Below are 127936 nucleotides of genomic sequence, written 5' to 3'. Positions count from 1 at the left end.
GGTGCCAGGCAGATGAAATCAAAGGTATTTAGCTACAGAAAAGAAACCAGGAGACTGCCTGTAAACATGTAACTCAAGATGAACTTGATGCTCCATCAAGATGACTTGGCACCATCTCAGGGAGGCAAGGCTTGAATGTGATGGTAATTTAGAAAACAGAGTCCTGGTTCATTGAATTGTGCCTAGTGTTGAGAAAGAATATATGGGCAGAAGAGGGCTAGTCAGCATCACGCACAGAGAAGGAAGTCAAAGGTAGGTATGCAATGCTCTTCCAAGCGCTGTCTTCCAAGAGCCCTGCTTGGGCTCTGTGACAGGCACACTCGTAATCTGGACCACTGACTACTGCCTTCCCTTTGATTCCTTGCTCACCATGCCCACCTTATAGGTATGAGGGCATTTATGCCAGGTGCATGAAACTTTCTCTCTGAAAGACGAGGCAACATATTTTAGTTCTTAGCTTTCCACAGAAGCAAAGGATTCCAGTGCAAGGGTTGATTTAGGAGGTGAAGGTGAATACCAGTAGGGGAGTGGAAAAGTGAGACAAGAAAGGGATGGCGGCCAATAAAGAGGGTGTTGTCAGGCCAGCTACCACAGTGGGTCACTAGAGCGTCAGCCTGCTGGGAAAGCCAGTGTCAAGCATATCCGTCAGCTATCCAAGCCAGTGGGTGAGGGAACTGGGTATCTAAGCACCAACTCCTGTCAATCATTGGTTGAAGGCTGCTCTCAGGGGTGTGATAATTCTCCTAAACTTCCAGCCTGCCAAGTAGGCAGCTGAAGTGGGCTCCAGAGGCAAGAGAAGGCCCTCAGGCAAAGAAATACTGGTGCTGGCAATTGGAAGTTGGATTGGTGTGCTCTGAAGGGGTAGAGGGTACTGACAATATCCAAGGTTAGGCACAAAGTCTAGAATCACTTGCTCTTCCCAGGCCTTTGGCTCTCCTCTCAGCCAGGCCTGGGCCTCCAGAGTTCCCAGCCTAGCATCACTGTCCCCAGCATATCCTGAAATGCTGGTACAACCCAGTGCTTAATGAAACAAGAACATCCTCCATCCACCCCACACTAAGACTAAGTTATTAAGAGAAGTTCCTTCCTCAGAGGTTTTACCAGTCCCATAATGTTACCATTGCTATTACTAAGGAGATATAGGAAGACACAAGGTGCTCTTACAGAATGAAGCAGCTCCTTCTTTTGTGCCTTCTGAATAAGACCAAGGAAACAGTGTAAAGTCACTATGCGCCAGATAGTAATTATATTTGTCTCAAATAGTAGTCACTCGTATTAAACAGAACTGAGAGGAGAGAGGTTAGTATTTAACTCTTTCAAATGGACTTGAAACAAAAGAGGAAAATAGAAAATCACTTCACAAGTATTTTAATGAAAACTAGACAAAGAATTGTAGAATAATAATACCCCACAGAGGTCTTAGAAAGAGGCATTTCTGAGAGTCTCACCACATCAATATTCCTGGCACCATCAGCAATTGCTGCTTTAACACCAATATTGTTTCCCAAAAGGTCCTACTTGAGTTAAAAGCTCACCACACCCACAAGTCTTCTTTGGTGCCCATCACCTTGGCAGAGGGCAAGAAAGAGCACTTAGCACCATGCCAGGCAAGCCACAGTCACTCAAGTTTGCCTGTTTTAATGGAAAAAGTTGGATGTCATCATATTTGAGTTAGAAATGAATCAAGTAGACCTGAAATACCACATATAGCTGAAGATACTCTCAAATGCAATAAAAACACAAAGTGTGTGGGCAGGTTACACTAGGAGCCACAGGGTACAGAGGTATGTTTAGGCAGAGACAGTACATCCAAGCTCCAATTTACAACTTGTGACCCCAAATTACTTTGTAAGTTGCTTGAACTTACTCTGCACTTTTACATAGAAAGTTTTATAAATGGCGGCGGGGTCTTGGGCCAACTCACAGCAGCCCATTTACCCCATAATGTAGATAAATGGTAGCATTAGTTGTACCACAGGACTTCTAGTTAGTGTTGGTGCTCCAGGCTGTGATCCTCCATTATCTGCTCCTCTTGAATTAAATGTCCCCCTGGGTGATCTCAGCCACTTCCACTGGTTTTAGCCATCATTCACCAATGATTCCAAGATCTGTATCTCCACTTATCACCTCTCTTGAAAGCTCCAGATCTACATTATATATTCAACTGTTGATTGGACATTTCCACCTGGAAAACCCACGCACACTTAAAATTCAGCCAGTTCGGAACGAAACTCGTTGTATCCCACTCTTCCCTCACTTTCTTGTACTTGTTCTCCATGGTTAGAATCTTGGGGTCATCTCACAGCCCAACAATTTCATGATGCTATGTATGTGAAGATGCTATTTCTGTCTAGATTCATCCTGTTTCCCATCCTATGGCCAGAAAAATGCCTCTTCCTTCTTAAAGACCCAGCTTAAAGTGTTGTCTCTTCTGTGAAGACTCTCTGCCTTGACTGCCACAATCCCAGAACAAGCAGAGTCAGTGTCCCCAAATCTACTCATTTAAAAGGGTTCCCATAACATGTGATCCACTCTCTGACATTGCACTTCCCTTGCTGTACACTTACCATTTGTGACTTATCTGTCTTTCCCACTAAACTGTCAGCTCTTCTAGGCCAGGCATGACCTTATTCCTCATGTTATCTCCTAGAGTCTAGCACAATACCCAGACAGTGGAAGTGAGCACTACTGTGGTAGAGACCTTGGACCTGGATTCAGACAATCCAGGATGCAACTCCTAATATTTCTGAATACTCCTTTTTCTATCTAGTAGGATCCTGGGACATATCTAAGTTTTAATTATTTAAAATTATATAAATCATCTTGTAAACTCAATTATAAAACCTACCTTCTGTAAAATCAACTGTATTTTCTGGTTCTGTTGCTGGTTAACCACTTAAAATGAGGATTTGTTCATTAGATCTCTGAGGAGGCAAGCAGAAGAAGATGCAGTTCCTCTAGTGGGTAGAGCCATGGAATTAACGTTTCAAGGAGATTTTCTGTAATCCTACAGGTTGACTCATATTTCTTAGCATCAGCTCCAATTCTACGTTCGTAATTGCCACTGAGCTATTTTTTTCTACTTTTATTTCTGCTGTGTGCTTTGTTTCAAATCAGATCCTCAGAAAGTGAAAGAGGATAATTAAGCATGATATTTAAGCCATTTGATTAATACTTCCTCTTATAGAGCGAAGAATGATGATTAGTGGGGTTTTTTTTTTAATAATACCAAGTAAAATTTTTGTTAAGTATATTTCTAGAAAGCATCACTGGATCTGCAACTCATTTTCACAGGATGTAAGCAATAGCTATCATTGATCTTACACTGTCTTGAAAATTGCTTTAATAAGGGTTATTTTTTTTAATTACCATGAGGCCATTCATTTTGAGTGTTAGAAAAAAGAAAAGTTGTCTTTACTCATATTAATTTTATACTGAGTTCTATTTTCTAAAGTTCATGCTATGATAAAGGCAAATTCTAGCAATTATAGCTGAAAATCCAGCTTGCAGGCGGTGGAACCAAGGAAGGTTGTGGTGTCTGAAATGAGACGATCATACCTCTCTGAGGAAAAAACTGTACACGGTGAAGTAAACACGTAGGATCTGAATGTCAAAGTCAGATATTAACCAACCACTGAGACTATTCAAAAAAAAAATCACATTAAGGATATCATAAAAGCCTGAAATTAAGGGCAGAGTAATAAAATTTAATTTAAATGTGTGAGGAAAAAGACCATACCATTCATACTATACCTAGAAGTTTAATTGCTAAATAAAAGATCTTAGCAGCAAGTGACTTCTGGAAAGCCTGTGGAGCCCCAGCCTGGGTCAGATGGTTCATCCTGAGCTCACCTCTACCACGGCCTTTTGCACACGATGTAACAACTGTCTCCACCGGCCTCTCCCATTAGACTGAGCTTCCTCAGGTGCGGGCACTCTGTTCTTTTCATCATTCAAACCAAGCCTAGCGTGGTGCCTGGCACAGAGCAGGCTCCTACTAAATATTTAATGAAGGAATATGTGAAAGCATAAATAGAGTTTTTTAATGACAGAAAATTCCAAAGACTCGCAGAACTAAAGCAGAGCTGCTAATTTCACCATCACTCCTTGACAATGGAAGTATCTCCTATAAACACAACTGGCTATTCCCTGCAGCAGCCGGATAGGCTATAAATGACAAAGCCAGCAGTTTGATTTCCTCTCTGCCAATGATCTCCTTACATACAACCAAAAACTGCCGTGTGGGTCACAGCAGGCCAGTTGGCTGATCAGACCAGTGACCCATCTATGACAGTGACAATAATAAGGAATCTATTATAGGTAAAGATTGACTGCTCTCCTCTGTAAACTGTATCATTATATCATTTAATCTGCAAATTATATAGATGCATAATATTTGACTCTAATATATATTCGACTCTATATAATATATATGCACATGCACACATACATATAAACTCTACTTTTTCTCAAATCTTCAGTCAGATTTGTACATAAATCTTTAACCATATTTTTGATTCTCTCCTTAGGGTAGAATCCAAAAAATAGAATTCCAGGTAAAGGAGATGAAAATATTTTAAGCCTTATGATAATTTTGCAAGATTGCTCTGCAGAAAGGATTTGCCCATTGATGCTCCCACTAGCAACATGAGCACCTCTTTCACTACACCCTTAGCAACATCTAGTCATTTGATTTTTTTGAAATGCATTGTAAAAGGTTTCTTCCATTGATTTTAAGCTTTAAAAATCTTCACCCAGAAGCTAATGGTGAGATCTTTGGGCTTCAATCCTCAGCTCATCTGCCCACCTCTGAACATCTGCTTCCCCATTCAATAGGTAAAAATACCTACCCCACAGAGTTTTGTGGTAATTAGATGCAATAATGTTTATAAGTGCTTAGGACATTCCTGGCACACAAAAAGAGTTCAATAAATGATGTATTTCTTTTAGACTAAAAGTTCCATGAGGTCATGTCCATGTGTTTTTTTTTTTTTCTGGCATTTGCTTAGACATTCAATATTGAATGAGTGAAAAAATTCCATTTTGATAGTTAAAAATGATATGTCACTTAAAGTTTAATTTAATTACTAATAAGTCCTAGGCTTATAAGTCATTTGCATTTCCAGTCTGTCATTTTTAAATTCATGTCCTTTGGCCATTCAACAAGGTAATTTATCAATTTTTACCAAGTCTTTAAATATAACCACACCCTATATCCCACAAGTTCACATCAAAGATTTTATTTAAAGGAACAAAATAGTTAAATTCACAAATATATATATTTTCTTTATGCTGTTTAATACATTTTGGATTTCCTGGAATGATTTTTTATAATCATAAAAAAACAATAAACGTGACTGGGGGGAAAAAAACAAAAAGTAGAAACACTTCCTGTGGGAAATCACTATTAAGGGACACACTAAACTTACTAAGTCAATCCTGAGAATCCCGGCGAAATCCTATTCTCAGTTTATCATCTTTTTTAGATTCTATCTAAACCAACTGGAAAACATCTACATTTTCAATATCACAAGAACTTGGTCAAAGGATCACCCATATTTACTACTCATTGTTGGATATGAACCCCTGCAGCCATCTGAAACGTCTCTCTCCGAGGGAAGGCTCTCCTCCTGGGGTTCACTGCCCTGGGCCAGGCTCTAACTTCAGACCCAACTCACATTCTCCCTTGGACTTTGTCCTTCTTTTCTGTATAGTCCCTGTTCAAAGAGACATCAGGATTGGAGGCTAACATTTTTAGTTGTTAAGTTGGGACATGCCTCAGTTAATCGGAGGCAGTGTGGTCATGAAGAAAGAATGAGATTTGGATTCAGACAGAATTAGATTTCAATCTCAGCTCCACCATTTATTAGCTGTGTGACCTTATGTTTAAGCTTTATCTATTAAAAAAAAAAGGTAATGCCTACTTTATAGTGTTGTCATAGACTAATGATATATATATCACACACACACCTTGACCTGGCATGGAATAGCAAGTCAGTGAAGCTCTCTCCTTCATTTTCCTCCTTTCCTCAACTCCTTCCTCTAGCATCTGCTGCATTTGATGAGAAGGGACCACTGCAGAATATAAGGAGATGCCTATGGTAGGGAGCTAGAAGTGAAGATAGAAGGAAACTAGGGGATGGAGAGACAGAGGGTGTTTGGGCAGTGAGGATCAGACCTGGAAGAAAGCCTGGATTGATTGTTTTGTAAATGTAGGCAGGGTCTCAAAAGAGAAGGGAAAGAAAGACAGCACACACTTTAAACAGGTTTGAGGAAGGGAAGGTGGGTATGAGGTGGAGGCATAAGAAACATTATTACCCTCTCTTGATTGGGCTATGTCACGAATGGTCAAAGGAACATTAAACCCGTTACACGAGGCTGGTAGCATTTCAGGTGGGAAATAGAAAGATTCTAGCAAGGATAGAATATCTTCCTAATGTCACACACTTCCTAATCTAAGCTTTACTCTGGTAACCAGTTTCTTTGATTGTCAAAGGAAACGTCAAGTCTGGGAATAAGATCAAAGTTTAAATGAAATCAATTGCAATTGACAGTAGTTAAGAATTATAACCAAACTGAAACTAGACAGTTCTTTTTGTTAAAACCTTGTATTAGGTCACAAGCAGTATACATAATTATACAATTTACTTGAAAATTTGTAGGGGCAAAAATTACCAAGACTCCCTTGAAAAAGAAAAACAAAGAAGGAAGACTTGTTCTAGTGGATAAAGGGCTCATTATAAAACGACAGTAATTAATTCCAAATAGAGCAATGGAACAGAATAAAGAGGTCAGCAACAGATGTGTATAGAGAAGGTCTCTTAATTAATGACTAAGATAGCTCTGCAGAGCAAAGGCCGGTCCTTTCAACAAACGGTGCTGGGGCAAGTGCATCTCCATAAGGAACAGAATGACACGCGATTCCTATCTCACACCACACGCAAAAGTGAATTCCCAGCAGACTGCAGAGTTCAATTCGAAAGGAAAATCAGATAAGCTTCCAGAAGATAACAAAGAAGAATCTCTTTATGATCTTAGGATAGGGATTGGTTTTCCCAAACAAGACACAAAAACATTAATCATTAATCATTGACAAATTGGACTTCATTAAAATTAAGAACTTCTGTTACACCATTTACAAAATGAAAAGGCAACCCTCAGACTGGAGATTTTGCAATACATATATCCAACAAAGGAACTGTGTAAAAAATGTATACATATATTTTTATATATATTTCCTAGAAATCAGTAAGAAAAAGGCAGACAATCCAGTCAAAAATGGGCAAAAGATTTGAACACACACATCACAAAAGAGATAAAAATTGCCAAAAAATATTTGGACTGTTCTTCCATATCATTAATCATCAGAAAAATGAAATTAAAGCCAAAATGAGATACTTTTATATATCCACTAGTACGACTAAAATTTAAAAGACAGAATACCAAGTATTGCAAGGATATGGAGCACCTAGGACTCTCCCATATTGCTGGTGGGATGTAAGTGGCTATAAGCACTGAAAAAGCACAATCCACGGAGAGAGGCTGCAGCATGGACATAGCTCAGACATAATGCTGTCTGAAAGAAGCCACACACAAAAAGGGTACATGTTGTATTGTTCCATTTAAATGAAGTTATTCTTTGGTTAATTTATAAAGCCTGCCTAGAGGAGCAGAATTTTCAGAGCTATTTTTAGCAACAGTTTTTTAAATTCCATAATGTTACACCAAAGTATATTGAAAAAATTTTCTGTTCTTTGCCTGCATTTCACCAGTTTTTAATATATTAACATGGTAGTGGAGGCCAATGCACTTAGATAAGAGAAAAAATTAAAGGCTTAAGAATTGAAAAGAAGGAATAAAAATATCTCTACTGGTGGATCACATGAATTACACCTGGAAAACCCTACAACATCAAAGATAAAATGAATCTAAATGATAGAATTCAGCAAGTTAGCAGGACACAAAATTAACATGCAAAACTAAATAGCTTTCATACATAAAAATAATAACCAGTTATAAGATAAAATGGAAGAGAAAAACTAATCATAATAGCAACACAGAAGGCAAAATACGTAAAAGATTAAACTTCAAAAGTTCATAACCTCTATGAAGAACACATTAAAACATTTCTGAAACACACAAAATGGATTTGAACAAATGTTAAGACATTCTTTGTTCTTGGACGGGACATCTTCACAAGATGTCAGTTCTTCCTAATTTATACATTTTAATGCAATTCCAGTAAAAATACCAAAAAGCTTTTTTGTTGCTGGAGCTGGGAAATTGGCACTTAAGTGCATTTAGAAAAACAAACATATAAGAATAGCTAGGAAAACACTGAAAATGAAAAGCTATCAGGGGTGATTAGCCCTACTGGACATTAAAACACACTCCACAGCCTCTATATTTAAACTTTGTGCTACTGGTGCATGAAGAGACAGACAGACCAACGGAACAGAAAAGAAAGCCCAGAAGTAGACCCCCCTACATAGGAAAATCTAGCACATCTCAAATCACTGGGGCAAAGATGCACTTTTAATAAATGATGTACAGACAACTGGATAGCCATTTGTAAAAGATAAAATTAAATCCATTCCTCACAACCTTACACAAGAGTAAACTAAATGGATCAGAACCCCAAATGTAAAAGAAATTAAACTGTAAGAGTACAAAAAGAAAGCATGGGTGAAATCTTCTAGATCCTGGGTATAGAGTAAGGCTTTCTAACTATTTAAGTCCAAATGCCAAAAAAAAAAAGGGATAAATTTGACTACACTAAAAATAAACCAGCGCACTGCAAAAAAACACCATAAGCAAAATCAAAATACAAAAAGAATTGAAAAAGATTTTTGCAATATATTATAGACAAAGGGCTAATATCCTTAATACAAAATTTTTTTAATTGAAAGGGGAAAAGATATCAAAAATCCTAGAAAAATGGACAACATACATGAACAGGCAAGTGGCCCTTAAACATATTTTTACAAGTTCAACTTCATAATAGCAGAAATGCAAATTAAAACTACACTGAGATACTCATCCATTAGATTGGCAAAAAATCAAAAGCTTGACAATAAATTCTGACAGTGAGGCTATAGAGAAATAGCCTCACACATTGTTGGCAGAAATGCAAAACCGTGCAACCTCTGTGGAAGGGAATTTGGCAATATTTAACAAAACTACATATGTGTTTACCTTTTCACCCAGCAATCCCAACTTTTAGGAATTTAGTCTGAAGATAGACTTCCAAAAAATATGAAAACACTAACATGCAATGTTAATATTGCAGCATTATTTGTATAATTGTAAACATGGGAACTACTAAAATACCCAAATATAGGGAAAGATACAATAAACGATGGTATTTAAACTCAATGGAGTATTATGTAGCTATGAAAGAGGAAGATCTTTATAAAATTATATGGAGTAATTTCCAGGACATATTATTCAGAGGAGAAAAAAGTATATACATAGCATACAACTTTTTGTATAAGAATGCAGGGGAAATTAAAAAATACACAAACCCACTTATTTTAGCAAAAAGAAATGCAGAAAGGATAAACAAGAATGGAATCATTCACCTACAATGGGTGGAGCAGGAAGGAATGAAACGGATAGGGAAGGGAGTAAGATTTGAGTACAAATTCTGGATAGTTTAGACTTTTGGAAGCTGGCTAATGTTCTATATAGTCAAAAAATTAAATTAAATCATAGAGGGAAAAAACATGCTATGTAAAGAACTTATTGGGACAACTGACAAAACTGAAATATGGATTGTTGATTAAAGTATTAAATCAATGTTATATTTTCTGAAATTGGTAATTATACTGTGGTTACGTAGGAAAATATCCTTATTCCTTGGGAATAGACACTAAAGTATTAAGGGGTAAAAGAGCATTACCCCTCGCAATCTGCTCTCAGAAGGTTGAAAACAAGTGTATAATGTGTGCATATTCACGTTTGTATATGAATATTTATGTATGTAACAAATAAACACATTTATAGAGAATAATTTTTTAAATGACAAAATGTTAAAAATTGGTGAATCTGAGTAAAAGGTAAAAAGTTCTGTTATTCTTGCAAATTTTCCATAAATTCAATATTATTTCAAAATTAAAACTTAGAACACATGATCCAGTTTTAAAGCACTACTAAAACCTCAGAAATCAAAATCGGGACGATAAACCTTTGGGGGCTTTCAGGTATGTCTAGGATGGATGGATGGATGAATTTCAGTGTTTATGGTAAGACATTTTAATGAATGTAAAAAGGATGCCTTTATTTCACGAGCCCTATTTCCAGACTATCAAAGAACGGAAATGCAGCTGCGCCTCTCATTCTATTAAGCAATGGGTATTTGCCTCTAGCAAAATTTGCTCAAAGTCCAGATACACTCAGTAATCAATTCAAATACACTAACAGGTAGACCGGAATTACATTTATAAGTTTATAGTGGAGAAAATACTGATTTTCAAATATAACAAACATGAAATTCTGAAATTAAACAGGCAGTGTAGTATGATCAAGGGCACTTATGCACTACTGCTGGGCATCTGCACATGAATCATCAGGACTGCACGTGGCTCTGAGAGGCAGGAGAGTGTAGCCTGGGCCAGCCAGCCTGACATCCACTGCGCTTGTTGCAGCTAATCAACTATTACGTATCTCGTGCAATCACTGCCCAAGAGCCCTTTGAAAATCACTTTACCACTTTTGATGTCAAGGCAAACCAATTAAGTATTCTTTTATTTGACCCAAATTGAGTGATAACATTTAAACTGCACACTGGAAAGCAATTATCCCTCAAAACAGACAACGATGGTTTAATTAAAAGAGGTTGACAAAGCATATGTGGAAAAATCAAGATAAGATAAGCACCGAGGTGAACATACACCTTGATGGGGAACTAAAATATTTGACTATACAATTTGGGGTTCCAATTCAACAATTTTTGTTAGTAGTTATGCCAGAAGTAATTGGAGAAATATGTACCTAATTGTTGAGAGGTTATGTCTGGGGAGAGGATTACAGGGAAATATACATGTTTTAATACATATTTCAATGTCTGAATTTTGAAGAATATGCATTGTTTTTACAATTTAAAAACAGCTAAAATCAGATCTAGTGATCACTAACAGTAAAGATAAACAAATGTGCATGGCAATAGCAAGCTATATGAGTGTCTTTACAGAGATCAAATTAAATTTCTAGTATTTTCAGACCTAGCTAAAAAACATTAAGTTGAGAAATACTGAAAGGGAATGAGATAAGCAAATGATGTGGGCATTTTTCATTCCAGAATGTGGAAGCTCTTTGGACTCAAAAAACCAAATCTTTATTCTATAAAACTTTCATAATAATCTTAACAGTAGTTAGCTTTAAAAAGCCACAAAATACTATGAATTAAATATATGATAGATACAAAAAAAGGACATCAGATTACATTGGGGTAAAGTTATTTTTAAATATAGTACATTTCAACAGAAAAATTTTACAATGGGAGACTTTTTAATTCACTTTTTCTAATAAAGAGTTTTTCTCTTTGTTTATTAAAACATAAAACATTTTCTTCTTGAACCTTTATATGTAAAATTTATCAAACTGACAATTTCCTTAGTAACAGGCTGAGCCAGGTGAAATACGTAAAGCAATTTACATATAAGATTAGAAGGCTAATTTTGGTTTTACTGCATAGGTTTAATATTACTGCATTGGTTCTAAATTTACCACAAAACTATAACAACTTCTTTATTTTAGATTTGCAGTTGCATCATCCTATCTGCTATCTAATGGTGGAAGCACCACCTTGTGGCAAAAGTAAGAGCTGAATTAGAGAGGTTAAGACTGTTACCCAGGGGAGAGGAGAGACCTCGGCGGGCTTTGGGGGCACTAGTGATGTTCTATTTTCTGACCGCTATAGAGATGCTTTATAATTATTTGTTAAACCACATGACTTTTCTGTTACCGTATTTTTCAATTTTAAAAGTTTAGGGAAAAAATGTACCTGAATTAAAAGTCATTTGCCTAAATGCTTGAATTTTCCAAGCATCAGTTATATTTCCTAGAGCTACAGTGTATTCTTAACCTTGTAAATGCACTATTGCATTTTTATGATAGGAAACAAAATATCAAAAAGAGACATATTCTTTGCTGAATGAAGGAAGGACTGTTTCCTCAGAATGTTTTCATCACTGCTCTCTCAGCCTCCAAGAGCAACTGCAGGTGCTCTGCCATGATCTGGAATCACCTGTACACACCTCTACCAACACGTATGAACACTGCCCCAAACCTTAGATGTTACTGCATGAGCACAGAATATCAAGGATATAAGACATATTTAACTGTGCAACAATATTCAGGCAAAAAGGTTTTTCTTTCACCTCTTATTTCCTGTATTCCCAGGAAGTGGTGCACACTAACTATTCACAAAATGACTCGAATTCATCAAAGAGAATATCATCTCTCCAGCTGCCATGGAATCACTTTTCCCAGGGCTAAGCGCATCAAGCTTACTACCTATTTCATATCGTAGAACAATTTTTAGAAAGTGAGAGAACTGCCTTCTTTTTTCTCAGGAACCTATTGGGATGCCTTAGTGACCATCTCCTTCATTCTGACCCTCACCCAAGCATATCTCAGCGGCAGGTGACATGAGCCATTAGCTGATGCTGCCCTGTGCAGGGGCAACACTGCATCGCCCAGAGACTGCCAACCAGACCAGCGTCCATTCCACCACGGAAAGCAGCTCTCACTCATGATTTCACCTCTGCTTCATCCACACACTGGGACTATTACAGATGTGGGCAGCTGTGCCTAAGACTATTTCACAGGACAAGGCCTTCCGCTGAGTTAATGCTACCTGCTAAAACAATCCTTATGCTCAAGTTACGTACAGAAAATATTTTTAAAGAAACTCATTAGAATGTTATGTAGCAGTTCTCGACTTAGGCCATCTCACAGGGCTATAAAAAAAGAGGCAGCCACCAGACAGATATTCTGTCTTTAATAACTCCAGGTATGACTACGCCAATAATCAGGAATATTACTCAGTCAAGTGTTTGTTTCTACATATGAAGAAATGTCAAGCTATTGTACCATCAAGATCTATAACTTCCTTTGGGAGTCTTTAAAGGTAGCTGCCTCATAGATGGAAGGGAGGAATACTCTCAGGGGTCTTTTAACAGAGTCTTAAAATGGAGAATGGGCTTATTGAACTTAAATCTGAAGAGGTCAAATTTTTATGTCCTCCTGAACACAAGAAAGAAAATATAAACTTAACATGAGCTGCTTCACTAAGATTTCTGGATTGACTATGCCTAATCTTAAAATATTCTTAATGAGAAATCCTGGCATTGATATTCTATAGAAGTTATATTTCAATATTTTAATCTAATATACCAACTTACCAATCTATCTAAAAAAGTTCTTCAATATTTTCTATGAAAGATATAGTTAAAAAAAGTTTTTATCTCTTTTCCTCCTAGAAATAAATGAGAGATACAGAAAGAGAGAGAGAGAGAACCATGAGAATAATGAACAAAATTGCTACCACTCGGGAACATAATCTTTTAAAATTTTTGCCACAACTGGAATGAAAAACTCAATAATTCTGACAGACTGTTCTATTTTTTTAATACAAACATATCTAACTATTCAAAGTATAAGATACATCTAATCTTTCAAAGTCTTAGTGGTTGATATTGTCACAAGCATTAGAAAAGGAACATACTTAGTAACAAACAGTGAGCTCAGGCACAGTTTCACACTGACTATTTGACCTTCAAGAAATCCAGAATCTCTAGAAATTATGAAAATTATAAGGAGGTTTAAGTTTTATAATGTCCTTTCCTCAACTTCGGCTAAATGTAACCAAATTAAAATACAGATGGTTTGTCCTTGGTCACGAAGCATTTGAAATACAGTGATAGATTGCTTTTCATCCTTTCTCAAGAATATTTAAGCAAAGCCCTCACTCAGGAAGACATACGCCAATGTGTGTCAGAAAACTAACATTCTAAATTTTATAGAGCATCCCCAGGTAATGTTAACAACCAGATTAAAAAATAAGGGGAACCAATGCTATTCTCTATGTCCTTGAGCTGGGAAGTTTCTCAAGTAAAGGAGTCACATTCAGGAAACGATATTCAAGAACATAAATTCTTAAGCATTGGTTTCTCTGTTAAGTCTCTTTCAAATTCTTCAGTTAACAGAAATACTTGAATCTTCAACTGCTAACCCTTAGCTTGCAATGTTTTGATTTTTCCTGAATCTTGAAAATTTCACAGTACCACTAAATATATTATCTTCTGTTTCTTCTCATAGAACTAATGTTCATAAAAGGATCGTCATCGTCGTCCTGAAATGACACACAAATGTTATGTCAGGGATTGCATCATGCTTCACTGAGACAAGACAGAAGTTCTTATGGGCAAAACAAGACCACTAAGAGTTATTTTCTCCTTTCACATGAGATAGATTTTCATGTTTCTATTTCCTTTACAAATGCGAACAGTTTGTCAATTTATCCTTTCCTCCCTTCCTTGGTAGCTATTTCACTGCTGAAATAAGTGCAATTAAACTCCCGGCATTAAAAATAATTTATTCTGATATATATGTGTTTGTATATATACATACCATATACATTTCTCTCAATTATCAACCTTAATAAAGGCAAATAAGCTGTGGGTAAGCCAGAAAAATTACTACTCTTCAAGTCATTTCTATTTGTTTCTTGAGTAGGTTTTTTTCATTTACGTTTTATTACTGTTGTATATGTTGTTCTGGAAACTCAGTCAAAAACATAATGAAGCCACATGACCAAGCTCAGAAATAGCTGTAATTTTATTTCCCATTACCCATTTAATGTTAGAAATAAACAGCTACTCTCAGACTGATGCAAAAACAACCTAGCAAAGCAATCTTTCATATTTATTTTGGAAAAAGAAGCAGATGGAGTATTTCAATTTCAGAGTTCCCATGCTGCTGGGCTGTAGATCATATGTACAGTAAGAACAGACAGGAATATCAGATACTAACTAAGAATTTAATCAAAGAGAATAAAACTAACAAACCACAGATAAGCCCAAGTTACAAAATTTGATGAAGAAAACATAAAATTTATTCTTATGTAGTCTATAACTAAATATTCAGAAGAGAAAGCAAATTTTTTGGCAAATTTTTTATTTAAGACAATAAAAAAGGGTAATTATTTGGGGCTAGGCTCTGTTGGTGGTCTTAACACATTCAAATGTTAGCTAAGTTAGCTATTTCTGGTGAGAAATGGACGCCTTGAGAAATACACATTCACTTTCATTCATTGATTCATTTTCTGCTACTATCAAAGGCAGAACTTGTTAATAAACCAGAGATAAATCCAAACTGAAGTATAATAGAGAATTTGCTAATAGTTCTTCTTTGCAGTTAACATGAACTATATAAAATTTAACTGTAACGTATAACCACAAGTACATCTAGGTGTCTTGGAGTTACAAAGGAGCCGACCACTGCTTGCTTCCCTCCCAGAGGCAACATTTAACAGGCAGACTGAATTCATGCTGCCATTTTTCTCTGCAGCCTGAATTCTGAGGAGTCCTCTCCTCAAGCTGTTTCAAAGCCACAGCTGGAATACAGGGAATATGACAGCAGCAGTTGAGGCTCAAAAGGAAAGGCATGAGTCACATGCTATAACAGGAATGAACTTGGAGGACATTATACACTAAGTGGAATATGTCAGTCACAAAAAGACAAATACTGTATGATTCCTCTTATAGCAGATATCTAAAGTAGTCAAATTTATCAAAACAGAAAGTAGGGGACAGCCATGTGGCCGAGTGGTTAAGTTCACATGCTCCACTTTGGCAGCCCTGAGTGTTGCTGGTTCGGATCCTGGGTGCGAACATGGCATTGCTCATCAAGCCATGCTGTGGCGGCATCCCACATAGCACAACCAGAGGCAGTCAGAACTAGAATATACAACGAAGCCCTGGGGAGCTTTGGGGAGAAGAATAAAAAAAAAGAAAAGAAAAAACAAAAGAAGATTGGGAACAGTTGTTAGCTCAGCTGCCAATCTTTAAAAAACAAAAAAAAAAACCCCAGAAAGTAGAATAGTGGTTACCAGGGGCTGGAAAAGGGAAATGGGGAGTTATTGGTCAATGGGTATAGATTTTCAGTTTCGGAAGATGAAAAAGTTCTGGACATCTGTTGCATAACAATGTAAATATACTTAACACTAGTGAACTAAACACTTAAAACGGTTAAGATGGTAAGTTTTATGTTATGTGTTTTTACCAAAATTAAAAATTTTTAAAAGTAAATAAATGAAAAGGGTGATAGGCTTAAGTAAGAGAAACACCTTAAAGCAATTCAACAAAAGCCAACAAGGCTCTTCAAAGGGCCGCCATGGAAGAAAGAGAAAACTAGGCTTTACTTCAACTTGGCTGGAACAACAAATGAATGAAGGCAAGGGGCAGGTCCTGACTCTACCCCTTCCCAATCCTTCTCATTCAAGTTAGAAGAGATTTTATAGTTTTCTGGTCCAGATAACTGTCTTGAATTGGAGTTTCTTTCCTACGTCCTGCCATACATCTTATATATGAAACGTGTGGAGCCTATATAATGGATACTTAATAAATATTCTATTAAAGTAACATTAAAAGCTTTTAGGATGTCATCATTCATCATTTCTCCAAATATAAATGACAGAAGCTGAAAAAACTATTCTGATCCCAGTGTTAACTGGGCAAATTAAAGAAGAACTGAGGGAGTATCATATTTTAAAAATCTGCAAGCCTTTTATATCTGAGGTATTTACACTGGTGGGCACTCAACAGTTGCTACTTACTCATTCGTTTATTTATTTATTTTTTTTTTTGCTGAGGAAGATTTACCCTGAGCTAACATCTATGCCAATCTTCCTCTATTTTTTTAGTAAGGAGGCTGTCAGCACAGCATGGCTGCTAACAGAACAGTGTAGGTCTGCACCAGGGAACAGAACCCGAGGCCGCTGAAGCTGAGCACACTGAACTTAACCACTAGGCCGCTAGGGCTAGCCTGATGCTACTTATTGACTCTTAACATTAACTATAGTTAACTCAAAGGAAGATTATCAATGAAAATGTTTTTTTCTAAATAATTTCCAGCAACTAGCTTAGCAGTCCCTATTTAAATTTTATAAACAGCTAAAAATTAAGATTTAACAATATTACTTTATTACCTCATCTGATTCAAACTCGATCCCTTTAGCTGTTTGGCTTTGGGACATGTGTTTGCTGGACGATGATGTGCTTGACCACCTGAGGCAAAAAACATGGAAAAAACAAAGAAAATGAACAAAAGAATTATCAAAAGTGCTTTTCTCAACTTCGTTCCTAGGTTGGAGTTAACCATTTCCGCCTACTGATTCCACCAAAACTGTCATCATGATGCTAAGCGAGGCATATAGACTGAGGTATGAGGCTCACATTTTCCTAAGTAAAAAGCAATTTCATTAGGCAACTATTTTTGAATATGATGTTGAGTAATAAAATCGGTATTTCAACCAATATTTTTAACATTCTTAACAAACTAAATTTGACATTTCTAAAGGAAAACAAAAATAGTTATTATTTTAAAGGTATTATTGTTATGGCACCCACTTCTTAGAAGTACAGTATTTGATCTAGCTACTATATCTTGCCAACTTTGTTGCAACCTATTGAAGGGAATATTATTATTAAAGATATTTGCAAGAAAAACTTTTAAAAAAAAGTGCCTTTCTCGCTAAGTTTTCCATTCTAGTAGCAGCCACGAATAAAAATAATTAATACATTCCCTTCAATCCACATTAGAGGTAGTAAAAACTTAATGAGGAAAAGGACTCTAGGACCAAGGTTTGAATTCCAGTTTTGTCATTTATTAGTTATGTGGCTTTAGGCAAGTTACCTAGCCTCTCTGTGCCTCAATTTCCTCATGTGCAAAATGAGGACAAAATTTTTTTAAAGATTTATTGTGTTAATATACCTAAACACTTAGATCAGTGCCTGACTCATATTAAGTACTACACCAATGATTACTTATATTATTATTAAATCTCTTAGCATATATTAACATGTATCTACTGCCATCCCCCACTCCTGAAAATAGTGGCAACGTTGAGGTATTTTTAATTCAACTCTCGCTATGTTTCTGTAACAGGATAAAGGCTCTTAGGAGAGGCTCACTGCTTTCTAGTGTTGCCTCACCATTTGTGCTATTTGTTTTCAATCCAAATCAAATAGCAAATATTTACTGAGTGCTTGCTCTTTCCCAGGTACTATGATAGGCCCTGGGAAACACCATTGAACAAGAAAATCATGATTCCCATCCTTGTGAAGCTTACCTTGTGGTAATGGAACCCATATTCCTATGTCCTTTCATTAATAAGAATTTTAAGTCATCTTAGATGAGGGGCCAGCAAATCAAGGCCAGCAGGCCATATTCAGCCTGCCAGTTTCTAACAGCCTATGTGCTAAGAATGGTTTTCACACTTTGAAATGGGTACATTTAAATGGTTATATAAATACCTACATAATACCCTCAATTTTGCCTCTTGGTCTGCAAAGCCTAAAATATTTACTATCTGGGCTTTTCAGAAAAAGTTTGCTGACTCATGTCTTGAATGAAAGCAGTGTTTGTGAATTTTATTTTTCAGCTGGGAAAGATTTGTCCTGAGCTAACATCTGTTACCAATCTTCTTCTCTTTTTCTTTTCCTTCTTTTTCCTCCCCAAGGCCCCAGGACACAGTTCTACATTCTACTTCTAAGTCCTAGTTCTTCTATGTGAGCCGCTGCCACAGCATGGCTACTGACAGATGAGAGGTGTGGTTCCGAGCCCGGGAACCCATCCCCTAGGTGATCAGGGCTGGCTCAGTATTTGTGAATTTTTAGCCAATAATTTATTACCATGCTTTGGGATGCTATAAAAACAAAAGAAATATGTCCGAAAGTCTTGTCTGGACAAACAGATTGAGAATCAAGAGGTCTTATGTCAGAAGAAAACAGAAAAATCCACAAGTTCTTATGCACAAAAGTAAAGGACAGGAGGATTTCTTGAGCAAACTTGAAGGGCAACATAGTTTTACAGGTAGAGGATCAAAGAGTTTATCAACTGATCCATCTGGGGAGTCCCTGTCTCTGTACTTGAGCTAAGCAGGAACTGGGCAATTGTTGACCTGTTCCCACCTGTGATGGGAAGAGGCAGATCAGCAAGAGCACAAAGCCACAGTCCAAAGGTGACAAAGTTAGGTTAATGCATTGTTGCTGGGGAAAGTAGGGGGGGGTTATGGAAAGAAACCTTTGAGACCAGACTCTGCTTTCTGATGTCTCCCGAAACAAAGTCATTTGTCTAATGGGGCCCAGAAACAAGCCAGGCATCTATGACAGACATTGGCTTATTTGATCACAGCAAGAGCTCTAATTCTGCATCAGAGGACCCCACAGACCTACAGATCTCATCTGCAAGAGCCCCCCTATCCTTGGAAATCAGTGGTGGGAAGGGAAAGAAATGGGTATACTGTTTTGACTCTTGAGTCAAATAAATGGGCTTTTGTTCTGGATCTCAAAAAGTGTTAATTTGATTAGCTTCATGTAGATGGCTCAACAATAAGGGGAGGGGGTACATCAAATTCCAGGAGTTGTAAGTTTTCTCTATTTTTGTCCATATATAATTTGGGGCCATAAATTAGAATTCCTGTCTAGAGATGTTCAGACAATAAGTCAGTTGTAGCAGTTATAAGCGTAAGATAAAATGTTAAATTGGCCTGTGCTGTGCCTGGCACATAAAAGGTACCCCAAAATGCTAGTTTCTCTACTGCAAGGTTTAACAGAATCCCCTCCATCTCTCCTCCTGATGGAGCTGGGTCTTCTCCCGCTTGCTGCTTTAAGCTGATGGTGGTTATTACCTGCCAGCTCTATCAAATCTGGAAGGATGCTCTTATTCCTAGTACAACAAGAGTAGAGTTCCGAACAATTTTTCCAGGGAAAACTAGGCTTTCCGTGGCTCATCTGGCAGAAGGGAGTTTTACAGCTGGAAGTTATTTCCTCTTTAAACTTAGCTGCCAGGAACATGACTGCTTTTATTGCTTACCGTTCTTCCTATTATTCTTGTTCTAGTTCCCTAGCCTGTTGCTTAGTTTATTCAATAAGCATTTACATAGGCACTATGTGCCTGGTACTGTACTTAGCACTTTACAAACATCAACTCCCTTAAGCCTCATTACAACCCTTTCAGGTAAATATTATCTTCATTTTACAAATGAGGATACTGAGGCACAGAGAAGGCAAAAAGCTTGCACATGGTCCACACCTAGTAAACGCCAGAGCTTAAATACTTTAAATTACAAGTGAAATAAACCATACAAACCATGCCATTTCTAAAAAATTCTTCCAAACAGCCAAAATTCTGTCATTCAGTGGCTTCATCAGAAACATAAATCTGCCAAGGCGGATTTCAGATTTCTTGCCAAAATGTTAATTTCTAAATTGCTTCTCACCATTTAAATGATCCTTATTGCTTGCACAATGGTCTGAGAGCTTAATCTATTATGTTAAGAAGCAAGTTTCTGGAGCAGAATGCTTGGCTATGTGACTAGTTGGGTGACCTTAGGTAAGCAGCCTACCTAGGTGCCTCACTTTCTTCAAAAGTAAAATGGGGATAATGTGGTTATAACTGCACCTACCTCCTGGGGTGATTGTGAGCACCAAACAAGCCAACTTATACATAAAGGCACAGAACAGTGACTGACGCGCAGGAAGTGCTAAACAATTCAGTTATCATGATTATTACCTCATGACTAAATAAGTCGAGACACTTATTCTACTGAAAAACAGACAACCCAAAATGGTAACAAAATCAAGATATTGTTTCTTTAATACCCTTAAATATATGTCAAACCAACTAACATAGTAGTTTCATTAGTTCCAAGAATGAAAAATAAGGACCCCATAAAAGCCAAACTTTTATATTCCTCTCAACTATTGACTCACGACTGAAAAAACCCGCAGAAAGCTAGACCTGCTTTTGTTTGAGTGTGTTTTACTTTACAAAGACAAGAAAACCAAACAAGCACTTAGAAAGGGACTCTCTTCTGTCGATGGACTGAGATATCCTGATATCCATCCAACAAATCTCCTTTTCCCAAAGCAAATCTGAGTGAGGTTTCTATCAGCAGACACCAAAGGAGCCCTGTTTAATACACGTAACTCAAGCCTGAGAATTTAAGCACATCCTCATATGAGCCGACTACCTCAATTATCCTCAACTACCCACAGCAAACACACAAACTGACCGGCCTCTGAGCCTATCTTGGTATTTTTTACTCCTTCTACAAAGGCCAGCACTGGCTTTGGCAACTCTATTTTCTGGGTTTTTCTCATGTCTTTCTTGTTGCTTTTTCTACTTTACCTAAGCTCTAAAGATTGAAATCCCAGGATTGGAACACAAGCCCTCTTTTTTCTCTACCTTCTCTTTCAAGATGATCGATCCACTCCAATGGCTCTAAGTGTCAGTTATGTGCTGTTGAGAAGTAAATTTAGGTATCAATCAAACCTCTTATCTGAGCTCTGGAATCATAAATTCAATCACTTATAAACTCCTTTCAGGCATCTCAAACTTTCCATGTTTAAAGAAGAACTGTTGATTATCTGCCCATCATCCTCTGCAGAAATCCGTTTCTCTTCTTTATGCCTTTCTCAGTGTACAGCATTAAGTACTCAAGAGGAAACCTGGAAATTGGCCATGATTCCTCATTCTCCCTCACTCCAAATACTCAGTCCATCCCCAACTTCTGACACGTCTACCGCCAAGTGTATCCTGAAACCGTCTATTCCCTCCATTTCCCCCGCTACCACCCTGGAGCAGGCCTCCCGCATCTCTTCCCTGGACTCGCCACAGCACCTCCTTTCAGGGCAGCTGGTTTGCACTCCTGTCCTCCTGCACCACAGGGATCCTTTATATGTAAATCAGATGGTGCCACTACTCTCTCAAAATCCTTCCCTGGCTTCCCCCTGCATTTATCATCAAGTCCAAATTCCTCACCCTGCTCACCTGTTCCTGCTTCAGGATGTACTCCTGCCTGTCTTTTCTACTCTCATCTCAAACCACCTCCTTTCCACCATGCTTTGGTCACTTGCTCCTAAATTACGGTAAGGTTGTTTCTTCTTCAAGAGACTTGGCATATGCTTTTCCCTCTGCTTTATGCAAGGCCAAGTATCTCTTAGTAAAATTGTAGTTTAAAGGTAACCTCCCCAGAGGCCTTCCCTGATCACCCTTTTAAGCAGTTGTCTGTGGCCTGTGACATTCCTCTGTATTGCTGCTCCCTAACGACTTGATGATTTCCTTCAAGCTTTCTTACACATCTGTTATCATCAGCTCAAATGTTACCTACTTTCTTTGTAAAACCTTCAATGACCTATCCTGGGAAGACATTGGCACTTCCGTTAGATTTCATTACACTTGAATAAAACACTGACTTGGTGGATTATTAGTGCCCTGTAATTAGCATACCACTAAAAAGTAAATTCCTAGAAGAAAGGAGACATTGCTTTCATATTTTTATCCCCAGCTCCCAGCATAATGTTTAAATAAATAAATAAGATGTGGAACTATATTTACCAAATTTTCCAATACAGACCCTTAATTCATATAAAGTGCATATTCTCAACAAGGTCAACATCACAACCAAGGAATGAAAATTGGTTCCAGGAGATAGGGTGGGTGAAAAATTTTGGCTATTTTAACGGTTTTTGGCCCTCCCAAGCTCAATCCTACCCAATAAAATTTCATTCTTTAGTATTTAACCTCTCTTGTTAAGGAGAAATTAAATTTGTTATTATTTATTTTGTTTTTTTTGGGTTTTACTGTTGTTTTGTGTGTGTGTGTGTGAGAAAGATTGGCCCTGAGCTAACATCTGTTGCCAATTCTCTTCTTTCTTGCTTGAAGAAGATTGTCACTGAGCTAACATCTGTGCCAATCTTCCTCCACTACATGTGGGATGCTGCCACAGCGTGGCCTGACGAACGGTGCTAGTCTACACCTGGGATCTGAACCTGCGAACCCTGGGCTACTGAAGCAGAGGGTACAAACTTAACCACTACACCACCAGGCTGGCCCTTAAATTTGTTATTTTTAATTAATTTAAATCAAATTTAATTTTTATCCTTAGGTAACGAAAAAAGTTTGAGAAACACTGAGGTAGAGCTTTTTCCTCAATCTTTCCCCTATTTCTGTAACTCTGCTCAAGTCACTACTCTGAGCTGTCATTCTCCACCCCAGTGATCCAAACAATTCCTGTATTTAAAATCACAGGTAGGGGCCAGCCTGGTGGCGCAGTGGTTAAGTTCACAACTTCCACTTTGGTGGCCCAGGGTTCGCTGGTTCGGATCCTGGGTGCAGTCATGGCACCGCTTGGCAAAGCCATGCTGTGGTAGGCATCCCACATATAAAGTAGAAGAAGATGGACATTGATGTTAGCTCAGTGCCAGTCTTCCTCAGCAAAAAGAGGAGGATTGGCAGCAGTTAGCTTAGGGCTAATCCTCCTCAAAAATAAAAAATAAATTAAAAATAAATAAAAATAAATAAATAAAATAAAATCACAGATAAATTGTATTCCCTCTAGAAAGCTTTTTCTTCTATGATAGCCCACACTTCTTACTCCTTTTTCTGAGGGCCTATAAGCACTCATACCTAGTCTGTATCATAAAATTTCATACATAATTATCCCTTAATGGATTCAAATGTGCTCATCTCTCTTCTCCACTACATTTTATGTTGTCTGAAGGCAGTCACCACATTAAAACATTTATTATGTCCTCCATCAGACCTAATATAATACTCACACAGAATAAGGCTAAAAAAGCTGTTATTTTCTTAAGTAGAAATTTTCATTAACTGAGCTTTAGTTAAGCAGTGTTCACCTACAATGTTAACACAGAAGAAAATGGTAATAGTGAATAGAGTCAAACCTTACAGTAACAGGCCAAAACCAACAGAGGGCAGGAAAAGCATAAAAGTGCTCTGAAGACAGAGAAAGTCGACATGATTCCCTTTTTAGTGTTTAGTCCAGCACCCTATGTAATTCAGTACGTAAAGATACGAAGATGAAGAGAAGCTGAAATCAGGTATTAACAAAATGCAAAACTATTTTCTGTTAACTGTGGAGAGAACACAGTACTCCATCAAGAAAACCACTGGGTAATAAAGACAAAAGGAAATGAATTACAGGTTATTTGAATCTGCAATGAAAATACTTGTAATAGTACTGCATGGACTCTATAAACTAGTCCTTGATCGACTTTCCACTTCTCTACATACTTGACTAGCTGAAAATAAATCTGTTAAAATTCTATGGCATAGAAAAATATATAAATGGAATTCTGGATAATTTTTGGTTTTTTCAGATGTTTCTATTTGCAGGAAGCCACTGCACCTACCTTTGATCTGTTTTTGAAGTGGTAGGAAAAATGTTGTCTTCGACATCTGACTCATCCACCTCCATCACCTAACAGGGTAAAAACAAAATAGCAAACAGTTTTGCTGGGAATGGAACATTTGAATAATAATGAATTAAATAATTAAAACAAAGGATTTTTAATGTATAAAAAGAAGTCACAAAAAAAGAGGCAGAAACCGTGTAAGCAGCAACTATCAAAACTAAAGCTCAGCCTGACCTCCCTCCAATGTCACTCTTCATTCACAAGTACTACTCTACACAACAGGTGTGAGCTCACGTCTCTCCCTGCCTGCATGGCAGCCTGGGTACCTCAAGGAACATGCAGTTAGATTGGTGAATGACTCACAGAGGGTCATGTGCAGGCAGTGGCCTGTGATTTTTCGGGGTTCTAAGGAGTGAGATCAATGGTGTTCAATCTCCAATCTGAAATGACGTATAAGACTGTGCTGCAAGTAATGGATACCAATCTTTCTGCTACATTTATCTGTTAAATACCGTTTGTTGGTTTCAAGCCACAGTAAAGATATTTGTGATTCTTGATTCTATCATCCAAGATGCTATCCATTCCTCTACATTTTGTGTTACTTGACACTTAATACACACATTTGCTATGTCTTCATCTAACTCGTAAGGCCAATGACAAAATACTGAAAAGACAGCATCTAAGACCTCCCCCTCCAGGCTGACACTGAACTATTTATTAAACAAAACTCATTAAATGCAGTTGTCTAAGCAGCTATGAATCCAGCCAATCCTGCATTTTGTCCATAAAACTATCAGGAGGTCGTCATGTACCTTGAGGGAATCAAATGCATTCAATGTTCTCCTAATCTACCACTGTGTAAACTCAATCTAAAAATGAAAACAAACGGTAGTTTGGCATGACTTGTTCTCTTTGAACTCGTGTTCTTGCCTGATAATAGAAAAATCTAGAAGGGAAGCTACCCTGTGGACATGATGATAATTTTGCTTTCTGATATGAGGATCTTGAAGTATGAGCATGCAATAGTTGATTAGAAATAATGAAATGGAGCTCAGTATAAAAGTTAGCACTGGTATACCCACATATAAATTGATAATAGTAAGAAGAAAGAAAAAAAAAAGAAAGATGAAGTTAAGAGAGACAAAAGAACAAGATCAGAATTCAGGACAGAGAAGAAGAGAAATTTACTTTTCTCTTTTCTGGAAAAGGGGGTGGGTCAATTGCGTCACATATTTGAGAGACCAAGATGAATGAAATTTGAGAAAAGACTGCTGGGGCAGTATGGTATAGAGCAACAATTCTCAACTGGGGATGATTTTTAACCCTCACTCCCATCCTGGAAGCATCTGGAAATGTCTGGAGACATTTTTGATTGCCATAAGTAGGGGCGTACTACCGGCATCTAGTGAGTAGAGGCCAAGATGTTGCTAATCATCCTATATTGTATAGGACAGTCCCTCACAACAAAGACTTATCTGGTCCAAAATGTCAACAGTGCTGCCACTGAGAAACCCTGATACAGAGGGAAGAGTACTGGCTTGGGATTAAGACACAGGTTTTGAAAGTGAGGTAATAGGAGGGTCAAGGCCATAGTGGACTATTCTTGGAATCCAAAGGAAGAGCAGAAGGCCTATGTTATATAGCTAGAGCTGAACACAGAGGTCCTTAGACTCTGATCTTTTAGTTTGTCCTGAGTCTACTTTCAGCCATTAAGGTACAAGCCACAGACTTATGAGAGTCTAAGCAACAAAAGGAAGGCCGGCATAAATAAAACCTTTATATGCACTGAATTGCCACTTACATATTAGTATTCCATGCATGGACCCCTTGGTTCAACACTGCTATCCTTAAAAAGATTACTGTATATATACATTTAAGGATTTCTAATCATGTGATGCACAGTCAAAAAAAGGGAGAGAAACCAAAAAGAATAATCCTAGAAGCCCTCAGTCTAGATAATCAGTAAGTTCTCTCTAGCTTTAATGTTCCACACTTTTTCTTCTATTTACTTTGTAGAGCAAAGAACTAACAATTCATAATCCAGGAAATATAAATTATTAAACACAACTATAAAACTTCTTTTCTTACCTCTGAGTAATTCTTAGTAACAACATCTTGGGAGGGCTGCTGTCTTGTAGGTTTAAAGACTATAATGAAGAAGATGAAACATCCATTATGTTATTCTTAAAATAACTTAGAAAAATTTGCACATTTCTTTAGCTGAAGATTTTCTAAGTCTATATGCAAAAACCCATGATGACTAATTATAAAACCATTTATATTTTTTAAAATCTCAAGGGAGGCAGAATTATATGTTCAAATAAATCAAAGCCTAGCTGCCAGTCTCACATGACTTCTTGGCTTATTCAAATATGGTAACAAGCAGTGTTCATAAATACAACTACACTGAAAATATTTTATAGAAAAATACCTGAAGGATAAAATTTGATCACCTAATAGATTGAACTCCAAATATGTTTAACCCTCCTAATGTCTTCCTTCTCTTATAGTCGGCAATACTTTAATTAGAAGCCATATGGTTCTGGTAAGAGCTGTCTTATTCTTCCTTTACTTTGTTAACCATATTCAGTACCTAAGAAATAGTCTAGAGAGAAATTCTAGAAAACAGTTTATCTTTTATTCTATGATAAAAGTTTCCTTTGAATCCTTACTTCTTTAGCTTTATAATCTTGGTTAGAAACATGAAATTTAGTTAACTCTATTTTTCCCAAGACCAAAACAGTATTATGATTTTATAAGAAATATATATTTGGTCTTTGTTCCCCTTTTTGGCACAGAGCCCCTAAAACCCTCGCAATTTCCTAAGTGACGAGAACTATAAAGATGTCTTTTGTTATGTTAACGAGGTGACTTTGGACTGCATCTAAAGTTGGGGGCTTGCTGCCAGGAGAACCAACCATGAACAGAGGGTTGGAACTTTCAGTCCCATCCCCTGATTTCTGGGGAGGGGCAAGGGGCTGGAGGTTGAATCAATCACCCATGGTCAATGATTTAATCAATTGTGCCTATGTAATGAAGCCTCCACAAAAACCCAAAAGAAGGGGGTTTGGAGAGCTTCCAGGTGGTAAACCAGAATGCTTCCACCTGCCACCATGTCAGGCCCCAAACTCCATGAGAACTCCTTTGTTCAAGACCTTACGCTATGCATCTCTTTATCTGGCTGCTGATTCATATCCTTTAATATCCTCAGTAATAAACCAGTAATCTAGTGAGCAAATTGGTTTCCTGAGTTCCATGAGCTGCCTTAGCAAATTAATGCAACCCAAGGAGGGGGTCGTGGGAATCTCTGATTTATGGCCAGTAGGTCAGAAGCACAGGTAACAACGTGAGTTTGCGACTGACATCTGGGACAGTCTTGTGGAACTGAGCCCTTAATCTGCAGAATCTGACGCTACCTCTGAGTACTGTCAGAATTGAGTTGAATTGTAGGACACTCAGCTGGTGTCCGAAAATTGCTTGGTCACCCCACACCTCCCCACACACACCATCTGAATTGGGTGCAGAATATTAAAAACCTAGAATAAATTTCAAACAGCCAATTAGAGGTTTATTTTCCCCTAAGCCTTACCAGTTTCCTAATATAAAAAACATCTCCCTCAAGACAACCCCAAACCAAATAACAGGGCAAGAGGAGAAAAAAAGACACAGGACTTGAAAAAGTCAAATGCTCAAAGAACCCCACAAAGTCCAAAATTCTCCTGGTCAGAAATCTCAAGAATCTTTCGACCTAGCCTACATTTATGATTGCTCATTTGTCCTATTACAGGTTCCAACCTCAACCTTGTGATGTCTGCCTGAGATGAGAGATGAAGGGCAGAAGCAGAGTTTTTATGCACCCTACTCAATTATTGGCCTTACATCCTGCTCCACTCAAAAGGCCAGAGAAGGAGACTGAATTAAAAAGCCAGTAGTCATGACTCTTTCAAAGAATACTTCCGCTCAATAGTTATTCACTAACTGACTCCTCAAAGTCTCAGATCCTTGAAAACAAGAGCCTTCCTTTCTCGTTATCCCCAGTGGATAGCAAAAGATAAATCAATGTTTGTGAGATAATTAAAGTTATCAGAAGAATAAGGACTGAGTTTTGTTAGGAAGGCAATACGGTATGGTGGTTAAGAGCTCTACTTTTAGACTCATTTTGACTTACTAGCTGGGTGACTATGGCCAAATTCTTTGGCTTAAGTCTCAGTTTCCTCATCTGTAATACAGTGTTAATAATACTTCCTGCAGACATTTGTTGAAAGGATAAAAAGAGGTAGTTAATCTAAATTGCTTTGGCAAGGGCCTAGTAGTAGCAGGTATTCAAATAATGTAGCCAGTAGTAGGAGTCAATGTCGTAGTGGCAGCAGCAGCCACAGCGGTAAATTAAATGCAAAGCAATGGCTCCAAGAGGTGTCTTTTATTCGCTTAGTCATCGTCCTCTGCAGACAAACTTCAATGGAAAAATCTAGGCTGTCAACTCTTATTTATAACCACTGCTGGCTTTAAGTGTAATATCTATCTTTCTCAATAAAATTCCAGTACAATAACAAATCTTTATATTCCACGGAGCTTGTTATAATAGGATTTGACCTTTATCTCTTCATTCCTCCACTTATAATAGGAATCTACAAGTTACAAAGTTGCTTTTGTCCTAAAGTTATGGTAACTATAGTTAATACCCCATGGTTGTTTAGTCAGAGACTTAAAAACACCAAATCTAACCTGATAAAAATAGTTTACTCATATGCATTACAAAAGTCAATTTCATTTTTCAAAAAAAGGCCCAATGTTGGAGGTAATCAGTTAAATTGTAAAACCATTAGACCAAATCAATTATGTAAAAGATAAATTGACACTAATTTATAAAACATCCATTTTCATAAGTTTATTGTAAATATTGCCACTAACACTAACAGCAACCATCACTTATTGGATTCTTACAAAATGCTGTAGTCAGTAATGTATATGCAAAAATTCATTTAATAATTATAATTACGCTGTGAAGTCAGTACTACACTGCCAATTTCAGGGACCTGAAGCTTATAGAATAATAATAGTTTACACTTCCTGGGGACTTCATATGCATAGATACTGTGCCAGGTATTTCAATGTATTTTCTCAATAATCCTCAAAACAACCCAATGAGGTGGACGCTGTCATCACCCCATCTTACAGGTGAGGACACTGCAGCTCAGAGATGGAATGCTCAACTAATCTGCTGGAAGACGTACAACTAGCAAAGGAAGGAGTCGGAATTCAAACCAAGGTCCTTCTGACTTTAGAACCATGCTCTTAATCTTTACACCATACAATCTCTAAGTGATTTTCATTCAATCATTCTCAAGTATTTAATGAGCACCTGCTATGTGCCAGGCAATGTGGATATGACAATGAACAAAACAATGCAAACTCTGTTCCTGGGTACTTTTAGTGCAAGGGCACCGAGCTGGCAGTTGAAGGGCTGGCCGACCACATAGGTGTGACTCGAGAGCCCACGTTCTTAGTCACAACTATCGCTACAAAAGGCACAGTAAGATTTTTCCCTGGAAAGTAATTCAGGAAATCTTGAGTTTCATAGTAATTTGGTTTACTTACATAGCCTCTTCTTACAAATGAATATTATTACTTAAAAAAATGATTAGTCATGCCAATTTGTGAACATTTTAAAGCACTATAACTGGTCTCTTGTCTTCTCTACACAAACAGCAGCTTTATTCCACAATATCAATTAAGTAACAGAGCAAGAGTCATCAAAGAATATCTTTGAAAGTTTCATTGGCACAGTGGTTCTAAAATGAGCTGACATTAGAAAGTGAGAAAATGCTCACAAAACTTCCGTGAGACAGAGTTCTAGCTGTAAAGGTGGCAGTCCCATAGGAGTTTTAAATAAAGAAAATGAAGAGAAACCTCTGTATCTGTTCATTGTTGGCTAGCTTATTCAGACAAACACTTCTGCTGAAAACAATCCAAATTGCTACATCAAAAATTGAAAAAAAATTCTTAATGGCACTGAAGAGCTGAGTATAGTGAAGAATTAACAGGCCAAAACTGAAGAAAAGCTAGAACTCAGAGAGACTAGCACAGCAGAGTCCCTTTCCCTGAGGACACCTGCTGATCTGGGCAAATGTTAACACTGGTTTTGACAGTTCTGTGGGGGAGGGAGAGGGCTGCCACAGCTCAAGGCCTGCCCAAGGTGGAGAGCCTAATGCATTTCCTCCCTTCCTTAAACTGGGACCCCAATGGTTAAGGAGAGAAGCAGACATAAACAGGATTTCACAAGTACATATCACCTGGCTGGTCCTCAAGTTATAAATTTAAATTTAGCTTAAAGTGGTCTAAGACTTGTGGTGCCCCAGAAGCCTGGAGAAATAAATACGAATCTTCTCTGGAGGAAGACATCTTCATCCAACGTCTCCAATTATTCCCACTGATAATTCTTTTGGGACAATAGAAAAGCATGCAAGGAAACAAGTCACCATAAATGAGAACCGTCAGAAACAGACAACAGAAAGAGGTCAAAGACATTCAGACACTGGGTTATTAGACAGAGAATACCAAAAAAAAAAAAAAAAAAAAAAAACCCTTACTATGCATACACAAAAAATTAAAAACAAGCTTAAAAATATCTGTAGGGAATTTTTAAAAACTATTAAAAGTGACATAGCATATTTTAAAAGAATCAAATAGAATTTCAAACCTCCCCCCAAAAAACAATGAAAATTGAAAATTCAATGGACAGTTTTAAGAACAGATGAGTGAACTGGAAGACTGAGCAGAAATAATTATTCAGAATGTAGCACAAGATGAAACAACAGACAATACAAGAGAGGTTAAGAATTACGGGAGGACAGATTGAAAAGGTCATACATTTATTTAATTGAAGCCCAGAAAGGAGGAGAAAAAGAACAACATAGAGGGAATATCTGAAGGGATAACAGCTACGGATTTTCTAGAAATGATGAAAGACATCGACTCAGTGTCATGAAGCCCAATAAATCCTAAGCAAGATAAAAAAGAATCCCATATCTACATGCATCACAGTGAAACTGCAGAACACCAAAGACAGTCAGCTGGAGGAAAATAGTCTGCTTTAAAAAAAAAAAAAGCAACAAGCTTAACTAAAAGCTGATTTCTTAACAACAGAAACCTGAAGACTCACTTCCGGAGATTAATTCTGCCCACTGGTGTCAAGGAAAGTTTCACATAAAACCCTTAAGCCATGATGAAAAAAGGCAATTTGGCTAAGGTAAAGGCGGGTAACTTATAACATCTATGCCTCTGTCGTTGCATGCTAACCAACTTTTGGTGGTTTAACACGGATGTGTTCATATTTTATTCACTCTCCTTTTCTAACTCCCTCTGTTTTCTCTTTTTTATAGTGGTACTATTCATAAATACTACTATGTCCCAGGTTTTTTGCTTTTTAACCTTCAGAATAGCCCAATATGGCAGGAATTATTATTCCTAATGTACATGTAAATGAACTAGGAGAGAGAATGACTTGTCCAAAGTCACAAAGTGTTTACATGTTGGACTCAGCCTAGGTCCTTTACCAAGCTGCTTTTTCTCTTTCTCCTTCTCTGCTTTTATCTTAGACCTGCCAAGAATGGAACAACATCTTTATGGATGCCATTTCCCAAATGGCAACAAAGTCAACATGCTTCTGGAGTTAAAAGATAAGGATCTCAGCTGGCTCTCCTAGAGTACGGAATAATCCTTGGGTGAAAATATAGCAGCAGAATTTTCGATAAGAAGATTCCTTGAGTCATTTAATGGACTTGATGTTTTTATCCTTTCTCCAGTGTCAGTTGTCATCCAATAAATGTTGAAAACTACTTCTGACGGAGTCACAACTCACTTCCTTCTGAGGCAGCTTACTCCCTCTGTATATTAATTAGATAGATTACTCTGTATAATGCAAAGACTCCTCTACTGAGAAACAGTAGCTACGTCTCTAATGTTACATTGATCTGGAAACGAGCACAGAGGTTAACTACTGGTTCTGGAGTCCAGAGAATGTGGGATGGACCCCAGCTCTATAATTTACTAGTTGTGAGACTTTGAGTAAGTTGCCTGTCTTTTCAAAGCCTCAGTTCCCTTTTCTGTACAACAGGGATAATTTAAGTATCTATGCCACAGAGCTGTTAAGAGGTGTGCAGTGAACTGTTTCATAAATATTAGCTATTATTAGTACTATTAGGGTTGTATTAACCTAGGGCAAATTGCTTAGCTCAGTTATTCACGTATAAAAGGAGGGAGTAGGCAAAGTTGTTCTGAAGTCTTCTAGATCCATTCTACTAGATAATACACTTAAATCTTATGCTTCTAGCTTTTCCCATCTATCCTCATTGGATTAGTAGTTCTTAATCTGGAGGATGGGCTTCATAGGGGTCCTTGAACCCTTTGAAATTGAGCACAATTACATATGAGTACTTATTTAAGGAGAGGACACATAGCTTCCATCAGATTCTTAAGAATCCATAACTCAAAACAGATTTAAAACCATGCATTCGGGATTATACAAATCAAATCTATTCAATCTTTCACATGATGGAATTTAATTTATGTAAAGACCTGACTTTCTCAGGTTAAATATCCCAAGTTCCTTCTACCACTTTTTATACTGTATGGTTTCTCTTCTGAAAGATCATATATAGCAGATATTCTTCTTGAAATATACTTCCAAAGATGAGCACAGTATTCTTGGTGTGAAGCATCCAATTCAGGACAGAGGGAGAACTTCCTTGCTGTCGAGATGCGTTACTTCTATTAATATAGCTTAACACACCACTAGATTTGGACAGTTAGGTCGACCTGCACAACTCTTATCGATCTAACTCTTTTTTACTTGAGTTACTGCTACTGTTCATACCTCTCACAACTCTTTTTGTGCAGCTGTTCTTTTGGACATAAATACAGTTTATATTTACCCTTGATAAATAAAATCTTGCAAGATTTAGTCCAGCTCTCAAATCTGTCAAAAATTAATCCTAGCTATAAAAGTGAGTCAATAATTAACCTCAAATAATCAGATAGTATAAATAAAATACATATGGATATATTCTGAATGCTGGGTAGAAAAAAGATCCACCTATTTTAACAAACATTTGCATAAATTTGACTAACAACTGAGGCTGGTCTCATAAACTACAGTATTAAAGATATTTTATTAAACTTTTAAAAATTACCATTAAAAATAGTTTATAAAAATAGGTTCCTTAGTTTAAGGCCAATTTTTAGATCATAACACATACACAGTTAATTCAAAGAATCTTAACCATCACTTCTCTTAAATACAGCTCACATGAGTTCTCCATACTACAGTATAGATGGACAAAAGCAGCACAAGGAAAGAAAGTAAACAATACATTAAGAAACAGTTCCTTCTCCCTTGATTATTGGTGATTACACTGATCAATTGTCCCACTTTTCTATATCTTAGTGATTCCTCTATAAAAAGGAAATAATCAAATTGTCTAACAGTAAGGAATTATAAAACATAATTTTTAAGGCTCGCCCTCTTCAATAGCTCCAACATACGGCAAAGATCTTTTACAGAATAATTTACTTTTTGGTCCTATTAATCCTTTTAACTCCCCAGTGATGGACACACAAACCAGTGAGTTTTATTAACGGGGTATCCTAGGTCTTCCTAAGTTGGAATTTATAAATAACTGCTAGATAATCATTTGCATTCTATACTCACCATCTAAAATAGACATATTTCTTGATGTTGGCATAGAGGCCTTTGAAGTTCTGCTTCGAGTAGAAGTCTCTAAACTGGTGCCTGATGTTAGAATAATAGGCAGTCAATATACAATCTCATCAGTAGCTAAAGTTGTTTTAAAACACCATCAAAATGAAATCTAAATACAGTTATGTCAAAACATAGTTTATGTGTAAAAGCTGAGAAGCAGCAGCAAGAGTCTAATCAATCAATTTTCAGAGACTATACTTAGGCCATATTTGGTTCATATTTTCCAATTAAAATTTAAGGAAAAATTTTGTAAATGTAAGGATAATGAAAATAACTATCACTAGATAAGAATTTGTCTTCCTGAAGATTTTTAACTGAAGTATTATCCATTTTACCACCTTAAAATTCCTATGGATAAATATTTAATAAAAACAATTAAAAAATACTCCTAGGAATGGGTTTTTATAATCCACCAGGAAGTCACTGGATGAACACCTTCCATTGTTTGAACTATTCAATGAAAATAGTCACATTAAATACAGTGATGGCAATTAACATTAATGATTTTTTTAAAGAAATCAAATTATTTTAGGGTAATTTTCCTTTCAAGACAAATTTTATGAAGCCACTTTATAAGAACATTTGTATCTAATTAAAGCAACAAAAAATAATTTTTAAGATCTAGAGTTTCCTTCCTGCTGCCAATGGCCATTAACAAGCCATCTTCCCTAACAGCTCATATTTGCCTCACTATTACTGTGTACACACGAGAGCAAATATGACAATAAATGCACCCAAAAGGTACCATGTAAGAAATATAGTGAAGGTCTTTATAAAATAAATGTTAAAAGCAATTAAAACCCTATGTGCATGTGGCTATTCAAAATTAATTTCAGTGAAACGTACATGTGAGAACTACATTAAAGACTGACTTTATGCACTATAAAAATAAAGATTTAAAGGACTGCGTAATTGAATTCTGACAACAGGAATACAATTCCATATTTCCCACTCAACTGCCAAGTCTGAATGTGTGCAATAGACTATCCTCAGGGCTAACCTCTTCCTCTCTGAGACCCTCCTCTCGATGCTGAATTCTGGCCTCTTCCTCCTCTCCGGCCTCTTCCTCGGCCTCTTCCTTTGTTGGCTGCTGCTGCGACGCTATCATCAGAGTCATCAGCCATCTGTTCTGCCAAATCTATACTCATAAGGTCATCGGCACTAAAGCCGGAAGCAAGGTCCTCTGCCTGAGATCTGAGGGCTCTGGCCCTAGTCATGGCCTGAGAGGGAGAACAAGGAGAAAGCACACATTAGTAGATAATGCAGCATCCTAAAAGGCATTAATCTGGTCATTCAGATGAACATTTAATATCGCCAAACTGTCTATACAATTACTTTTCATTAATCATGCTACAAAAATGTAAAACAGAACATCCCTCCTCCCCCATCAATCAAATTCAGTGCCTATGATTTGTCAGAGCAATTTACAATACTACCTGTAAAAGGAGACCTTTGGAACAGGTTTACCAAGAGAGAAAATTTCACAGTATCAGAGCTTTCAGAACTGGGAGGAATGTTGGCAAGTGCCCCTAATCCAGCACCACCGTTTGTAAGAGACTGTCATCATTTGAGCTACTTTGTCCAGTGACCTCTTAATAAATTCCGAGAAAAAACTTACAAGAAATTGCTGTTATCTCTGAGTGACGAAATTTGGGGGTGCTTTTGTTTTCTTCTTTATTCTTGAATACTACAAATTTTCTACAATATATCTATTTTTTCTAAAACATTACTTTTATAATCAGAAACACATGAGCAATCTCTTACAGATACATGATAAAAAGAATTAAGTAGAATACATCTTTGAAGGCCTGGAAAAGAATAAAAACCTTAGGACCAAGAATATACCTCAAATTTTAATTTGATAAGAAACTGTCTAGAAAGGACAAGTTTGAGACAACAAAAAGTTCTAACTCTAAAATAAATGTAGATTTTCTGAATAAAAACAGAATAAAAGCAATGCTGCCCTGATTTCTGCCCTTAAACCAATCAAAATGTAACAAGGAGGACAAAAATAAAACCCAATACATTTTCAATAAAATTAGAAAATAGCTCTAACCCCAAAACACAAAACCTATGAAGAAGAGTTAACGGATATATCGAAGATTTGACCTAAGGGAGAAGGTTGAGAAGAGTGTCAGGCGGTGTAGAGCTCTCCAGAATTGATCTATGTATCCCAGGAGGCCAAGACAACAGTCTCTCTTGCTTGGAATGACAAGTCCTGGATCTGAGTTCAATGTCAATGAATCAACCATGTATATTAAATAAGGAGTCTTTAAGAATAGACGGTTAGGGCATTTCTAAGCTCTCCGTGATGCCATGAAATAAGGAGACACAGGGCTAAATGAGGAGACGAGAACAAAGCAGGCAGGGTAGAAGTAGGAGTGAAGGGGGTGGTGGGAGGTGGGAGGTAATCCAGCGTCACGATGATGATCTTAGCTGAAGTGAAATACCAGCTAAATCACTCCACGGAGGGCTCCACGTGGCATTACAACACAAATGAAAAAACTCTAGGGAATATAACAAAAAATATAATCAAAAAATAGTAGAAAAAAGATTTCAATTCCTCTTTCATGTCCCACATTAAGTACGGTCAATCCTCATTATTCTCAGATTCTATATTGCAAATTTACCTAGTTGCCAAAGTTTATTTGTAACCCCCCCAAAACGATACTTTTGACACTTTCGTGGTCATTTGTAGACGTGTGCAAAGCAGTGAAAATTCTGAGTCACCTGACACACACATTCCTAGATGAGGTCGAACAACGAGACACTCAGCATTCTTGTTTCAGCTCTTGCACTTTAAACAAGTGTCCTTTTCATAGTATATTTAGTGTCACATTGTTCACAACTTTGTGCTTCTGATCGGTGACTTTACTTTTAAAATGCCTCCCCAGTGTACTGCTGAAGTGTTGTCTCGTTCCTAAGTGCAAGAAGGCTGTGATGTGCCTTACGGAGGAAACACCTGTGTTAGATACCTGTACTCAGCCCTGAGTTATAAGGCTGTGGGCCATGAGTCCAATGTTAATGAACCAACAATGTATGTTAAATAAGGAGTCTTTAAAAAGAAACACACATGAAAAGGGTTATGTACTGATCGGTTGACAAAAATGTTGTAACAAGTGGCTGGCAAGAACCTAACCCTGTATTTCCCCTAGCAGCGATGGTTCGGTACTCACTAATTTAGTGTTTATGGTGACTTTATGGAACATAACCACCACAAATAACGAGAACTAGCTGTACGTTTGTTTTTAAAGTATATTTAAAAGAAAAAAAGGAGACCTAAATTACATAATGAATAAGATAGATCTAATTGATACATGTCGAACTCTATACTCTGAAAATAAATACTTCTTTTCAAGACCCCATGAAACGTTTTAACTGATATATAATGGGGTACTAAGAAAAATATCAATAAATTATAGTATTATCATACTGCTTAATCACCCTGCAATAAAATTAGAAATTAATAATAATAAAACAAAAACCCTGACTCCAAACTGCAAAACAAAACTAAAATTGTAGAATATTTAGAAAATAATGGCAGTAAAAATACTCCATATCACAACATATGAAACAATTAAAGCAATGAATTAAATTATTAAAGCAAAGAAATGAGAATGGAGGGGAAAAAAGATCCAAGGAAAATTAAAAGAATCATGACAAAATACTCTGCTCACTTCTAAGTAATTTAGAAAATAAATGACCTAAACTGAGCCAAGAAAAGAGAGACAGTCACAAAAGGCTAATTATCAAAGAAAATTTTGAGAAAATTATTAGTTCTTTTAATGAAAAGAAACCACAATCAAAAAAGGACCACAATCAGAAAGTTTCACATTAAATTCTACCAAATCTTCAAAGAACAGATAATTCTACTACCATTTCAATAGTACCACAGCAAAAGAAAGAAAGTTTCCAATTTCTTTTTATAAAGCCAGCATAACATGGTACTGAAAACTGGCAAAGATTGCATGCACAAAAAAGAAAATTACAGTATCTTACTTATGAATATTAAAGCAGACAAAGAGAATCTAGGAGAATATGGACAGACTAGTATACCCATTACAAGAGGGTTCACAAAGCGAGACCAAGGATGGGTCAGTAATAGGATATGTATTAATATAATTCACCATATTCACAGAATACAGAAAGAAAAACTCCACATGCTTATCTCCAAAGATGCCAAATAGGCACTTAATTCATCACCCATTCTGGATTTAAACAAACAGAAAAACCCTCAGGAAGAGGTGGACACTTCTTTTACATGACAAAAACCCTCAATATGCTACACACACATCCAGCCTGCACTCACTTTCACGTCAGTACTCATACAAATCAATTAGAGAAAGACCAATGCCCCAGTGGAAAAAAAAAATTGGGCAAAGAACATGACCAGGTGTTTCACATAAACATTATTTATAAACATGAAAATTTCTCAGACTCACTGGCAATAAAAGCAGTACAAATTAAAAACAACTCAGAAATAATTTCTCACATCTTAGATTTACAGAGATCAAAAGATGTAGTAATACATCATGATGACAAGGATGTGGGGAAATAAGCATGGCCAAATACTATTGGTTGGAATGTACTCTGGTGTAACACCTTTGGAGCCATCTGGCAGAATCCAGCAAAATTTAAAATTCAGATGCCTTTTTATGATTATTATTTCTTGGAAAGAATTACCATCATTTCCAAATTTTATATTTTACTTTTGTCTAAATATATCTTCAGTTTTTCATCTCAAACATTACAATCAAATATAATTTTAGCTCCTCCTTTTCTGTGTAACAGACATTGGAGTTTACGGATATCTTGGAAGTATGTTATTTCTAAGACCTCATGAGTGTAAATGTAGAGCCATTCTGAGTACAGTACAGATCTAGAGCCAAGGGCAAGACGACGCTTCCATATACTTTTTGTGAGATTTGAAAACATACTATCTTGGTATTACACTCTCTTTAATTGTGGTGAAATATGCATAACAAAAAACTTACCATTTTAACCATTTTTAAGTGTGCAGTTCAGTGGCATTGAGCACACTCACACTGTTGTGTGCAAGCGTTGCTATCATCAATCTCCACAACACTTCCATCATCCCAAACTGACACTCCGTACCCATTAAACAATCCCCCATTCCCTAACCCCCTCAACCTCCTGGGAAGCACTATTCTTCTTTCCGTCTGTATGAATTTGACTACCTTACGCATCTCATATAACAGGAATCATACCATATTTGTCCTTTTTGCGTCTGACTTTCTTCACTTAGTATAATGTTTTCAAGGTTCATCCATGTTGCAGTATGTATCAGAATTTCATTCCTCTTAAGTCTAAATAATATTCCACTGGACATACCACATTTTATTTACCCACTCATCTTTTGATGGGGTTTGGACTGTTACTACCTGTTGGCTACTGTGAATAATGTTATGAACACTTGCATACAAATGCGTTTGAGTCCCTGCTTTCAATTCTTTTGAGCAAATACATAGAAGTGGGATTGCTACATCATATGGTAATTCTATGATTAATTATTTGAGGAACTGTTTTCCACAGCAGTTTTTATATTCCCACCAGCAATGCACCAGAGTTCCAACTTCATATTCTTGCCCATTCTTGTTATTTTCTAGTTTTCGGCTAACAGCAATACTAAGGGTGTGATGTAGGATCTCATGGTTTTGATTAGCATTCTTCTAATGATTAGCGATGTTCAGCATCTTTTCATGTACTTATTGGTCACTTGTATATCTACTTTGGAGAAATGTCTATTGAAGTCATTTGTCCTTTTTAAATTGTTTTGTTGTTGCTGAATCTTAGGAGTCCTTTATATATTCTAGATATTAATCCTTTATCAGATACACGACTTGCAAATATTTTTTCCTATGCTGTGGGGTGCCTTTTCACTCTGCTGATAGTACGTAGTATTACAGTTTGAAATAGGATATCAACCTTGCCTCAAATTCAGATAGAACATAAGAGATCAGAGGCCAGATAAACTATGAACTGTGAGAATAGACTAAGAATAGTTTTTGCGTTTTTAAAGGATTGTTAAAAAAAAAAAAGAAGAAGAATATGTGACAGAGACCATATATGGTCTGCAAAGTCTAAAATATTTACTGTTCGGCCTTTTACTTAAATGTGAACTTATAATTAAAGAAAATACTTGAGAGTTTCTATGTGAACAAGAGATGGTGAAGCATGTTTTTTCTCCAAATGGAAGAGCTAATGCTTTGGTCTGCCTGTTTGTTTAAATAATGAGCAGGGTACTAGGATGCATATTCTGAGCTAAATGATTCTGCAAAGCTGTGAATTACAGCTTGGGAAAGTCTCAGTTCTAAATTCTTCTCATTAGTCAAGTTCTAAATAGTGTGCTAAGAATGAAAAAATTTACAACACTCTATGGCATGCTGACAAATTACCTAAGAAGCCCTGATTACTTGCTACAGTTTTAAAATACAGCTGAAAATATAAACCCAAAAGTTCTTTCCTCTTAAAAATTCCCATGTGAAGTTTGTCACGTCCCCTCCTACCTTCCTTGAAGTAAATTTTCACACTTTAAAACAGTAATGAGGTTAGTGGCTTCAAACATATAGGAACCACTGTAAAAAAATATTTCTGTGATCTGGTAAATTGAAAGGGTTAATCAAGTTTAAGCCAAATAATCCAGGAACCAGGAATCATTTCTTTCAAGCATTCGCTCCTGCCATTTGGCAAACTGTCTTTTCTACTTTAAGGTCACTCTGTAAGATGAACACAAATGGAATAAATGTGGTAAGGGATCCCGAATCTATATCTTCCTCCTCTTAGATTCCAAAAAATCATCTTGTAAATGGCACAGTAGCTGCATCTATGCTTATTATGAACAGTGATCTTGATGTGCTGCATGACAGTTTTAGAAGTTTTAAATTTTTAGCCATTCATTGGCCGTGCTTTGTATTAATGTTATTATAATATAAAGTTCTGATAGGACACAGTGTGGTGGAAAAGTCTACACTTGAGGTAGAAATTGTGAGGTTCAAATTCCAGCCCTATCATGTGGCCTTCAGTCTGGTCTCAGTCTCCTCACTTGTAAAACGGAAACTGAGAGAGTGTAAGTAAGGCACGTAGCAAAAATTCAATAACTCCCATTTCCCTTTCCCCCTTGAAAACAGTAATGAATAAAGCCAAGTAGGTAATCAGTTCTGTTTTTTCCGATACATTTATTTAGGAGAATGACTTTGATGTTGGGAATGTTCTTTGAAATTTAGTGGATGGTGGTAGCTTTTAGTTCTATAATCAATTATTATTAATGAAATCAATGACTATTAATGAAAGGCACAGTATGGGAAAAAACTGCTATCAATACTGGCACCATTGCTAGTAACGTTAGTTTATATTGCAAATTTTCCTATCTTACTCCATGGAGAGTAAGTAGTAAAAGGAAAAGATATTTGTGAAACTTACAACTCAATTTTTAGAAGATTATCCTAGCATATTCTTTTAAGACAAGGTTATGAACTGAGTTACTACACTGTTCATACTGCTACATACTCTAATGAACTGGGACACAATTTGGAGAAGGGAGAGTTACAGAACACCAAACTTTTGTAATAACACCAAAAATGCACTTTTTTATTCCTTAAAATTCCAGAAAAGTGGCATCGGATCACTGTAAAATCCTAAATACCAAGGATGATGAAGTATGTCAGATTTAGACTCGGAATTTTTTTTTAAATTTTTTTAAAAAGGCTCAGAGTCTGTCTCATGGCCTCCAGAGATGGTAAAGAAGAATTATTTGATAACTGATTTTTCCTACGTCAGGGTCTAAAACTAAAACTGCTCAACATGAAAGGCTGTGGAGTTACCTAGTAGTCATCAGTAGGTGAACTGCTAAATAGGGATTCCTTTGGAAGGGCTCAGGGGGTGAACAAAAGTAAATTGAGAGTCGCCATCTCTGTAAGCAGGGTCCTTCTCCTTTTCCTTCTTACTGTCTCAGGTACTGACTTCTACCTAAGGAGTGTGCTTAAAACAAGGCAAAAAACCTTACTTAAAAGGGGAGGGGTGGGCTCCCATTAATTCCTTTCTTCTTGTTGCAGAGAAAATAGTGGGACTAGTAAAAGTTAACTTGAGAGATGTTTTGAGTGCTTCAACTCTTTCTAATTCACCACTGTCAGCTACAAAATATTTAGGAAATGAAAACAGACTAGTAGGACAGTGAGGGTGAAATTCAGTGAGGGTGAAACTTCAGATCACATGATTTAATATTTTCTTTCTACATATGTCTGTCTCACCTACTAAATTCAGACTCTCTGGTAGACACAGACTATACCTTTTTCATATCTGTATTCCCAATATAAAGCCGAATGGCTATCTATAACAGGTATTATAAAAAATGCTGAATGAAAGCAATCAAGACAAAATCCTAACAGTAAATCATTTATAAAATAACTTTTAAACTCTAAATAGCAGTCATACAACACTAGGACAATTAGAAAGTAGGAATATATACTTCAATCACTGATTCACCAAGCACCAGAGGGAGGCCCAAAATTTAAGTAAACAGTTACTAACTTCAAGTTCCTAAACTGCAAAGAGACGGAGAAGACAGTGATAATGGTGATCAAGCTGATTTCAACCCTTGAGAAAGGCTAGGGGACACTGTATATTTACCTATGATAACTGCTCACCAAAACACTAAGTTTCTTCTTTTTTGCCCAAAATAATATCAGCTCAGTAGGGTGAGATTTTATCTTATACCGATAAGATGCCCTGATAATAACTAGCAATTATTTTGACTAATAAGGGCTCTTGTTGTATACGCTAGCCCCCAACCCCATACCCTACAACAAACACACAATTAAATCAGTTTTAGGCAAGAGCAAAGGGTTTAAAAAAGAGAATATTGGCAAGCAGAATTTTTGTAGGCTAAGCTGGAATAAGTCAAAGGCAGCCATCCTTAGCCAACCCCTCCTCAGCCCTATCCAACAAACCTAGGTTCTGTGGATGGACTACTCGAAATGAACTTACTAGTTATTCTAATTTAACAAACTGACAGAGAAGCATAGAAATTCACAGCAGAAAAATTACCTCTCGAACTTCATCATCTTCTTCATTAGTATTTTTTTGTCTGCTCTCTCTGAAGCGACGCACCTGGATTATAACAGAATAAATTACAAACATGTTGCTTATTCCTGTTATGTAAATATAAAATAATGGGCTACAATTAACAGATGCTTTCCATTACAGCATAAAACTTCAAAATTTAAGTATAGGTTTGTCTCACAAAAGACCGATTAAAGAAATCATATTTTCCCAGTCACTTACATTAAAATTTCAGAAATGTACTCTAAAAAGAATTGGCCCTAGGCAAAATTACACCACCTGCTGCCAGAATGTTCCATGTCACTGAAAAATAGTCTGTCAGACTGCAGAGGAAAAGATCCCAATAACCCATGGGTGTTATCCTTCAGTAAAATAGTTAAAAACAAACATCTCTCTTTGAAGAGGTTTGAATTATTTATTACATTGCTCACATCATTCTGTGCACCTGCTGCAAGCCGTCCAGCAGGCCCTCTGAAATGCTATTCAAGGTGGGTGGGCTTCCGCAGATCCATTTTATCAACAGTCAACTACTGAATGTTTGCTGTTTGCGAACCATGGTCCTGGTACGATGAAGAATACTAGAGATTCCTTTTTCACTGGTTCTGGCTCACAAGGCTCTTATAATATAGTTACATAGTTAGAGACAAGCTGCATTTATTTGATGTTTGACAACTATATATTTAGTATATTTGATAACTATATATTTAGTGAGCGCCTACTATGCACCAAGCACTACTGTAAGAATTACAACAATGAACAAAATAATCAACAATTCTGCCCTCATGGAGCTTACAATCTGTGAGAGTGCGTGTGTCTGTGTGCGTGTGTGTAAGGAAGGGTAGTCAATAAACAAAATAAGAAGTTACATTGTGTTTTAGAAGGCATGTAGGATCAAGTTAATTTACAGCTAGGAAATTTACATTTGGGAAAGCTAATTTACAGGTAGTTAACCTACAGATAGGACAGTTCTATCCTTATCTCTGAGAAGCCTCTGGCATTCCCAGGGCCAGTTTATTTACTGATGGTTTTCAACCTGCACAACCAGTTAGCCAGCATGGCTTGATTATGTCAGCAGAGGGGCATAAAAGACCCCCTGGGAACTTCTTCACAGATGTTAGTGTTCAATCCGGGGTACACTGTGTACAATAAGGACATGGGAAGCTTATGCCTGGTGTCTCTCAGATCCCTCATGCCTGCCTATCCTCTTTTTCTTCTGTACTTTATCCTTTGCATTTAAATAAAAACCTTAAGTGAGTATGCTCAGTGGAGTTTTGTGGGTCCTAAATATCTGGACCTGCGAAACCTTTGCAAAAGGTGGTAAGTGCTCAGAGAAAAACAAAGCAGGAAAAGGGACTGGAGCAATGCAGAGAGGTTACATCTGAATAGGATGATCATGAGAGGCCTCACTGAGAGGGTAATATATGAGCAAAGATTTTAAAAGGAAGGGGATGAATCTTGCAAACAACTGGGGAAAATCATTCCAATCAAAGGAAAGAATATGTGCAAAGGCATTGCCCAGTATGTTTAAGAAGCAGCAAGGACGTTGCTGTGGCTGGAGCAGATATGAAGCCAAAGAAGTAACAGAAAGCCAGACTGAATAAGGCCTTGTAAATAACTGTGAGGACTTTTTTTTTTAGGCAGGAGTGACTTCATCTGTACAGTGACGATCACTGACAGCTGAACTGAGGACAGAATAGGGGGTGGAGGAAGGGCCTGGGTAGAACAGGGAGACCAGTTTGGAGGCTATTAGAATAATCCAGGTGAGAAACGGCGATGCTCTGGACCATTGGAAGTGATAAAGGTGGAGAGCAGTAGTCACATTCTGTATATATTCTGAAGGTAGAGCTAAAAGGATTTATAGACAGCCAGGATGAGAGAGAGAAGAGTGAAGCATGACTTCAAAGTTTCTGGCCTAAGCAAATGAAAGAATGCTGCTTCCACTAGAGCACTACAGTCAGAACAGGGGCTAAGAATTAGCAATTCAGATAGGGAATGTTAAAAAGTTTGAGGATGTCTACTAAACATACAAGTCAAAATGTCTAGCAGGCTGAGTATCACACAGAGGAGTTTCACTGCCCAAAAAGTCCTCTGTGCCCTGCCTCTTCACCCCCTCCCCCACCCATGACCAATCAGACAACCACTGATCTTTCTACTGTCTCCATAGTTTTGCCTTTTCCAGAATGTTACATACTTGGAACCATACATTTTGTTGCTTTTTTAGATTGGCCTTTTTCACCTAGTAGTATACATTTAAGGTCCCTCCAAGTCTTTTCATGGCTTGACAGCTCATTGCTCTTTAGTACTGAATAATATTTCTTTGTCTGGACACTTAACAGTTTACTTATTCATTTACCTACTGAACAACATCTTGGTTGCCTCCAAGTTTTGGCACTTATGAATAAAGCTGCTATAAAAATCATGTGTAGGTTTTTGTGTGGACATCAGTTTTTATGGGGTTTTTTAGTTTTTTTTAAATTAACTGAAGCAATGTGGTGTTTTGTTTGCTTGTTTGCTAAGGAAAATTCGTCCTGAGCTAACATCTGTGCCAATCTTCCTCTGTTTGGTATGTGGATCACCACCACAGCATGGCCACTGCCGAGTGGTGTAGGTCTGCACCCAGGAACCGAATCTGGGCTGCCGAAGTGGAGCATGCCGAACTTAACCACCAGGTCACAGGGCTGGTCCGTGGACACAAGTTTTCACCTCCTTCAAGCAAATACCAAGGAACACGATTGCTGCATCGTATTGTAAGAGCATATTTAGTTTTACGAGAAACTGTCTTCCAAAGTGGCTGTACCATTTTGCATTCCTACCAGCACTATATGAGAGTTTGTGTTGTCCACACTCTCACCAGCATTTGGTGTTGTCAGTGTTCCAGATTTTGGCCATTCTAACAGGTGTGTAGTGATATATCTCAGTGTTGTTTTAATTTGCATTTCTATTGACATACTACATACAGCATCTTTTCATATGCTTATTTGCCACCTGTATATCCTCTTTGGTGAGGTCTGTTACGGTCTTTGGTCCATTTTTAAATCAGGTTCTCTGTTTTCTTATTACTGAGTTTTAAGAGTTCTTTGTATATTTTGGAGAAGAGTTCTTTACCAGATGTGTCTTTTGCAAATATTTTCTCCAAGTCTGTGGCTTGTCTTCTCATTTTCTTGACATTGTCTTTTGCTGAGCATTTTCTAATTTTAATAAAGCCCAGCTTATCAGTTATTTCTTTCACGGATCATGCTTTTGGTGTTATATCTAAAAAGTCACTGCCATACCCAAGGTCATGTAGGTTTTCTCCTATGTTATCTCCTAGGAGTTACAGTTTTGCATTTTACATTTAGGTAGGATGCTCATGTTTTATTTCAGAGAAATCCATCCCTGCTAAAAATCTATGAACCCAATACATCCAGTCCCAGAGTGAATGATTTCAGAGTGCCGATTACCTGCCCTAACTGTAAAAGTACTCAGCATTGAATATGACTAATTGTACACTGACACCATAAGGCTTTAAAAGAGCTATGTTAACTAACTAAAAGCAGTAAAATCAAAGTCAAAGGGAACGAGTTTTTAAAATAATGTTGTTTTGTTCTTCTGCTTAGAGATTCTTACAGGGAATACGGAAAATACAGAAAATGATCCCCTATAATCCCACTATCTGAACATAACCACTGATAATGTCTGAAATGTTTTCTTCCATTCTTGGCATGCACACATACTCAAATACAAAATAAATATAATTGGGATATTGTGTACAGTCTTACATCTTTGGAGTTCTTTTGTCACTTAACATTGGAAATATTTTTCCAAGTTCTATTTTTCCATGTGCTTCAAAAGCATAACTTTTAATGATTATATAGTATTCTACAGTATGTATGTGCTAACATTTATTTTACCAAGACATCTCCAATTTTCCCCACTGTGGGGAACACTAAGATGAATTGCTCCATACACCAATCTCTATCTCACTGCTGTCTTAAGAAAATTTCTCAGGGCTGAGTTAAGGGCAATCCTCTTACGTGTCTTGACACACATGGCCAAACTGCTTCTCAGTGCAGCTGTTCAGATTTGACACTCCTACCAGCAGCATACTAAATATTCTTCTCAAATTGTTGCCAATTTGACAAATAAAAAATACATTTAATTTGAGGTTCTTTCATTATCCTAGGCTATGCATCATTTTCATATGCTTATTAGCCATTTATATTTCTTTTGTGAACCATCTATTCACGTCTTTTACTCATTATTATATTGAAATGTGTAGTATTTTTCTTAAGATTTATAAAAGCGCTCTAATATTATATTAGGAAGATAGCCTTTGTTCTGTCCACAAATAATTTTTTCCATGTCAATACCTTCTAATTTTGTTTTTTTTTTGACAATTTGACATGCAAACATTTAAAATTTTTATGTAGTCAAATCTAAAGAGCTTTTCCTCTGTAATTCTTCCACTGCTTTACGCTTAGAGAGAATGTATTTTCTATATGAAATTCAAAATCTCAATCAAAACTTCTAAAAAATTGAAATGAGCAGAAATTTTCATACTACAAGATTCAATTTAAAGCACTTTCATGATGTTCAAGGGAAGATACTATCTATGGAGAACAAAACTAACATTTATTGGCTACCAATAATATATGACTTTGTTCTAGATACTTATCAGACATTTTCTAATTTAATCCTCATTTTATTATCTCAATTTTAAAGATGAGAAAACAAAACAATTCAGAGAGGTTAAACAGTAGTTTACAGAAAGAAAGTCAGAGCTACTCTCAAGGAGAGACTGTCTAAGCAGACTCATCCACCCCAAGTTGGTTACTCACCTCTTCATCGATTTTATCTTCTAGAGCATCAATATGACGTTCTTTAAGAAATCGCTGTGTTTTTTCCAACTGGTATTTCACTAATTCCTCTATGGCATCTTTCTCTTCCTTGTCAACAAATTCTTGTACTGCTTCGCCCATTCCCCTTTCTGTTAGAAGTGAGAGCTGTACATTCTACAAGAAGAGATGCAAATCACTGGATGCAGAAATTAGTATCCTTTACAAAATAATTCTATATGAGCAAGGAAAATTTACAGAATAATGTTACCCGTGAAAAAGACAAACAAGTCATCTACTTATTGAAGGGAAAAACAAAACAAAACAAAACAATGGACAGTAATTAAGCCTACTGATAAATATTGAGGGCCAGAGAAAGCAAAGCAAAAACAACAAAAGGGAGGAGAGTTCAGGACAGGTGAAAATGTGGAGGCTGGGACAGAGTCCAGAAATGGCAGCTGATGATTAAGAGAGATTCAGTTAACCAGTGTGGTAGGCAGAACAATGGCCCCCTAAAGATGTCCAGATCCTAATGTCTGGAACCTATGAATATGTTACCTGGCAAAGAAGAACTAAGGTTGATAATCAGCTGGTTGTAAAATTGGGAGATTATCAGGGACTATCCAGGTGTAATCACAAGTATCCTTAAAAGTGGAAGAGAGAGGCAGAAGAAGGGAATCAGAGACATAATTGAGGAAAGATGGCCAGAGAGACACCACAGTGCTGGCTTTGAAGATGGAAGAATGGGGCCATGAGCCAAGAAACACGGGCACCTCCAGAAGCTGGAAAAGACAAGGAAATGCATTCCCCCCTAGAGCCTCCTGAAAGCACAGCCCTGCTGACATCTCAGTTTAGGGCCAGTGAGACCAGTACCAGATTTCTCAACTACAGAACTACAAGGTAAGAAGTTTGTGTTGTCGTAAACCAGTAAGTTTGTGGAAATTTGTTTCAGCAGCAATAGAAAACTAATAATACAACCAGAGGATCTTATAGTGGCATACACTCAGGACAACAAGAATAGCTTCACCATTGCATGGCTAAATCGATAAACTAATTCTGAAATTATACCCAGATGCAAGAAAATTAAATCTTGGATTCAGACTTATGCAGTAGAAGTAAAAAGAAAGTAAGAAGATAATATCGGGGCCAGCCCAGTAGCGTAGTGGTGAAGTTCACGTGCTCTGCTTTGGTAGACCTAGGGTTCGCCGGTTCAGATCCTGGGCCGGAACCCAGCACCACTCATCAAGCCATGCTGTGGTGGCATCCCACATAGAAGAACTATAAAGACATACAACTATGTACTGGGGCTTTGTGGAGGGGAAAAAAAAAAAGAGGAAGATTGGCAACAGATATTAGCTCAGGGCCAATCTTGAAAAAAAAGAGAAAGAAGATAATAACATCAACAATAATAGCCACAATAAAAACAATATTAATAATTAACATTAATTGACCACTTATTTTTCTTGATGTGTAATAACTATAAATGAATGTAATTAATTGTTACCCTACTTACTTCATGGAAACATTCTGAGGATTCATTTTGTTTAATCAATTAATACATATCCTAAATTAAAATCTATTACTGTAAGACAGCCATTATTCCAAATATGAACTGTAATTAAGAAATTACCTTCTCTGCGGTTTGGAAATACTGTTTCACAAGGTCTTCTACCCTTAGAGTTGTTCCTTCTGCAGGTTTTGTGATGAGCTTCCCAAAGTTGATCTCTTCTCCTAGAAAAAAGAAGTCCATGAAATAATAGTGACTTCTATCATGAAGTGAAGGTGCCCAAACTCATTGCACATTGCTGTCAGTGGAGGAGGAACGGCCAAACTTTATCAACTGTCAGCTTGCTCAACATGGTAAATTTTGAGACAAAAACATGGCATTTTTGCTAATAGCTACAGCTCTTCCCCAAAGTCTGTATTTCCTTTCCATATCTCCAGTAGTATGTCTCTTGCAGCTGTTCTCACAGAGTGGTCCAGAGACCTCTGGGGATCCCCAAGACCCTTTCAGGGGGCACTCAAGGTCAAAACTATTTTCATACTAATACTAAGATGTCATTTACCTTTTCCACTGTATTGACATTTGCAGTGATGATACAAAAGCAATCGTGGTAAACTGCCAGCACCTTGGGATGAGTCAAGGCAGTGGCTGGGAACTCTAGTCACCACCACGTACTCACAGTTCAAAACAAAACGAAACAAGTTAGTTTCACTTAAGTATGTCCTTGATGAAACAGTAAAAATTATCAACTTAATTAAATCTCAGCCGCTCAGTACACTTTTTAATATTCTGTGAGACAAATGGGATGTATGCTTAACGCACGTTAGCTGCATTCCTAAGCAGGATGGTCATCTCAAAAAACAGTAAGTGAAAAATAAAAAGAATACTGGACAAGAAGTCAAGAAGCATCAAGTCCAGTATCTGCTCTGCTGATAACCTTTGTCAGGGAAATGAAAATTAAGTGTCTGGCAGGTGCTGAACCTGGTGTTGAAAACACAATGATAAAAAGACAGGATACTTGCCCATCAGAACAAATGATTACAATACACGGTAGCAACTGCTATAACGAACGTGAGAACAGAAGATATAACACACAGAGAAGAAATTAATTCTTCTCAAAGAAGGTTGAAAATAATTTGCACATATCAAATGCAGCTGTCATTTGAACCAAGACTTGTAGAATGAATATGATTCACTAAGCAAAAGAGAAAAAATATTTGAGGCAGAGGAAAAAGTACACGCAAAGTCCTAGACGGTGCAGAGGCACAAAGTGCAGTGTGCCTCCTGCGAAGTGGTGAGGACAAGTGAACAGAAATCTTTTGTTAATTTCATGACAGGAGAATTAACATTACTTCATAAATATGACTGCTACATTTTACTATACCAAACACTACGTTAAGATCATTTACAAACAGTATGTCATCTAAACCTCACGACAATCCTAGGAGGCAAGAATAGGTACAATCCTGATGTTATAGACATCAGAGAGGTCAAGTAATTTGCACAACAACACACAAGCAGTTAAGTAGCAGAGCTGGCCAAAACAATGAAAAATGCTTTCAATAAAACATACACTGTTTCCATTAAGCTATTTATGTTTAAACAAAAAAGGAATTAAAACTATGGATGAAACTCAAGTAATATAAAGTACTAATTCTATATTCTGTATTCCTACAAATGTTACACCCATAAAATTTCAAGGAATTGATAAGGATGCATAATTAAAGTAAGCCATATCAATAAGCAACTAATTAAAATTCACAGCATAAAAATATGATTCTCTGATAGGGATTTTTTCCCCTAAAACAGTATTCCATGAGCTCTACTGAAATAGCTGAATGATGTTTCAGGTTGAATTAACATCTTGCACAATTTTGATCACAATTTGACAGTGAAAACAGAAGCCCATTAAATCCAGCTTACTGAAAACCTCAGCGGCTCACTTGTAAACAAGGGCCAGAGTGTCCTATGAAAATTCTCTGACTCAATAGCTCTAAGGGGAAGAGCCTCTCTATTAAAGATGATCAGTATTTCTCACAAAGAAGCACTATTTCAGTCAGATGACCTGTTTTCATAAGTACTAAAATAAAGGCAACTAGTTTTTACGAAATTTAATTGGAAATTAATTACCTGATCATCAGAAATATCAAACTACGGGACACCTCTTATTTCATAAATCACTGTACACTCCAAAGCTGGAATACTTAAGAACGAGAAATTTGAGAGCATATTCTCTGAATATTAATAACATATAGGCAATAAATCCCTCAGTCTGTGTTACTCAGCAGCACTGTTTAGAAACACTACATTTGCAGAGAAAGTCTTCTGTTTCTTACTGATATCTACAGGCTTAAAAATGATTGCTATAATTTTTAGAAGACAAGAGATTTAATTATTATCAGTTTATTTGTCAAGATATTAAAAAGAATCATACTAAAACATTTTCCATTATTATTTTATACTTCTTTTATTAATTGATTTACATAAACTCTATAAGAGCATTTTTTAACATTTAAAAATAACTAGCTTACCTGTGTTTTCCTTTTGTTCTTTATGCCTGAAAAAATGGATAATATCTTTTGGATTAGCTACCCGATCCACAAACTTCTGACTAAAGCGAAGAACACTGAAAGGTTCAAAACCTCCACTATAGTCCACCTGGAAACACAGAATAAGCTATGAAGGCTGGAAAACAGTTTGCTAATGTCAGTTTTTATATTTATGCTCAATATTTTTAAGTTAATAAATTAATTTTCTATGATTCATTTTAAAGATCATGATGGTGTTACACCACTTATACTACTGAGGAAACAAAGCTTTGAAGGTTTATAAGCTTATGCAAAACACTTTGTTCAATGGAATCAACCTACAGCAAGAATTCCCACAATGTCAGAATGATTACATCTCCTCATGATAACACTAATAGTCTAGGCACCAGGAGTACCATCTGAAAAGGAGGTGGAATTTCTAAACAGACTTTTAAACTTTTAAAACAGAAAGAAAATTCTCCACCAAAATAAAATGCCAGCACTATATATATGAATTAATTGGTCCATCATCTTAAGGATATGCTTTCATACTAGACAAGGATAAATGATGAGAAAAACCCACGGAGGAAAAGAATCAAATCTGAGGGCTTTGAGAAATGATTACCTTCAAACATAGTATCTATTTAGAACTAACAATTGCTCTCAAGGCAGGCTCTTTCTAAAGAAGTCTATAGTGGTACACAGACATTTACAAAGAAAAATACTACACTGCTTTCTAAGAGAGAGAATTATTTTCCTAAACCAGCTGTTCTCAAAATATGCTCTGGGAAGTAGCATTGTACCGCATCACCCTATCCAGACTATGCCTTAACCTCCACCCCACTTACACTCTTCATCACACGTAGCACCAGCTGATGTTTCGTTCACTTATTTGCTATCTGTTTATTATGTCTCTCTTCACATCTCCACCTCCCATAAACTCCACAAGTTTAAAACCTTGTCTGTTTTACCGTTACTGTGTCCCCAAGCATGCAGAACAGAAGGTACTCGATAAATATTCATTCACTGAATCAATGAATTAATGAGGGTCCTCTAGTTGATACAATGCGCTTTTGCAATATTACTTTCATGAAAATATCTGTTCTTTTGTTTCAGGAATGAATTAACAATTTACTGTGTTGAGGAAAAAGAATGCCAATTTTCTATTTAAGTCTGGTTGGTTCTAATGGTGTCAGGCAGACACAGACGAGAAACATGGGATCTTCTGCCACAATAAAGAGGCCTATGTGTTCCGCCAAAGCAACAATGTTTGTTACCCAGAACATCTCTACAGCTGCCATGCTATAACACAGAAAATGCTAAATGCTCACACTCTTGGGTTCCCCCAAAACTCTTGAGATATTTTAACAATTATACTCCAACCTAGCTTTATTTGTAATTTTATGTTCCTAAGAGTCACAAAATTTGTTCATTAAGCAAACTTTACTAGTGGCCGCAATGTGCTAGGTGCTCTGCTAAGAGCCAGGAATATAAGCATAAATAAAACACAGTCATGGTTTCAAGAAATTCACAAGCTCAATGGGAAGACAAATATGTATATAAATAACCACAAGCAGAATGTAAATAGTGCTCTAAGAAGTATGAACAAAGTAGACTGAGGACACAAAGGAAGAAGCATCAACTCTGAAGGGAGGTCAAGAAAGGCTTCTTTGAAGAGGGGAGGATTTAGTGGGTGTTGAAGGAGATATTTCGGAAGAAAGGGAGAAGCATATTCCACGCAGCAGAATCAGCATGGGCAAAGATGTGAAGAGTGAAATAAACCCCACTGGGCCCAGGGAACAGTAACTCTTAGTCCAATATAACTGGAGTTTAGGATTACTGGCAGGAAAAGAAGGTAGCAGCCAAAGAGGTCGATTTAGACCAGGTCATGTAGACCTTTGAATGTCATCTAAGAGTTTAAACTTATTCATAATACAAGGTGTTAAGTGCTAGGAGATCATTAAATCATTTTCAGCAGTAAAGGCATGCAAGATTGTACTTTACAAAGATTATTTTGGCATTATTGTGGATAGGCTAGGGGTGGGGAGAGGGGAAACTGGAGGCAGAGACAGGTAGGAAGCTGCCGCTATAGGCCAGGTAAGAAATAACCAGAACTCAACTACAACGACAATGGGATAGAGAGAAAGGACGAGATTATTTACTCTGCACCAGGCACTACTTAATTCATGTAGCTCTTGTAAATCTAGGAAGTACAAACCAAGGGACAAGAGATCCGGTTGCTCAGGTCACATGGCTAGTAGCAGAGCGAGGATGAAGCCTAGGCAGTCTGGCTCTAGATTGTATGCTTGACCCTCATGCTCTATATCCCAGGGCTTCTCAAATTTTAATATGCACACAAATCTCTCGGGGATCTTGTTAAAATGCACTTCAGTGGGTCTGACGTGGGGCCTGAGATTCTGCATTTTTAAGAATCTCTCAGGTGATGCCAATGCTGCTGGTTTGAGGACCGCACTCCTTGAACACCAGGCTTTAGAGGGACTCCTGGACCACAACCAAGAGGTCTAAGCTGGAGGTAAAGATCTAGAAATCGTTACTATATAGGTGGTCATGAAAGCCATATGCCTGGACTGAAAAGAGGGCTAACTAGGAAATAGATGGGGACAAATATTACTCAAAGAAGAGAACACCAAAGAGCGATTCAGTAAGATGAAAAAAGACCACTGGATGTGACAACTGAAGGTCATCTTTTCCACCTGAGATGGTGGGTCAGAGCCTTGATTATAACGGATTGAAGAACAGAAGGTTAGATGAGCAGTATAGGCTATGTATTCTGAGGCGTTTGGAAGAAAATAAAAAAGACAGGGTAGGAGCTAGGAGACGGAAAGGCACAGGGGCAAAAAAAGAGGTTTGTTGTTATTTGTTTGTTTATATCATGACAGAAAAGATAACCAGGTTTATAGGCATAGGAAACACTCCAATTGCTTAGAATTTATTAATGCCCTTAACTACTCATTAATTCTTTCAATGTATTTATCATGCACTTGTTATATGCCCGGAACTGTTCTGGGATCTTTGGATGTATCAGTTAACAAAATTCACAATGTTCCATGGTTTTGTGGAGCTTACAGTTTTGTATTTGAGGACAAACAATAACCAAAATAAATAAGTTGTATATAATAAGTTAGGAAAATGTGTTGTAGGAAAAAGGAAAAGAAAAAGTAGAGGAGGGTAAGTGAAATGAGGAGCGTTGGAGAAGGCGTGGGGCTGCAATCTTAATCAGGGTGGGGCCTCACTGAGGTGACATTTGAGCAGACCTGACAGAGGTGAGTGTGTCTGCTTTGTTTGAGGAACTGCAAGACGGCCAAGGCACCTGAAATGGAGTGAGAGGAGGGGAAGCTGTAGAGGATGAAGTCAGAGAGCTCGGCAAACCTCTCAAATACAACAGACTATTGAGAAAATGAAGAAAATAAAAAATACCAAACCTATCAGAATTAAACTATCGTCAAGTCCTGACAGCTTTATTATTTTTGCTGCCCAATGGAGAGTGCTCTTATTACTATATGTACTCTCCTTACTGCTTTCCAAAAAAGAAAAATTCACGTGAACTGTACAACACCATCTTCTGAGAATCAATACAGTTTAATGCATAGGACTTACTCGCAGTCGTATAAGAGGCTTCTCTGGCTGTCGAGAATTTCCCAGACGTTCCCGTTCAGCGTTTTCTAGCATTTCTTCAATCTCAAAATAAAAATAGTCATGATTGGGGGAAGGGTACTACTGGCATCTAGTGGGTAGAGGTCAGAGAGATACTGTTAAAATCCTACAAAGCACACGACAGCCTCCCACAATAAAGAATTACCCAGTCTAACACGTCAATGTGCCAAGGTTCAGGGACCCTGGGGTTCCTGACTACCGTAGGCCTGGCCAATCAATTAATTTTCCATCTCCCCAGCTTCAGAGATTCAGGTTAGGGACAAGTCCATGACCTTAGTCCAGTGAAATTCAGTGCTGGGGTTTATTTGGAACAACTGGAAAAAATGATTCTTTCAGCTGTAAGGATAATGTAAGTCTGTGGGCTACCATGTGAAAACTCCTTCCTTATAGTGAAGCTTAAGAGAGAAACCATCAGAGCGGGTGGCACAGGGCTAGACACAAAAATAGAGACAGAGAAATTTATAATCTTAATATGAGTTTCTGGATCTAGTCATCTTGAAACTAGCATACTCTTAAACTTTTCAGTTATGTCAGCTACATGCTGCTAGTAAAACTGTGACACGGGACAAGCTACTTTACCTAAGTTTCAGTTCCTCTTCCTGTAAAATGTGGATGGTAGAATGCACCTACCTATAGCATTGTTGAGTGCATTAAATGCAAAATGCCATCAATAGTGCCCAGAATATATAAGCAGTCAATGAATATCGGTGGTAATTATTATCGTTATTACTACCTCATGATTTTTTGAGAAAAAAATGCAAAGCAGAAGAGCTAACATGGAACACGAACTGAATATGTGTCAGCAATTAATGTTATTAAGCTGTCAACTTACACACTATTAAATGCATTCATGCAACTTCAGTAGTGGCTCGAGAATTTCTGCAGAGGTTTAGGGGTGGGAATCTGCATGGAGGGGAGGTATGGGACTTATGCTGAAGCTACAAGGTGCACAGCAAACACATTTTAAGATTTTATTCGGGGTAGCTTTCAGGGTGAAAGGGATGCCTAATGGAGATTATTAGAGAGGCGAGGCTCTCCTCAGCTACCATAATATCCTCCCATCCTCAAATTAAAGCCACTGCCTGCTTTCATAAATAAATGAACAAATTACCAAATTAGGATAAAAAGAGAAAAAAGATTATGTATATGTTTTTCAGAAGGAGGAAAGGAACCAGGAGGGGGGCTTAATTAAAGTTTCCTCTCTATATAACATTCCTCCATCTAGAAGACTTAAAAAAAAGATGTTCGGGGCCGGCCCTGTGGCCTACTCTTGAGTTTGGTGCACTCTGCTTCAGTGGTCTGGGTTTGGTCCGGGAAGCGGACCTACATCATTCACTGGCAGCCATGCTGTGGCAGTGACCCACATACAAAACAGAGGAAGACTGGCACAGATGTTAGCTTAGGGTGAATCTTCCTCAAGCAAAAAGAGGAAGATTGGCAACAGGTCTTAGCTCAGGGTGAATCCTCCTCAGAAAAAATTTAAGAGGCTCTTCGATACAACTAAACTCATTTATCAAACAACAGTGGTTCCTTACAGGCTTCGAGAGAGTGTAACAAATATAATGACTTCCCTCAACTCTACTGAAGTAATTAATTCAATGTAAATAATCTCTCAACTAAAGTAGATCTCATCAACCTTTAGAAGAATTACCTTCTCCAAACAGAAGTTTTGTATGGCTTGGGTTACTTTAGGATTATCTGGGTTAAAAATGTCTGGATGAGCAGCCAGAACAACGTCCTCCATAAAAAACTGCCGTACTGTGCAAAGAGGAATCTTCTGCATATTCATCTTCCTTCCTTTAACACGCAGCAAACCAACATGTCTGAAATGAGGAGGGAAGTGAAAGCCTAGTCACATGGGAAATGTCCTCAGGAAAATGTGCACATCACAACTACCATACCTCTAAGTTTCTACAAAATATTTCTTTATAAAATCACATCTTTGAAAATATTTTTTGGAATTTAATCTTAATGTTATATCACAGGAAAAAACGTTAAACACTCTTCTTCCTCAGAATAAAATCCACTCATCCATCATTTTTCCTGTCTGAACAAATATACAGTCTGGTGAGGGAAGACAGACATAACAATAAGTATAATAAAATGTTATCAGGACTATGACAGTAGTATATACAGTACATAGTATTACATATCTATGTATTATATGTGTGCATATATGTACGCACACACATAAATTAGCAGCAGAACTATGAAGAAAAAAAATCAGCAAACTTGTACCCTACTACCATGTTCTTTAAACCTATTATTATCATCATAACAAGCAGAACTTGAGTGGATTCAAAGGGTAAATAAAACCTGTTCTAAAAATTGGGTTTAATCACTATTAACTACTTTATCACATAATTCCCCCAAAGAATTAAAAGAAATGAGATATGCTATAATACTGCATTTATAACCAGAAAAATCTCATAAATGGTTTTAGGCGAAGGCGAATTTGTTTATAAATGGACTTTGTGAAATTAGTAATCATCATTTATAGCACTCTTACTCAAAATTTAATGAATAGAAATGTTAGTCTTGAATTTGCCTAATGATCAGCAAAATCATTAATACCGTTGGGATGCTGTCATGTTGAAAATGGTTTAAAATCTGGGAAAATAGCAAGAGTACATCAAATGATCAATCTTCATAAATAAATCAACCATATAAATAACAATATCATCAGTACCTTGAACCTATGGGATGATCAGATCATTATAGCAAGTATTTTTTAAAAACTGATTTGGAAAATGCAATTACTCACTTCTTTACAGCTTCTCCTGGGGAAAGAGAAGTAACCACTGAACTTCCAGGCTGTGATACATAGAAGAGTTGTTGTTCATTTTTGGTTGGAGCTATTTTACATTCATGCTCATGGCCCCAGATAACAAGATCAATGAAGTCATCCAAAAATTGTTCTGGAATGAAGTTAGTACTTCCATGTTTACTCCTATACCAAGATTTTAAAAAATAAATAATATCAATGTCCAGAGACACAGAAAAATTTCAATTAAGTCAGTCTACACAGATCTTTCTCCTTTCATTAAAGATTTACCACATCCTTTCTATGTGCCAAAACTGTGCAAGGGAGTGAGAATACAGAGATAATATCTAATTCTTACCCACAAAGGGATAACAAACTTGCAGGACACAGGCAAGCAGGAGCCCAAAAGAGAAAGCAGTCAATTCTACGTTAAGAGGCAGATCACGACAGGCTTTACATAGGATTAACTCCCACTTTGGACAAGTCAGAAAAGCATGGGCTCTATCAATAGTAAAAACCTAGTCTGATTATTGGTAAAAAAATTGGTCTGATTATACACCAAAAAAAGAATACAGAAAATGAAAAAGTGAGTTAAGTCTAAACTTTGTAGAATAAAAACAAATCTCTAAATACGTCTAGTCATTTGTTAACATTATCTGTTTCTTTTCTTGCTTATAAAAGTAATGGGAATAAGAACGTCAGTCTTAGATAAGAGACAAGAGTTTTCCACATTAAATAAAATATCATATGAACAAGAGATTTGCAAACTCTGCTTTTATACCTAGATTAGTTGTTATTATTCAAAGATGTGAAAACCCAAGGTGAGGGAAGACAAGAAGGAAGTTTCCCCTAACACTGATTTATATCCTTGGAAACTTAAGTAAAAGTGTTCAAGGGGCTAGCCCAGTGGTACAGCAGTTAAGTTCGCATGCTCCGCTTCAGCAGCCTGGGATTCACAGGTTTGGATCCTGGGCCTGGACCTATGCATCGCTTATCGAGCCATGCTGTGGAGGTGTCCCACACATAAAATAGAGGGAGATTGGCACAGATATTAGCTCAGGGACAATCTTCCTCAGCAAAAAGAGGAGGATTGGTGGCAGATGTTAGCTCAAGGCTAATCTTCCTCAAAAAAAAAGTGTTCAAATACTTCAACCCAGCATTCACTTAATATAACCAATATTTATTCATTCATCAAATATCTATGGAGAGTCTACTCTGTGCCAGGTGTGCCAGGCCCCTTCTAGATACTGAAGACACAGCAGTGAACAGAGTCCTTGCTCTAGTGGTGGAAACAAGCAATAATACAAAATGTATATGCATATGTGTGTACACATAATTTGTAAGGTAGTGATAGATGCTATAAAGAAAAATAAAAGGAAAAGTGACAGGGAAGGGGGATGCTACTATACATAGGGTGGTCAGGAAAGGCCTCTTCGACAGGTGACAAATGAGCAGAGAACTGAGATGAAAGATCAGCATGCAAGGGAAGCAAGTCCTAGGCAGAGGGATGAGCAGATGGCAAAGGTGAAGAGGTGGTTACAAGTTCAGTGAGTTCAAGAACAGCAGGATCAGTGTGGCTGAGCAGCACGAATGCAGGGAAGAGCAGGAAGTGAAATCAGAGAAGCAACAGGCTTATGTATCTAGCAATGTTTTTTATGTAGAAAACATCTGTCTAGGGTGTGATATCATCGCAACTACTGAAGAAGGTAGAATAACTCGAATACAACATGATGCAAATGTGCCTTCATGGAGCACTGACTCTTCAATGGAAGAGGGAAGATTATGCCGGTAGGCTGACTGGTTCATGACCTAGAAGTTTATCAAAACATCCTTATGGAGGGCTGGCCCCATTGCCGAATGGTTAAGTTTGCGCGCTCCGTTGCAGGCGGCCCAGTGTTTCGTTGGTTCGAATCCTGGGCGCGGACATGGCACTGCTCATCAAACCATGCTGAGGTGGCATCCCACATACCACAACTAGAATGACCCACAACAAAGAATATACAACTATGTACTGGGGGCCTTTGGGGAGAAAAAGGAAAAAATAAAATCTTTAAAAAAAAAAATCCTTATGGAAATATTTCGCATGACAAAGTCCTCTTCTGCTTCAGAGCCTACCTTCTTTTGCAGCAGGAGAAAGAAACTGGTCCATGCATAGGAACCAATGGGAAATTAAGTAAAATGTATAAGGCTGAAGGATTCTCTTTTAAAAAAGAAAACCTGTTTTTTCATAAGTCCATGAAAGCAATAACAAAATAAGTATCTAAGAATACAGAGGGTGACAAATAAACTGAACAGAACTATTAAAGAACCATGTAACCACAATGAAGGGGGTGGTAAAGTAAAGAGCTGACCTAGTAACTTTGCAAAGCAGTGTTTCGATTAGACAGAGTAAGGCTAAAGACCAAAATAACTTACACGAACACTGTACCTTAGTTGGCAAATCTGCATCTCACAGGGGTAGGGGTCAGCAATTTTGCAATTACTTTATATGTAACTCAGGATTGAAAAAAATAAGTAAATATATTGTAGGTAATACAACCCAGGTTTCTAACTGTTAGAGAAAGAAGTCACAAGTAAGGAAAAGGAAAAGACAAAAATGAACCCTGCAGGACTGGATTAGAATCAGTATGAACTCATGCTTGGTCTTCTTTATGCATATTTAGATAGACACAGAAATGCAGGATGTGTATGCATGGGTTAGTATACATACACATACTTCCTTAAACTCTGTTCACTGAGAGGGCTGAGAGAGCCCCAGCAGCAATAAGCACATCTAGTGGCTGTATCTGGATTTCCAAATACCACTCTCCAATAAAAGCAATCAGGACTCCTTGGAGAAGTGGTTGATTCCAGGACTAGGGTAGAAAAGAAAGATCAGCTTGGAGCATGTTGTGGTACTAGAAAGTTTAGGATGTGTCAAAAAAAAGGAAGAGGGCATGTTGAAAGGACACAGAGGTCAATGTCAAAGAGCTCCCAATGGTCAAAGTTGGAGCAATTTGAACAATAACAAAAAAAACTGATAGCATTAGACTATAACTCAAAGAATAAAATAAATATCCTTAAGGCATAACAACATAAATAACTGAATAAATAAATGAGAAAGATGGGACAAATCTTCCTCAGGAAAAATTTCAGTTAATAAGTGAAGAAAGAATGAGGGAAATAAAAAAATCACAATTACACCACCACAGTGTTAATTGCTGGAAAGAAGATCCACCAATGGAAGCTAAAATTAGTGGGCAAAAGTTTAAGGTAAAACAGGATATTTGCATAGTCTCAAAGTATTTTTCCCAAGATATTTATTAATATAAAGTGGAAAATGGGACGTTTACACTGGAGAAACCTGGTATATATCTTAATCAAACCAAATGATCGGGGATAACATCACCAGCAACTAACCAGCTATATACCAACATCATACTACCCATTCCCTTTAACGATGCCATTCCACCTTTCATTCTGGCTTAAATTCTTGGAATCACTTAGGACTTTTCCTTCTGACTTATTCCTACTTTGGGAAAGTAGAAAGCGTGGCAGAACTGGGAAGCCCTAAAGCAAGAAAGGAACAAACTCCCAGTGGTGCAAAGTTATATGGAGACCACACATATCAAAACTCTGGCCTGCTCCTCCTTTGAAATTCACACTGTTTATTCAAGAATGTATATACTTAGCGCTGGATAAGCACCAGAGTATTCTGTAGTCAAAGAACATCTGTTCAATAAATAACATATTATATAATCAGGCCCAAATTCCTTTGGGTTCTTAATATAATTTCTCAGCTTTGTCCCCTACATATCATTCTCACTGCCATCACTGTTCTCATCTCACTTTTTTTTTTACTGTAATGATCACATCATAAATCTTGCTTCTTCAAGTCTCTATTCCACTCAGTCAAGCCTGCACCCTTCCAACAGATTAAACTTCTTAAAACTACTAACAAAAGACAGCTGAGCTAACTATATTTATATTCTGGAAAAACACTTGCATATATCACCAGGAGATATGCATAAGAATGTTCATAACGAAAGGTTTAAAAAAGCAAAAACCTGGAAATAACGCAAAACCTTCACTAACAGGAGAAAGTATGACTGTATACATCAGTGAAAACAAATTACACTTTTAAGCACCACAACGGATGACTCTTAGTAATACTGAACATAAATAAGCCAGCTGCAAAATATACAGCATGGTTCCAGTTATACCAAAACTAAATAAAACACTCATTATGGATATACAAGTAAACAATATAGCAAAGCAATGGACTGATTAAATAAAAACTGAAGATAGTGCTTCCTCTGGGGTGTGGGAAAGAGACGGGGTCGGGGAAAGAAGGGCATGGGGTAATGTACTGGTAATGTTCCACTTTGCTGAATTTAGGAATACTCCTTTTATGGTCATTTTTACACCTTATCCATGTTGCTATAAATATTCTTTTGTAGGTATGAATATATATTGAAAACAACTTCAAAGTGCAGTCACACAAAGCATATCTAAGTTTTGCCTGATCTTGCATTGAATTTCAAAGAATAAGGAGCATTTTACTGAAATACGTAAGCCTAGAAACAGAGATTTGGGGAACCTCAAATACTTGACTCAAAAATTTTCAGTGAAAACCTTTACCTGTTCTGATGAATCACAAATAAGTTAAACCAAGAGTTCTCATCTTCTTTTGGTCTGAACATTGTTACTTTTTTATTGATGAACATTCTGTAGAGCCTTTCATCTGGAATGGATCCTGAAATGGACATGGCATTATTTTAAAACTAGTTTCTTAGTTGGTTTGAAAAAATAAATATGTTTTATTTCTAAAGTAGGTGCTTCTCTAAGTATTTCATTTTCCATTTAGAGATATATTTGAAATCTGGAATCACTATTTACAAATGAATATGTTCCAGGTTCTTGCATGACAGCTGCTAAGCAGACAGTTGCATTCAAAGAATGTTTTCCATGTCAAGCATATATGCCTTCAAAATCTGGAAAATGTGGAATAAAAATTTGAGTACTCTGCTTAAATTCTTATTAAAATTTCTAACAATATTGTTGTTCACTATTCCTTTATTTATTGTAAGTATATATGTACTTTTGACCTAACAGATACATTATAAAACACACAGAAAAAGATATTAAAAAGGATGAGATAAATAATAAATGTATTTAACAATACTACTCTTATATACATTGTGTTTTTAAATAAAAATACCATAGTTTTTAATAATTTAATGACTTTTAAATAATTTTTCCAGTACCTCAAAGGATCATCTTAGTCTAGTGGAGGAGGGCAACAAAAACAAGTAAACAAACACACAAATTGCAATTGTACATATCATAAAAGAAGAAAGCGTCAGGATGCTAAGATGGGGAAGATCAATGGGGATAGAAGGTGGCTACTTCATGTAGTGACTGGGGAAGGCCTTGGAAGAAAAGACAACAACACAGAAATAAAAAAGCTGGAAGAAGTCTAGCTTCTATGGAGAATTCCTAGGGTGCGGCCAGTGCAATAGATAGTGGAATACAGAGCATATTACTGGAGACAAAAAAGCCCAGGCATACAAAGTCCAGGGCATTAGAAGGCTGATGCACATAGTTGTTGAAGCACTGAAAACACTGACAAAATTTGAAGGTAGGCAGGTAAAAAAATTTGAGGGAAAGAAGAGGGCAGTTTAGCCAGTTGGCAATTAGCTTCAAGGGGGCAAGGCGGTTGCTGGCAGGACCTATTCCACTTGTTAGCCATGCTGTGGCAGCATCACACATACAAAGTAGAGGAAGATTGGCACAAATGTTAGCTCAGGGCTAATCTTCCTCAAGTAAAAAAAAAAACAAAAGAGGAAGATTGGCAATGGATGTTAGCTCAGGGCAAATGTCCCTCACCAAAAAAAAAATATATATATACAAAGAGAGTTGAAGTAAATAAGATCTTCTAAGGCTTCTACTATACTAAAATCACTCAAAAAATAACAAAAAGTATTTGAGGTTACCTGTGAAATTTTCCCCAATCACTCGCAGGGTACTTTAAGGTTGATTTAACGAAATATAGTTTTTATAATACTCTATACACAATAAAAACAATAAAGCTATTGCATTCATAAAACAAATAATATATCAAGCTGAACTTAATCCAAGGAAGACACAATAAACAGACTGCACTCTCAAAATAGTCTTTGATCTTTCAATCACATGGAATAAAGCCTAGCAAATAGGCTTTTATCTACTAGACACAAAATAAATTGAAGATAGTGAAGTCGATAAAGCAAATTTTTTGAGCACTATAGATGACAGCTCTAGACAGCACTGTCTAATAAAAATACAATGTTAGCCACTAACACAAGCCAAATATAACTTTAAATTTTCTAGTAGTTACATTAAAACAACTAAAAACAAACAGGTGAATTAATTTTAATATGTTTTATATGACCTAATATCTTAATAAGGTATTTTACTTTTTTCCTAAGTCTTTGAAGTCTGATGTGTATCTTGTACTTACAGCGTATGTCAATTCAGACTAGCCACATTTCCAGTGCTCACTATCTACATGAGGCTAGTGGTCACCATCTTGGACAGTGAAGCTTTAGACCTTTTGAAGACTTCTAAGATATCAAAATGCAGTTTTTCCTAATTACTCTGTAACTCTAACATTCAAGAGTCTATATCTGAGTCTAAAACAAAGAAAAAATAAACAGATACTAAAGGAAAAATATTTTTTCACCAAAACTGCTATTAAAAACAAGTATCAAGGGCTCTTGGTCCTACTAAGTACTAAAAAATTTCTACCCAAACCTTCTATCATTTTTTACAGTCACCCGTAAATAATAATCAAATGTGCCTCACTTTTTTCCAAACAACAACAAAGTTAACTTCAGAATTTGATTTCCTAGTTGCTTAAACAATTAAATATTTATTGACGTAAATAGTAAAATAAAACCATCTTACCTAAGCCATATAGAGCCATTTTTGTGCTTCCTTTCTGAAGCAAAACTGGACTAATGTCTATCTTCTCCACAGACATGGAACGTCCAAAGTGATTTACAAATCCAGCACAACTTAAAATATCCAGAGCACAGAGTGCGTCTGCCTATGCAAAATATTTTCAGAGAATATTAATGCATATATAAAAATAAGTAATCTGCATATCATATTATTACCTATTAAAACTATATTCTATATACTAGTTATAAAAACATAAGATTAGGATAGTGTCATCTCAAAACAAAATTACAGTAGTGAAAGTATTTGCTACCTTTTTTCTATTACCAATGACCTACTGCAACTGGAATCACATGCTAAATGCAAAGTTAACATTTCATCAAAATTTATCATGATGCCTTGGCCGCTGAAAAATAAAAATCAGCCGTGAATAAGCGCTTTGTAGTATTAAGCAGACCTCTTAAGACACGGGGGGAAAAAAACTAGGTAAGTAGCGATTTACAATATTAATGACCAGATAAAAAGATATTTTAAGTTTAGAATCTCTATTACTACTTCTACATCAAACAGGTAATAAGATGACCTAATTGAGATTTAAAATTGTTCACGAAACAATCATTTCCTACAGGTGAGATTTTATGAGATAAGAGATACAGAAGCACTTGGTAAACAGTAAAGCCTTATACAAATGTTGGGTATTGATTCCTAGTCCTGGTTACTGGTTGTTAACTCTAGCACTAACGAAATAAAAGCATACTTCACATACCAATTATTATTTCAGATTTTAAACAATTATCTAAAAAGCAGTATAAAAGCTTATATGAATGATAAAAAGTCAATTTGACTTTCTGACTCAATTTGACAAAAAACTGGGAAGGGGAAGAATGCTTTCCACAGACAGGCTCAACTGATCATTTCTAAAACTTCAAGAAATTGTAAGAACTCAAGAATTACCCCAGTGGGATCATCATGATTGCCATGAATACTAAACACTGGAATCGAAACGTTGAGATTGCCATCTTGGTAGTTCACCCACGGAAACCTTAAAAAAAAGGGTAATTAAAGTTTCTATAAGAGACGAAAGCTGTTTCCCCCAATACCCTCCCCCCTAAAATTAATTCAATTATAGGCAAACTGGATGATCTAAGTTTTTAATGACCACTAGTTTGGAGCTTTAAAAAAATAAAATCATAGGCAACAACTCATTTCAATTCAAGTCTGAAAATATCTCAAAGTACTACACTTTAAAGAAACTCTACAATAAATGATGCCTGTGAATTGTATCAAAGAGTGGTACTTTTGATTAATGTGAAGTTAATAAACTTTCAAAATTTTAAAGGGCTTTGTATAAGGCTTCTGTATTTGCAGAACGAGGGGAAGAAACAGATCCACTTTGGAATCCAAAGACCTAGATTAAAAATTCCAGCTCTATCACTTACTACTTGTGCAGTTTAGTCGCCCGCCCACTCCTGCCCCTAGTCATCTAGCTCCTCTTCTCAGAGGCAAAAGATGCTAGCAAATTCTAGTGCATCTTTGCAAAAATATCTTATACCTGTACAAGCAAACAAATACATTTTCTTCCTTCTTACACAAATGGTAGCACAATATAGATTTCTGCACCCTGCTTTTATCATTTAATGTATTTTAGAAAACATAAAGAGCTTTCTTGTGTTTTTGGCAGAAGAGTACTCCATTGTATGGATTATTATAATGTGTTTAAGTAGTTACCTACCAATTGACATTTAGACTATTTCCAATGTGTTGTTTTACAAATAATGCTATAGTGAGTAATCCTGTAAGAAGCTGCCCTTGTGAGAGCACAGAAAAATATCTAGAAGGGAATTGTTGAGTCAAAGGGTACACTTGCATTTGTAAATTTGATAACTACTGCCAATTTCCCTCCAAAGAAGTTGTACAAATTTACACATAATACAACAGCAATGCATGAGAGAGACTGTTTCCCCTTACTTCACCAACATAATACATTATCAAGCTTCCAAATCTATGCCAGTAGTTCTAAACCCCAACTGCATGCTAGAATTATCTAGGAAACTTTTAAGATATACTAATGCCATGACACACAAAGAGATTAACTGGCCTGGAATAAAAGTGGCTGAAGTGGGCATCCTTGTCTTGTTCCTGATCTTAGAAGAAAAGCTTTCAGCTTTTTACCATTAAGAATGATGTTAGCTGTGGGCTTGTCATATATGGTCTTTATTATGTTGAGGTATGTTTCCTCTATACCCAGTTTATTGAAAGTTTTTATCATGAAAGGATGTTCAATTTTGTCAAATGTTTTTTTCTGCATCTATTAAGACAATCATATGACTTTTATCTTTCATTTTGTTAACGTGGTATAGTATACTTTAATATCTAATTGGGCTAGTCACTATTTCAGTTTTTGTATTTTTTTTGTTTTTTGGTCTACTTTTCTGTATGAACTAGTAAACTGTAAGGGTAAATTATCTAGAATGCAGCACAAAGAGATAAAGTTATGGGCAATATAAAAAAGAGGGTAAGACATGAGTAATATCCAAATAGGGAAAGGATAGGAAAACATGCTTAGTACTACTCTTTTCCCACTTTACAATGATGAAATTCAGGGAAGGCAGAGCCAGGACTTGAATTCAGACAGTCTTATATCAGAATCCGTGCTTATAATCACTATGCTATGCCGCTTTTCCAGTAACTAAAACGACAGCAGACTCCTCAACTGCAACAAAAAATAGGAGTTTACCACTCACTGGCAATCAATGAAAAAACTACTAAAAACTGTACTTCAGAAAGAAGGAAACTGAATCTAGACAAAAGGAACGAAATACAAGAAGTAGCAACTGTGAGCAAAGAAATAGGTCAAAATGTCTAGCGGGTGGAGCAGTTTAAAAATAGTATGCAGCTTAAGAATAAGATTAGAAAAAAGAAGAAAACACTAAACTTGTAGATTTGAACAGAAGACGGGTAAAGACACTGATCAGAATTCTTAAAAACAAGGACATACGTAAAAAATTACAGGAATCTTTTAAAATCGAATTCTACACTCAAACAAACGATCAATCCAGAGTAAAGTTAAGAACAGCCATTTTCTTACATTCTTCATATAAAAATCTCAAAAAATTTACCTCCCAATATAAACTCATTTTTAAAATATATATATATATATATCCAAATAGGTAAAAAAAAATAAATACAAATATGTCTGGTTTTGTGGGTTGGTATATATGCACATATTTCTTATCTCTGTGCACTCAGAGAGCCTGGAAGCAGGGAGAAGACAATAGTAAAGTGCATGCCTAGCGTCCAAATTTTGGCTTTCAAATACCATTCTCCAGAAGGAACCAGGCCTCCTTGAAGAAATGGATGAGTCGAAAGCTAGGGAAGGAAAAATAAAAAATTAGCCTGGAGCATCTTATAGTGCCAAACAGTAAGAAGGAAGGGGAAAAAAAGATGGGGATACGTCAAAAGGACACAGGAACCAATCTGAAAGAGCGCCCAATGGCAAAAGTTAGAACAATTTTTTGAGAATCAAAATTAATTATGATAGTATTAAATTATAACCCAAAGGGGAAAAAAATGAGCTCATACTGGTATAAATAACTGAATAAGTTCCTACTGACAGAGACAACAGAATAAATAAACAAATGGGGGAGAAAGATAATCTTTCTTACAGAAGAATTCCAATTATAAATGTAGACAGAATACGGGAAATAGAAAACTACCTTTAGAACATCACAGTTATAACTGAGGTAGACAAGAGCCACTGACGCAGGCTAAAATTAGTGGACAAACTAAGGAGAAACACAATAGTTGCGCAGTCTCAAAATAGCTCCCCCAAAATATTTACAAATTACTGTGTTGGTTTTAACATGCCCACAAATTCTTTGACACTCCTTCATCTCTCCAGGAAGTGAAACTTAATTTCCTCTTTGGGTGTGGGCTGGACTTAGCAACTCACTTTCAACAAACAGTGTAAGGAAAGGAAAAAACAGTAACTTGACAGTGGAGAAATCTGGCAGACATCACCTTAACCAAGAGATCAAGGTTAACTTGACCAGTAAGAAGCTGTATAGATAACATGTACTCCCAATAAGCTATGAGAAAGGCACTTCACCTCTGTGAAATATTCTTCCCCAAAAACTTATAACCCTAGTCTAACCATGAGAAAAACCCAAACTTAAGGACATTCTACAAACTATCTGACCAGTACACTTCAAAAGTAGCAGGATCATGAAAGACAAATAAAGACAGAGAAACTAGCATAGGCTGAAGGAGACTAAAAGAACATTTCAGCTAACTGCAAAGTGGCATCCTGTACAGTGTTTAAGAAAAAACATGAAAGTATCTTTATAACATGGGGTTCTAGGTGGATACGGTAAATAAGTCCCAAAAGTACAAATCTTAACGAAAAGGAATGATACATTTGACTACATCAAAATGAAATATTACTGTCAACAAAAGGCCTCATAAACAAAGTCAAACTCACTGATTAGGGGAAAAAATACAGGCCTAACAAAGGCTTAGTATCTAGAATTCTGCAAATTCAGTAAGAAAAGACAAAAATCCCAATTTTTAAAATGGGCAAGATATGAAGAGGATACCAAAATGTACAATAAACATTTGAGAACATACTCAGTCCCACGATCAATTAGGGAAATACGAATTAATACAATGATGTACAGAAAATTCAAAGAACTACATTTACTGTGAAAATCATCTACAGTGAAGGTGAAATGGCTAATTGTTAATGTGTTTATGTGTCTTATACAGAAAACAATATACACACGGAAACATTCACTTAAGCATTTAAATATACTTACTTACTAAAACCAAAGTTGACTGACTGATCGCTGATAATTTCAAACTGCACGGGACGATCACCCATGCAATATTTTCTGAATAACTCGAGGCAGTTATGTAATGTTTTTCTTGAGGGCTTATTATCATGAAAAAGATCACCACCTAACAAAATAAAATCCACCTAACCAACAGAAAAAAAAAATTAGTATGTTTTATAGGTAAACTCTGAGGAAAAATCAAGGTTGAAGATACTAATTTGCAAGTCACCAGCATTTATGTGTACTCCCCAGCTCTCTCTTGGACTGTAGACTGACATGCCTGCTGGAATGTTCCCCTGAATGTCCTATTAGAATCTCCAGTTCAAATGGACTAAATCAGAATTCATCACCTTCCTACAGAGAGAAGTACGTCACAGGAAGTATAAAATAAGGAAGAAGTTTTCCTTATTTAAAACCTACTTCTATTGTTGGTATCAGCCAAACTTTAACACGCTTCAGAGTCATGGTCATCCCCCTTTCCCTCATCCCCTTACAACTAACCAAAGTATGCAATCCTATCTTTGCAATCTCTCTTGGATTCACCTCCTCTTTTCCATTACATGCCATTACTTTAAAAAAGACTGAAACTGATCTCTAATTCATGCTACACCCTGTTCCCAGAAGACTTTCCATTAAATTGGGTACAAACTCCTCAATCTGGCATTTGAAGCTCTCACTGCAGCTTAGATCATATTTCTAGTCTTTCAGCATGCTAACTCATGACCTACCAGTGAGCTGAACTGACCTGCTGTACCTCACAGATCTCATACTGTCTCACCTCCTGCTTCACGGAGGATGTGCATTCCCTGTGTTCTTCACTTGTCAAAAGCTGACCCACCCTTCAGAGCCCAAGTAAAGCCCATCTCCTTCGTTAAATTCACCTTGCTATCCACATCTAAATGATGTCTTCTACCTCTAAACGCACAGGAAATGCTGTTTATCATTTTCTTACAGCTCTTACCACATATGACCTTGCATGTGAGCATTTTGGACATTTGTCTTATCTCACACACTGGTTTGCTGTATGTTCTTTGATAGTAGAAACTATGACAGTCATTTTTACATTTAAAATAGAAACTGCCACAGGATCCTGCATTCAGTAAAAACCCCATAAACATCTGTTAATTTTTACAGGCTATTTACAAAACTAGCTTCTACTTAAATTAAGGGCAGAAAGCACAGAAAATCTGCTTTTATTTTTGTTTTTTATTTATCTTTTTGGTGAGGAAGATTGGCCCTGAGCTAACATCTGTTGCCAATCTTCCTCTTTTTGATTGAGGAACATTGTCACTGAGCTAACATCTGTGCCAATCTTCCTCTATTTTGTATATGTTACTCTGCCACAGCATGGCTTGATGAGCCGTGTGTAGGTCTGCACCCAGGATCCGAACCCATGAAACCCAAGCCACCAAGGCAGAGCCTGTGAACTTAACCACTACACTACCAGGCCAGCTCCTGCTTTGGGCTTTTAGTGTATTAATATTTAAACAGTCAATGTGAGTACATGGACCTATAAAACAAACCCGGAACTTCAAAAAGGGAAAAGAGTCTGCTGAGAAAGGGAACAAAATAGAAACTGTAAAACTGTAAACCAAACTCACTTGATTTTCCTGGGCAAGTCTTAAAATTTCATCAAGTGTTACAAAGGTATCATTTCCTCTGACTGCATCTTTCTCCATAAATCCCAGATGAATATCCGTTGCAACTAAGATTTTAAATGTATTTTCATCATCACTGTATTTAAAATGAAAAGAACGTTTCAATATAATCACTAAAAGGATGTTCAAGAAAACTGAAACCTAAATCTATAAAATAAATACTAGCAGTTATGGAGTAAAATCATTTTTCTAGTCTTAAACAAGGTCTGAAAATTTGAAGTATTAAACAGATCATCAATGCCACAGTTTTCCTACCACTAATTCAGTACAGAACAAATGTATATACATTTTTAAAAGGTTCTGTAACTGCTTCAAAAATTTCTAACCTTGTTACAACCAGTTTTATACACTCATATGTAACCTGGATCTGAAAGCTTGGTTGTTTTCCTATTCTGCTCCAGAGCAAAAATCCAAGAGGATTTGACCCCGATACTTAAACTTGCTATTTATCTATTTTTCACTTTTCCAGAAAAATTAGAGTTAACTGGTTAATTCAAAAAGCCCTTCCTCTTACTTTATAAGCAAATTTTATCCTAGTACACTAGTTACTTACCTTCAGGGCCCCTGAAGATGCTTGCTTGACACTACTCTCCATACAAAGTTAGTTTTTCCTTAACAAATTTGGCCAAGTACCAAAACAGATTTACCATTCGACTTAAATTTGGTAGTATTCAAAAGTAATTTCATGTGAAACAGCAATGTAACAGTTATTAATACTTTCTTAATGTAACTTTAACTTTCTTGAAAATATTTTGGTATCTGATCTCATCTCAACTCCCACATGTAAACAGGTACGTATCATTACCTCTGAAAAATGAGAAGGTTAAACACAGAAATTAACTGATTTATCACACAATAAGGTGGGAGAAATAGGACTAAAATCCAGGATTAAAACTCAAGCTGTTTTCACTAAACCATAATGAACTTCAAAAAAAACTTTTATATATCTCTAAAGTTCAAATCTTTATATATTAGAGACTTTTCCAGCAGACTTCAAAACTGATATGCATACTGTTCTAATTGCTATATACACATAGGCGGTCAGAGTACTTTCACATCACATTACCTTACACTTCCATAGCAATCTATGATGTATTTTCACATGAATTTTCTCACTTAAACAGGAAAATTAATCTGAGAAAGTCATTTTTAATCCAATTATACAAGTGAAGAAATTGAGGCAAGGTTGAGAATTACTAATGTGCTCAAGGTCGCACAGTATCAATCAAGGAATTGAAAACAGGGTTGAAAGACTCCAAGTTTAAGGTTTTTTCACATAACTCTTTCTAGTCCTTTTATTTATTTTCATTTCAGTCAAATTCATTTCCAACTTATTCATTACTAGAGCATTACTCCTCTAAAACCCATCTTAAACCCATTTGAACTGGCTAGTAAGACTTAGTCATGAAAGCTCAAGAATATTTATAGCTTCAATATTTTAAGGCAAAACCTAAGAATATAAATTTATACACTATAGCAATGCACCAAATTACTGCAAGGCCCCAATCTATAGCTGCATATTATCTCTTAGTTAATAAACATTGTATGATCATATGAATTTTTAAACATTCCAAATAGTCTTTTTGATGACTAACACTTCTGTTCACAGGCAAGCTATTTATTTACTGCGAATTTATCAAATAAGTTTTCTTTTATGGTGACCATAGTTGATAGGCTATAGAAACCTAACACAACAAAGAAGATTCCAGAAGACAGGTTCTTACAGGGCATCTGCAGGACTCATTTCTACCGTCTGTCCAGCTCCTCTGGGACCAGTTTTCTCTCCAAAGTACTCCTGGGTCCTGTGCTCAAATATGTCAGAAAACTCACTCGATGCCAAATTCTAGCAAATTCCAAAAACAAAATTATATTATTATAAAACATTTTTAAAAAGCAGACTGGCAATTTTGGAAAAGTGTCTCATCTCATCTAAGCATCTACTATTATTTTTTAAGAGCTATGAAGAGAAAATAGACTAGAGCCATTCTAGTTTCACTACTATAATTAAGCTTATCTCCTATTTGCCTTTTCCATGCCCTATGGGAAACTAATGTTTGTAAAATGAATGGGCCAAAAGGGTCACGTACAGTAGGTGGGGTTTAGCACACGAACAACCCTGGATATGCAGAAATGGTTTAACTTGCATGCAAAGGCTACTCTAGAGCATGGAGGCGACCTCGTACTTCCTGCTCAAACACAGCATTTCTTAAAGGAATGGGCGTGCTTGTTTTGGAAAAGAAAGTCCCAAGTTAAAGCTAAAGTAAATACAGAAACACGTGGTCTGCGGAGAAACACCTTCAGGCGCCAGCAGAACCAGCGATAATGGCCAGGATATTCCGTAAGGAGCCACTGCCACCGCGAAATAACCCCTGCCATGTCCAGATTCCTGGTTTCTTGGAGATCCCAAGCCTCAACCCGCCCCACCGCCGGACTCTCTGAGGCCGGAACGCTGGACCCTCCAGAACTCCTCCCCAGCCCGCTCGGCCCATTCTTCCCAGAGCGTCAATCCATTCTGGGCTTCCTGCCAAGAATCCTGCAGTTAAAGGAGGCGGATACGATTCCCAAATTACCCCACACCTATACTCTCCAAAGCCCCACCCTCGAGATCCGAGGCTCTTTTACCCGGGATGACCCAGACTCGTAAGAAGAAAACCAACACCACGGCAACAGCTGGCGGGTGATAAACCGCTTGGCCCTAAACCTGAATTAGGCGGGCGAGAAAAGCAGCTCTTTCCCTCGCGATAACTCATCGATGACGTAGGCGCCTGAAGTCCTCTTCGGCTCTCATTGGCTGCCAAATGCAGTGAGGGAGCCGGGAAGGTAGCGGCGAGGCCCCGCCCTTGTGCCGGAGCCAATCCTGAGCAGCCGAGGGGACGAACCCCGGAAGCGAGGTTGGCGCCGACGGTTTTCCTGTGTATAGGTGGGTACTTTCGGTTGTTTGGGACCGCGCTTTCTGGCCGCGTCCCGTCGCCTGAGAACTCCGGGGCCCATAGGAACGCGCGTCCTCTGTCGGCCCTGGCCGAACCCTGCAGGTCAGGCCGTGTCGTGGGTCCTCGGTATGGCTGGAGCGGTTTCTCCGCTCTTGGCTGTTTAAACGGAGGGCCGCAGGCGTGACTCCTGGGCCTGTGGAGTGACCAGCGGTGCCGGAGGGCCGGGGCTGGGGGCCTTCTCCCTCACTCCCACTCCCCTGCGATAGAGCATTCGGACCCTCTAGTTTACAAGCCTTTGCCTGCTTCCCCTTATTGTCACCCTAGATCCCAGGTCCAGCACATCTGTATTCCTTTGTGCTGAAAGCAGTAAAGTAATAGTGCAGTAAAAAAACGTGAAACTTTTGAGTTATAACCTAGGCCTTCAGTTCCATTGAAGGGGCCAAGATCTAGGGTGAGTTATTTTCGTCTGTTCGAAACTCAGCGCCTTCACCTGTAAAATAGGGTTTATGGCCTCACCTGTCGCTGAGTTGTTTGTGAGGAGTTGGCATAGTTCTCTCTCAAAATGGAATGTGTCCTTTAAGAAACATACCCTATTTATCCCTAGTAGAACTTCATCAAGTGAGAATCTTGATAGACTTTTTAAATCCTCCATCAGGGAGATGAACCTGGGTTTGACTTTTTAAATTAAATCCACCAAGAAAATTTTATATGTCATTTATTGTATCTGGAGCAGTAAATTCAAAATTTATAAAAAAAGAAAGGGGGGACATAAGATCTGTGCTGTAATGTTACTACATTTGATATAGTTAACAAGTGAACTCTACGTTATTTACCAATATTAAGTGTTTCATGAATTGATGTATGATCACTTTTGTGTTGAAAGGTTCAGGGAATTGTTTGAGAATAAAGAAAAAAGTGAGAGAAAGCAATCCTGATAGGGTCTCTCAATAGACTCTGAAAAGTTGGACAGGCCTCAGAAATCCTTTAGTACAGTACTTACATTTTACAATGAAGTAGCAGGCCCAGAGAAGGTAACAGTCATGAGTGATATATTTAAACTTGAGTTTAATGCTCTTGGCACTAATAATAAAATCTAATGCTGCATTAGGATTGTATACTATTAAACTCGTGAAATTAGGTAGGAAGAAATCAGTATCTTAGGGGTGTGACTAACTCTTGAACTTCTCAGAATCCATTCCAGGCAAAATCAAGTGCTAGGACTTTGCTTAAATTTAATTCTACAAATACATCTTAATGTCCACTGTGTATAAGTGGGCCATAAGTGTAAGTTAAATATAGTCTCTATCCTTAAGCTTTTAATCTTTTAAGAGACTAAAACAAGAACAAAATTAGTAGTGAAGTAAGATAATATGTAGCACAGAAACAGTGGAAACTAGAGAGAGATCTAATGTGGAGGATGAAGAAACTTAATGAAAGAAGTCACATCTGAGAAGGGCCTTGAAAGACTAATAAGGTTTCAACAAGTATAGTTGGAAGGCTGAGAAATGTTTTTAAAATATCTGTTATTCTCATTTTCTTAAATGAGTTAAAGTTTAATATGCTGTGTAACTCTTTAAGCTGATAATGGTTTCTAAGTTAATGTGGCAGCCTAGCAGAGGAAACATCACTTCCTTAAGGAAGCCTTCCCTAATCCCATAGGACTGGGTTAATTATGACCCTCCTGTACACTCACTGTATCTGGACATTGTCCTATCATAGCACGTATCAGGCTGTCTTTGCCAATCTCCCTGATTAGACAGTAAGCTTGTTGAGAGTGAGACAGGGATCTTGTTCATTCTTGAATCCCAGTACCCAGAGACTTTACATACTAGGCATTCTGTTGATATTTGTTGAATGAAGGAGTGAATGACAGCCAAAATTCAGTTCCAAAACAAGAAGCCAACTAAGAACTGCAGTCTATTGATGAATAGGATTACTTTTTAAAGCAGTGAATTTTCCTCAGCCTGAAATTATTAAAGTAGAAATAGAATAATTATTACAGATGTCATGATAAAGATGTCTGCATTAACGAGAAATTGGGACAGATGTCCTTTGGGGGCTATTCCATCTCTAAGAATCCCTGATTCTTTGAAATAGTTTTTTAGGAACCCGAAATTTTTCTTTCTGCTCTGTAGCATCTATGTGTCTAGTTTATAAAAATTGTGAATGTGCCTGTCTTTATTATATTAGTTCTAATTTAAAAGCTTCAAGCACTTATTACACTTAGCATAATATAATAGTATCTGAACCAATAGATTCAAAATAAATACAGTTATAACCATTGACTTAGTAGAAGAAAAAACAAAAAAATAAGGAGTATTAGACCATTAAAGATATAGATAACTGAAATCTATCAGTTCCAATATTTAGTGAATGTAAAGGGTGTCAATAAACACCAAAGAGTTTAGACAGGGTTTATTTGTGTATGCTTGCAAAACTTATCTATGCTGTTGATAGAGCCTCAGTTACTGTTTTGCTCATAATTTTTGTGTTTGTGTTTTCAGATCTTGATGAATAAAATAAAGCAGACATAATTCATCTCTAGAAAGATTATTTATACCCTGGCATTTGAAATGCTTTGTATTTAGAATAATAGTAAAAATGGAAAAAGAGAAGGTAAATGATGATGGAAAACCAGACTCAGAGGATTCCTTGGATTTTTCTGAACACTTTAACCAACTTGAATTGTTGGAAACACATGGACACCTTATTCCCACTGGTACCCAAAGTCTCTGGGAAGAGAATTCTGATGAAGATGACCAAGATGAAAAAACTGAAGAGTGGTATCAATTGCAAGAAAAAAAAATGGGAAAAGATCCAAGCAAATTGCTTCTTTGGGCTGCTGAAAAGAATCGGGTAAAAAAAAAACACCAATTAAAGAGGAAACCATCATATAGTAGGAAAAGTATTAGATTTGGAGCAAGAAGACCTGTCCGTGAACCTCTGTTTGGTCTGTAACTTTGGGAAAATCCTACCATCTCTGAACCTCTGTTTTCTTATCTGTAAAAATGGCCACCATAATACCTGCCTCTTTTATACAAGAGTTTGAAGATCAAATGAGGCAATGTACATGAAAGCATATAGTGAGCTACAAAGTGTTATATTAGGTATTTTGGGGGGCTTTAAAGGATAGTTAACTATAAAGATAGCAAGAAATCATCTATATTTTTAAAGCATTTATGTTAAGTCACTAGAATCATCCTAGAGACAAGTATCATTTAGGGAAGGGAGGATGGGAATTAACATTTATTGAATACCAACTATACCATGTGCCTTTCTGCATTATTTGATTTAATCCTTGTATATCCTTATAAGATAGGTAAAGTTCTTTCCTTTTACAGATTAAGAAATTGAGGTTCATGTAGGATGATTGTACTTAATATCATTTGACTAAGTTCCCCCATGTCTGTGTTAGTAAACTAATAACTAAAAAGGTCTTGCATTTTGGGATAACTTTTTAATGCAAGAGCATACTGCATCCAACCAGAGGTTCATAGACAAAACTGAAAATCACTTCCTAAAAACATGTATCTGAGGTTGTTTTAGTTAGAAGGAATTGAGCTCTTTAATCTCTGGATTTCCTTGTTATCATTGTATTCTTCTGATAAAGAAGTTTATTTTTAAAAGTTTTATACTCTATGTATATTGGTGTGATAATCCTACTACAGAAAAATCAATCCATTATGTTTTCTTCACAGATTAAATATAAAATATTAAATACAGTTAGAGCCTGTATTATTCACCTAGGACTACAGCTTTTGTGCAATAAGCCTTACTTGGACCAGTAGTAAATGTATGGTTTGATATTCAGAGAATCACAGTCTTAGAATCAACAGCTTATGGTTAACGCTAACTTGTTGATTCTTAAATCAGTTGCTCTCTGCCCCCACAAAAAGAAATCTTAAATAATTTTCATTTTATAGTCATCTGCTAACAAGTAAGTTTTTATTTAACTTGATTAGATCTTAATACCACCTATACAGTTTAATTTTCTTTGTTTACTGTTGAGTTTTGAGTTGAGTTTTTTAGAGACCTCTTTTTTTCCTTTCAGCTTGCTACAGTGCAGAGACTGCTTTCTGAAAAGGCCACTCATGTGAACACTAGAGATGAAGATGAGTATACTCCTCTTCATCGAGCAGCCTACGGTGGACACTTAGATGTTGTCCGTGAGCTGATTGCACAAGGGGCAGATGTTCATGCGGTGACCGTGGATGGCTGGACACCCCTGCATAGTGCTTGTAAGTGGAATAATACCAGAGTGGCTTCTTTCTTACTCCAGCATGATGCAGATATCAACGCCCAAACCAAAGGGCTCTTGACCCCTTTACATCTTGCTGCTGGGAACAGAGACAGCAAAGATACCCTAGAACTCCTCCTGATGAACCGCTACATCAAACCCGGTCTGAAAAACAACTTGGAGGAAACTGCATTTGATATCGCCAGGAGGACGAGTATCTATCACTACCTCTTTGAAATTGTGGAAGACTGCACAAATTCTTCACCTCAGTCTTAACGGTTCTAAGAATTTTCTTCAGTTTCTAATTACCAGTGCCTCCTTTGTGTGAGATATAAAATATCCCTGTAATACAAAGTTGACATCAAAAGTCTTACTCCAGAAATTCAGTGGTACTCATTATAATGTCCTTCCAAGTGAATTGCCTGACCTTGGTGTCAAACTGTATTTGCAAGTTGTTTCAATATATCTTTAATGATTTCTGTGGAGTTTGATCAGAAATCATTTTAACTTAACTATACTTAAAAACTTGTCATGGGTTGTACAGAAAACTAATGGTATTTTTGGTGCTGATCCAAGGGAAATGTATTTTTAAATATCCCCATCTTGGATCTTTGTTGAGTATTTAGTATATAGATATGTATTTTTATAAGGTAAGGTAACTCAGAATTTAATTTAAAAGTCTTATTTATACTGATGCAATTCAGCTGTCTTCTCTGCATTACCATAGCCATTTGCTTTCATTTTAAACCATAAGAACTAACATATTAGTGACTTGAATCTTCATAAGTTAAAGAAGCATCAAGAAACATAGATCTTTGTCTTTTATGACCTAGACGATTTTTGAGTGTTCAATCCATGAACGTTATATACTGCCTCCCCTACCACAATTCACACAAGCCTGTGGACAGTCCTACCTCACCCTGGTCAACCTACCTAATCCTTATTCTACTGAGGAGTCAACATGACCTTTTAGACATGCACACAACTATTCCTTGATCCAAGAGGTCATAATATATCTGCTGTCCAGCTAGTTTTACCTGCCTAATCCTGCTGATTTGAGCACTGCTCATATAATCTCTCAAGTTCACAGGTAATGTTGATTTTCCAGGGTCCTCATTTTATACAAACCATACAAAGGCAAAGTGACAAGGGAAATGGAATTCTAAGAGTTGGGGGATGATTATTACATTGGGGCTAGAACCACAAAGTGGCTCAGGCTTTTTAAAAAGCAACAGTGTAGATAGTGACAAAAGCATAAATAAAAATATTCAAAAAAATAAAAGTTTCAAACAACAAAAAGAGGCCTGAATTCTTTTTTTACCTGTGTGTATCTTCCTTGGCTCCATAACATATTTATTCTTCCAACATACATTTATTTAGCACTTCTCTCTGTTTGTCCAGCAGCACTTTCCTGTAGACTACCTAGCCCTCTGTGACTACTCCCAAAGGGTTTTCTCTTCTCAACACCAGAAACTAACATGCTAGAAAAAGGAAACTATACTAATGGCCCTTTTCTTCAGTTACATTTTTTAAATGTCCATCAAAGTGTATCTCTTTTGAGCCAGCCCATGTGACCTAATCACCCGAGACTAAGCAATAATGTTATTTAATCAAATATGTGTGGTAGGTTTTAGGTTAGAAGAAAATTGGATCATCTCAGAAGAGTTAAAGATAATATATAAACTGAATCATTGTGACGAACAGGATCTCAAGAGTTAGGAAAGTTTCAGTTATTTTGTGATCTCTGGCTAAAAGATAACTCGGTTTCAGAGTATCAACATCTGTGACACAACGGTTTTGGCAGAAAGTGAGGGGTTGCTTTCTGTTTAATCTCTCACAATTTAGTGATACTAAATGACAGGTACAGCTGATAGACAGTGATGGTAGAATAGGAGCCCAACTATCCCAGTAGACCACTAAACAAGGCTGCCTAGTTATCTGAAAGTCACAGAGCCTGTGGCTCCTATCTTACTTGGAAATGAGTTGCATCCATGATTTTAAGACGTTTTCCACCTAAGTATGGGGCCAAAGAAGCCGCCTTATTTCTGACAAGGAGCTGAGATGTGACTGCTCCCTTGTTTTCGGGCCTCAACACTCAACCAGTGCTAGGGAGCAGACTTTACATATAAGAGAAATGTCTTCCATCCCTGAGGGCAGAATTTGTATTGTTTCCTTTTCCTTTCCTTAGTATTTACTAGACTATTCACAGAGGGCACTCACTAATTGTGCTTTTGACTATTATTACGTACCTATACTTTCCAGTCTGCTTTAAGAAAGCTAACTAGCTCAGTTTGCAAGCAAAACTGTCTCTAATCCTGTAGAGTTTATCCAAAGATTTATTTTAAAATAAAATTTATGTTTTTCGTAACTAAGGGCTTAATTGTGATTAACTTATATGCTTGAGGAAAAAGTATCTTTTTGTCATTGTTCAAGGGACACATCATAATTCATAGGCCCACAGTGAAAGTTGGCCTTGCATTCTGGCCCACAACCTACCACAGTGATGGGATTTAGGGTCTTTATATTACAGGTATGAAAGTATCTATTTCTTTCTTTTCTTTGGCGTCTATTTTCGTATCTACCACTATGCTGGAAGATCATGATCAAAAGAGGCCCAGAGAAGTAACACTCGCTCCGAGACTTATGTCCCATGCCGAAATCAAACTTCAACACATAGTACCATATTGACCCTACCTGAAATGGCTCTAGGAATTTGTAGAACTGCTTTGGCTCAGGGAGGTACAAAATATGATCACAAAATCATTGATTATGCCTTTATTGTAATTAGTTTATCCTGGGATGCTCTAGTCCTTCTGTAGGATTACCAGCTGACCATTCAACGTGTGCAATATGAAGTACCTTCTCTAAAGGGAATTTAAGATGTGTGTTTATTTAAAGTTCAGAAGACAGCAAGCTAAGCTAAGAAGGCTTGAGTGTAGCCTATTGATGTTTAAAATTCTTGAAAATTTCCCTTTGAAACCCTAAACTTTCACTTCTAGGAACCTCAGTAGAAATGATCTAAATCAGTGCCATCACACAGAAACATAATGCGAGCCACATATGTAATTTTACATTTTTTTCTAGTAGCCGCATTACAACAAAAACAGGTGGAGTTAATTTTAACAATGCACGTTATTTAACCTAATACATCCAAAATATTCATTTCAACATGAGTTAGATACTAAAAAATTATTGAGATATTTTACTTCTTTGTGTGGTAAGTCTTCAAAATACACTATGTATTTTATGGCACATCTTCAGTCAGACTAGCCACACTTGCCTAGTGGCTGCTTCATTGAATAGCACAGGTCTGGATGCCTAAAACATTCCCTGACGGCATAGCAGAATGGTTAGGAGGAGCATTAAAATTTGAGCCGGACAAAACTGGGTTCAAATCCTGATTGCCACCTATGTGTGACTTTGGGCGAATAACCTCGGTTTTCTCATATGTAAAATGGAGATAATATCTATCCTGTTACAGTTTTATAAGGAATAAATGAGATATAATGTGGATAAGGTTCCTATTACATGGTAGGTACTCAAAAACAGGTCTTGAGTGGTCCCTTTACTCAGCATTGCAAGCAGAAATGCCCTTCGTGTTTTAGATATTTGGTTCCTTGAAGATCCCCAAGCTCTCCCTTTATATTTCTATAGTTCTCTCTCATGACTTTCCAGTAAAATATGCTGCACAGAGCTGCTTTCAAGATCCAAACACCTCCGCTCCTAGAAGAAAATGCATACCCCGTCTTCAAAGTTCCCTGCCAGATATCAAAGGTCTCCAACAGAAAAAAAAACTCAAGCAATAAGCAAAATAAAACAAAAGAATTTCAGCCGATAATTACAAGGACTTGAAGGAAATGAGATTCTGAAAGAAAATGTGTTTGAGAGTGGATCCAGGGCCTTGAAACTAAGAATGGTTATTGCTCGTTCTACATGCGGCTTCTTGATGCCTATCAAATGAGTTGCTCTTTAAATTCATAGCTAATTTTTTCCCTTTTTCAGGTTGGGTCTTGTTAACGCTGAGCAAGTAGAATAAAAACACAAAGACATTCATTTTTGGTTTATCACTTTATCCAATCGAAACTCACATACATGTAATAGTTCTCACTACGAAATTTAATGACATTGCCACGTCCACCAGAGGATCTCAGAGTAGCAGGATTTGTAGGCCAGAAAATCTGCTTAATGAAATAAATAGCTTATATAAATCTGAAAGCAAACTGCTACCTAATTTGTTTTCTTCCTTCCTTTTCTATTATAATATGTTCAGCATTTCCTCTCTACTCGATGTACAGTACTTGGAAATTAGAAAAACGTCTTTGGAGAGTGAATGTGAGTTCATAAGGAGCACTGTCTCCTGAGCCGTCATTCGAGTTCCCTTTTCAGATACAGCTGCCTTAAACAGAGGCAATTTTTAGCAACCAAAAAAGTAAGAAAGTGAGCCTTCCGTCATTAAAAATCAGGTTTTTCCAAACCCCAAATTTAATAACTCATGAAGAAAACATGTCCTGATTGAAGGCACAAGCTCTGGAACCAAGACACAGCTCTGCTGTTAGAATCATGGAAAGACCTGATACAGAATCAGATCCTTCAGTGCATGTACCAGAGGAAAGCACCAGAGTTCAGGGGCCGGCCCAGTGGCACAGCACTTAAGTGCGCACATTCCACCCCGGCAGCCTGGTGTTCACCGATTTGGATCCCGGGTGAGGACATGGCACTGCTTGGCAAGCCATGCTGTGGTAGGCATCCCACATATAAAGTAGAGGAAGATGGGCACGGATGTGAGCTCAGGGCCAGTCTTCCTCAGCAAAAAGTGAAGGATTGGCAGTAGTTAGCTCAGGGCTAATCTTCCTTAAAAGAAAAAAAAAAAGCACCAGAGTTCAGATTTGCTTTCACATGCTTTTGTATATTTCTCATTTGAAGATATGCAAAGCTTACAAAAAGACTCAGAAGGAAGAAAAAGATGTTAGTGTCCTTTCACTCATTCTTTTGATTTTAATCTTCACCCTTAGACAATGAGGAGGTTTTGGAGTCCATCTAGAAAGATAGTTGCATGTCAGGGTTTCTCACACTATTGACATTGGAGTCAACTCCTTTGTTGTTGGGGCATCCTGCGCATTGTAGAATACTTAGCAGTGCTCTTGGCCTCTACTTACTAGATGCCAGTGGCACCTCCCACTACCCCTCCCCAGTTTCAACAACCGAAAATGTCTCCAGACATTGCCAAATGTTTTCTGCTATCATCAAAAATCTCTAAGGCAGGAAATTCCATAATATGGGTAGCCTCAAAGTTCTTTTATTAGCATGCAATTAAATTTTATTTAAAGTGCATGTCTTCCTTAGATTCCAAATATTCATCAGTGTACGTTCAAAAATTAATCATTGATTCTATTTTAAATTTTAGTATTTTATTAATGACATAAATATATTAAAAAATTGGGCTAAAACATACAATTGTATGTAGAAAACATAGAACTCTTTGTCATTTGTAAGAAAAATTCACTTCCTACTCCCAAGGTTTGACCTCTAGGAAATATACCCCTTAGGTCAGATGAGTTTATTTTTAGAGAAATTCTAACTTCTGGGTATTAATGGAGATGATAATCAAATCCTGATTTTTAATAGGTTGCACCATTACAAATGTAAACTTTTTATTGCATTGCTGTATAAAATACTACAGCAGTCTCCTCTTATCCACAGTTCCGCTTTCCAAGGTTTCCGCTACTTGTGATCAACCCCAGTTGGAAAATATTAACCGGAAATTCCAGAAATAAGCAACTCATAAATTTTAAATTGCATGCCATTCTGAGTAGCATGATGAAATCTTGTGCTGTCCCACTCCGTCCTGCCTTGGATGTGAATCATCCTTTTGTCCAGCATATCCACGCTGTCCACACTACCTGCCTGTTAGTCACTTAGTAGCCATCTGGGTTATCAGATTGAATGTCCTGGTATCACAGTGCTTGTGTTCAAGTAACCCTTATTTTACTTAATAATCCCTAAAGCACAAGAGTAGTGATGCTGGCAATCCAGATATGCCAAAGAGAAGCCTTAAATTACTTCCTTTAATGGAAGAGATGAGAGTTCATACCTAAAAAAAATTGTATGCTGAGGTTGCTAAGACCCATGGTAACTTTTACTACAGTATACTGCTATAATTGTTCTATTTTATTATTGTTGGTAATGTCTTACCGTAGCTAATTTATAAATTAAACTTTATCATAAATATGTATGTATAGGAGAAAACATAGTGTGTATATATACATATATATATATATATATATATATATATATATATATATATATATATGGTTCAGTACTACCCACGGTTTCACACATCCACTGGGTGTCTTGGAACATATCCCCCAGGGATAAGGGAGGACTACTGTATTAAGATGATACACAGGCTTTTTACTTCTAGGAGAAAAGGGATAAGAGTAGCCAATGACCTCTGTCAGAGAAGGGTAAAATGGGGAGGGAGCTAGCAGGTTCCAAGTGGAAACAACTGGGGAAATAGAAAATAATCTCCTAATGTCATTACAGATCTAAAATTCTTTTAATTTGTTATTTAAATATAAAAATAATATGGTATAACTTATTTTGGCAATTACTTTCACTTTAAAAATTAATTCCAAGATGAAATATATCAAAATCAAAATGTAAAAAAAAATCCTACATCTGTTTATCAGCCTTCCCCAACTATCATTTCTGCAATGCAAGAATGACATAGTCTCATTTGATCTTGTTTATGAAAGTTCCAAGATGTGATATCCAAGATGTAATACTCGGAACCACCGTGATGATGTTAATAGCTAACAATGGCGTGCTTACTGCGTGCCAGCTGTGCTGTAGGTGCTCACATATGTTATCTCATGTGAGCCTCACGATAAACCTGTGAGGGAGATGCCATTGTACAAATGAGGAAATTGGGCTCATGGAGGTTATCGCCCACTGTCATGAATTGAGTTTCCAGAAAGCTCGTGTTCAATTATTATAGCTTTTCACCTGTGATGTTCTCAAATGTTAATATCCATGTACCACCAGTCAGTCTATCAAATAATCATAACAATAAAAATTCCATTTTCTTTAATATGATTTTTATGTAGTTTATTTATGGTAGTGTTTGAGAAGATAAAAACTACCATTATTAGGAGCAAATTGCATTTTATGGCATAAATAAGCAAAAATTCCATTAAATCATAAGAGCCAAAGCAATTTTTAAAAAGAAAAACAAAGTTGGGGGATTTATACAACCTGATTTCAAAACTAACTGGCAGTCTCAAGACAGTGTGGTGTTGGTGGATAGACATGTAAATCAACAGAAGAGAGTCTAGAAAAAGATCCAGATATAAACGGTCAATTGATTTTTGACAAAGGTGCCAAGGATTTCAAATGGGACATTTTAAGAAACAGTGCTGGAACTGAACATCCATTTGGGGAAAAAAATTAACTCGTTTATAGACAGCAGAGCAGTGGTTGCCTGGCGACAGGGACAGAAGTTGGACTGCCACATGCGGGAGGAATCTTTTGGAAGTGGTGGAAGTGTTCTGTATCTTGATTGTCGTGGTAGTTTTTCAAGGATATGCAACTGCCCAAGTCATTAAATTCTATAGTTTAAATGGAATGCAGTTTTTCTGTACGTAAGTTATATTTTAATAAAGTTGATTTTTAAAAGTAGGTATCCAAAGATAACTACTTCCATCCTTTTGTTATTTTCCATAGCAAGGAGGGAGCCAGGAAGACCTCTTCACTAAATTTTAAAATATCTTCCTGGAGGCTGCAGTCCTGTGAGTTCTCAAAAAAAATAGATTTCACCAATTCACTGGAATTTTAAAATTCCAAGCAAAAAGCCCTTTATAATTGGAAGGTACAGTTTCTCCATTAAATGACAGAGTAGGAAACAAAAAAACTGTCCTAAAACAATTAATCCATTTGAGAGCATTCAACAAATTTGAAAAGATGCCTTAGTTACTATAAGAAAGATTTTGTTGGCTTTTAAAAGAGCTTAGAACAGGACTGTTAGAATCTAGAACAGGATACCAAAGTGATTATAGCATCTATTTTTCTGAAGAAAAAACAATATTAATAAACATCCATTGCTTATTCAATTGCCATGTTACTAAGAAGAAGAAAGACTGAGATGACTTCCGGAGATGTGTGCACAATCTATAGAATTAAACACAGAATGTAAAACTTAATCCACCTTGATTTTACTAATATACCGTGAAGTAATACAAAGTAATATATTAAGTCTGGCAATATATTAAGTTTTTAGTTCTTTGATAAAGACTTCATGTTTCTACATGAAATACAATTTTTAACTTTTTACGAGAAAAATTTAGTCTTGAGTTTTGCCTCCATCTGGTGGACAGGTTGATTTTTTACATTTAATGAAAATGAGAAAAGGATAAGCCATTCTGTTTTTGTCGTTCATTTTTAGTTTTTTGGAAGACAAAAAAAGTAAAGGAAAATAGTAACCACAGTTCCTAGATAAAACTGTATTTTACACTTTTTTAATCAATAATTTATTCCCAAGAAGATTTGAGGTGATGTACAATTGAAAACACAAATATGAAAATTGGAAATAGAAAATCAAAAGGCATTTAGAACGAAAAAGAAATCACCTAAATTAATATAGTTACTGCAATTGACAAATGATCTCCAAGCTTTTTGATACTGTAGACAAAAAGAGAAGAATAAGAATTGTGTAATTCTTTATTATTTGGTCAAAGTAACCCACATTATTTTTTTTTTTTTTAAAGATTTTATTTTTTTCCTTTTTCTCCCCAAAGCCCCCTGGTACATAGTTGTATATTCTTCATTGTGCGTTCTTCTAGTTGTAGCATGTGGGACGCTGCCTCAGCGTGGTTTGATGAGCAGTGCCATGTCCGCGCCCAGGATCTGAACCAACAAAACACTGGGCCGCCTGCAGCGGAGCGCGCGAACTTAACCACTCGGCCACGGGGCCAGCCCCAACCCACATTATTTTTTTATGAGTAAAAATATTTTCAGACTAATTTTTTCTTATTAAAATATGCTTAATTTTTGTATAATTTTGTAGAGCTATAAGAAAAACGGTAAAATTCAGAAATCTTGATGAATTCTACAAAGTGAAGACACCAATGTAATTAGTACTCAGATTAAGTTATAGAACACAAACCAGCACCCCAAAAGCCTACCTTGTGCTCCCCTCAATGCTCCTTCAAGTTAACTACTATTCTAACTCCTATCACCATCGTTTCATCTTGCCCACATAAACGGGATTATTATGCATATTTTTGTGTTCGCATCTTTCAGTCAACATTACATCTGTGCAATTCATCCATATTTTTGCCTATAGCAGGGGTTTGTTCTTCTTCATTGCTGTATTCTGTTATATGAATACACAATAATTTATGTATACATTTTATTTTTGATTTTTGAAACGCATTTGAATTGTTTCCAGTTTGAGGCTTTTATAAATAGTGCTGGCACGAACATTCTGGTATATGGTTTTGGTGTACACATTATACACTTTTGTATATAACTAGTATCAGGACTGCCAGGCCATAGAACATACTTATATTAAGCTTTAGTAAAAATTGCCAAAACAGTTCTCCAAAGTGGTTGTGCAAATTTACACTCTTTGCAGCAAGGAATGAATGTTCTGATGGCTCCAATCCTCCCAACTATTGTTACTGTCACTTTGTTTATTGTTGTTGGTTTGTAAATAGTCATTCCAGTAGATGTGTAGTAATATCTTGCTGTACTTTGTGTGTGTGTGTGTGTGTGTGTGGAAGATTAGCCCTGAGCTAACATCTGCTGCCAATCCTCCTCTTTTTGCTGAGGAAGACTGGCCCTGAGCTAACATCCATGCCCATCTTCCTCTACTTTTTATATGTGGGATGCCTACCACAGCACGGCTTGCCAAGCAGTGCCATGTCCGCACCTGGGATCCAAACCGGTGAACCCCAGGCGGCTGAAGTGGAACGTGCACACTTAACCACTGAACCACCGGGCCAGCCCTCTTACCGTACTTTTAATTTGCATTACCCTGATGACTAATTACAGGAAACAAATTTTGTATGCTGATTGGTCATCTGCATCTCCTCTTTTGTGAAGCACTTATTCATCAGTCTACATTTCATTATTGTGTTGTGTGCCCTTTTCTTATTGATTTGTAGGAGTACTTTATACATTCTGGATACTACTCATTTGTTGGATACGTGGATTGCAAAAATGTTCTCCCAGTCTGTGGCTTGCCCTTTCACTCTCTTTATGGTGATTTTAATGAATAGAATATCTTAAGTTTAATGACCTCTAATTTATCAATTGGTTTCTTTTATGGTTAGTGCATTTTGTTTCCTGTTTAAGAAATACTGGCCTGCCCCCAGATCATGAACATATTTTTTTCATTGTTATCTTCTCTAAGCTTTAATGTTTTACCTTTAGTGCTATAATCCATATTGAGTTGATATTTGTGTTTGATGTTTGGTAGGAGTCAAGGTTCATTTTTTCCCATTTGAATATCCAATTTATCCAATACCACGTATTAAAAAGACCACGCACACACACACACACACACTACAGTGACACTTTTGACATATATCTGGTGATAATATATGGTTGGGTCTGTTTCTAGACTCTCTATTTTATTCCATTGATCTATCTTTCCTTCAATGCCATAGTTTTAATACTGTGGCTTGATAGTAAGTCTTGCTATCATGTAGCATAAATGTTCGAACTTTGTGTTTATTCTTCAAGGTTGGTTTTGCCATTCTTGGCCCTTTGCATTTAGTTTCAATTTTAGAATCCCTTTGTCAATTTCTATTTTAAAACAACCCTGCTGAGATTTAGATTGGAGTTACATTATAAATCAGTTTGAGGATAATTAAACATTGTTATAAGATTGCGTTACAAGTCTTGAATATAATATATTCCTCCATTTATTTAGGTATTAATTTTTCTTGATAACGTTTTAGAGTATTCTCATGGAGTTCTTTTTTTTTCTTAGATTTATTCTTATGAATCTGGTGGCTTTTGATGCTATTGTAAATGATACATTTTTTACATTACAATTTCTATTTCTTTGTTGCTGTATAAAAGAAAAATTTATTTTTTTATAGACTGTGTCCAGTGAATTTAATAAATTTATTAATTCTAATAGTATATCTGTACATTCATTTGAATTTTCTATGTGCACAACCATGTTGACAGATAATAAGTTTAATTTCTTCCTTTTCTCTTTTATTTTCTTAATGCAGTAAATTACATTGCTTGATTTTCAAATGTTAAATCAACCTTGCATTCCTAGAACAATCACAACTTTATTATGCTTTGTTATCCCTTTTTTTTTACATGCTGGGTTATATTTGCTAGTATTTCATTTAATATTTGAATCAATCTTCATGAGGGAGATTGACTTATTCTCTTCCTTTTTTTTAACATTCTTTCAGATTTTGTATAACTATGAGTTGAGTATGTTAAAATTTTTTCTAAGTCCTGGAAAGTTTGGATAGGATTGGTGTTATATCATTCTTAAATGCTTGTAAGAATTCAATAATGAGGCTTTAGGTTTTCTTTGTGGGATAGTTTTTAATTTTGAATTCAATATCTTTAATAGTTATATTTCTATAACTACTTCTGTTAAGGTTATATTTCTTTAGGTTCATTTTGGAAAGCTTCATTTAAGTAATTTGTCCACTTCATCTAAACTGTCAAATTTACTAGCTTCAAATTATTCATTATATCTTCTTATTATCTTTTTAATGTCTGTAAGACATTAAGGAGTCACTCAACAAATATGTATTAAATGAACAAACAAGGCAGAAAAAAGTGGAGCTGCTCAAGATAAAGGAGCACCTGCTCTGTCTCCAGGAAATCCCTTGGATCCTGTGGAGCAGTGTGAAATCTAGTGAACGCAATGATCTCTAGGCTTCTCACTGCTCCAAAGTTTTGTGACCGTGACATTCATCCAGCAGTTAGAAATGTAGGATTGGAGTCAGGATAAAGATTGAATCTGGAGATATTTAAAAGGCACAGCACCTTAAGGTGATAATTAAAGTATTGCAATCTAATGAAATGGCAAAAGGAGAGAAAAGAGCAAAGGAAGAACTTGAAGAAATGTCAACATTGATGAGTTTGGAATTCTGAAAAGAATGGTGATAGCAGTGGGGACATGACCACTAGAGAACTAGCCGTAAAGCCAGGAAAATGCACAGTTTTGGAAACCAAGAGGAGACTTTCAATAAAAATGTGGTCTAAAACATTGTCAAATGCTATTAGAGAGGTCAAGAGACATGAGAAAGTATAGCTTGATTTGCAGATTAAGACATACTTGACGACCTTCAAGAGACTAAATTCAGTCAAGTGGTGAGAGTGGAAACAGACTATAGGAAATTAAAAAGTGAATTGAATGTGAGCCACTGGAGACCAAGGTAATTCTTGAATTGTCAAGAAAATAGGCCACAAAGGAAAATAAGTAGAATAATATAAGCTTGGGATATTTAGCATGGCAAAGGGAAGGATTTTATATATTTTTGAGCAGAAATGAAACAATTTGTATAGGGATAAAGAAAGAAGAATCAATATACATAAGATAGGTAATAGAAAGCTGGAGGAGTTTGAAGTGGAAGGGGAACCTACAGAATGGGACAAAATATTTGCAAATCATATATTTGATAAAGGGTTAATATCCAGAATATATAGAGATACTTGCTCACCAAATGTTCATTACAACATTATTCACAATAGCCAAGAGGTGGAAGCAACCCAAATGTCCATCAACAGATGAGCAAATAAAGAAAATGTAGTATATACATAAAATGGAATATTAAGCCTTTAAAAAGAAGGAAAACCTGTCACATGCTACAACAGAGATGAATCTTGAGGACACTATACTAAAGGAAATAAGCCAGTCACAAAAAGACAAACACCGTATGACTCTACTCATTATGAGATATCTAAAGTATTCAAACTCATAGAAACAGAAAGTAAAATGGTTGTTGCCAGGAGCTGGGGAAAGAAGGAAATAGGGAGTTGGTGTTCAATGGATATAGAATTTCTGTTTTGCAAGATGAAAAAGTTTTAAACATCTGTTACAACAATGTAAATATATTGACACTTAGAAATGGTTAAGGTGTGATAAAAAAACTATTAGTCCTATAAAAAAGATAATTTCAAATGTTTATGATTTTCAGAATGTTCTAAATGTTCTCACAGATTATTTTACAAGTAAATGTTATAATACAGATTTATAAGATAGGTATTTTTAAAAGATAATTGACTGTTTAAACAAAAATATTAACAATTTTTACAGAGTTTATAACATCTAAAAGTAAAATGTATGTCAATTATATAATGGCTGGGAGGGGAGACATGAGAGGTTCTTAAACTATACCTGAAGTGGTATAATATCCTTTGAAGGTAGTCCATGAAAAGTTAAAGATGCATACTATAAACACTAAAGCAACCACTAAAACAACAAAGCAAAGAGCTATAGCTAGCCATCATGATAAAAACACTCAATAGACTAGGAATAGAAGAGGACTTCCTCAACCTGATAAAGGGCATCTATAAAAACCCAAAACTAATCATACTTAGTGGTGACAGATTGAATGCTTTCCCCCTAAGATCAAGAACAAGACTAGGATGTCTGCTCTCACCACTTCTATTAAACATTGTACTGGAGATTCTAGCCAGGGCAATTAGGCAAGAAAATAAAATAAAAGGCATCCAGATTGGAAAAGAAGTAAAAGTATCTCTATTTGAAGATGATGTAATCTTATATAGGAAATCATAAGGAATCCTCTGAAAAAACTATTCTAACTAATAAATGAGTTCAGCAACACTCCAGGATACAAGATCAATATATAAAAATCAATTGTATTTCTAAACAGTATCAATGAACAAACTGAAAATTAAATTTAGAAAACAATTTTGTTTATAAACCATCGAAAGAATAAAATACTTTGGAATAAATTTAACAAAAGAAGTGGAAAACTTTGAGAATTACAAAACGTTGAAAGAAATTAAATGAAAGAAGCACTAAATAAATGGAAAGATATTCCATGTTCATGGATCAAAACACTTATTGTTAAGACGGCAATACTCCCTGCATTGATCTATAGATTCAACGCAATCTCTACCAAAATTCCAGCTAACCTCTTTACAAAAACTGACTAGCTGGTCCTAAAATTCATATGGAAATGCAAGGAACCCAAAAGACCCAAAACAGTCTTGAAAAAGAACAAAGTTGGAGGCCTAATACTTTTTTACTTCAAAACTTACTAGAAAACTATGTTAAGCAAGATATTGTGGTACCGGCCTGAGGAGAGACATACAGATCAATGCAATAGAATTGAAAGTACAGAAATAAACCCTCACATTTATGGACCATTGACTTTAGACAAGGTTGTCAAGACAATTCAATGGAGGAAAAAATAGACTTTTCAACAAATGGTGCTGGGAAAATTATATATCCACATGCAAAAGAATGAAGTTGTACTCCTACACCACACTATGATCTTAATACAAAAATTAACTCAAGATGGTCACAGACTTAAATGTAAGAGCTAAAACTATAAAACTCTTAGAAGAAAGCATAGGGGGAAAAATCTTCATGACACTGGATTGGCAATGACTTCTTCTATGTGACACCAACAGCATTAGCATCAAACAAAAAAATAGATAAATGAGACTACATCAAAACTGAAACTTTTTTAAATCAAAGGACACTATCAACAAAGTGAAAAGGCAACCCATGGAAGAGGAGAAAATATTTACAAGTCATATATCTGATAATAGATTAACATGCAAAATAAGAACTACAACTCAACAATAACAAAGAACCCAACTCAAAAATGGGCAAAATAGTTGAGTAGAAATTCTCCAAAGAATGGATATGAATAGCTTATATGCACATGAAAAGATGCTCAATATCACTAGTCATTAAAGAAATGCAAATCAAAACCACAAAGTGATACCACTTCACACTAACTAGGATAGCTATTACAAAAAAAAAAAGGGAAAGTTACAAGCATTGGCAAGGATGTAGAGAAACTGGAATCATTGTGCTTTGCTCGTGGGAATGTAAAATGGTACAGCCACTTGAAAAGGTTTGATGGTTCCTCAAAAAGTCAAACAGAATTACCACATGTCCAGCAATTTCATTTCTAGGTATATGCTCAAAAGAACTGAAAGCAGGAAGTCAGATAACTTGTATACCAATGTTCATTGCAGCATAATTGGCAACTGGCAAAAGGTGGAAACAACCCAAATGAACATCAACAGATGAACAGGTAGACAAAATGTCGTTTATACATACAATGTAATGTTACTCAACCTTTGAAAAGAATGAAATTCTGATACATGCTACAACATGGATGAACTTTAAAAACATTATGCTAAGTGAAATAAGCCAGACACAAAAGGAAAAATATTGTCTGATTCCACTTATATGAGGTACCTAAGGTACTAAATTCATAGAGACAGAAAGTAGAATAGAGCTTGCCAGGGGATGGGAGAGGGGGAAATTGGGAATTATTGCTTAATGGGTACAGAGTTGTTTGGGATAACGAAAAAGTTCTGGAAATGGAGAGTGGTGATAGCTGTACAACACTGTGAATGTACATAATGCCATTGAATTGTACACTCAAAAATGGTTAAATATTGATTTTATGTTATTTGTATTTTACCACAATAAAAATAAAGCAGTTAGACCCCTAGCTCCCCCATTCTGAACAGCTGTATGGATGACCCCACCCCAGCAGAAGACTGGAGGTAATTCTCTGGAGGAAGCCAAACAGAGGCCCTCTGCACTGGAAAGTACAAAGCACAATTGAGGGCAGGACCACCATACTGAAACGGGAATTTCATGAATATTTACATACTTCATGTTGAGCCCTCAGTTCTCTTCTCCCACTCACTTCCCAGGATACTGGTACCTGACTGATATCCTCCAGCAGAGAGACTGGAAGAGTCACCTCATGGAGAATCAGAGTAGTTCAAGAGATAAGAACTTAAAATACTGACATCAGGGGTTCCCCAACTGAACAGCCTAGACAGATCACCCATCAGTGAAACCCCCAGTCTATAAGCCCCACCATATGCACAGATTCATATGCTCGACTATCAGATAAGGCAAGACAGTCAAGGATCACCTGGCGACTGAGGAAACCTACTAAGACAGGGACCATAAGAAACAGGAATGGGTAACATGGAGGAAGCAGCAATTATACAAGCAGAAAATAATGTTGGAAATGAAATACGTCATTAGTATCCTCAGAGAGATAAGATATTGCATCCATGATATAAAGCCAAGATATTGTATAAAAAGGAATATTCGGAGAGCTCTGAGACATTAAAAACATGATAGCAGAAGTGAAAAATAGAATGTTTAGAAATACTGTTGAGGAAATCTCCTAGAAAACAGTGCAAAAATAGAGATATAAAGTAGGAAAAATAGGTCAGAAAATTAGAGCCCAAATCAGATCTAATGTACAAATAACAGGAGTCCCAGAAAAACAACAAAGAAATTGTAATAATTCAAGAAAAATCTCTAACATGAAGAACATGAGTTTCCAGACTGCAAAGATCTACTAAGTGCCCAGCAAAATGGATGAAAAATTTACCCATATCAAGCTGTATCATCATGAAATTTCAGAACAATGAGGACAAAGAGAAGATCCTTCAAGTTTCTAGAAAGAAAAAACAGGTCCTACACAAGGGCTCAGGAAGAGAATGGCAGCAGAATTCTCTATGGCAACATTGGATGCCAGAAGACAATGGTGCAATGACTCGAAAATTCTGAGGAAAAATTATTTCCAAGCTAGAGTTCTTTACCCAGCCAAACCTCCACATTAGTAGAGAGCAAAATAAAGACACCTTCAAACCTGGCAGGACTTGGACATTTTACCTCCCTATACCATTTCTCAAAAAGCTACTGACTGGAGATAGGCTCCACCAAATATAAATGAGTAAACCCCGAAAGAGAAAAAGATGGATCCACAAAATAAGGGATCCAATGCAAGAGAGAGGCAGGATAGTGAAGGGAAATCCTTAGACAACAGTGTGCAACCACAGGTCTATAGAGCAACCAGTCCAGACTGGAATAGATCACAAGTCCCTCTGGGAGGGACTTTCCTCAAAAAGATGAAATTGATTGAATTCCTCACATGTTTGAACTATTAAGATATTTACACAAGGAGGAAGAATTTGGGAATTAATTAGTGATAAGGGCATTAAAAGCCAAGCAAATTAAAAAACAAGACAATTATTAACTCCAAGTAATTAAAAGGTTATGCAAAAAGGAAAAGTGACCGTAGGATACTACATAGCTCAGCTGTGACTAGACTTTACATAGCGATAATAATGTAAATTCTCTAGCCAAAACTTCAATTTATCTCTATTAGGAAGTTTGAGGGGACAGTAAGTTTATGTGAGGTGCAGAGCATGAAAGAGAGCTAAATCCTCATCTTCCATAGTAGGAAATCAACACATGATACCCCAAACTGAAAAACATAAAAGTAGCAAAATAAGCATTTGGTTATATGGTTGTAAATACTGTTATCAGAAAAAAGAGATGAAAGTGGGTGCCTCTGGGGTGAAATGGAGGCAGAGGAGCCCCCTGTATTATTTGGTTACAAGCTTTGTAGAATTATTTAACGCTAAAATAATGTATGTTTAGCTTTCATAAAATTAACACCACCCTATAATTTATTTTTTTAAATGACTGCAAAAACAAAACAAAAGCAACCTCATGCTCCAAATAAAACTCTAGATTTCCCCATTTGCTATTCAAATCAAACTTTGCTGAATTTGATTTCCTCATCTGTAAAATTGCTGATTACATGGATTGAAATAGATTGTGAATACAAAAGTGCCTGAAAACTACAAGACTTGTTTAATAATAATAATAACTTACAGTCCAAAAGTTTGGAATCCTCAACATTCATTTATTTGATCACGTTGTCTGTGCAGCAAGGAGTAGGACACGACAAGCATAATAAGCACAAGCTGTGTGGCACCAGCGACCTTACGTTGAACTCACCTGTGCAGTACCTAGTCCCGTCCCTACCTTTTCCAGGTGGTGATCTATTCTGGCTTTGGGACCAGACTTTTCCAGAGTTCAGATTCCACCTGTGCCACTTCCTAGCTGTGTGGCCTCACACAATTTCCTTAGCTTTTCTGAATCTGTTTCCCTACCTGGGAATAGTAAAGCCTCTCCTGCGAAGTTGGAGGGAGAAATAAACGGAAAGTTAATGGAAAACCCTCTGCTTCGGTGGGTAAGTAATCGCAGCTCCCTAACTCCAGCGCCTTACTGGGCGCGCGGGACGGCCGAGGCGCGGGAGAAGCCGGCTGAGAGCCGCTGCGAGCCGGAGGACCGGCGGTCACTATGGCAACTGGAGACGCCTCGCGTTCCCAGGCCGCCTGCGGAGGCGCTGAGAAGGCCACCCCGACGCGGGCCGCGAAGGAGACCCCAGCGACATGAGAGGAGAGGAGGCGGTGGTGGTGACCCCGGTGGCGGCGCCGGAGGCGGGCCGCGATGGGGAGCAGCTTCGGCCGGCGGCGGGGCTGGGGAGCGGGGCGCGCGGGGAGCCCGGCGGCGGCGGCCCGCAGGAGTCCCGCAAACAGTGTGAGTTCCCCGCCAGCTGCGGGCCCTGCGCGGGGGGACGTGCGGCGTGGAGAACCGCGGAAAGGGGCGCTGCGGGAAACCGGGGACTGGCGGAAGCCGCGGAGGTTTGGGGTGGGGGTGGGGGCGGGGGCGTGGATCCGCTGTTTTGACAAAGGCAGAGGCGATGACACTGTGGCATGAGGCGTCCAGTTCATTTCCCCAAGCCCTCCTTCGCAAAAGGCTCCCTGAGCCCACGTAGCCTCCAACTTAATTGGTAGTGGCATTGGCCTGGAGGAATTGAAAAAAAATTTATAAATGCATATTTATAAAAATATAAAATTATGAAAATTTGTAATATATAATTTATTATAAAATTAAATGTGTAAACTTTATATTAAAATGTAAAATTTATAACAATTTATAAAACATATCTATAAATTTTATACACACACAGACACATATGGAAACCCGTAGCTAATTTTTGCCAGTTCCTTCATTTTACAGAACAGGAAACTAAGATCTCGATTAGAGGCAAGGAAGTGATTTGCCCACGGTCAGTCGGTCAGTGCTGGAGAAACACTTAAAACAGTTAAACTGCCATCTCTTGGACTCTCAGTCCATAAATTATTACCTGATCCTTTTGGAATCTCACAATTATGGCCACATTTCAACACATGCTGTTTCCTTCCTGCCCTGACAAACACACAAACAGACAATATTCAAATAAGTGAAAGCAGTTCTGGTCCACGGTTACAACCAAGATGGTTGAAACTCGAGTTCGCGCCAGGTCTCGGCGCTCATCCGATAGTTCCATGAATTTACAGATTTTCACAGCCCCTTGTGCCTCACAGGTCTGCAGTAGGTGCCAAGGAATGATGACAGTGAAAATAATAGGCCAAAGAGGAAGGCGAGCGGTTTCCAGCCTTTCTGAGCGCCTCTTTGATTGCCTCTCAAGAGAGCAGCCTCGGTTCTCGGACTCCCTCTGAGCTCGGCAGGCGCAGGAGGGAGGGTTGCTCTGAAGCCGCTCAACTCCCTCCGGGAGACCTGCTCAGGGAGCCGCCGAATGGCTCCTCCTGGTGAAAGGGCCTCTTTCCTCCGCATCAGCCCCGGTATGACTGATTATGAGACTTCATTCCTTTTATTATTGTCAACAGCACGCAGAGGGCCTCCTTAGAGCAACTAAATTCAGGGTATTTAAGTAGTCAGTATAATTAATTCCTTAATCCAACTTAAAATTCTATCTGGGAATTTTTCCATTAAAGATGCTAGAATTTAATATTCTTTATTCCTGTGGCTGTAGGAGTAAAAGGTGGAATTAATCATTCACTCATCAATTCAATAAACATCGAGTTCTTAGTGCATGCCAGGCATTGGGCAGGTTGCCAGGAAGTGAGTAATGAATTAAGGCAGGTGTCCAAACTTTCAGAAACTGGCAAAGTCAGGGTGGGGCATATAAAGAGTCCTGGCCTCAGCCTCCCTGCGAACATCCTTTTAGGGCCTCAGCCTAAGCAGAGGCAGGCTGTTCACACTGGCACAAAGTACTCACTCAATTTTCAAATGTTTTTGGGAAAGGTCTTTAGTTTCTCTACAGCTTCTACTCCCGGATCTGCTCTCAAATATATACAGATCGAAGCGTTGTCCTTTCCCATTGAAACATCCTTGAATTACATAAAGGCAGCTATTTGAGCACCCACCAAACCTTTCATAAACTTCAGTGTTACCTTTAAAATAGTTTGTAGCAATCTCACCATGCTGGCTGACATCTTCCAACCTTCTCCAGTTTATTAATTCACTACATCTGGTATTCTAGGTACAATCAGGTTAGTATAGTGTGATGGGACTATAACATCCCTTGATCTGAACGTTATACTTTTATTAGTTCCAGAATTACATTAGCTGTTTTGGCAGACACATTATATTATTAACACATATAATAAATTCAGTCTATGATATCCTTAGTTTCTCTTTCCCCCTTTGTCCTGTTGAAAACATTTGATCAGGGCCTTTTCTATCCTATACTTATGTAGTTCATCTATTTCATCCTAAACACAAGTCATTGTATTTATCCTCATCAATACCATCCTGTGGATTCATCCAGATGTAGAAGCAGCCTTTTGAGTCCTGAGTCTGCCATTCAGCAAGTTAACCATTCATCAAGTTTGTGCCATTCTCACGTTTGGTGAGTTTGCCAGCAGTTCCTATATCCAAATGAGCAAATTAGATGGTGATCCCAGGAGTTCCAAGCAGAGTCTCTAGAAGCCCCTGATCTGTCAATGGGCATCTTTGGCATGGCCATTCTGCCTCCTACAAACACACTTTGTCGAATGCCTTGCTCAGATGCAGATACATTGTGGCTATAACATCTCCCTAATCTAGCTAGTTTGGTAACTTGGGTTTGGGAGAGTAAGGTAGGCATGGCTTTTAGTTTTTATGACTAGTTTTGTGACTTCTGGGAGTTGCTTTCTCATCTACAAAATAGGAATAATTGTACCGGCCCATAGGGTGATTGTGAGAAAGAGAGATATATATGTAAGGTGCCTAGGGCAGGGTAGTGTCCAATAAATTGTAGCAATTGTTATTAGCTCTTAACAAAAGAAAGCAGTTCAGTCTGGAATAATATTGTTTTTAGCAGTCCTTAACACTTAGTGATGACCGCTCCTCATTGTCTGTACTCACAAGCCAAATGTTGACCAATCCACTCAAAATGCTGGTGAAAATCAACATCAAGCTGCTCTGTTAGAGTTCATAGATTTTTTTTCTTTATTTTCCTTTCTTTTTTTCTTTTTTAGAGCAGTTAATACTTGCCTCTACTAGCTTTTTACTACTCTCTCATTTTTCACAGTTTCTCAAAACCATCAGTGATTTTCTCTGTAAATTCCCATAGAAGCAGGGCTGAAATTTGTCGAGAGATTTCCTTTCTACTGACCTGTTCTAGGCTTTTCTTCCTTCTTAGCCATGTTTCTTAGAACCTTTTCTGCCTAAAGATCATGATTTAACAAAACAAGATTTAACCACACTTAAGCTTGAGTAATCCTGACGCACACTCCTCTCTCTTATGACGCGTAACATTTGGGAAACAAGAATGAGACCAAGAAAGTATCTAATTCTACCTTGTCCGCTTCTGAGGGTATGTTTGGGTCTTCATGACCAGTGATGACCCAGGCCCACAGCCAGAAGCAGCAGATATCTTGCCTCATTTGGGTCTGTCTGTGTGCAAGTCAAATTGATTCACTTGTGTTCTTTATTGGTTAGTCTGGAAAAGATGAGACATCTGCCATATCTTTGTAAGTTTAAACTCAAATCTTACATGACAAAAATGTTTGGTTGTTTAGGTTTTTCATGGTTCCTTGGATTGAGCTTTTGAGTACTGAGACTGGAACTACTGGTTCCCTGACATTCAGAAGGCTGCACTGGCAGACATACACATGGAATAGTCCTTGAGCTCCGTCTAATTTAACAGTGCTTAGTTCGCTTGAACACACTTGTTGAGCATCTGTTATTATGCCAAGTTCTGTTCTAGGACTCCGATGAACTGAACAGATAACATCCCTGCCCTTATGGTATTTATGGTAAGGAAGACATATTAAGCTAATAGTGACACAAATAATTGTATATAACGTAAGTGAAGCCCTACACAAATTGCAATAAATGAAATGGAAAAAGAGAGTGCTATGAGAAAAAGTAACCAGGGACATTTCGAGATTGTGGAGTCAGGGAAAGTTTCCCTAAAGAACTGGCATTTAAGCCTAGACCTGAAATTTGAGTAGAAGTTACCCTAGGAAAAAAAAATTAGGAGAAAGGCAGTTCAGATGGAGAAAATAGAATGTACAAAGGCTTCAATGTGGGAATGGGCAGAAGGACCACAATAAAGCCCAGAGAGCAAGAGAGAGATGCTAACAGGAGGGACTGGAGAGACAACCAGGATCAGATAGCACAGAGCTCCGCTGGGTGAGCAGAAGAAGTGTAGCTAAGGTTATTTAGAAGAAGTAATCCAGTCCTCCACCATAGCAGGGATGCCCTATAGGGCCAGGTTTAGAGGCCAGGAAAAAGTTGTATGTCCATCAGTGGTTTACTGTTACAATTCAGGTCTAATCTCTAAAAATGATTAAATAATCCTGAGGCTGTTCTATGTTATGTATCTGGATTGTGGGCTCCTTGTACACATCTCTCTTATTCATTGCTGTGTCCTCTGCCCCTTGCCAAAAGCCTGGCACAGAGTAGGTCTCTAATAAGAATTTATTGATTAAATGAAAGTTTTCTTGAAGCTAACGAAGAAAACTCCGTATATATATTCATAATACCTAAAAGAGGTGTCCACAAGTTACCCCAAAAGTTCAGGAATTATATGAAAGCGTGAAGTCCCAAAAGAACAGAAAGTTACAATGGAAGCGATCTTTCCAAAATGGAGTCTGCAGGGGGAATCGTCTGCTATTTGTATGGAAGGATACACCTTTTTAAAAAATAGCTATTCATGTAGGTATAATGGCTAGAAGGTTGGGCAGAATTTGTGATAAGTAACCAATTTTGTTAATGTCTTTATAGGGAAGAAATTTTTATACTGTGAGCCACATAAGAGAATTAAGGAAGTGCTGGAAGAAGAACTTCATATGAAGAGAGATGAATGCCTCATTAAAAATCCACCTGCAGGTAATCTCAGCAACAAATGAAGTGTATTTGTGAAGCGGATATGAAGTTGCCTATTTGATGGCAGAGAGATTATTTTATTTATTACAAAACCATGACTATCAAAAGAAAAATGGGAAATTCTTGAGCTCGCTTTATGATTATTTTGCCTATGTCCAAATGAACTGTTATATTTAGAAAAAATGAGCTAGTTATCAGTATCTACATTGCTGTCCCACATTTTTGGTGGAATTATTTCTATTTAATGACAAGCAGAATTTTTTCCAAGTGCCTGAAAACCACAATAACATGTTCGATCTTCATCAATACAAGTATGACCAAGAACAGTGGTTCCTAAAGATTAGATTTCATCAGAATTACCTGGGAGCCTGTTAGAAGTAAATGGCTGGGGCCAATTCCTAGAACAGCTGACTCAGAAGGTCTGGGATGGGGCCTAAGAATTAGCCTTTCTACCAAGTTCCCAGGTGATGTTGATGCTGCTGGTCCAGGGACCCTACTTCGCAAATCACTGCCCCAGAAGAATCTAAGTCATTTAAGTAGGTCAAATCATCCAAGAATTTCATCCCACATACACGTAGCGTATGAGTTATATGGTCTGGGCGTTGATAGCTATCACTGATGGTTCATTTGAGAAAAGATATATGCTCTAGAAACCCCAGAATCTCTTGCAGATGTTATTTTGAAGCTGCTGGAGCCCCTCATTTTCGTGGTTCCTTCTCAATGATTACTAGGAACATGTTTCATGCTCTTCATATCATCAGGTTTTTATTGCAACCCTCTTGGGTATCAGCATTGCTAGAGGAAATGAAAGGACTGTAAGACACGACTCCGATACTCAGAGAACTTGACAGTTTCTGAGGAGGGTTGTTGAATACTTGGCAGGTAGGGCCCAATTCTCTAAGGATTCCTAAGAGCAGATGCTGCAGGCCCAGAGGTGCATTATTTCAGACTCCTTGACATTTTATATTTCAAAACCAGCCACAGAAACACCTTTTAGGCCTTCTCGTATGGCCCATTTTTACAAGAGGAAAGACCAGCAAAATCACCAGTTGTGTTCATTACAATGTCTTCAAGGAATGTTTGAAGTCTGGTTTGAACTCTATGAATGGATTCAGAATGACCTACTAAATTGTTTCTCTGAAACCCAGCCTATACAGACTATTTCTCTGGTGGTTAAAAAAAATTTTTTTAAGTCTATATTGTTTTGGGTTTACTTTCCTTTATATGCTTATAAATTTATAATTTACCTACTAGTTGGGTGTTGTGTTATTCTTATTGGGTACATTTGATTATGAGACCATCTAAGTGATTAGGAAATATTCGGTTTATAAAAATTCATTTTTCTAAGCAATCTTTGCAAATAGGCCTCATGTAAAATGGAGTATGCTTGGGCTGCATTTTTATAACATCCACCAGAGGTCGCATGGATGTGCTATTTTAGACTCAAAAACCCTTTCAAAGCTGAGAATAGATTCTGTATTCAGTTTTGAAGGGCTCTATTTATGGGAAATAGAGACCTATTTTTTTCTTTTTCTTTTCTTCTCCTCCTCCTCCTTTTTCTTCTCCTCCTCCCCCTCCCCCTCCGTCTGCCCCCCCTTCTTTTTTTAATGGCAGGAAACCCCATGTGCTTGGCCAGAACAGAGAACTAGTCCCTAGAGAGGGCCCACACTCTTCCAGCTTAATCTTAGAGTATTGGCAGCTCTGGGCCAGCCACTGGACCTTCTAGTGCAGAGTTTTCAGTGACACACTCCTTTAAATATCTGATGAAAGCTATGGCTTGTCTTCCTGGAAAGCACAACTTGACACATACACCCAGAATTCTGCACAAAAATTTGGGGACTAGAATGGCTTCCATAGCACCTATTCCCAGATGTTAAGAGTAGACATGCTTCACCCACTGTTTCCACTCTTTACTTATCATTTGCTCCTTCACCCATTTCAATTAGGATTTTGTTCCCATAAGTCCAGGGAAACTGTTCTTTTGCAGATTGCAAATGACCTTCCTCTTGAAGGTCAAATCCAATGATCTTGAAGGTCAAATCCAATCCACAAACTGATCGAATTCAACTTCTCTGGAGCGTCTGACACAATTGTTTAGTCCTTTCGGAAAACACTTTCTCAGCTTAGCCTCCAGGTCACATGCTCCAATCTCCTGGTTTTGCTGGTACCACTCTTTCTCTGTTATCTTTGCTCACTCTCCTTCCTCCTAGCCTCTAAACTTTGGAGAACTTAGTCACAGGCCTTTTCTCTATCTACACTCACTGCCTTGGTGATCATATCTAGCCCTATTGCGTTAGTCACTCCAAAATTTTTATCTTTAGCCTCTGCTTTCCCCCTCAAATCCCAAAAGCCTTCTTAACCTTCCACCTGGATGTATAATAGGCCTCTCAAACTTAACATGTCTGGAACAGAACTCTTGGTCTGTACTCCAGCTTTTAAAGTCCTACTCTTCAACAGATCTTCCCCAGCTCAAAAAATGGCACCACCATTCACTCAAAAGATTAGGTCAAACACCTAGAAGTCAAATCCTCAAACTTCATATCCAGTCCATCAGCTAATCCCGTTGAATCTACGTTTCAAATATATCCTAAATCTCCTCAACTACAGTCTTGCCCAAGCCCCCATCATCTCTTGCAGGCTTAGCAGGAGCATCCTATAGCAGCTTCTACTGTTGTCCCCTACAGTCTATTCTCTGCACAGAAACCAGAGATATCTCTTACAAACACAAATCATTGCACATCAGCCCCATGCTCAAAACTCTCCAATGGCTTCTTATTGTTCCCAGACTAAATTTCAATCTCCTCATAAGGCCTGCTCACCTCTCTGATTCATCTCCAATACTTTCCCACTCCATTTTAGCCACATAGATTTTCTTGATATTCTGGAAAATGCCAAACCCATTCCCACCTCAAGACCTTTACCCCTCCCCCAGACCATCAAATGTCTTCCTCCCTCTTTATTCAAATTTCAGTTCAAATGTCACCTTCTCAGAGGTAATCTCTCTACCAGGTTAAAATAGACACTACCCCCCATCAAGTTATTCTCTAATCCTTTACACTACTTTCTTCTTTCTGTTTTTTTCTATCGCTACCTGCAATTATATATCTAGTTGTATACAATTTTATTGACTCTCTCTCCCACTAAAACATAAGCTACCTGAGGACAGGGGGTTTATTTTGCTTACCACAAATCCTCACAAAAGCCATGTGATATAGGTATTATGATCCCCCTTATAGGGATGAGTAGAAAGATTTTGAAAGGTTTTTACTATCTAAGGTTATACATTAAGTGGCAAAACTGGATTCTAATAAGTAGCAAAACTGGATTCTAAGTTCAGGTCTGACCCCAAATCCCACTGACTTTCGACTCACCATAGGGTCTCCAGTGACATGTTACGGCCAAATCCCGTGGATACTGTTCCACCTTGGCTGGCTTGAGATTTCTGCAACATTTGACATAGTTGATGGCTCTTTCCCTAAACCTTATTCCTTCCTCAAATTCCTTGATACTAAAATGTCCTCATTCTCCTCTTACTTCTCTGGATATTCCTACTCATGCCCCTTAAGAACTTTTTTCACTCACCCCATCCCCAAATACTGATGTTACGGGGGTGTTACCCACAGTCTTCTAATCTTGTTCCGTTAGCTCTCCCTGGATTGTCTGAGCTATTCCCATAGTTTCCACTGCTACCTCACTACTATGCCTCTGAAATGTGTGTCTCCAGGATAAATTTCTCTTCCAGATGTCCTATAAATACTCAGGATCAATACATACAAAATGAAACTCATACCTCTCCCCTACCTTCTCCTGCGTGTGTGTCACCCATCCCACTGAATGATGTGGCCTAATGTCCAAGTTCAAAACCAGAGAGCCATCTTCCATACCCATTCCAGATCACCACGTCTCACATCTAATTAGGCTGCCATGGGTATCTCAAGTTTGGCTCAGGATCCCAAACTGTTGATCAATATGCCAGATTCATCTTGCAAACATATAGACATACTTATTTGTTCTGCCTTGTTTTTTGTTTGTTTTTGTTTTTGTTTTTTGCTGAGGAAGATTTGCCCTGAGCTAACGTTTGTGCCAGTCTTCCCCTATTTTGTTTGAGAGTTGCTGCCACAGCATGGGTTGACAAGTGGTATAGGTCTGGGATCCTGTGCTGCTGAAGCAGAGCACGTGGAACTTTAACCACTCAGCCACAGGGCCAGCCCCTGTATTTTTTTTTAATTAAGATTATGATAGTTAACAACCTTGTGAAATTAAAGTTGTACATTATTGTTAGTCATGTTGTAGGTACACCACTTCACCCTTTGTGCCCTCCCCCCACCCCCCCTTTCCCCTGGTAACCACCGATCAGTTCTCTTTGTCTATATGTTAACTACCGCCTATGAGTGGAGTCATACAGAGCTCGTCTTTCTCTGTCTGGCTTATTTCACTCAACATAATACCCTCAAGGTCCATCCATGTTGTTGTGAATGGGATGACTTTGTCCTTTTTTATGGCTGGGTAGTATTCCATTGTATTTATATACCATATCTTCGCTATCCAATCATCAGTTGCTGGGCACTTAGGTTGGTTCCACGTCTTGGCTATTGTGAATAATGCTGCAATGACCATAGGGGTGCATGGGACTTTTGGAATTGCTGATTTCAGGTTCTTAGGATAGATACCCAGTGGTGGGATGCCAGCCCCTGTATTTTTTAAATATATGAACCAGTTGTCAACATCTTAAAAATCAGGACCTTTTATATACAAGTCTAGATTTCTGGATTATCTTGGGTACAGAGGGAGGAGGGAGGAGAAAGGAAGATGTGGCAGCAGAGTTGATATTCACACCTGGTAGCAGTGGCTGGAGTTGGGTTGTGCTGCCCCTGCTGGCCTGCCCACTCTACTGTGAACCATTGCACACCAAGTTCCCCAGTCAAGTGGGGCACAACCCAAGCTATTTATGTTCACACGTCCACTGCAAACTTTCTCTTTTCATGGTAGAAATAGGGAAAAAGTATTTCTCTGGTATCCATACCTCTGACAAATACGGAAAAAAATAAAAGACTGGGGGCTGGCCTTGGGGTGTAGTGGCTAAGTTTGCACCCTCTGCTTCGGCAGTCCAGGGTTCACTGGTTCGGATCCCAGATCTAGCACCACTCATCAAGCTGTGCTGTGGTGGCATCCCACATACAAAATAGAGGAACACTGGCACAGATGTTAGCTCAGGGCCAGTCTTCCTCATGAAAAAAATAAAAATAAATAAAAGACTGAGAGAGCCAATTATTTCTTACCCTGGCCTGTGATACTTACTTGTTACCTGCCTGGCCTCTCTCCGTACACATATTTGAATTTGTGACTTAGATAAACATTATATACTATTTCTTAGATATACTCAAGACTATCTAAATTCTAGGGACCTCAAGGTATACACGTATATCCAAGCATATTTGTGTAGCTATGTATGCATCGGTTGGGTTTTTTTAAATTTTTAAACAATCAACTCCACATGCTCTCACAACAATCTGATTGGTGAAGGTGAAATTTCCATAAGTGTCCAGACTGGATTTCCCTTCAACCATTGAGCAAGGATCAAAACACTGGGCCACACAGCAAAGTATGGGTCAACTTACCAAAGGGCTTATGCCATCTATTAAGAGGGAGATTTGTCCTAAAGTTAAGCAACTTAAATTATAGTGCATTTTATTTGTGACTGAGATAATGATGACCATTATGGAAATACCCAGAAGCAGTGGACTTCAATTATTTCTGTGCTTTTTTTCTTTTCCTTTGGTTGGATGAAATTGGTAAAAGATCAAAAGTTTCTTCTCCTTCGGTTGAATGAAATTGGTAAAAAATCCAAAGAACCAGAAGTTAGGTTTTATGGATGTTTAACACAGTGAACATTACATATCTTTTGGATTATTGTTGTTTGGGTGGCAATAGGGAAAAAGAGCTGTTCAGTCTTCTGGGGCTCTCAGCTGAAGGAACTGTCCCACCTGGTCTTGTGATCATGTTGTGACAACAGTTACAAAGAGCTGTGAAGACACTGAAATGGCCAAGATGTCCCAGGCGGTTGTTTCTGTGCACCTCATACCTGGGTCTAGGGAATGGCATCAGTGACCACAGGGAAATGGCTGCCAGGCCTCTAAGCCCACTCTTCCCTGGGCTTTTTATTCCTTCCAGGCTCATGATGCAGAGACATGTGGGCCCAGTGAGGAGCACTGGATGCTGGAGCAAGGGGTAGGGGTGGGTAATCAGTGTCTATTTATGTAATGATGATGATGATGATAATATAAGAATTATTACTATTATGGCTCTCATTCACAGTGTGTCTTCTGGACATGACAGTTTTTACAAATTCTCTCTCTTAATCCTTTCAACAGCCCTGTGCTCTTCTTATTCCCATTTTGCAGATCTGGAAGCTGAGGCTCAGGGAGATACAGAGATTTGCCCATTGTCACACAGTGGAATAGCTGACATTGAATGCAGGCTTGTCAGAAGCTGATGTCCTTGCTCTTAGCCACTGGGTTATATAATTTCTCTTTAAGATTATGTGGTCTGAGAGGAAAAAAGATTTGAAATTGTATTGGTAGCAAATAGTATTCTCTTCAGTAAGGAAAAACAAAGTTTTCCCAATGGTCTCCAGGTTCAGCTTCAGTTTAGGTTCAAACTTGAGGCAGAACAGGTTTCAGAGGCTTTGTACATTCCTGGCAGATAAGGACGGGTGTGGGATCTATACGAAAAGGTTTTTATCATCCTGAAAAAAAAAGCAATGCAATTTTCTGATCAGATCTTCTGTCAGATGAAAATGGAATTTGGAGTAACTTAGGGAAATTTCTGGATAAGTAAGAATTTAGCTAACATCATCATTCACATATTCTTAGTGATTCCCTGAAGATTTAACTTTTTAAAAAGAAGTAAGCTTGTGAGACATTCATTATGGAACTATTGCATTCATTTTACCATTTATCCTAAAACTATTTCTACATTTCTAAGAACTTCTAAAGAGGACGTTGTGGAAATAAATTAATGTTCTAATTTTAATGTTTTTAAATTGCAAAGGCTTTTGTATTCTTCTGGCTAAAACCTGCAGAGGCTATAGTAGTCATGAAAACTTTGATTAATGAAGTTTACTAGTTTTCTCTTACACAATATTTCCTTTCCCAGTGAATTTCAGAAGCGTCCTGCCAAATCCGTTAATTTGTGTCTATATGTGCCTTATTGCACGGAAACTTAATTTTGAGTCTGGTTTATTTATCATGTTTTGTACCAACTCAGAAAATGTAAAATGTTGCTCAGCAAGTGTAGTTACATTTGTTATTCATTAATTCATTCAACAAAAATGTTTTGTGTACCTACAATATACAAGGAAGTTACTAGACAGCAAAGGCACGTCAAGATAGTTACAGAGCCCTAGAAGTCATGAAACATGACTTTAAATTACTTAAACTTTTCTTCCTCTGGTCAAATCTCTGACCATGTTTACACAAAGGGAGCACAGATGAAATGGCTCTAAACTGGCTTTTCAAGCTCTGATGTTCATCATTCACAGTCCAGAGACAGTTGAAGGGAGCAAGAATATTTTTAAAGTGTGAGCCCCTCTTCCCTGAAAGAGCAGGCCAGGTCCCACTGGCTAAAATTTCCAGCATTAGGCCTTGTTTAGTAACGTTAAAACTCAGGATAAAAACACACCTAAAAAAGTCTCTGACTGGGGCTAGCTCAGTGGTGTAATGGTTAAGTTCATGTGCTCCACTTCAGCAGCCTGGGGTTCGCAGGTTTGGATCCCTGGTGCGGACCTAGCACTGCTCATCAAGCCATGTTGTGGCAGCGTCCCACATAAAATAGAGGAAGATTGGCACAGATGTTAGCTCAGTGACAACCTTCTTCACACACACAAAAGGTCTCTGAGTAGAAGGGGCTGGGAGCATGAGAAAGGAGGAGAGAAGAAGAAGAAGACACTAGAAAATTTTGAGCTTCAAGAAAGGATTTAATTCCTTTCTCTTAGCTTCTCTTTTGTGCCTGCTGCCCTCTCCCTTTTTAGCTTAGGCATGCCAGCTCTGAGGTCTCTCTGCCCTGCCGCACCTTTGTCTTCCTTCCTCTCCTGGACTGCGCATGCCAGGGCTGAGGCAGTCGGATTTCTCTAAAGAAGCAGCAGCTTCAAAGGGCATGCATGCTTCTCTTCAGACCTCTTTTTCTCCAGTTGAACGTATCACCTTCTGTAACTTCTTCACCCAAACATCATATCAAATCAAAGTGCTATTTTTTTCTGGCAGCCTCTATCCCTGAGTAAAGTAAATACTTATGTATATTTTGCTTTGAGGATTTTTTCATGCATTTCTGAGCATCTGCATTTACATTCAGGTATTTCCCCTATTAAATTGTAACCTTCCAGCTATTCTTGTGATTGCATCTGAAGGGCACAACTAAATTAGACTAGTATAATTCTTCTAGCTAATTTAATATGGTTTTTCTACATGGTTCTGCCTCCTGATTTTAAACTGCTTTCCATTTGCCAGACCTTCCCACCATGTGGAACAAATCTAAATCTGTTTTGTTCATCTCTTACTGGGTGTTGTGCACCGTGGGTATTTAATAAATGTCTGTGGACTCCTAAATCTGAGAGTCTGTTACCCTGGGGCTGGGGAAGCAGCCCTCTTCTATCACTAGACAGGAAAAAAGAAGAGAAAGCTGGCTGGAATGGTGGGGAAAGATTTAGGTTAGATACAAGAAACAGCTTAAACTTTGTAAGGTCTTGAAAAAAGGAGACTTTGGAGTCTTCCTTGAACGTCTTTGAAGAAGAGGAAAGAAACTAACCTTGACAGACAGTTTTAGCTACTCCATTCAGGAGTGGGGAGGGAGAGGTAAGTATTGACATTCAGCTGGGTGAGTCAGCTCAGCGTCTGTGCCTCTGGAAATGGAATCTGAGTCCATGCTTGCACAAGAAAAATAGTTGCCTCTGTAAAAAGTAGATATTATTATCCCCATTTCAAAGATAAGGATACTGAGACATAGTGGGTTAAATAACTTGCCCCAAAGTCATATAATTGGTAGGTGGTGGAGCAGAGACTGAAACCCAGATCCCCTCTGAACCTAAAGGCTGTGCCCCTAATCATTACATGGTATGGAATCCTTTATGGGGGATCAAATGTCAGTGCAGATACCAGTGGGCAGCCTTGGGTCTGTGGAGAATACTCGGCATTGAAATTTGCAGCTTCAAAATGGGGAAAACGACTTATGGCACTAACCTGAATAACCTTGCTTGACGTGGGTCACAGTTTTCTACACAATAGATTTTCACCAAATGCTTGTTGACTGACTCTCAAAACCTAAGTAAGTGATTTTAGGATATGGAGGACAGCCCAGTGCAAATCATTACTAAGCCAGGACTTACTGAATGGTATCAGCATTTAAGACTATAATTTGCCTTGTAGCAATGTGTAGGTATCACTTTCCAAATATTTTGCTATGGTGTTTTCCAGTAAATTTGTTGTTTCTTTCAAGGGGAGATTAAATAACATCTAGTTTATGGCTTTTAGAAGATTGTTGGATGTGTTATTGTAGTAACTTTTGGTTATAATATCTTTGGAAATATTTGCACTTCTAGGAATTAACTCAGAATCGTATAAAGTTGACTAAATGAAGTCTGTGTATTTATATGTTATTTATTCCTGATCCTTCTGTGTTTCATTACATACTGTGTTTCTATATTTTCCTTTATTTCTTTAGGGACAAGTTAAATGATCTAATAGCACTGTAGAGGTTTAATTGCATAGGGAATAATTGAATGAATGAACTGAAATAAAAGATTAAACAAATGATAAAGACCTTGGGTGGTTTGATCAATCAAACCAAGTAAATCTCAACCCAAGTGACTGAAAAAATAATCACCAAGTAAATACTTTTCAAACACTTTGTGCTAAAAAGAGAATAAGCTAATCATCATCATCTTGCTTTTGAAAATATTGACAGTGGCCCTGGAAGGGATTTGGAGCATTAAAAGGAATCTCCCCGTGGGAGGCTTGAAGCCAGGACTGCCAAGCAGAAACAGTTTACTGCCACAAGCCAAGTACTATTCGAGGCACGGAGGGCTGAGAAGTAAGACCCCCATACCCTTGATTCTGCTGAAGTCCCTGAGGGTGCTGGACAGTTTACAAACCAGTAGCGTCTGCTTTATTTAAAGTTCTCAGTCACAATTCAATCTTCTTTTGACTTGCTTTTCGCAGGGTACTTTTAGTTCAGCCACATGACCTCATCGTGGAACTGAAACAGTAACAGCTCAGCCAAGCCATTTATCCCGTGGATACAATAGAAGCTCATACTCTGAGTCATACTCCCGACTCTTTCCTTTACTTTTCATCCGCATAAGACTTTCTAGCACACAGTCAGCCTCAGTGGGGGAGGAATTTTGCATTGTCCTTGCTTCCAGATGGATGATTTTTGCTTACCAGTGGAAATGAGGAAGGAGAGATGAGGGAATTAAGGAAGAAGAAGGCAACAATTTTGCTTGGTTCCCTTAGCTTCACCCTGTTTTAGGTGAGAGGCCGCCAGGCTGGACCCAGTGTACTGTTTCTCACAGACATAAATTTTGGAACAAAATATTACTCATTCCTCACTGTCATAGACAGTGTCTTCCAGGAGCATCTGTGGCAGGATGTGGAGAAGGCAGGGGTCTTGACCTGGAAGCACAAGCAGTGTCCAGATAGTCTAGGGACATGAAACTGAGCATGCAAATCCTAAAAATGGCTCTACAAGCGGGAGGTTACCTTGAGGGGAGAAAGGAGGCGTGGTAGTGCCAAGCTTACGTATTCTTACCCAAGACATGACTCATGATAGCAAACACTATATAGCACTTACTAGTCTAGACTCTTCAACTATAATAATCTATTAAATCTTTATAACAATCACATAAAACAGGCACAATTCATTTTTCAGATGAGGAAACTGATGCACAGAAAGGTTGAATAGTTTACCCAGAGTCACTCAGCTAGTGAGTGGAAGGGCTGAGATTTGAACCCGGGCAGCCAGTCTACAGTGACTTTTAACCACTAGTTACTACTGTCTCTATGAGGCAAACAGTCCCCAGGAGCTGGGGAGTCTGTTGAACCTGGAGTGGAGTGAGAGCTCAGAAAAAGTGCCACGAAGGAGGAGGGTCGACAGGGAGACAGCCTCTGGGATATGAATTCAGTAGGGAGAAAATACAGCCACTAAGAGACTGAGATGCAAGGTAAACAAAAATAATAATAATAAAAAATGTTACTAAAGGGGATTCATGTAGCAAAAAGGAACCAGTTCGGAGACCTGGGTTTAACACTAATAAAGTAGGAGGAGCCACCATTTACCATGTGCTGCGCATGGCGGTTAGTGCTTTATCTAGTTATGTAATCCACACGATCACGTGAAAGGAGAGTTTTAATCTCTATTTTCCAGAAGAGAAAACTGAGGCATAGAGACATTACATTACCCAAGATCCTATGTCTAGGAGGTAGTGAGGCCAGAACTATGCACCTTGTCCATCTGGCTTCTGAGACTATGCTCTTAACCTCTGGGCCATCATGGCAGAGAATGCAGTCACCAGACAAGGCTGGAACCAGTCGTGGGTGGTGGTTAAACAGGCACAAATACCAGGGCTATGGGAATGCAGGGTTAGGAACCTGGGAGGCAACTACACTCAAAATCCACAAAGATATCAGTGTCCTGCAGTAACAGTTGATTCAGCTCAAGTCTGGGACACTTGCCCACTGGGGGCTGTTTATTTCAACTTTCCGTTCAATTTGTCAGGTCCCAGTTAAAAGTGGGTAAATCCATCATTCCAAGTAAACTCCCAAAGCAATTTATTTTAAAGATGCATGATTTTCTAAATGCCCTATTATAAGAGTGGTTAGAAGAACAAATTACTTTCATTTGAAGACATAAAAGTCCAATAGATGATTCAATTCATCAACTGGGGACATATGATAAGAAAACGTGTGTTTGATTTTGACCATAATTGCATTACCTGCATCCATACAATTTAGGAGAGGCTTGTTCATGGCTGCTGCTCAGTGTTGCTCATCCACACTGCCTTCCTAGTAGTCTCCAGCCCTCTATCTGGAGGCCAGGTCAAGCGCTTCCAGTGATCATGTTACAATGTGTAGCTGTTGTTATATCCTTGCTTCATCTCTGTAAATTACAGCTGCATTTTGCCATATGAACTGCTACTATCTGCTACACAAATCACAACTGATCAATTTATATGAATCAGACTAAGAATCAGACATTTCTCATCGTCAATGAAAAAAGGTAGATGCAAGGCACAGAAATATCATAGATGAGCAAAATCCACAGATAATTTTCAAAAATTCCTCAGTAGTAATTCATACACTATCAGAAGCTCCATGAAGGCAGGACCTGTGTTGCTTTCACTCACCGCTGTGTTTCTGGCACTTAGCACAGTGCCTGGCACAGCAGGTGCTCAATCATTTTTTGTCACAAGAATAACCAGTGAATGATGAGCCAGGAGGTATATGTTGAAGGCATACAAATGGTCAGAATCTTCTTACTGCTAACCCAAATCCGTCCCCCCTCCACAGAAGTATATGGTTTTCCCTACTTGAGACTGCTAAATTAAACAGATTGCAAACAGTACAGGGAAAATCAAGGGAACCTGTTGACACTAGTGTTTGAATCATGAAAAGGTGCATATATCTTACATATGCTTGGAACTGATGCTTTTAAAGAGACGTTTCCATGGATTGCAGTGTTTCCAGGAACTTCTCCTGTAAAGTATGCTTTACAGATAATTCGGTCAATCCTCACTGTCATCTTCTTCCTATTCACTTGTGCTTTTTTCTCTTTCTCATGAAAAAGACCATCATTGTAGTTGTGACTCTTCCAACATTTAATACACATCCTTTAAAGTTTACATTCAGAATCATGATTATGTAATTGTAGTTCTAAAACACATTTCTGTTAGAAACTGCAAAGCATCTACTATTTTCATCATACTAACAGATTTTATTCATTTACTGTGGTCATTTCATTCTTATTCTGTGGTATGTAACAAGAAAAAGTTGTCTAGTCCAGCCCTTCTCAAACTTTACCTACAAATCATGTGGGCATATTATTAAACTTTAGATTCTGATACAGTAGGTGTGCAGTGGGGTCTGAGATTCTGCGTTTACAGCCAGCTCCCACGTGATGCCAATGCTGCTTGTCCAGACACTATGCTCTATGGTTTCTCCAGTTACTTGCATCTCAGGGGTTATGGCTTTTACATTCTGCTCTAGCGAATGAAGTATTATTGGGAACATTAAGTCAAATTTAGACTTAAATGGGGTTGGGATTAAAGAGCATTTCCCCAAAGTAAAGCCTACTTATTTTGTCACATATTTCTTTACTCTAGGATACAATCAATAAATTTTTCCATTGAGAAGAAACGTCTTTCTCCTGATGTCTGAAAACAGAGAAGAAATCCAAGCTTGTCTCACAGTTTAAGATGTGTTAAGAAAAAAAAAAAGTACATTAGTCTGTAATTCCTATTATTGGTATTAATTCCTATCTATAAATTAATCCAAAGTAATGAAAGATTATTGGTAAAATTTGCTAAGCACCTGAAAACAATGAAGGAAAATATTATATTTTTGGTTATCAGACTTGGAATACATTGGGCTTCTAATTCAGTTTATTTTGTTAAATATGTGAAACATAATAAAACAAAGACATGTTGACTGAGTCTACTTCAAGGTAAATATTATAAACTTTAACTCAGTATAGTATAATTATGCTCATCCATTAAAAAAAAAGGAATAAATCCAAATATAGGTAAAGGTTCATAAATCAATGACATAGATGAAAAGTCTCTGACTCAGAGACCATCATTTCAGTGCTAGCATTGATAAAGCTCATCCCCTCTAGAATTTGTCCACTAAATAGTAAGGAGCCAGGAAATGTATAGAGATCTAAAGAAGGATCTTACTAATGCTGCTGGGTTAAAAAGAAAGAAAAAAGTCGACCTTTCTGTCCCCATCAATTGTCAAAAGTAATATATGTGCAGTCTAGAGAAACTGGAAAATAAAGAAATTTAAAGGAAAAGAATTCATCTGTAATTTAATTCCCCAAAACAGCCACTGGTAACATGTTGATATATCGTTATTTTTTCCCTATGCATGTTTTACTTTACATGTTTAAAATCACACTGTATAGTATATACATTTATCATCCCTTTTAACATAACATCATATAATTTACCATTCATGACAATATAACTTTAAATAATTAAATTTAAAAATCTTCATACGTTTGTACTAAATTTTTGCATTTATTGCTCCTCTCTGTACATTTGGGATTTTCCAATTTTTCATTTTCTACATAACTGTTGTGATATACTTACCCCCTTCCTCTTAAAATGTTCTTTTTCCTAGTATTCTGGTTACACACCTTCTATTTTCCTTCCTTTCTAAGCTAAGCTCATATTAAAACTTTCTCCATTTCAAGTTCATTTCTGAGTTTTAATGTAATAAATCAAGTCAAGTCAACAAAGATTTGTCGACTGGGTATGTCTCTTCCCTACCTAAAAATATTTACACAGTGACAGTCAATAATCTCTTGAGTCAAGATCCAAACTTTTCCAGATTTAATATAAAAATTTCCATTTAGTTACTGCACACTAGAAGAGAGTCTATGAGTAAGCCAATTCCAGGCGCCATCTTATTTATGGAACTCTCTCATCACTGACTGGCTACTTCAAAACAGTGTTGCTGACCAGTAGCTAAAATTGGAGAGACTGCATCTTAAATCAGTCAAGAAATATAACACTAAAAACTACCTAGAGTTGGGCAAAGCACTTACTATTCTTACAAATCTAAAATCTCAACCTTCTAAAAATTCTTACTCTCAACTTTTTTGCATGTAAGGATGCCACACAAAAAGTGCAGTGGGTGGGGACTGTTGACTTTTATTTATCCCTTAGAAATGATATCCTGTTTGTACTTAAATTCCCAGTGTGACTTTACAAACATACCCTCAGGGATTTCCTTCCTCAATTCCACTTGCCTCCTGCTCAACAGACAAGCTCCCCACTGTTTACTCACAGCCTTGCTGTCTGGGCTGGGTGCTCCGCAGCAGCCTTCCTCTTCCTGACCACCCCTAACGCCGCCAACAAGGACTCATCTCCTGGCACTGTTTCCTTGCTAAGGTTTCTGTCCTTGTTCCACTTTGGGGCCCTGGTTCCTTTTGTGGTTAAATTTTGTTCTTCATCGCTCCATTGCACATCTTCCCAACTGGATTGATGTACAGGATTTTTCGTGCTAGCATTATTTATAGTAGTGAAAAACTGAAACCATCTAAATGCCAAATGTAGGGGATGATTTTAAAAATTACTACATGATACAGCTGTTTTTTAAAATTCAATAAGCATTTTTTTAATAAAAACTCTTTGAAAACCAGGATTACAAGAACTTTTTTTTTTTTTTTGGTGAGGAAGACTGGCCGTGAACTAACATCTGCTGCCAATCTTCCTCCTTTTGCTTGAGGAAGATTGTCCCTGAGCTCATTATCTGTGCCAATCTTCCTCCATTTTGTATGTGAGAAGGCTTCCACAGCATGGCTTGACAAACAGTGTGTAGGTCTGCACCTGGGATTCCAACCACACGCCCTGGGCTGCCCAATTGGAGCACGAGAAGCCAACTACTATGGCCACTGGGCCAGCCCCAAGGACACTTCTTTAAAATGATAAAAATCTATAACAATCTTAAACCAACAGCCGTTTTAATACTTGATGAAATACACTAGAAGCATTCCTTCTGAGGTCGGGAAAAAAACAAAAATGCTTTTTTTCCTGGAGATGTTTGCAGATTGCTCACTTTCGTTTTTCGTTTTCTATGCTCCCAGCCCCAGAGTTCTTGAATTTCCCCAGTTATGCTGGATACTAGGGTACTCCAGGGTACTAGGATAACTTGGTGTCATAGGGTTTGCACTCCACTTCCTAATTTGGCCAAATAGTCATGGCAAAAGTATCTGTGAACTACATAGATTAAAAGATTAGAAGTAGAAAATAAAAAGCCAAAACGCTTGGGAAACCTATTTACTGCATGAGACGGAATAAAATTTTTTTGAAAAGACAACTTTTTGGTCTTTAAAAAAAGTCTATCCCCTGGTTTATTTTATTAACATATCCTTTGTCTTATAACTAAAATATTTATAGAGAGAGAAATCGTACAATGAAGAGGGTTTTTTAATAAAAATACTGTCATGAGACCAGCCCAGTGGCGCAGCAGTTAAGTTCCCACGTTCTGCTTTGGCGGTCCGGGTCTGCTGGTTCGGATCCTGGGTATAGACATGTCACCGCTCATCAAGCCATGCTGTGGCAGGCGTCCCACATGTAAAGTAGAGGAAGATGGGCACGGATGCTAGCTCAGGGCCAGTTTTCCTCAGCAAAAAGAGAAGGATTGGCAGCAGATGTTAGCTCAGGGCTGATCTGCCTCAAAAAAAAAAAAACACTATCATGTTACACATATTTTATAGCCTGCATGTTTTTACTTAGGCATACATTATGACCATTTTCCTATGTAATATATGTTTATCTGAATCACTATTTTATAGGCCATATAATATACTCTGATATTTCAGTACCACAGTTTACTTAATCTTGTCCTATTGAGGGGCATTCATTTTGCATCCAGTTTTTCTAAACTTGGCATTTTAAGGACTATTTCCACCTCCTCCTGTCCACACAACAAATAGGAACCCCTTAGATTTTCCTCATAGCTCAGATGACTCTCTTCCTAATCTTGATAGAAATCTGCAAGGTCACACTCCAGAAGGAATAGACCAGGAGGACTTTGTATGAAAATAGGGTGATCAAGTTAGGAGTCAACATCGTCTATTTCAAAAGCCCCAGTCTCCTTAGTTCTGGGAATGTTTTAGCCAGATTCACACTCCTGTCTACACACATGCACACACACACACACACCAGGGGATTGGAGGTTAACGTGGATGGACCTGGAGGACGGTATGCTAAGTGAAATAAGCCAGTCGCAGAAGGACAAATACTGCATGATTCTACTTATATGAGGTATCTAAAATAGTCAAACTCATAGAAGCAAAGAATAGAATGGTGGTTCCTAGGGGCTGGGGTAAGGGAGAACGGAGGAGTTGCTATTCAAGGAATATAAAATTTCAGTTATACAAGATGAATAAGTTCTAGAGACCTGCTGCACAACATTGTATCTATAGATAATACTGTTTTGTACACTTAAACATCTGTTAAGAGGGTAGATCTCATGTTAAGTGTTCTTACGAAAATAAGATAACTAAGGAACTAAAATGCTGATTAAAACTGTGTGCATGAGCAGGGCTTGTTGACTGGTGGTTTCCTCTATTCGTGGTATGGTCCAGGACCTGGCCATCGTTAGAATTCCAATCATCAGTAACTACAGATCCTTTCGCTTGGTCATATGATGAAACTATTAAAGTCATGTTTTCAAAATGCATTTAATGGCATGGGACAAAGCTGATATCAAATGGGGAAATCGAATACAAATAGTATTACAATATGATCCTAGTTTATATATACTGTATGTTCATTAAATACCAAAATATAAACTGGTTGTCTTGGCATGGGGATGGGGGAGGAGAATTATTTTCCTCTTTATACTTTTCTATATTTAAAAAATGCGTATAATAAATATGTGCTATATCTGTATGGCAAACACAATAAATGCTATGAAAACATCCTGCCTGACTTATCAAAGTACTTTCATATCTTTTATTTCTTGTCAGGTCTCAGTTACTTTTAGTCTTTATTTTCTTACCTTTCAGATGCCCTTTTGACAGTAAAATGGTAAGGAGATCTCTTAAATAACAAACCCATATTTTTTTCTGGTGCCTATATAATAGATGAGGTGCCACTCAAAATGACAGAAAAAATGTTTGTAATGGCTTTATTCATAATAGCCTAAAAATGGAAGCAACTCAAATGTCTATCAACAGGAGGCTGGATGAACTGTAGTAGATTCATAGAATGGAATGCTGCATGGAAATTTAAAAGAATGAACCACAGCTACACATGGCACCCATGAATCTTACAGTCATTATGATAACGAAAACAAGCCAGACACAAAAATGAACATACTGGGGAATCCGTGTATAGATTTTGAAAAAGACGTAAAGCTAATTTAGGGAGACACAAGTCAGAATAGTGGTTTCCTCTGGGAACTATTGACTAGAAAGGGGCATGAAGGAGACTGTTGGGTTTTATATCTTCATCTGGGTAGTTGTCACACAGGTATGTGTGCATATGTGTACATGTGTGTAGTGCATGTAAAATCATTGAGCTGTATGCTTCAGTTTTATGTTCTTTATGTATATTATATCTTAAAAGCAAGATTAATGAAAAAAGAACATAGGAAAATCACCTTGGGAAAGAAAGGATTGCTTCTCAGAATCTGAAACAAATAGGATAGGCTTTCCCCTGCAGCTGGGATGGTGTTGAAACTCGAATTGGGCTTCCTATATATTTATTTAAGAGTGTTACCTGTTTCCTAAAGAAATCACCGTATTACAATACATAAAGAGAAAAGGTAAAAGAAAAATATACCAAAACTAATTATCCAGGGACATAAGAGGTAGGATGCAGTGTCACTGGGCCTAAGAGTTAGGTGTGTCCCAACAGCCAAGATTAGCATTAGGTCCTCTCAGTCTCTCTCTCTCTCTCCCTCCTCTTTTTCCTTCCTTCCTTCTCATCTTCTCTTCCTTCCTTTGTTCCTTTCTTCCTGACTGCCTGCCAGTCTTCCTTTCTTCCTTCCCCACCCACCCTTAATTTCTTTATACTCTGGCTAGTTTCAAAAAAGTTTTAAGAGTTCTTACCAAGATTCCTGTAACAGTGAAATTTTTGGTCCCTCTACTGTAAGTGTGGATAATAGGTCACTAAGATATGTCTTTTTTTTTCCTGCTCCTTATCTTTACTTCACTATATTCTTTCATCCAAATTCTAATTTAACGTTTATCAAGTTTGATTCTGGTAGCCAATTTTGAAAGGAAAATCTGGTAAGTTAAACAATTCACATTGTTCATAAAACTTCCCCAGGAAAAAGGGTTGGATTATCTCTCCCCAAAATTCATATGTTGAAATCCTAACCCCTTGGTACCTCAATAAAACTGATTTTTGAAAGCACTTAGATTTAAAAAGAAGAAGAAGAAAGAAAAAGAAACCATGGCGCTTTGGAGGAATGTCTGATTCCAGGTTTGAGGCAGGAAACCTCCAGGATGAGCCTGAGACGTCTTGTTGCAGCAGAAAACAGGGAGGTTCCCAAAGACCAGTGGGTCATGCCAAGAGGACATAGGAGCCAACAGGAGAGTCATCCTCTGGCCAAAGATGGGAAAGTTTGAGCATAAAATACTTGACACACACTGAATATACTAAAAGCCGTGAATTCATGAGGATATTTTTTAAATGAGAGAGAATGAAAGCAAACAGCAACAACAAAAACAAAACCCAGTTTCACTGAACATCAACTGAAATAATAAAGGCATCAATTCTTACTTAGAAAGGTGGCAACTGAAAAGAAATAATATCCTACCTCTTCTGAATAATTTGTAATTTAAGGTGCCAAATAGCCCTAGGAGATTAAGGGAAGTCCTCTTTACAAAAGAATTTCAGTTAATAAATGCAGAAGAATGATAGATAAGTAAAATCACCATTTTACAATCTCCAAAACACTAAGTGACTCTGATCATCAGTGGATGAACCCATTAGACGAACGTTTGGTGGCATATTCTTTATTGGAGGAGAAGGCTGGGCTGGCACCACCAGAACCCATTGATTAAGCTTAACATCACACATGTGCCATCTGATGTGACACACACGAAGTACACAGCCACCTATGAAGATGCTTACCAAAAGAGATGAACCTAATCAAGCTGCAGGTAACTTCTGTTTATAGGAAGTGCAGAGACAAGAGGAACAAGGTAAATGACACTACTAGAAAGCAAGGGACAAGGCCAGACTGTGCAACATTGTATGGAACAAGTGACTCAGTTTTTGTACAAGTCAATGACATGGGTTTAAATGTTGTAGAGGACTACTTGAGATAAAAAGAGACATAAAAGACACAAAAATAAAATGTAATGTTCAGACGTTCTTTACGTACTGATTCCAACAAACTCTGTTAAAAAGATAATTTTGAAACAATTGAGAAAATTTAATTTTAACTTTAAAAATTTAACTTAAAACATTGGACTGTGTTTTAGAAAATTCCAGGACAATTTTGTTAAATTTGTAGTCTAACAATAGCATTGTGGTTACGTAAGAAAATATCTATGTATTTTTAAGATGCACACTGAATTATGTAAGAGTGAAATGGCATGATATATAGGATTTACTTTAAAATATATCAGAAATAAAAGGAAAAGAATTGGGTGAAGCATATGCGGGCAATCTTAATTGTTGAATCTTGATAAAGGGAGTTGGGGTTCATTACCCTATTCTTTCTATTTTTGTACATTTAAAATTTTTCATAATAAATTGTTTTCAAGTATTTACTTCAGACATAAGGAGCCATTTGTTTATGGAAATGATAGAAAGACGAGGAAGTTCCTTCCTTGATCATCTATTGAAAAACAAAACAAACACAAAAGGTAGACACTTCTCCAGAACTGTTCAGCTCCCAAAGATGTTCTTTCCTCTGAGAACTCATGCCCCCATTCCCTGCCCCCATCATCTACTGACCAGTACCCCTCTGTTCCAGGCCACTGCTAATTTCACCAGGGTGGACACCAGGCCCAAGATGGTCCAATTGGATTCTTGCTACCAAAGATTTAAAATTGACATTCAACATCTGCTCATCAGACTCTGCTGTTGGAGAACTCTGGTGTTAGAGAGAACTGTATTCTGCCAAATGAACTGGAGAAACACATAAAGCTGATCTACGGAGCGAGGGGGAGGGCGGAGGAAGGGAGGACGAAGCAGATGCAGAATTCTGCAGTATTCTCTCCCCTGTTTTCATCCGTCCCTGAGGGCCAGCTGCAGTCCTCCTCTGGCTCTATGAGACCTACTTCTCCCATGACAGTAAATTTTGTCCAAGGAAGTCCTCTGTCACGGGCTAGCCTTGGGTGCAGGACACCAAGACCTTAGCTACTAGTGAGCATCAGATGAGAGCCTGGGAGCCACTGGGCTTGGAGGACATTGCTGGACACTGTTCCTAGGGGAGGAGGCCTTTGGCCTTACAGAAGGGTTAAGTCTCTCGTTATCATTCAAGGAAATTTCTGCCCAATGGCTGTTAAACTTAATTATATTAGCTTTTTTACTATCTTTAATAAAACTCTTTAACTATAAAAAAAAGTAGTTCTCTATGAGACCCACTTCTCACATGATAGCAAATTTTGTCCCCCAACCTTGCCCTTTTTTTTTTTTTTTTTTTTTTGTCTAAAGCTGCCTCTGGTAAGTCACTGTAATTGCAACAAAAAGAATCCTTTCTAATACAACTGCCTTTAGTTTCGTCTGGCTTAATTATAGTGCTTGCTTGCAATCCATGTATGTGGGCTAAATAGCTTCCTTCTGGTTTATAATTCCATGTCTCTATAACTAAAGGAGAGAGAGTAGAAACTTTTGGGTGGAAAGACTCATGTCTACCCACTTCCTGCAATGAAAACTTGCTTCCCTTTAACTTGAAAAACTTCCTTGACAATCTGAGAAATCTTGCCTAACTGATTGTAAGAGGAGTTAAGAAAGTTGTAAAGATAGGTGCCTCAACGAAGTCTCTACTCTGACAAGGACACGTGATCAATACAGAAGTGACAAATTAACAAAGCAATCAAGGAAATGCTTCTAGAGGCAAGTGGGTAGGGTTACTGACAGCCCAACACATCACAGCTTCTGATGTCAACCTTTGGACTCTTTAGGTCTGGAATTGCTCTAAGGCTGTAATTCAAACTGGTAGGTTAATTGTGCTAGCTAGCACGCCACAAGGGCGGTAACATTTGTTTGTTCAGATATACATACACCTCATGCACCTGGCACAGAACTGGCATTCAATAAATGGTATCACATGAAGTTACAGCTTTTGCAGGTTTACAAGGCCAAACAAGGCCTGACCCTAATGTAGCCCTGCCAACGTCAATATGGGACAATTCTCAGTCCTGTTTTGCCTGGAAAACACTTTAGAAATAGCTCTATAAGCTGGTAATGACGAAGAAGTCATGCCAAAATATATCAAGGTCAAGAAAAATTCAAGTATTTTATCTTTGAAAGGAACATGGCAAATCCTGGAGTCACCACATCAAAATCTTCTAACAACAATCCCCATCACTCTTTGTCAAACTGGGAACTGGGAAATGGGCCCAAGAGAACTTCCAGGGACCAAAGAGGCAAGAATTGTTCCATGGGGAAGTGATGAGCGGCGGGCTCCAGAACGAGTGGTCGGACAGCATCTACCTCTTTGATTCATGTCTAATTTCTCTTCTCTGACTTTAAGAGTTGCTGCTATTTCCCTGCTGTCTTCGATGATGCAGGAAATTAAGCTGAACAGTGAGCTCACTCAAGGAAGAAGCTTCCTTTTTATGCAGAGCTTTTTCATGCAGTGGTGCTGCCAGGACAGAAGCAGTTCCTTCAGCGCACTTAGACAGGCCAGGCAGTGTTTATTCTCCTGTCTTTCTCTTTTTCCCAAGACTAAATGTTTGTGAAATTGCACTGAACATTACTAAGGGTAACTGCAAACCAAAGGTTCTTTTTGGAGTGGTTGAAAATGATCTTATTATAACTGGCACTATTCATGTGATTTCATCCTTGCATCATGCAAGATTTCTGGGCTGTGGTTTATTTGGCTACAGTAAGCTTGACCCAGAATTATAAAATTTGGCTGTCCCACTTCTTCAGGAGTGCTTTTTATTCTTGCCACATGAGCCACATGCATTTACCCTTCCATTTTCACACTTTTCCAAAATCAATTGTATATCACTAATGTTGTTTACTTTAATCCAAAAAGTATTTCTTAATACTGCACGTGCCTCAGGCCCCTTTCAGAGGAAGAATCACAGGAATGAGTGTGATGGAACCCAGTTCAACCACGATTGTGTTCTGATTGGGTGCTTGGGAGAAATTTACTGGTCAAAGCAGAATTACCTGGCTTCTGGGAAAAATGCATCTTCTCTCCATTTTCTTTCATGAATTGTTCCCTGGGGGTCTGTGGGGTCAGGACATGAGGAGAAGTGGGGTCAGGACACGGGGAGGGTAGTCAAGATCCCTTCCTCCGTCTGCAGAGTTGGGCTGCCTCCCTGAGTTAGGGTCTGGTTGTCTTGAGCACGGCCACACATAAGTACTGATACGGGGCAGGTACTACAGTAAGCACAGATCAGACATGTTTGGGCTTTTGAAACTGCAGGATTTGCACTAACTCATTTGACTGAGGACCCACATAGACTCGGTGCGGGGGTAGGAGGCTAGTGCTGGTGAACCTGATGAGGATTTGGAAAGGCCAGTATGATACCATTTTTACACTGCACTTGGGTGCCATTTTATTTATCTTAGTCATTATTTTACAGTACAAAGTCTCTTGCATAATCTTCATGAATGCAGAAATTGAATTGTTTCAAAAGTGCCTCATGAAATGTAAAAGCAATAGTGACGTTCACTCATTCACTCACTCATCTATTCATTTACTTAACAAATATTTATTAAACACCTCCTATGTGCTGGGCACTACCCCGTGTGATATTAACATGCTTATTTCAGCGTCAAAATACTTTTATTTTGTGTTAAGTCTTGTATTCCACAACTTTTACACGTGATTGCAAATAATCTGTATTTTAGGAAAGGGTAGTTTAACAAGAAGAATACAGAGGTAAACGCTCCAAATATTTAAATTAGCATACAAATATTTTGACTTTCACCCTAATTTCACTATGATTACTTTTCTGAATGTCCAAAATTCTTGCATTTCTTTAGTCAGGTAAGCCTACAAGTTACTCAAGGAAGAACTGAGTGCATAAAGAGTAAAACCCTCAAGCAAATATAATAAGTTCTCATATTGACTATTCACAACCGTCTTTTAGAGGCAATAAATATTTGCACTTGGATAAAAAGGAATGAACTTATAAGTTGATGTTAGGTTTATTTTTCCATCAAGGATTGACCAGGGCAATGAACTATAAATTGTGATTGTTGTTGAACTTACACAGTTCCTAATATTTTTTAACTAACAATTATTTCCGTTCTTATCTGCCCAATTATACATGGTTAAATAATTGTACCTGAAAATGGAAACAATCTCCACCTATCTACATACAGATTAGCCTTTCCAGACACACCTGCTCACCAGGTGAGCATTAAGTACATAATACTGGGAGGGACTTTGAACTGCCCTTTTCTCTCTTCAAGGAAAAACATTGAAAGTATATTTGACAAGTCAAGGTTCAGCCACAGAAGTCTCAGATCCAACCAAAAATAGCAACCCATTTGCGGGTAGTCTCACAGGGCCTAGACTGACATAGCGTGGTGTAGTGGGGGAGACCCAAGGCAGTCAGAAGGGGTCCTGGGGCTTCCCTAGGAAATAGCCAATGTCTCTGGTGAGGAGCACGAGGACAGGCTTAAAATGAACTATTTCCCCCGAGGAAGAGCAAAGAATGAGTTAGACTTTTAGAAACCACAGTTGGCCTGCTTCTTGCCCCCAGAGAATTCTGTCCTATATTAAATTTGGGAGCTGAATAGGTCATTCTTGGACACGTTATGAGTTGATTGCTCATTCAGCTTGATAAAATGAGCCTTGAATTATGGAGCTTCTTCCACACAGTCTGAGCAATCCTCAGGGGCCAAAAGCCCTTCTTTATACCCGACCTGTTGTCTTCATGCTTGCAACTGAAAGCCAGCTCTTCCTGTGTCCTATTTTGTAAAAACTAAGAGGTCTTTAAATACATAAAGAATCATTTGTTTATTGTTACCAAATTGAAAAGAATCATAGAACGTTTAAAGTTCTAAGGTGATTTAGAGTTCATTTAGAATAATAATAATTCTTTACATATGGCCAGTAGACATGTTGTTTTGGCCTGCTCACCATCCCTTCCCTCTTCTTCAGGTAACAGCACTTCATTTTTTCTTTGGGAAACTACCCTCCTCCATGGTTAGTCCATGAGGTTGAAATGGGGCTGATCCTGCCCATAGCTCCAGAGAAGGGTCTAAAGAGAGGCCACATCCTCTGACCAAAGTGACTGCTTCAAGAATGAGCACCTGGTCCAGATTGAGCCAATGAGAGCCAGCCTAATTTGATGGAGTTTCTGATGCTTCTCGCCAGGGATCTGATTAATCCCTGTGTAGCATTTTCTGTCACAGCAAGTCATTCACACAGCCAATTTCTCCCGATACCAACCCACTTTCTTGCTTGGTGTCTCTTCCCCCCACAATTTGTGGTCCTGGTACCCTACCAAGGTAAGTGGACACAACAGTAATTGATATTCACGAGATCTGGGCCATTCTGCCAGTAAAACGTTGGTTTAATTGGAATATCTGGAGGATTTAAGGGAAAATTGGGAGTGGGGAGATGAAACAAGGAAGCAGGTTAACATTTACCAAATGTCTACTTATCATCTGCCGGACACAA

At 37.6% G+C, this 127936-nt stretch overlaps 3 protein-coding genes across 7 annotated transcripts; 2 read left to right on the top strand and 1 right to left on the bottom strand.

Annotated features, from left to right (window-relative positions):
- Nucleotides 1-11489: 11489 nt before the first annotated feature.
- Nucleotides 11490-74740, bottom strand: MRE11 (MRE11 homolog, double strand break repair nuclease). 2 transcript variants are annotated; one of them, XM_014835394.3, is made up of 20 exons: nucleotides 74603-74740; nucleotides 73705-73823; nucleotides 71924-72056; nucleotides 70305-70465; nucleotides 66445-66532; nucleotides 65497-65638; nucleotides 63190-63304; nucleotides 58570-58755; nucleotides 57457-57628; nucleotides 55749-55829; nucleotides 52134-52260; nucleotides 49729-49829; nucleotides 48102-48275; nucleotides 43270-43332; nucleotides 35207-35426; nucleotides 34156-34236; nucleotides 26535-26593; nucleotides 24444-24511; nucleotides 17213-17291; nucleotides 11490-14356 (listed from the first exon to the last, which is right to left on the bottom strand). In XM_014835394.3, the coding sequence occupies exons 2-20, from the start codon at nucleotides 73722-73724 to the stop codon at nucleotides 14300-14302; spliced, it is 2127 nt and encodes a 708-aa protein (XP_014690880.3). In that variant the 5' UTR covers nucleotides 73725-73823; nucleotides 74603-74740; the 3' UTR covers nucleotides 11490-14299. The 2 variants fall into 2 exon arrangements, with proteins under 2 accessions (XP_014690880.3, XP_014690881.3); XM_014835395.3 differs by having other exon boundaries at nucleotides 74579-74694.
- A 26-nt stretch (nucleotides 74741-74766) lies between these two features.
- On the top strand, nucleotides 74767-80158 carry ANKRD49 (ankyrin repeat domain 49). Of its 4 annotated transcripts, none has more exons than XM_014835396.3 (3): nucleotides 74767-74900; nucleotides 77415-77766; nucleotides 78962-80158. In XM_014835396.3, the coding sequence occupies exons 2-3, from the start codon at nucleotides 77512-77514 to the stop codon at nucleotides 79421-79423; spliced, it is 717 nt and encodes a 238-aa protein (XP_014690882.1). In that variant the 5' UTR covers nucleotides 74767-74900; nucleotides 77415-77511; the 3' UTR covers nucleotides 79424-80158. The 4 variants fall into 4 exon arrangements, with proteins under 4 accessions (XP_014690882.1, XP_014690883.1, XP_070346534.1 ...); XM_014835397.3 differs by having other exon boundaries at nucleotides 74885-75012; XM_070490433.1 differs by having other exon boundaries at nucleotides 74895-75036.
- Nucleotides 80159-97467: 17309 nt separating this feature from the next.
- Nucleotides 97468-120616, top strand: C20H11orf97 (chromosome 20 C11orf97 homolog). The gene is made up of 4 exons (XM_014835424.3): nucleotides 97468-97760; nucleotides 102282-102386; nucleotides 112341-112466; nucleotides 115753-120616. Exons 1-4 carry the CDS (start codon nucleotides 97613-97615, stop codon nucleotides 115764-115766), a joined length of 393 nt encoding a protein of 130 aa, XP_014690910.1. The 5' UTR covers nucleotides 97468-97612; the 3' UTR covers nucleotides 115767-120616.
- The last annotated feature ends 7320 nt before the right edge of the window (nucleotides 120617-127936 follow it).

The sequence above is a fragment of the Equus asinus genome, chromosome 20 (assembly GCF_041296235.1).
Source record: "Equus asinus isolate D_3611 breed Donkey chromosome 20, EquAss-T2T_v2, whole genome shotgun sequence".
NCBI classification, from domain to species: domain Eukaryota; kingdom Metazoa; phylum Chordata; class Mammalia; order Perissodactyla; family Equidae; genus Equus; species Equus asinus.
This window is presented reverse-complemented; position numbering and strand designations above follow the sequence as displayed.

Bases quoted from the DNA above. Each gene is read 5' to 3' on its own strand.
- ANKRD49 (XM_014835396.3), top strand. From the start codon at position 77,512: ATGGAAAAAGAGAAGGTAAATGATGATGGAAAACCAGACTCAGAGGAT. The intron at 77,767-78,961 runs GTAAAAAAAAAA...TTTTCCTTTCAG, and splicing joins GGGCTGCTGAAAAGAATCGG to CTTGCTACAGTGCAGAGACT.
- C20H11orf97 (XM_014835424.3), top strand. From the start codon at position 97,613: ATGAGAGGAGAGGAGGCGGTGGTGGTGACCCCGGTGGCGGCGCCGGAG. The intron at 97,761-102,281 runs GTGAGTTCCCCG...ATGTCTTTATAG, and splicing joins GCAGGAGTCCCGCAAACAGT to GGAAGAAATTTTTATACTGT. The intron at 102,387-112,340 runs GTAATCTCAGCA...AAATATTGACAG, and splicing joins CATTAAAAATCCACCTGCAG to TGGCCCTGGAAGGGATTTGG.
- MRE11 (XM_014835394.3), bottom strand. From the start codon at position 73,724: ATGAGTCCTGCAGATGCCCT. The intron at 35,427-43,269 runs GTAATTTTTCTG...TCTCCCTCTCAG, and splicing joins AAGATGATGAAGTTCGAGAG to GCCATGACTAGGGCCAGAGC. The intron at 14,357-17,212 runs GTAATAAAGTAA...GTGTCATTTCAG, and splicing joins TCGAGTTTGAATCAGATGAG to GACGACGATGACGATCCTTT.